The sequence below is a fragment of the Sphaerodactylus townsendi genome, linkage group LG04 (genome assembly GCF_021028975.2).
Source record: "Sphaerodactylus townsendi isolate TG3544 linkage group LG04, MPM_Stown_v2.3, whole genome shotgun sequence".
Lineage (NCBI taxonomy): Eukaryota > Metazoa > Chordata > Lepidosauria > Squamata > Sphaerodactylidae > Sphaerodactylus > Sphaerodactylus townsendi.
Genome location: NC_059428.1, coordinates 157062095 through 157183990, shown reverse-complemented (window position 1 = coordinate 157183990; position 121896 = coordinate 157062095). Strand labels below are relative to the sequence as shown.

The window sequence follows — 121896 nt, the reverse complement described above, 5'->3', positions numbered from 1 at the left end:
TGCTCCCAGGTTTTCTTGGTGATGGCTAGAACGGAACTGTGATGTTTGCTGTAGACCTTCGCTAAAGAGTAATACTTAGCTTCAAGAGAACATGCCTGTTTGAGAAATGGAAAATTTTGGAGATGGTTAATTGGGACACTATAAGTAAGAACCAACTTGATATCTCTTACCAGATACATATAAATACATAATCTGCATGTATCTATACGCAGTGTTATCTTTAGTATGTGGGTATATATAGACAGAGGGGGGGGAAGTTAAAATATTAAGGAGTTTGGATTTATACCCCACCTTTCTCTCCTGTAAGGAGACTCAAGGTGGCTTACAAACTCCTTTCCCTACAACAGACACCTTGTGAAGTAGGTGGGGCTGAGAAGTTCCAAAGAACTGGGACTAGCCCAAGGTCACCCAGCGGGAACATTGGAGTTCGAAAACACATCTGGTTCACCAGACAAGCCTCTGCCACTCAGGTAGAGTTGGAAATCAGCCCGGTTCTCCAGATTAGAATCCACCTGCTCTTAACCACTACACCACGCTGACTTCACTGAAGTTCAATTTCCCACTGTTGAAATGTCCCCATCTTAAATTATTTGGAGGGTTGTTGTTTTTTTTGAAACGCTGACATACCATTCCCCATACCTGCTTATAGTGCCTGATTCCAGTGGTTGAAATGTGCTAGGAGAAGACAAACTTCCACAATGCAGTATACAACTTACAGTAAAAAAAACCCCCAACAAAAACAACTCCACTCGCATTTGATTTTCCCACCTGTGTGGCTAGCCCCAAAACTCCTGCATCCAAAACAAATATATATACAGTTTAACTGGGCAACATCTCTAAACAATTTCAGTGTTTCCAATGTTTTGGCTAATGCATGTTATTTCTGTTTATTTTCAGCGAGCAGGTTGTGGTTTCGAAAGCGGTTCAGAAGCGAGCATTCTCCTGACGCTTCGCCATTATCTGTGGCTGGCATCTTCAGAGGATCCTCTGAAGATGCCAGCCACAGATGCAGGCGAAACGTCAGGAGAGAATGCTGCTAGAACACGGTCATACAGCCCGGAAACCACACAGCACCCCAGTGATTCCGGCCGTGAAAGCCTTCGACAATACATTATTTCTGTTTACCTTCAGGCGGGGTTGGTTGTAGGCTTCGTTCTCTTTGCTCTATCAAACATCATTCCTGGTCCAAAGCAGAATTTGATATTTCCTGCCTACTAAGGAACTGAATATTCTTTCTAACCAGAAAGGGACGCTGGAGAAGAGTTACGGAAAGAATCGGTTCAGGCTACATAAATGTAAACTTGTAATTTATTGGCATTAGTTACAAAATAAAACGTCAGACCACGATCTTCCGTCATAATGGGGATAGAATGTTGTGTTAATCGAACAAATGTGAGAAGCAAAATATAGTGGGGGGTTCCAAATTAACCGTAGTGGTGCACGAAAATCCGAGTTTGTTCTTCCTGTTCACTGGGTAGCATTTTGCACTCTGTGCCTAACAGGGATGAGTGGTGTTTGTCCAAAATTTTTCTCCCAACATCCAAGAGGCTGTGCGGTCATCAGGCTCTGCCCCAAGACTTGAGGAAGGGGAGGGGCTTTGCCTTGCTTTTCAGTCTGTTTCTTTTTTTTTTGTTCTCCTCTATGAGAAAGTTGATTCTGTGTCACGATGGTTGCTGTTGCACTGTTCCTTTAAGATACCACATCCCTCCCTGGCTTACACAGCAATCCTGAAAAACGAGAAAAACTATGAAACATTAGAATACACACACTCACAAAGTAACTCTTTTCTTAACTGCACAGAACTAGAATTAAGATCACAGCAGAAAGACCATAAAGCCGTGGAGAGAGCTGAGACTGGCCCAAGGTCACCCAGCAGGCTTCATGTGGAGGAGTGGGGAATCAAACCCAGTTCTCCAGATTACAGCAAGAACTGTGGCTCAGCAGTAACAGTATTTGCCAGTGGTGGCGAACCTTTGGCACTCCAGATGTTATGGACTACAATTCCCATCAGCCCCAATTGGCCATGCTGGCAGGGGCTGATGGGAATTGTAGTCCATAACATCTGGAGTGCCAAAGGTTCGCCATCACTGCCATAAAGGCAGGAACTAACAGCCATTGCACATGCACCCCAGGAACAGACAATGATGTTAAATGAGGCTTAAGCTTATTATTATTTTTTTTCAAGTGACTAACTGGTTACCCTTTACAGAAATGGGAAGATCTGTATGCTCCAGTTGAGAGGCATGCATTGCTAATGGGTAGGGAATGGGAACAGAGAGAACTGGGAAATGGTTCAGTTGTTATATCCTCTGCGTAATGTCTATCAGTAGGAAAAGAAAATAGTCAATGGGACATTTGGTCACTTGAGCCTTTAAGAGCACTTTCTGCCCAAAAGGACGGGTTCTCAAACCTCTTTGTCTCTGCAACCGTGACGACGAGAAGCCAGCCTGAAATGTGAAGGCGGTCCAGATTCTCAGTGGCTACATCATATACCAGTGATGGCGAACCTTTCTGAGACCGAGTGCCCAAATTGCAATTCAAAACCCACTTATTTATTGCAAAGTGCCAACAAGGCAGTTTAACCTGAACACTGAGGTTTTCGTTTAGAAAAAACGGTTGGCTCCAAGGTGCACGTTACTTGGGAGTAAACTTGGTGGTAGTCGATGGCTTGGTTTTGAAGCAACCGTGCAACTCTTCCAACGGGTGAATCGTGACCCCAGGAGGGTTTACTCAGAAGCAAACCCCATTGCCAGCAACCAAGCTTACTCCCAGGTAAAGGATCACGCTTTAGTTCTTCGAATGAAAATCAGTGGGGTTTAACAGCGCTTAACAGGGTTACCTACACTGCTTCCCCAAAACTAGGTCTTAGGTTTAATGCTTATAATCAAGCCCAGCGGCCCAGGCCAGCCTAGATGTGTGGGGGGGCACTCTGTTTGCGTGTGCCCACAGAGAGGGCTCTGAGTGCCATCTCTAGCACCCGTGCCATAGGTTTGCCATCACTGTCATATACGATAGACAAGCAGTGCGCTTTTCTCCTCTACTGCCATATGCGATCTGAAGCAGAGTCACCTGTATGACTCCAAGGACATCCCTGCCTCGCACGGGCTTATTTCTCCCCAGGAGGTTAAACAGGCAGCTATTTTCAGAACAGCAACTAGAAGAAGTCTGTGGCAAGTTTCCACTGACTGAACCTTCACAACCTAGCTGTGTTGATGCAGGACAACACCAAGAATAGACAACTTCAGCTGCACAGCCTGCAGGCCACGGATTGCACTGGTGTTCCCGCCACCACCTACAGAAAGCTCAAAACAGCATCTCAAAGCCGGCTAACTACCTGGTTGGGAGAGTCGTCAGAAAGAAAGTGCAAACCCCCTAATTGGGGCAATTAACTAATTAGCAGTCTGGGTGCAGATTTACAGATAAAGCACAGAAAGGGCACACGTCAGTAAAATCACACCCAGCCATCTGGGCCGCGCCGTCTCTGTGTCAGCCTTTCCCAAGTCTAGCCAAGCCAACGGATAATTCCAGGGCCCCGACTGAAACGCCTTGCAGAGCAAAAAACACTCGCCTACGGGACCTGCCATCAGCATGGCGCCTCATTCAAACTGGATTGCGACCCATGCAAAGCGTAGTTTCCTGTGAGTATGGTGGCCGAGCGCAGCATCTCATTTCATCAGAGGAAGAGACCCCCACGCGGTAGTATGTTTTAAAACCTTAAAGTGATTCTTCCCCCTTGCCCCCCAGTGCTCAGAAAACACAAAAACGGCACCTTTTAAAAAGACTAGCATAGAGAAAAGTGATGTGAGAACAGGAGATGGTTTGTAAAATCATGCACGGGGCTAAGGCTGTGGATAGAGAATTTTCTCCCTCTCCCATAATACAAGAGTTCAGGGAATTCAACCAATGTGGATGATGATAGATTCAGGGACAGACAAAAGGAAACACGTCTTTATTTGCTGGGCAAATCAGCCGCGGCGTTCACTGTCAGCAGGTGCAGTGAAGGACACCAGCACATACGGCTTTAGAGGGGGGCAGAAAGAGATTGTCGGAGCGGCGTCAGCCAAAGACTACTTGCCGTGATGGCTGAAGTGAATGCCCACGTTCAAAGGCCTCTGAGTACCAGCCATAAAATCCATCATCAAAGGGGAAAGGCCTCAACATGTTATGCTAATAAAGGTTTATAGTATTGTATTGTAAAGGGAAGAGGCCTTGGCATCAAAACCAGGTTTGTTTGTGGCATGTAGGTTTGTGATCAGTGAGCCTACATCCTGCAGGATCTCCAGATACAGCCTGACCATACCTTTATCAGTCCCTGCCAGCATGGCCAACTGGCAGGGGCTGATGGGAATTGTAGTTCATGAACATCTGGAGAGCCGCAGGTTGCAGACCCCTGGCCTAGACGGAGCAGGGGTCCAACCCTGAACGGAACCCTTCCTACTCTTAAACCCCACAACTTGCCAGCAATGTCATCCCCAAACCTCTAATGTCAGCTTCAAGAGGTTCTTGGTCAGGGGCTTGTTCAACAGGCCAGAACAGACCCGAACGTTCATCTTTGTCAAATGTTGTTCTCACGCCCCGGGAGAAACTCCGCTGCAGTCGGTTACGCGCTGCAAATTAGAACTCGAAACCAAGAAGGGAACACCCTTGGGTACAGCTTCAGGCAAAACGGGTTGACGAAATGCATGATGCACCGTCCAGAGTTCTAGATCAAAACATGATGATGCGCACATGCAACTTCTAAAGGTTAAATTTTTTAAAATGCCTAACAAAACTGTATTAGTTTTGGGTCTCCGTTGCAGACGGTGGTCTGTCTTCTGTCTTGCTGTCACATTCAAATCCCCCTGAACCCTGGAAGATGCTGTCACCTGTCCACTCTGATCACAGCTCGCCCCCTCTCCTGCCACTCCTTTCCCTCTCACTCTACATGCAAAGGAGGGAATAGTAGTAGCTTCTATCAAAGGGACTCTGGTGACCCGTTTCAAACTCTCTATATTTCCAGCTGCTCCATACACCCAGATTTTCTAGAGAGGTGCTGTTCCACACACCACCACAACTGATAGAAGAAGAGTTTGGATTCATATCCCCCATTTCTCTCCTGTAGGAGACTCAAAGGGGATTACAATCTCCTTGCCCTTCCCCCCCCCCCCACAACAAACAACCTGTGAGGTAGATGGGGCTGAGAGAGCTCCAAAAAGCTGTGACTAGCCCAAGGTCATCCAGGTGGCATGTGTGGGAGTGCACAGGCTAACTTGAATTCCCCAGATAAGCCTCCACAGCTCAGGCGGCAAAGCGGGGAATCAAACCCGGTTCCTCCAGATTAGAATGCACCTGCTCTTAACCACACCACTGCTGCTTCCCCTACAGCAGGGGGTGCCCACCCAATGTTTTCAGAAAGCGGGTGAGGGTTTCGCTGAGCACAGTTTCTGACCTGCCACTGTTTGGCTGTGCAGCTCTTTAAAAATGTTGCCAGCAGCTGCCAACATGGCACAGGTATCTTTGGTGTGGGACTGGCAGTAAGCCCTTTTATGGCTGGGTGCCTCCCCAGCAGCAGCCCTTTCCTGACAGCCATCTTGTGGCTGCACTATGCTGTGTCACAATTCCACAGGTGCCTGCAGGATTAGTGGGTGTCCACACAAGCAGCAGGGCCTTCTTGGCAGGGGCACCACAAGCATGCAGTTTCTTCCATATGAGATTTACTGGAAGACTGGGAAAACCGGTTTTTTCCATTGAGATTTCCACTTAAATGTATGCAGATCGCCGGTGCCGCAAGACAAGCCTGATCAATGTTTTTCACATACAGGGATTGTGGTTTCTTTATTGTTTTGAGTCTTTGACTTCCTTAATCTTGTTGTTGGAAGCCGCTGGGGGAGATATGGTGAGGAAAAGCGTGGAAAAACACATTCCACAGGCAGAAATGACTTGGGAGGGGGAGAAAAATTAAAACTCTTCAATGGCACCTTTGCACTGCCACTTTGAGAAAAAGAACCACCCTCGCAGGTTTTACCTTGAGCACTTTATCCACCTCCTGCTTGCCTACATCCTCTCCGAATTCCCGGGCCAGCCGATTCTGGATGACGTTCCTGCGCACTCGGTAGTTTCTGGAGAAAACCTCGAGCAAAATCTGCCGATGCTGGGAAAGGGAGGAGGAAGCACAAATTCAGGTTTCCACACAGACGACCGCACAGAAGCAGAAGGGTGAAGCTTCCAGGAGGAGAGGCAGATATCTGCATAAGGCCTGCCTGTCTGTACCAGAATTTAACCTGCTTCTTGGGGCTAGTCTGCTGAGCTCTGCAAATCCTATCCAATCGCCCTTGTAGCCTCCAGGCTAGTGCATGTGCAAGGCTCAAATGGCATTTCTGTTGGATGGATGGATGGATGGATGGATGGATGGATGGATGGATGGATGGATGGATGGATGGATGGATGGATGGATGGATGGATGGATGGATGGATGGATGGATGGATGGATGGATGGATGGATGGATGGGTGGGTGGGTGGGTGGAAGGATGGATGGAAGGAAGGAAGGAAGGAAGGAAGGAAGGAAGGAAGGAAGGAAGGAAGGAAGGAAGGAAGGAAGGAAGGAAGGAAGGAAGGAAGGAAGGAAGGAAGGAAGGAAGGAAGGAAGGAAGGAAGGAAGGAAGGAAGGAATTTCAAGTGTTGTTAAAGCCACATGTATTCTAAAAAAACGAAGCTGGGATGTGTCCTGAGAACCTTTGGTCACCTGGGTCAACAAAAGCTCGTTGGGGAGAGGCACAATAGATAGCCTCTTCTGTAGATGGCTACTTTGGGCTTCTGCATTTAAGTAGCTTCCTCTTGCAGCATGCAGCCAGGAAACGGCTGCTTGAAAAAACTCGAGGCTTGCAGGTTCTTAATCCACTGCCTGGCTTAATCCAACCCACCAGACTGCTGCTCTTAAACAACCCCACATTCACCAGGTCAACAACGTCTGTTTAATTTAAGAAACTCTGTCTATGGTGGCCAAGCAGAACATAAAACAACACAACCGGACCTGTTTGAACACACTCCCTCACAGGGTCTTGAGGGGGGGAAAATGGTAATCCGTTCATTCAGCAGGTTTATACACCATAGCTTTAGCACTTCATTCAAGGCAGTTCATCAGTCAAATTAACTAGCACGGCACTGTATTGGAAACAGCATGGACACAAAAAGGAAAAGACCTACAGGAATACCGTGTTTCCCCGAATATAATGTCTTATATTAATTTTTGCTCCCAAAGATGCGCTACGTCTTATTTTCAGGGGATGTCTTATTTTTCTGTGTTCTGTTTGTCGGGCATGCTTCCAAACAGAAAAACTTTGCTATGTCTTACTTTCGGGGGACGCCTTATATTTCACACTTCAGCAAAACCTCTACTATGTCTTATTTTTAGGGGATGTCTTATATTCAGGGAAACAGGGTACGTCTTATTTTCGAGGGATGCCTTATATTTCGCATTTCAGCAAAACCTCTACTACGTCTTATTTTCAGGGGACGTCTTATATTCGGGGAAACAGGGTAGGTGGGTCCCTGTTTTGGGGTAAGTTGGGATCACGGTTGTATGATGATCAGGTGGAATAGTTCTGAAAAGTGACAGTTTAGGAAACAGAGGAACAGACCAAAGGCTTCCAGCGAACGACAGGTGGGAGAATGGAACTTTGGGGTCTATTCCCTGGGTTGCAGGAAGGCCGGATCATGTAGTGGGCACCGTTCTCTCAAATGCAACCAGGCACACTTAACCTAACCACAAACTCCCTGATGGAAGGCAGTATCTAAATGTGAGGAACGAACCAATGAATTATATGACTCCCGGCAATTTAGATCTCTCGATCTGATTCCGTGCGCACGTATCTCCAAAAGTTCAAGCCGTGCCCTGCTGGGTTGGAAGAACGGTTCTGGCGATGGGCTTACCTGGTCGTGGGCATCGCCCGCTTCCCAAAGCGCAAAGACCTTTTGTTCATCCGGCAACGTGGCAGTCTGCGGGGGAAACTGAAGACAGGGGGTGGCAGTCAGAATTATTGGGCTTCGGCTCTTAGAAATATTTTCGAAGTGCTTTCCTGGCAGCAAGATTAATGCATTCTCCAGGGGAGTGGTAAAAAAGACAGCCAAATGCTGCCCATAGCTCTTTATGTGTTTTTAGGGAGCAGCAGTGGCGTAGTGGCCAAGAGCAGGTGCACTCTGATCTGGAGGAACCGGGTTTGATTCCCAGCTCTGCCACTTGAGCTGTGGAGGCTTATCTGGGGAATTCAGATTAGCCTGGGCACTCCCACACATGCCAGCTGGGGGAGCTTGGGCTAGTCACAGCTTTTCGGAGCTCTCTCAGCCCCACCCACCTCACAGGGTGTTTGTTGTGAGGGGGGAAGGGCAAGGAGATTGTAAGCCCCTTTGAGTCTCCTTCAGGAGAGAAAGGGGGGATATAAATCCAAACTCTTCTTCTTCTTTGATGTCAAAGTCCAGGTTTCCAGGAGAAAAGAATTCTGCAGGCACACTCAACACAATGGTCACATTCCCTCAAAGAACAGCCAAATCGTCTCCTCTGCCACTCAAACAATTTGTAGTTCTCTTTCCAAAACGCCCGCCCTTTCTCAAGGCACAGACACTTAGGTAGCGTAGGGAACCACAACCAGGGAAGACCTGTGCTCAACTTAGCCATGAAGCACATCTAAGGAGGCACTTACTTGACTTCTCTCAGCCTTGCCTACCTGTTGTGAAGTTAAAATGGAAAAAGGAGAGAGCCATGGCCCTGTGCTTCTTACAGGAAGGGTGGGACAACAGTTGCATAAAATCTGGCAATCCGTAGATACGTTACAGTATCTTAATCCTGGCTAAAGTGCCAAGAAATGCATTTCATTTAATGAGCTAATCCTAGTTTTCCAAAGACCAAGATTGGCTTATAAACCTGCAGGCGGGGAGCTGTAGAATTTGCCCATTTGTACAGAATGGCCAGAGAACTACAGGAATCTACCCGGCCATAGTTCTGTTGGTGAGGGGGCTACAATCTTCCTGGCCAAAGAGACCCACCCTTCAAACCCACGACAATGCAGCCTGGCCAAAGGAGCATCTTGCTTCTGATACGCCCTTGTCTTTGAGTCCTGAGTATTTTGCTTCCTTACCTTTTGGCACACCTGAAAATTACTGCTGCGTAAAAAAAACAACAACCCTCGGCCGCTCTGAGGCGGTGCCTGTTCCGTTCCAGTTAGCGGCGTGCGGCTTTGCCCCGGGCAGAGACCAAATCAAAGTGGTAGCAGGACCCCACCCACTGAGCTCTGCAGGTTTTGAAACAGCAACAGAACCAAGCACGTACTGGGCAAGGCATCGCGGCATCCTGAGAAACCTGTCTCCTTCAAAGAACGTTCCAGGCCTTTTAAGATCATCAAAATGGGATTTTAAAAGGGTGCCTGGAGGGGAAAAGCAGCGCAAAGAGAGAAGGCAAAGTTCCTGAGCTGCACCCTCTGGAAGGGGCATCAGCGACCCGAATCAATAAATTTATCCCAACTGAGCTGTTTGTGTAATGGTTAGTGGTTTAGAGCAGGTGCACTCTAATCTGGAGAACAGGGTTTGATTCCCTCCTCTGCCACTTGAGCTGTGGAGGTTTATCTGGGGAACTAGATTAGCCTGTGCACTCCCACACACGCCAGCTGGGTGACCTTGGGCTAGTCACAGTTCTTTGGAGCTCTCTCAGCCTCACCTACCTCACAGGGTGTTTGTTGTGAGGGGGGAAGGGCAAGGAGATTGTAAACCCCTTTGAGTCTCCTTACAGGAGAGAAATGGGGGATATAATTCCAACTCTTCTTCTTTTTTTCCTTCTAAATAAGTCCAGCCAGCAGCCTTAACCCTGAGCCAAAAGCTGTGCTACCTTGTTTGGGGAAAAAAGATTTTTAAAAAGTCCTGGGCTTTTAAAAGTCCAGGGTTTATACCTAGATCTGCACCTAAGAGTGAATCCATACTGCAGCAACAAAGGAAGTGAAAGGGGCATCACTTTAGCATCCACTGAATGGCAAGGAAGGGTTAAATCCGACACAGGAAGTCACCTGACCCCAAGGTGAACCACTGTTCAATCTCATCCATGTACACTCCCTTATCCCTTAGAGGCTAGGCGGTGTAGCCAAGAAAAAAAATCCTTTTTCAGTTGGGTTATATTGCTGAGTAGCTTTTCCTCACCTGTGCTGCGGTAACTTCTATATAATGATCGTATTAAGTTGTTAAATTCAATACAGTAGCGATCAAACCATTCTCTATGACCGTTTACAGCCTTAGATTTGGTCGAGGAGATGGCTTGAAGTTCCCCTGCTAAATTTGAAACTAATTGTTCAAAGTGATGTATTCCACGTTCTGGTGTGTCAGCCTGTAATATATTCTCTTTTAATTTATTAAATGTAAAAGAGCTAAGTAGTGTTTCTGTAGCAGCTGCCACCTGAGGTGACCATGTTATTTTCTGATGCCTAAAGTTGGTGGGGTCCTCTGTATTGGTCTTTACCTCAAATGAAAAAGTTACATTGAGTGGAAGATGATCACTTAGCAATAAGTCCCCAACGCTAAAAGATGTGACACACTGGTGTAGATAGGGGGTGTAGCCAAGAGCTGAACGAAGAGAAGAGGGATCCAGATTCAAGTCCCCGCCGGGTAGTCAACCTAATTTGGTGAACTTGGCCCAGCCGTTCTCTCCCAGCCTAATCTACCTCGCAGGGCTGCCGAGAGGAGAAAATTCCAGCTTGCCCCAGCCCTCAAGATACAGCGGGATGTAAAATAAATAGGAAGGAGAAAAAGGATCTGTTTGTGCCACAAGGCTTTTCTACAACTCAGGCTGATGGTTTGAGTACACCCCACAGCTTGTGTCAGGAACAACGAATTATTTTTTTATCTATCACAAAAGTAACCCACAAACGCCGCCTGGAGTGCAGACAAGTGGCTGAACAAGTAAAACCACAAGTCCTTTGCAGTTTTCAAGCAGTGGTTGGACGAACCCATGTCAGGGATGCTTTAGAGCACAGGTGTCAAATTCGCGCCCCTCCAGATGTTATGGACTACAGTTCCCATAATCCCCTGCCAGCATCATGCTGGCAGGGGATTATGGGAACTGTAGTCCATAACATCTGGAGGGCTGCGAATTTGACACCTATGCTTTAGAGCAGTGGTGGCGAACCTATGGCACGGGTGCCAGAGGTGGCACTCAGAGCCCTCTCTGTGGGCACGCGCAATCAGAGCCATCCCCACCCTCTCACACACATCTAGGCTGGCCTGGGCCACTGGGCTCGATTGTTAGAATTAAACCTAAGACCTAGTTTTGGGGGAGCAGTGTAGGTAACCCTGTTAAGCCCAGTTAAACCCCACTGATTTTCATGCGAAGAACTAAAGCGCGATCCTTTACCTGGGAGTAAGCTCAGTTGCTGGCAATGGGGCTTGCTTCTGAGTAAACCCTCCTAGGATCGTGATTCACCCGTTGGAAGAGATGCACGGTTGCTTCAAAGCAAAGCCACCAACTACCACCAAGCTTACTCCTGAGTAACGCACGCCTCGGAGCCAACCGTTTTTTCTAAACTAAAACCTTAGTATTCAGGTTAAATTGCAGTGTTGGCACTTTGTGATAAATAAGTGGGTTTTGGGTTGCAGTTTGGGCACTCGGCCTCGAAAAGGTTTGCCATCACTGCTTTAGAGACTGATCCTGCCTGTTCGGCCCCTTCCAACTCGATGGTTCTGTAAGCTGGCCTTTGAATTCCCATTTGGGCCCTTGGAGTGGCCTAGCTCAAGGCTGTCCACGCCCCCTTCTGTGACACTGCCACTCCCTTACAACAGGCCTTCTGTGACATCACAGCAGGTCAGCCACTCCTTTCCAGACCAATCGACGACGGCAATAAAAAGAAACGGCATACTCACAGGCACCGTTATTTGTTTGCAGCCGATATCCAAGACCACGTCCTGCAACGTTTTGTCTGAGATGCCACTAAACAAGAGATTCCCAGGAGGCAGGCTGGCCACGTGGAGGTTAAATAACCGTTTCAGCTCCCGCAGGGTGAGGACAAACTGTTTCTTAAAGGTCGCCATCACAAAGGCCCTGAGTTCTTGCGAGAGCCTCGCCTGGCCCCCCAAGTGTCCGTTCACAGAGTCCATGGAGTTCTCTTCCGAATGGATGCCATTGGTCAGCCCATTGTTGAGGCTCTCGCAGGCGGACGTGTCCATCGGCTCCTCGTCGCTCAGCGGCTCCTCCTTGATTCGGACCCCAAAGACGTCCGCCGGGGAGGCGACCTCGTTGGGTTGGGTCTCCGCCCTCTGCTTCTGCAAGTCTTGCTCCAACTGGCTGTAGCTCTGCTTGACTCTCCCCTTGGCCAAGTTGACCCTTTGCTCCCCGGAAACCAGCAAGGGGGCAGCTGCCAGATGCAAAGATAAAATACATTCCACATCAGAGAGATCCGGGGCAGCCCCTCCAGACCTCTTCCTGGACATTTCAATCTTTGGGACTCCCCCGACATGACTCAGTTTTGGGAAAAAATCCCTCCTTTGGCCCTTCATGGTCTACTTCACTTGTTTCCCAAAGGCAGTGTGGAGTGACAGACTGAATGTTGGATCAAGGCCAGAGAGGGGCAGACTTGAGTCCTCGCAGGGCGATCTTCAGCAAGTCCCTTTCTTTTAGCCTGCCTCACAGATTATAGGAAGGATAAAACTGGGGAGGGGGAACAATATATACACACACCCCTGCTTCTTGGGTGGGGGGCACCACACCAAATGTGGTCCTAAGACAAGCCCTGTTGCCTCACACCAGAAGTCTCTGCATTTCAGCATCCCTTTTCCCAGTGGCCAACTAGCTGCCTCTGTAGGGACAACAGGAAGGGGACAGAGGGCATCCCTGGTTGCCTCCCAGCCAGCACTAGCTTTCCAAGATTGACTTCCCCTGGAAGGGGGGGCTCCCTTGGCTCACTCCAGCTAGTCGCCTTTGATGAACTTCTCCACGGATTGGTCTAGCCCCCTTTTAAAGCTATCTATGCTTTCAGCCATCACTACCTGCTTCGGCAGGGAACGGCGCAGTTTAAATAAATTGATCAGTTTAAATAATCATTAGAGTAAAGAAACAGTTCCTTCCGCTTCTCCTGGACTTACTGCCTGTCAATTCCGCCGAGCGCCCGGGGTCCCAGTATTCTGGGAGAAAAATCTCTCTGCTCGCTTTTCTCCACCCCATTCAAAAGTTATATAACTCAATTACATTCCCCATTCGTCATCTTTTTTTTCTTCTGAAACTGAGAAGTCCTCGATTCTTCAGGCTTGCCTCATGAAGAAGATGCTCCAGCCCTTTTAAGAATCTTTAAAAAAAAATCTTAACCAATAGCACTGGGAGGAAATGTGGGGGGGGGGGGAAATAATTAGCTACGTCCCTAGTATTGTCCAATACATGCAGGCTAACCCCTGGTTTTCTCTAATCGAGAGAAAGATTATTTCCATTGGCCTGGCTATTGAATCACTCTACCTAATGTCCTATTCAGAAGCGTACGATAGGCTCAGAGATCGGCTTTTAGATCTAGAATTTGCAAATTTACATCTAGCAGCCAAACAAACCTGCTCCCCAACACAACTCCTAATTCCATTTGAGCAGAGACGTATGGCCTATTACCTCCATACCTTAACGAACCCCCGTGAAAGGAGAGCCCCTACCATTGCGCGTTTTAACGTTATTCCCTCTGCCCTATTAAAGGGTAGGTTCAGCAATTTAGATAAATCCGCAAGGTTATGCAGTTGCAAACTTAATGTGGTTGAAACCCTGACTCACCAACTCTTGCGCTGCACCAGATTTTATAACATCAGATCTAAATATACCAACTTACATTTTTTCGTCCAATCTGGGCTGCCTGATCTGACTAGGTTATCTCTATTGTTAAACAACTCGGACCCCGGTCTTTGTGAAGAGGTCGCCAATTTCATTGCGGAGATAGTTGAGAGTTCCCAGTAGAACGTATTTGCTGTGCTCCCCGTGCGGCCTTTTATCTATCATGTATTCATGCAATTGTTCCCGATTTATGTAACTCTTTCTGACTATGCCAATAAAGGCTTATGTATGTATGTATGTATGTATGTATGTATGTATGTATGTATGTATGTATGTATGTATGTACGTATGTATGTATGCATGCATGCATGCATGCATGCATGCATGCATGTATGTATTGTCCAATACGCATCCACAATGAATCTAGTTCCAATCTGCTACATCCTTTTCTAGAGCTACTTCTACTGACCTACTCTCCAGCGAGGATCTTTTATAACTCACCAGTCTGCGCTGCTTGCTTCTTTGGTGCCATGTGCTCTCTGGACAAGCTGTATACTTTCTCTAACCTGAAACGGCGAGGAGAAAACACACACAAAACGGAGTCGCTCATCTTAATTTCAAATAGGAAAACCTATTTTTGTGCTTTACTCAAGAGTATTTTTGTGCTTTACTCAAGAGTAGCTGGGAGCAACAAATCAATCTGTGGGGGAAAAGGCACTCACATACTGTCATCGAAAACACTTGCCTTGATTATTATGACCGGAAGAAGAGGCAGCGTTTAATTTCTTTATATTAACACGAAGCGATTGCTGATAACTCTTTGCAAATCATGTAAGACTGAATGCAAAAGACTGTGTACTCAGACTTTGTGACTGTGCTTCTGGACAGATTGAAAGGTTGGAGCACTGCTTACAGGAATGGGGTACCTTTTGCAGAATTAAGGATTTGTGGGATGCGCCTGTTTTCTGCAGTACTGAGGGGCTGTCAATACAGACAAGGTTTTCATAATAATAATTATTATTATTGGATTTATTCACCACCCTTCCCTGGAGGCTAAGGGCAGTTTCCATCATTCTATAAAACCATGCCAAAAACGTAGTAAACACTTGAAATCCATAAAACATTATGCTTAAAAATGACAATAATTCATTATTCAACGTGCCAGCAAGGGAATTCACGTAGACCCCCACAAATGAAATTTAATTCTTGGGTCCCTCCAGCTATTATACTTTCACCGGATCCCACGGGATCCCAACAGAGGGGTCAAGAAAAATAATTTGAAGGGGAGGAGGGGAAGGAGAGTAATTTACTTGGCTTGGATGCCCGTCCACAACATCTGTTGCCTTTGAACCACATCAGGATGCTTTTTGACAAAATCCTCGTCGTAAGGGAGCAGGAATTCCCAGCCTTTGTTTATCCGTAGCTCGGACATGTGCTCCAAGAAGTCCTTCACGTCTTCTGGGCCGAGCTGGAAAAACAAGTCACACGCAAATAACTTTGACGGAAGCGCCAAACTTCGCAGGCGCTCGCAAGGTGGGTGTGGCTCAGCAAGGAGCCAGCCGAAAAAATGCACAATTACCTCCCACGCCTGGCACTGCGGCACAAACCTGCCGGATCTTGCTTCTGTGCCTGGTTCCCAGCAACACAGCTGTGTGCTTAAAGCAGCACATTCACACATTCGCAAACAGCTGGAGGAAAGCACGTTTCAGTCCTCAGATTAGCGATTCAGGGGGGAAAAAACTGCAGGGCAATTTAGCTAGCTGCGCACAGAGGCTGATTTGATTACGTTTGACATTCCTTTCCACTGCAGAGAAAGTGAAACAGGTTTCTAATCTTTTTTTGCTGGAAGCTAGGGCAGGAGAATTTGAGTTCCTTGAGGGCGAGGGTTGCCATAAACTGGTAGGCACAGGTTAGTGCGCTAGCGGAGCAAAAAAGTGGCGGTTTGACTCTCCAGTTGGTCACAGAAAATCAAAGCAGGAGAAAAGGAGGACCATATGGCAAAAAGGCAAACTCTATGCTGGGGATCATTAGGAAAGGAATTGAGAATAAAACTGCTAAGACTGTCATGCCCTTATATAAAGCCGTGGTGCGACCGCACTTGGAGTCCTGTGTTCAGTTCTGGTCGCCACATCTCAAAAAGGATATTGAAGAGATAGAAAAAGTGCAGAGAAGGGCAACGAGGATGACTGAGGGACTGGAGCACCTTCCTTATGAGGAGAGGCTGCAGCGTTTGGGACTCTTTAGTTTGGAGAGGAGACGTCTGAGGGGGGATATGATTGAAGTCTATAAAATTATGCATGGGGTAGAAAATGTTGACAGAGAGACATTTTTCTCTCTTTCTCACAATACTAGAACCAGGGGGCATTCATTGAAAATGCTGGGGGGAAGAATAAGGACTAATAAAAGGAAACACTTCTTCACGCAACGTGTGATTGGTGTTTGGAATATGCTGCCACAGGAGGTGGTGATGGCCACTAACCTGGATAGCTTTAAAAGGGGCTTGGACAGATTTATGGAGGAGAAGTCGATTTATGGCTACCAATCTTGATCCTCCTTGATCTGAGACTGCAAATGCCTTAACAGTCCAGGTGCTCGGGAGCAACAGCCGCAGAAGGCCATTGCTTTCACATCCTGCCTGTGAGCTCCCAAAGGCACCTGGTGGGCCACTGCGAGTAGCAGTGAGCTGGACTAGATGGACTCTGGTCTGATCCAGATGCTTGTTCTTATGTTCTTATGTTCATATGCCCTACAGACAATCCCACCTCCCAAACACTAGAAGCCCATTCGAAACTACAGCCAGGATGACTGCTGAAAAAATGCATGCACTTTCAGTCAGAACAGACACACACACGCAGGACTACAGAAAGCTACCAGACTTCTTTTTTGATACTATCTGCAACCATCTCCATTCGTTAGGGTTGGCCTGTCAAGTGTCGGGAGGTGCCACTGGGGAAAGTACAGGCGAAACCCTGTTTTGAGATCAGGCGTACAAGTCAGAAGAGGCTCTGGCCTTCTCGAAAGCACCAGGGGCAGACGCAGAGGACTCACTTTGGTGATGGCGGCCACTTCCTTCCGTACCACCCAACGGTCCTGCGTAAATTTCCACATCTGAACAAAGAGAGACAGACACACCATCTTACAAAAAAAAGGCGCATGACCACCAAGATTGACAAGAAACTGTCCAAAATAAATCAGCATGGCGTTCTTAAGCACCCTCCCAGCAATCTGAGTCCAGCGGGTGCATGACCTCTGGCTAACCATTCAGGGAAAAGGAGCAGAAGTTTTTCTATCCATCTTTTGCCTGCTTTCTGCAACCCTCCCTGAAGGATCAGGCTGGCCGGCAGACAGAAGGTTGAACAAGACAGACCAGCAGTCCAACGTTTCTAGATTTAAGTCCAATTAGTCCCTTAGAGACTCACAAGGTTTTGTGGTATGAGCTTCCAAGAATTAAATCGAGCTGCTGTACAATTCTAGATGAGGCATGCCCGCCTTTGACTGCGGCTTGGATTTTCCTTGGCCATATGCCAGGAGTGGAGCTCGGCATGCGTAAGACCCCAGATTCAATCCTCCTATCCCTCCAGCAGAACGGCCTCAAGCAACCGGTCTTGGGAAAGACCTCTTTCCACCTCAAGACCCTGGACAGCCAATGCAGTCAGACTGTCTGCCCAAACAGGCACTTGACTGGTCACCTATATCAAATGGAGATCACCTCTAGGTGAGAAGCGAAGGACAGTGCCAAAATACAACTGTCTCCAATTCGAATGCCCTGTGAGTAACACAGTCCTGGGTGAGCAGTCTTCTGGGCTGGAAGCATTTCAAGGCGTATCTAACCAAACGGCTTTCAAGAGTCGCCAAAGAAGATCCATCAACACTTACGACAAAGTCCCTTCCTCTGCAAAGAACTTCTGCCGGAACGCCGCTGTGTGGGCTGGAGGTATCCTTTGGGTAGAGGATGTCGCTGTAAATTAAAACAGAGAAAAACTTATTAAGGGGTGCTTACCAACAGCAGCCATTACTCTGTGGCGGCGGCCTTGAAGCCGCCCAACCCCGACCTCCCAGAGAAATAAAAGCTTCCAGGGTTTCACAATGATGAGAACGGCATTCAGGCCATATTACACAAGAGTCCTTTCAATTCCAATTGTTAAATATATGTATATCAGAAGGGTGTGAAATGCTGGGGCTCGATGGGCTAACATGTGATGGCGAACCTGCCAGAGGTGGCACTCAGAGCCCTCTCTGTGGGCACGCACAAACAGAGTTCATCATGTGGGGGGGAAATCGCCCCGCCACACACACACACATCTAGGCTGGCCTGGGCCGCTGGGCTCGATTATAAGCATTAAACCTAAGACCTAGTTTTGGAGAAGCAGTATAGGTAACCCTGTTAAGTGCTGTTCAATCCCACTGATTTTCATGCAAAGAACTAAAGCGCGATCCTTTACCTGGGAGTAAGCTCAGTTGCTGGCAATGTGGCTTGCTTCTGAGTAAACCCTCCTAGAGTTGTGATTCACCCGTTGGAAGAGTTGCATGGTTGCTTCAAAGCAAAGCCAACAGCTACCACCAAGCTTACTCCCGAGTAACGCACGCCTCAGAGCCAACCATTTTTTCTAAATGAAAACCTCAGTATTCAGGTTAAATTGCCACGTTGGCACTTTGTGATAAGTAAGTGGGTTTTGGGTTGCAGTTTGGGCACTCAGTCGCAAAAAGGTTCACCATCACTGGGCTAACAGGACCACAAAATGCAATCACAGCTTTGGACCAGCGGCTGCTTTCTTCATTTGGATGTAAGGGAGCGGTGCCAATTAAATTACGCACCTGCTACCCAGACGCTCCCAAGAAAAATGCTGCGGTTTTTACACCACAGGAACCAAAGAGTATTTTTATTCTGATCCTGCTTCTTCTCATCTTCCCCTCAGAGCACAACGGTATGTGCAAGCCCCTACACCACCCTCATACAGCGAGGAAGATTTGAACCAAGGCATGCCGGGATCTAGTCCAAATCTTTAGCTGTTATGTTATACTGAATGTTTCTAATCAGAAAAGACAATAATGCCAGGAAAAGTTGGAAGGCAGCAGCAAAAGAGGAAGAGCCAACATGAGCTGGTTTGTCTCTATAAAAGAAAGTAACAGCCTTCAGTTCTGAAGACCTGAGCGAGGCAGTTAACGATAGGGTCTTCTGGGGGTCATTAATTCATAGGATCGCCACTAGTTAGGAGTGACATAACACAACTCTGGAAATGCACTGTAGGTTCGACCAACAACAGAGAATTTCCATGCCTCGAAGCCTATAATTTGGTCCACGAAATGGATGTCAGACGGCACATAGCGCACATAGCTTTACAGGTCATTCCAAAGGATTGGTGCTCCCAGAAATCACATAAGAAAAGGGGGTGCAACAGTAAATATTATAATAATAGAACTACCACTACTGTTGCACTCTGACTATAACTAATATTTCAAATATGTATATCTATATACATGAGTTTATATCATTGTTCATATTTTTTATATTTCATTAGTTCTAAATACAATCATTTCTTGTCGACTACATCCAACAGGTAAATTCAACTTATTTTTAACAATTATAACAAATAGATTCAGGGTCATCTGTATTAATTCAGGTAAGTATTTAGTTCATACTCTCCCATCAGTTCAACATCCTTAAGGTAAGTATTCAATTGTTATAATTGTTATAATTGTTAAAAAATAAGTTGAATTTACCTGTTGGATGTAGTCGACAAGAAATGATTGTATTTATAACTAATGAAATATAAAAAATATGAACAATGATATAAACTCATGTATATAGATATACGTATTTGAAATATTAGTTATAGCCAGAGCTCCCAGAAACCAGCCATCGTCTGGACATCTAAACCCATCAATTTGCCTGACCAGCACATCTCCCGCAGCCGATGCTGTCCAACACGAAGCACAACTGGCAGGCACGCAGCTCATGGGAATACCCCGTGCCTTTACGTTCCATGAGCCCCTGCAAATGCGGAGCTCCGCCTCACACTTTAAGAGCATGAAAAAGCCACGCAAGCACTGTTGTTCTCTGGGGGCTATATCCTTGCAAACCAACACCACAAAACGCATTTACCTTTTCACAACCCAGTTTCCCTGCACCAACATCGCCACCTGCTGTATGTTGCGCAAGGCTGCAGTTGGATCCAGCCCAGAAGCCAACAGGCTCATGAGGTTGGCGAATTGAATGACCTTCACTGAAAAGAAGGAAAAACAAAGACACAGGAAGCTGTCAATAGATTTCTAGAAATGCAGCCGTTGCAGGGGGAAATGCCGTGCCCAACAAAGGACTGTACCGTTTCCTTAAACAAAGCCTCCAATGCTGAGATCCTCCAACCACTAGGTAATGTTTTCCAACTTGGCACCTACAGAATCTTTATTTTGTGCATCTTCTAAATTAGTCTCTGGCTGTTAGGACTCACAGATTTTTCTTGGGCTGTCTGGCTTACAAGGAATCTAATTAACTGTTCACTTTTTAATTCTTTAAATGGAATGCCCCACCCCCCAACGCAGACTTTTTAAAAAGTTGCTTCAGCAGCAGCTGCCAACTCAACACAAGAATCTCTCCTGCGTGGCTGAAGGTAAGCTTTGCAATAAGCAAGAATATACTTGCAAAAAAAGCTCATTTAAAAGACATCCTGTTAAACACAGCTCCTTCCTGAAACATTACAGAGTTACTTCTGGAGCAATACACATATTACTCCATGTACTAGACACAGGGGTCGGCAACCTGCAGCTCTCCAGATGTTCATGGACTACAATTCCCATCAGCCCCTGCCACTGGAGTAATGCATGACCTCACTTCCTGCCATTTTATGGTTGGCTCCATGCTTTGTGGTTGAGCTCATCATCCTGTGTCAACAGTCCAAAGGGGCCTACAGCAGGCTGATAAAGGTGGAATGACCTCTGGTCTCCTGGATTCCCTTATTTCCACCCCAAGGTGAAAGATATTCCAGGTTCAGAAACACCAAAAGACATACCGTTCTTCATCAAGATCCTAATTTGATCGGGAAGGGGCAGCGTCCGCAGCTGAGCCATAGACAGCACGTTGCTTGGAGCCACTGGTTTCTCCCTGCGTATTAGCAAAGAAGTTTACAAAGACCTGCAACACCTCAAACCAAAATTGCAGCGTGGCACGTGCCAGGAAACACAACAAAGCCCAGTCTCAATGTTTAGGGAATGCAACAGAGCAAAGAAGCAGAAGGAGGCTAGAAACCACCACAGCACGGAAGAAACCTCCAGCAGGGAGAAGGAAGGCTGAACTACAGAGGAAAGAGGAAGGGAAGGAACTGCCACTAGGCCTACACTGGGTTGCGTCTTGTGGAAAACCTGCCAGCCCTCACCCCTTAAACATATGTCACTGGAATGAAAACAGTATCTTCCTCCCTGCCGATTCCCACACCTCCCACCTAAGTGATTGACTGTAAGCTCCTAGAGGACAGAGGCTAGTTTTCAAGCGCCTCATTCATTGGTGGCACCGTTAAAAAAAATAAGAAATGCGGGTGGGGTATTTAGGCCCAGAAAGATCACAAAAGGAGACTGCTATGATAGACCTCAGAAGTCTACGAGCGACTCGGGTGAGGAAAATGAGAAATTCAGGAACTGCAAAGCTATGTCTTCTCCAGACAGCAGAACAAGCTAGTGCCCATTCCAGACACCGAGAGTACTCACTTCTCTTCTACAACACTCGGAGGCACCAGCATCATCAAATATTCACTGTAAGGAAAAGCACATAGCCTCAGTATTCATGTATTTATTTACAACACTTATTAGAAGAAGAAGAAGAGAAGAAGAGTTTGGATTTATATCCCCCCTTTCTCTCCTGTGGGAGACTCAAAGGGACTCAAAACTCAATACAACAACCTTTATTAGGCATATTAAAAGAGGCTCCAGAGCATTGCAGACATTTCTGAAGTACAAATCAAAAGTACATTCAAAACACAGACAGATAAACTGTATCTAGCATTGGACGTTACTTAGAAAATTCTGTCACTTGTAAAAGAAATTTTGCTACTTTTTCAAAGAGAATGGCCTCTGTGTTATTTAACAAAAGCTCCACAACAGAGTTGTCAGAGTCTCTTTCAGATTTGTCTAAGACCCGCCCAGGAGAGAAATTCCTAATACCCACATATCTCAGACAGTCAAGTATAATGTGAGCAAGAGCCTCCACTTGGTTTTTACAGTGTGGACAGACCCGATCCTGGAGAGGGATAGATAGGTAGCGACCCTTTGTAATGGCCGATGGAAAAATATTGCATCTGGCCCTTGTAATAATCCATCTCTGTTGGGGTTCAGTTAATAGTTCAAGATATTTGGCTATGTGCCCCTGTTCTGGTACTATTCCGACAGAAAGGGGATGATTTATTTGCTTGGCCCAACAAGATATGGTATTCTAGAAGTCTGCTTTTTAAGGTTTGCAGAATCTCTCTGGGTGACAGCATACAGAGATCTACAAGTATTAAACCTAGAGAGTGGATTTTTGATTTAATAAGTTGATACCATTCGGAGGCAAATAGGTCTCGGCGCACAATATATGTTAAGACTCAAAACTCCTTGCCCTTCCCCCCTCACAACAACAAACACCCTGTGAGGTGGGTGGGGCTGAGAGAGCTCCGAGAAGCTGTGACTAGCCCAAGGTCACCCAGTTAGCGTATGTGGGAGTGCCCAGGCAAATCTGAATTCCCCAGATAAGCCTCCACAGCTCAGGCAGCAGAGCGGGGAATCAAACCCGGTTCCTCCAGATTCGAGTGCACCTGCTCTTAACCACTACGTCACTGCTGCTCTTCTTCCTTATGGAGCTTAAGACCACTTACAATATAAACTAGAAAACATAAAAAATATCCAAACCCAACATTTTGAATTCACAAATTAGGTCTGCTTTGATAAAATCCCTTTCCACCTTACAGGAACTCTAGGCAGCTGACAGTGTAAATAATAAATACAATACAAAAGCCAAAAGTTAAAATCAAACATTTGCAACCACCCATAAGCAGAAGACAACTGGATGGGAGCATCTCGGCAAAGACCCACAACCTTGGCGGAGCGGAAATCCACACGGTCTGCCTTTGTAAAGCGTTTGCACCCAAGAAGTTTTAAAAGACTATCGAAGCATAATTGGCTCCATGTGAGGAGAAAAAAAAGACGATTCTTATTTTTAGGGATGTCAAGTTTACTAAAAGACGTTGGCTCAGTTTAAAGCACAGGTGTCTGGGGGGGGGGGTGTGGGGGGGGGGGGGTGTGGGGGGGGGGGGGTGGGGGGGGGGGGGGGTGGGGGGGGGGGGGGGTTGGGGGGGGGGGGGGTGGGGGGGGGGGGGGGTGGGGGGGGGGGGGGGTGGGGGGGGGGGGGGGTGTGGGGGGGGGGGGGTGGGGGGGGGGGGGGGGGGGGGGGGGGGGGCGTGGGGGGGGGGGGGGAAGGGGGGGGGGGGGGGGGGGGGGGGGGGGGGGAAGGGGGGGGGGGGGGTGGGGGGGGGGGGGGGGGGGAGGGGGGGGGCGAGGGGGGTGGGGGGGGGTGGGGGGGGGGGGGGGGGGGGGGGGGGGGGGGGGGGGGGGGGGGGGGGGGGGGGGGGGGGGGGGTGGGGGGGGGGGGGGGGGGGGGGTGTGGTGGGATCCAAAAATTTTAGTAACAGGTTCCCATGGTGGTGGGATTCAAACTGTGGCGTAGCGCCAATGGGGCTGGGCGGGGCACGACGGGGGCGTGATCAGGCATTCCTGGGCGGGGCTGTGGCGGGAAACGAATGCACGCAGGCACAGGCTGCCATGCACGCCGGTGCACCTCCTGCTAGACTGCTTCAAGTTCTGAGCGCTACTGCTGAGAGGAGGGGCGTAACTAAGGCAAAAATCATGTGGCAAAATCACCGATTAGTAACCCCCTCTCGGCACACACAAATAATTAGTAACCTACTCTCGGGAACCTGTGAGAACCTGCTGGATCCCACCTCTGGATTGAAACCTGTTTTGTTTTTCTCAGTCAGACCTGCATTTGTGTTTTGATCTGCTGTTTCAAAACAGTAACGAATATTAGGGTAGGGGGCCACCCCCTCAAAAGGAAGAAACAACCAGGAACGTTTAGGGTCCAAGAACGCACCCACTTACCCGTAAACCATAATAATGCAGGTGCGCCCACTGTTCTTCCGCCTGCCTCTTCTGCAAGAACTCGTAAGACTGAACCCGACGCTGCCGAGCCTGCTCCGATTCAGGGCGGGAAAACCTCACCTGAAAGTTTTATAATGTAGATCAGCAGCTGCCAGGATTACAGTTCCACAAACCATGCGCTGAACAAGAGATTCTACAGTATCCCCTGTGCCAGACCCAAACACTATAAACCCAAACAGTTCAGGAACCAAAATGTTTCGAACCCTTAAACCAGAATATCGTGAAATGACTAGTGTGATTAGGAATGCTGGCAGACAGACAAGAAGGCCAAAAATATTTGAAGAAATCATTCGGACATACAGTGATTTGCTTGACGTCTTCTTCCGTTTCATCTTGGGACGAGTCCCCAGCTGCAAGAGACAAGAAAACACAAAACTCAGTGTTGCCATTCTTTGGAACGTCAACATTCTTCAAAAGCAGAGGGCTCAATTTCTAAATGCTTCACAGCTATGGTTTAATTAGACATTTAGAACCAGCTTTTCTTCTTATACTTTTATAATCTTACTGGTATATATATTGTACTGATGCTGCTTATTTTATGAATTCTGTAAATTGTTTTAACTTGTTTTAATTTACTTATTCTGTGTATTGTTATTTGGCCAATCATATATGATATTGTGTCTGGCCTTGTGTACACCGCCCAGAGCCCTTCAGGGATGGGCGGTTTATAAATGCAATCGATAAATAAACAAACAAACAAACAATAAAACAGAGCCCCACGGAGGCTTGCAACCTGGTCCTCTGCAACTATCCCGAGCGGAAGGTGAAGTCGAGAGAGCGTGAATGGCTCCAGCTCAGTGAGTTTCTGTAGCAGAGAGGGGATCTGAACTTGTATCTCCCAGACTGTAGCCTGACACTAACAGTCACAGCGCTATTTCTGAAGCAACTGTCAAATCCAGGTGCAACCGCATAGCGTGGATTAGGCGCAGGGGTCTGCAACCTGCGGCTCTCCAGATGTTCATGGACTACAATTCCCATCAGCCCCTGCCAGCATGGCCAAGTGGCAGGGCTGATGGGAATTGTAGTCCATGAACATCTGGAGAGCCGCAGGTTGCAGACCCCTGGATTAGGGTGTCAGCCTCTCCTTGTGTTTTCGGGGGCTGTCCCAGGGCCCATTTGCATCTCTGAAAGATGACACCCATAAATTGCTTACCCTCATTAGCAGCCTCGCGTTCCCTGTGCTTAGCATCACCTTTGTCTAAATAGGAAAAACTCGGCCTTAGCTGCAGGATTCCGTGTAGTGGAGTCAGGTGCATTTCACCTGGAATGAGAAAGGGTCACATTTTCACAGATGCCATTTTCTGGGACTTAGCCATGTTGGATGGTTTCCCAGGAACACGGCGTCAATTAAGATGGAAAATATTGCGCCCTTTCCCTTTGGGAGAAGAACCCCACACACGCCACCCCTGAGTTTAAATGTAAACTTTTAAAAGAGAGTGTCGAACCTTAGCGAAGTAGCAGCCTTCAGAATCCAACTCACCTTTTCGGTAGACAGCAGCAGCATATCGTGAAACGTTACTCGTGGTCTGGGAAGAGCAAAAGGTCTGTTTATCCATCAGCTTCCTGTGACAAAACAAAACCAGGAAGTTGTCGTCGTGCTTCTGCTTGTTCTGCCCACACCCAGCAAGAAGGGGGGAAAATCATATTACGGGCTCAACAGGGGAACTGTACACACCGGGGGGGGAGGAAGCTCATTCGAGATTTCCATAGTAACCCCTGAACATCTCATTTTCTACTCAGCAAAGAGACCATAAGGTCTTGCACTGCTTCAGACTCTAGGTGAGAAATGTTTTGGAAAGGGTTGCTATGTTTACCCCACCCCCCACTCCCAAAAAATCCCCGTCTGCAAACAGAAAACTAGCTCAGCAGAGAGAAAGTGTTCCAGCCAGGCAGGGGTTCGGCTTGTTGTGACAGTTTTGCAACTGCATTGAAGGAGTTTCAATATATATATTTTTTGCTTGAGATGGGTTGTTTGGTTTTTAAGATGCGTTCTAGATCGGCATCTACCAGAGACCAGGCCTTATGCTAGTGCTCATAACCACACTGTAATCAATTTTTCGCAAGCACCAATGCACCACAACCGAGCGAGGGACGTCATGCCAACAATCAACAGCACATTTGTTCACAGGATATCAGCAGTGGTGGGATCCAAAAATGTTAGTAACAGGTTCCCATGGTGGTGGGATTCAAACTGTGGCGTAGTGTCAATGGGGCTGGGCAGGGCACAACGGGGGCGTGGCCGGGTATTCCAGGGGTGGGGCATTCCTGGGCGGGGCTGTGGCAAGGCGCAGGCTGCCACGCACGCCGGTGCACCTCCTGCTAGACTGCTTCAAGTTCTGCGCGCTACTGCTGAGAGGAGGGGTGTAACTAAGGCAAAAATCACATGGCAAAATCACCAATTAGTAACCCCCTCTCGGCACACACAAATAATTAGTAACCTACTCTTGGGAACCTGTGAGAACCTGCTGGATCCCACCTCTGGATATCAGCCTTTATATTCTGATTTCCCGCTCAGCTACAACCCAGTACTGTCAGGAACCACAAATGAATCCTGCTACCGTGGTACCTGGAAGTGAGAGAGCTCAAGTAAGCATCGCTCACAATGAGAAAGTATCAGACTAAGAAAAGGAGAGACAGGCAGAAAGAGAAATGCCAATGCTCAAAAGCCATACATGCATACTTGCATGTTTATAAATAACTAACTGAAACATGCCCATCTTAGATCCAAAATTTTCTACATTGGAACAAACAATCAAAATCGGATGTTCTCCTTCGGCTTGCGGACGTCATGCAGAGACAGCTGAAGCCACCGGGCTATTTTTGCATTACAGCAAAGTGGAGCTCCCTTGGTCGATCAGGCGCAAGGATGCCACTTACGAGGAGTAGGTGCTGGTCTCGTCCGCACACGCCCCATCGACGTTCAGCGCTATCTGCTCCCCTTTGCTCCGACAGTAATTGGGATTCAAAGTATCGATGGCCAGCTCCAGCTCCACCTGAGCATTGGTGATCAATGAAATACCAATTAATACACAGCATAACATGCAGTTCAACTTTCTGGGTCAGGGAGCTGGTTCCAAAATAAGGGAAATCACAATACTAGAACCAGGGGGCATCCATTGAAAATGCTGGGGGGAAGAATTAGGACTCATAAAAGGAAACACTTCTTCACGCAACGTGTGATTGGTGTTTGGAATATGCTGCCACAGGTGGTGGTGATGGCCACTAACCTGGATAGCTTTCAAAGGGGCTTGGACAGATTTATGGAAGAGAAGTCGATCTATGGCTACCAATCTGGATCCTCCTTGATCTGAGATTGCAAATGCCTTAGCAGACCAGGTGCTCAGGAGCAGCAGCAGCAGCAGCAGAAGGCCATTGCTTTCACATCCTGCATGTGAGCTCCCAAAGACACCTGGTGGGCCACTGCAAGTAGCAAAGTGCTGGACTAGATGGACTCTGGTCTGATCCAGGAGCTAGTTCTTATGTTCTTAAGAAAAGTGGGTTTTTATACTCTGCTTCTCTCTACCTTTAAGGAGACTCAAACGAGACTCCTTTCCCTTCCTCTCTACACAGCAGGCACCTTGTAAGGGAGGTGGGGCTAAGTGAGTTCAGAGGGAACTGTGACCAGCAGGCTTCATGTGGAGGAGCAAGGAAACAAATCCGGTTCACCAGATAAGCTCATGTGGAGGAGTCAGGAATCACGCTTGGTTCTCCAGATTAGAGCCCCACACTCTTAACCACGACACCACGCAGGCAACTTGATACAACAGAGTCATCTGATTTTTTAAAAAATCAAAACCAAGAGGGTAGCCCACCCAGAGCAGAATTTCCCATGTGCCCAAGCAAGCATGCAAAACACAGCCTGAGATCTGGGAGACCTAGCTTGCCTGATGGAACAGCTCAACTATCGGCCTTTTGAACCAGTTTTTTTTAAAAAGGACACCCACCTTTTGCTGTTTTGGTTTGATCTTCGCTGACAGGCGAGTCACGTTGTCGTAGGTCATTGAAGCAGGGCGGATGGGATACTGCAATAACAATACAATACAGTACAAAGACCTTTATTAGGCATATTTCTGCTACATAAAATTAGGATACTGCAATAAAGCAGAGATACCGAACGTTTTTAAAAGCTCCCAACATTTTACACTCCCCCCCCCTTTTTTAACGTCTCAATTCAAAATACCTGGAACAGATAGAGCTTCTCCGTCAAACTCTTGGCCAGGTATACGTCAATCTAGCAAAGGAAAACAAACAAACAAGTGAGACAGAAAGCTACACAATGCTACTTGTAAACAATTCATAAATTGTGAGTTTTGGAAATGGCAAAATATTCTCTAAAGTCTTAGAAAGTTCCAAAGCTGGAACTTTATTCAGCTCAGGTTGCAGCTTGCTCAGGGTAGTGTGCATGGCTCTTTTACTGCATTTTATGTATACAACACCCCCAGAACAGGCTGCAACCACCTCAAAATCTACCGGCTGTTCACACTTGTGCACTTTGTAATTGACACAATGCAAATGTGTTTGGCGCTTGGACATCAACAGGTGGGACACCACAGCCAATCAAAGGATCCCAATGTTGGGGTTAAAGACCACAAACTGCCAAAGCTATTTTGGACTGGGTCAGACCCTGACCCTCTGTTGGTATCATTTACTCAGTCCCCACAAGGATGAGAAACTCGGACAGCTCTCCAGGGTTTCAGGTCAAGATCTTTCACGTCACCTTCTACCAGATCCTTTTGACCTGAGATGTCTGGAATCGAACATGGGACCTTCAGCAAATAATACAGAGGCTCCGCCACAGAGCCGCTGCCCCTGATCTTGGGCTTCTGACAGGATCTTCGCATCCAGATGAAAGACAGGATACCATTTTTTAAAAATCCAAACGCTTCAGCTAACATAGAAGGACAGCCTTTTGAACTTCAGTTAACCGAGTGGCTGTTTGCGAGCCCTTCACAGCCATCTTTGATTTCAGTCTAGACCCCGGATGATGTGGCGAGAGCACCAACCGTCAGAGGGCTGATCGGCGTAGAGAAACACGCAACGTTCTCTGACTGGCGCAAAACCCAACGCGACGAACACGGAAGGAAATATATCACTCTACCTCCTGTATGATTGGATCATCTTCTTCATTGGCCATAATAGCATGGAAAGGAAGACAGCCTTGCCAGGGTGGTCAGATTATGCTGAAAAAGGAAAATAAATACATTCTATCAACTTCCTTGATTCAATCTGTGGCCAAAAGAGGTCACCAACAGGAAGCCTAAAAGGTCAATCTGCCCCTCTGCTGCTTCCTCACTCCGCTTTCCCCGCTGAGCAAACTTCTATTTTGGATTTGAATCCATGAGAGTGGGCTTTGAAGCTTGCTGCCTGGCTTTGGGCTGGTCATTCTTCCTCTCTGCTTAACTTACCTCACAGGACAGAGATTGTAAGAACACACAGGAAGGAGGAAGGGTGTTGTAAACAGCTTTGGGACCCATCAAGGGGAGGGACTGAGTGAGAATACATCACAGGCTGAGAAAGATGACATCACAGAATCCATCACGGGCTGAGAGAGATACAAAAGAACTCTCTCCATTGCACGTTTCTTCCCCCCCCCCCTCCTCTCTCGCTTTTTTTGGGTTGTGGCCTGGCCCACACAAAGTAGGAGCTCTCTGGCCCCTGAATAACTATCAACAGCAGTTTCTTCCCCAAGTCTCTGAAGCTGCGATTCGGTGAACTTTAATATCATTCGCTTGCACTGCATCAAGCCAAATGCTTTACCGACAACCCAAAATGCACCCTGCTGCAGAACTGAGAAGACTGAGCAAACAAGGTGAAGGCTTCTGTGGACACGGGACAGATAGAAGGGCATCAGCAGAATCTGGCAGAAGGCCAGATGGCTGGGACACTCACGTGCTGCCCGCCAAATGAGACCCATTTGCAGACTTGCGCCCAACTGGATTCAAACGCGCCTGTCCCCATAAGGACTAGGAACTTTCTTTTTTTAAGAGAGGGGGAGAAAAGCCATTCTTCTTCCAACACAGGTTGCAATTTAGGCTTGGCACCTTCAAGATCTACACGACAGTCGGTCTGGTTTGTCAAGCAACGTTCACCAGCCACCTTTTCCCACCAGCGGCGCGCGCCTTGAGCAACAGCACAGACCGCAAACTGGGGCAGGTGACGGGGCAGATCGCCCACACCAAAAAGGATTCTGCCCACTTTGCCTTGCAGGAGCCAGAGGAAAAGTCTCCTACAAAGAGGCCGGCAACCCCGGCAGAACAAATCTCTCCAGGCGGGCACTGCCCAACTCTGTACACAAGGGCAGAGCAGCCAGGCAGGGAGATTGGAAGGATATCTCGCTTCGTGAGTCACCCAAAAACTCCACAGTAGATAGCCTGATGCTTTCTCCAGCTCCACAAGTTAGCTTGGCCTCGGCATGCACAGCCACTCCCTGCCAGCAGAAGCCAGCCTTTGCAAAAACCCAAATTACCGAAATTGCAAGCACCCCTTCTCCCTAAGATATAAAGGCAAAGAGAGGTTTCTGATTTATTCACTTAAGATGTCCTTCTCCCCTTGGTGAGAGACTCAGGTTGTGGACAGCAAAATTATTTTCTTCTCGGGGCAATCAGAGGCTCTCGATGAGCCAGCAACCCTTTCCGTAGGCATGACAGAAATGTAGCTGCATCCGTCATTTTCCCTATACAATGAAAAGGGAGTAGAGAGAGTGTGTTGAATTCTGCTTTAGCTAGATAGATCTTTCTTTTTCACATAAAGCTGTGATTCTGACGGAAGGATTCAATAGCAGGACTCACTTCTGCCTTTAAAAAGGGGGTCACCTTTTGCTAGGCAACAACCACGACATGCTGACGTGTAGCGAAACCAGGAAGGAAAACACCAGCCTCCCCGCAGGGCAACAATTCACATCCTGGCCTGAAATTGAATCGTTCCTGGAAAACTTCAGGAGGCGATCGGTTCAATAGCCGCCTTTCGGAGCAGCTTTGGAAATAAAACCTCCCCCAGCCCTTGCAAAGGCGCAGGGAGCAAATCCTATCCCGAACTGGGACTGCCTCCCAGGGGGCAAAAAAACATGTTTTCAAGATTGCAGCCTCATGCTGGCCAACGAGGCGTCTGATGCAACCGGACAGCAAAAGCAGGGCCGGTTTACAAAGAAAAAAAGAGGAACGCAACCCACATACATGCAGTGATCGAAGGAAAAACTGTTTTAAAAGTAAATTGGAAGATGTCTCATCCTGCCCGGTGTCCAACTTTTCAAAACAGCCAGTTTTTCTGGTGGCTTTCCCCATTCGCGGCAGGCACCGGGAACAGCCCGGATGATTCCGCCACCCCATTACTTTTTTATACACACACACACACACACACACTCCATTTGCAGCAATGCAAAAGCCCCCATATCATCATCCCGGGCCTTGCAAAGGGGTACCTTGAAAGATTTCGTTAAAAAAAAGGGGGGGGGTTTGCATAATTCTTCCCTTCCGTACCTTAACCTCCACTGGGGCGGAAGAGCCGAGGGGATGGGGGGGACCGCCTGCCTGTGCCCTCCCCAGGCGGGTGGCGGCGAGCCCGGTAGGTCCAGCTGGGGGGTGAAGGATCTCAGCCAGCAGCCATGTTGCTGGGACTCCTGCTAACACGTGGGGAGCGCCGAGCGCCTCCTCCTTACCCACAATGCGCCGCGGCGAGGCTGCGCGGCCCGCGAACGGCCGCCAGGTGGCGCTGCTGCGCGGGCGCGTCTTCCCCGGCTGCAAAACCGCAGCCTGGCAAAAGCTTGATGGCAGCGGTGGGATTCGAACCCACGCCCCCGGAGAGACTGGAGCCTTAATCCAGCGCCTTAGACCGCTCGGCCACGCTACCGCACTTCGGGAACATGCGACACCAAATTGTAATGATCTCTTCCTTGGTAAAAAATAGTCCCATTCTCCCCCCACCCCCACCCTCCTTCCCCCCCCTTTCTTAGTCATGCATCTGCTTTGAATGCTGGTGGACAGTCGCAGCGGTGCGTGTGAAACCACAACGGTGCCACTGACTTCTCCGCTTCCTTAGGCCGCGCGAGCAAAAACCCGCGTGCCTCATTGCCTTTCTGCATTCTAGCAAGAGATATAGATGCATATTTATAACTTTTTTTAGTTTTGAGTTCAGCTTATATCAACCGCGAGTTCATGCTCAGATCCTGTGCACGTGGCGCCTGCTTTGACTTGGAACCATGGGAGGCTTGAAGAAGGGGCTTCAGCCGTCTCCTGCAAATGATCTAGAACAGGCGTCTGCAACCTGCGGCTCTCCAGATGTTCATGGACTACAAATCTCATCTGGCCAATGATGAGAATTGTAGTCCATGAACATCTGGAGAGCCGCAGGTTGCAGACCCCTGTTCTAGAACCCCAGGATGTGATGGAACCTTCACAGCAACTGACTAGCGTAGAATGTAAATCGACCATTTCAGTCTTGGACTCCTCTGGGAGATGAAGCTTGGCCAAGTCCTCCGCGCGGTCTTCTGCTGCTCCTGCTGCAGGAGGAAGAGGAGAAGGTATATGTGAATGTTCCTCCTCCACCCTGGGGCTTAAGTCGTGGTTGGACAACAGGCCCCTGAAACAGGAGCCTCAGACGGGGAGAACACACACACACCCCCGGTCACCCAGGGAAATAAAACGCCACAAGTGGTTTGCCACAACCTTCCTCGGCATCACGCCCCTGGTAGTCCTCTCCAAATACTAGCCAGAGCCAAACCTGCTGGGCGTCTGAGATCTGATGAGATCAAGTTAGCCTCGCTCCCCCCCGGCAAGCAAATCCACTTATAGCACGATATTAATTTTGCTTCGCTGCCAGAGCGGGACAGATTTGCCCCAGACCTCTTAAGAACATAAACAAGAGCCTGCTGGATCAGACCCGAGTCCATCCAGTCCAGCACTTTGCTACTCGCAGTGGCCCACCAGGTGCCTTTGGGGGCTCACAGGCAGGAGGTGAAAGCAATGGCCACCTTCTGCTCCTGCTCCTGAGCACCTGGTCTGCTAAGGCATTTGCAACCTCAGATCAAGGAGGATCAAAATTGGGAGCCATAGATCGACTTCTCCTCCATAAATCTGTCCAAGCCCTTTTTAAAGCTATCCAGGTTAGTGGCCATCACCACCTCCTGTGGCAGCATATTCCAAACACCAATCACACATTACGTGAAGAAGTGTTTCCTTTTATTAGTCTTAATTCTTCCCCCCAGCATTTTCAATGGATGCCCCCTGGTTCTAGTATTGTAAGAAAGAGAGAAAACTTTCTGTCAACATTTTCTACCCCATGCATAATTTTATAGACTTCAATCATATCCTCCCCCTCAGATATCTCCTCTCCAAACTAAAGAGTCCCGAACACTGCAGCCTCGCCTCATAAGGAAGGTGCTCCAGTCCCTCAATCTTCTTGTTGCCCTTCTCTGCACTTTTTCTATCTCTTCAATATCCTTTTTGAGATGTGGCGACCAGAACTGAACACAGGACTCCAAGTGCGGTCACACCACTACTTTATATAAGGGCATGACAATCTTTGCAGTTTTATTATCAATTCCTTTTCTAATTATCGCCAGCATAGAGTTTGCCCTTTTTCACAGCTGCCATGCATTGAGTTGACATTCCCATGGAACTATCAACTAAGACGCCCAAATCCCTTTCCTGGTCTGTGATGGATAGCACTGACCCCTGTAGTGTGTATGTGAAGTTTGGATTTTTTTGCCCCTATGTGCATCACTTTACATTTTGCTACATTGAACTGCATTTGCCATTTCTCAGTCCACTCACCTAATTTATAAAGGTCTGCTTGGAGCTCTTTGCAATCCTTTGCAGTTCTTACCACCCTACACAATTTGGTATCATCCGCAAACTTACTGCCACACTATCCACCCCTACTTCCAGGTCATTTGTGAATAGGTTAAAGAGCAGTGGTCCCAAAACATATCCTTGGGGGACACCACTCCCTACATCTCTCCATTGTGAGACCTTCCCATTTACACCCACACTTTGCTTCCTGTTTCTCAACCAGTTTTTAATCCATAGGAGGACTTCCCCTCTTATTCCCCTCTTCCCTCTACCCACAGCCAGCCCACCTAGTCTTACCCCCCCCCCCAACTCCCTTGCCCTGCCTGCCCCATTGCAAACAGTGTCAGTCCTGGTTGGTTCTTGGTTGGGAGACCACTAAGGAGGTCTAGGGCAGTGATGGCGAACCTATGGCACGGGTGCCAGAGGTGGCACTCGGAGCCCTCTCTGTGGGCATGCGCACACAGAGTTCATAATGAGGGGGGCGGAAAATCACACACACACCCCACACACACACACATCTAGGCTGGCCTGGGCCACTGAGCACGACGTGCGCACACCGCAGTGAGCAGGGAGGACTCGGCTGGCGGGCCTGTGCTCCATGTGGCTGCTTCCTGGGGGAAGCAGAGGAGGCAGAGATGCTAGAGAGGCACAGAGTGGTGCACGCGGACCTTCCTGGTGGCTAGAGCAGGCTGGCCCCTGCTCGAGCGGGTGGGGTAGAGGAAGAGAGAGCCAACCGGTTTTTTCTAAACTAAAACCTCAGCATTCAGGTTAAATTGCCAGGTTAGCACTTTGTGATAAATAAGTGGGGTTTGGGTTGCAATTTGGGCACTCGGTCTCAAAAAGGTTCACCATCACTGGTCTAGGGTCACTATGCGGAGGCAGGAAATGACAAACTGCCTCTGTTAGTCTGTTGCCATGACAGCCCATGAGGAGTCAGCATAAATCAACTGCAATTTGATGCCACTTTTTAACATCAGAGGTAGATTCTGCCCCAAACGTTGGCAACTGGAACTGTTGCTGTTAAATCTGGATTCATAACAACAGGTGCTTGAAAGGCAGCAGTGTGCTGGGATTTGGTTTATGTCAGTGGTGGCGAACCTATGGCATGGGTGCCAGAGGTGGCACTCAGAGCCCTCTCTGAGAAGCGACCTAGCGCACACTGAAGAATACAAACATTTTTGAGAATCCCCAAACCTCCACCAAATGCAAAATGGGGACCAATTAGGGAGCGTGATTTACCAGAGAATGGGATCAGAAATTTGGGATTATTGACTCACTCTGTGTAATTCGCTTGGAGTCCCAGTGAAAAAGGCAGACTAAAAATGAATGAATGAATCCTGAGTCAAAAGGGAAAGCAGGTGTTGATATATCCCCCTCCTATTCATGAAGCTGTAGATTAGACCTTTTTTAATCTTACGCTGCCACGCATTTTCCCACCCTCACCCCCTTTTTTTGTTTTAGCACCCAACGTGATTTTTTTTTTTAATTTAAAAAAGTGGATCAGTTCTTTGGAGGGTTGCTAACAACCTGGAAAAAAATCCTGCCCTTTGATCAGAAGCTCAGTGCGATGCTATCTGCCAGGTGATGTTATTTGCCTCCGTACAATTCGAAGCTTCAACTGTCCATTTCCACCCATGTAGCTTCTGTTAAAGCAGCAGGGCGTTTCTCCTCCAGAATACTGGCAAGTGTTTCTTTGTGACCTTCTAGTGGGAGAACCGGAAGCCCTCAACTAACCCTCCCCCCCTGGCTACTTCCGTTAGGCTACTCTGCGGCTGGAGGTCTCAAAGAGGTCTCAAATCTGTTTCAAAGAAAGCAGCTGTGTGTGGCCTCTATTCTTGAAAGAGGGGGCAGGGGTTTTTTTGGGGGGGGGGGGGGAGCCAACGATGGCAATACATAAAAATGCACACTCCCAGCGCCGGGTCTTGAGGCAGATTACCGCAGGCTCTGCATATTTTCCCTGAACCACTTGCCTGCTGGGCCTTTGGTGTCTTAAAAAGCAGCCAGCGGGGAGCCTGGAGGATGCCTGGCGGAGACCTGATTGATTTTTCTCCTGCCAGGTTGTGCTGTTCCCTGTAGTTTTTTATAGTATCCGGTCTGCAGAGATATACTACCTTGGGATATGGAGGTTTCAGCCTTTGGGATCCCAGCAAATAGCAGTTGAAAGAACTGTCTGAATTTATCTAGAACATAAAATAGACTTGCTGTGTCTATTTCTGACTTGCTGCGCGAAAGACGGGATGGAGAGTTTAATTTAATTCATTTATATCCCACTTTTCTCCCCAATGAGGACCCAAAACAGTATTCATCACTCTCCTGTCCTCTGTTTTGCCCTCACGACAACCTTGTGAGGTAGGCTAGGCTGAGAGAATGTGACTGGCCCAAGGTCACCCAGAGAGCTGCCATAGCACAAGTGGGGATTCGAATCTGGGTCTTCCAGATACTAGTCTGACAACTGTTGTGGTCTTCCTAAGTGACTCCTGATGCAATATGTTATTGGGAATAACAACATCTGAATCAGGAGTCATGTCAAGGAGAGCAGAATTGCTGGATGTTTCTGACTTGTCACCTCATCAGGTCAGCAATATCTTACTGCACACCCTGATCCCAAGATCCTGCTACCAACAGTGCTGAGCCAAATGCTTCATGGAATCTTTTCAGTAGGGCAAGAAGGCCTTTCCCCATTGCTTATAATCAGCAACTGGTATCACACAATTTCTGAATGTGATGGTAACATTTTGCTATCATGGCTAGTAACTAGTGTATCTTCCCTGAAAGTTGTGTTAGAAGCCATCTACCTTATCACATCCTGTGGTGATGCTTATGTACTGGGGAGCTTGGAGGGCACAGCTGATCACAAACTAAACTATAAAAAGCCCCAGGCATATTAAAATGCATGTCTCTCACTTGTTTAACTAAAAAACCACAAACACTTCCTGCAATACCGTTCTCTGAAACTTAGAATTAAAGTAACGGGCACCGTCTTAAGACAAATTAGACTTTTAAGTAATGGGCACCATCTTAAGACAAATCCTAGAAGGGGGAGGGGAATGAGAACTCTCAGCCCTCAGCTGCATCGCCTGTAATCTTAAAGCATACTGTAAGGGATGTGCCCACACTGTAGGGCTGGTGTGTGTTCACGGCCTAATGAAAGAGGCCTTAGTAACAGCCAGAGTTAATGCAGCTTGAGATCAGTGTTTGACAGAGAGAGTCTGTCAGATCTGTAACTTGTGGAGAAGAAGGATTCTGACCCAGCTGAGTTAGCTGGCAGAATTCCAGTGACTCTCTACAAGCTGAGGAGGCCCTGAGGCTGGTGGAAAGTGACCCGCCAGTCAGAGGCTTGACAGTGAGACGGTCCAGACCTAGAGTCTGTCCTACCCAGTTCAACACCAGTCTTGGGAAGGCCCAATCCAGTGGCAGAGTGGCCAGTCATGCAAAACTTCCATCAATTGCCTATATTGGTGATTGGATAATGTATCCTCTATATCCATGGTAGCGAACTTATGGCACTCCAGATGTTCATGGACTGATCTCCCACGCCTATGTTGTGTCATTTTAGCAATGTGTTGGAAAGGCAACGTCACACAGGGAGCTGGCAATCCTTGGCAGAAACACACACACACCCACTCCCGCTTGGTAAATAGGGCAGAGAGATATTTTTCAGTCAAACATTTATTTTAAAATTTAACAAACAAGCAAGCAAAAGTTTTAGTAATAACCCCAACAACCCACCCCTCCCCAACACCCCAAACAGTGCCCTCTCTATTATTTTTCCAGCAAAACAAAACACATTTTCACTGTTGTTCATCCACAATCCGCCGCTCCAGAAGGTCCAAGATGCGCTGGACTGCTGCCTCTGTCCTCTCCTGCGACGCCTCCAGATTCCTGACGTGCCATTGGAGGTCTCTGACTGTAACACAAAGGGCAACTATTTAGCACCATGGCGAGGTCTCCACCCGTGGCTGGCCAACACGTTGCCCTGTGAACTGGAGAACAATCAGAGAATGGGTCGATCATGTCTACCAGTAACACACCATATTGTCGAATGGCATGTTGGTGATGCTGCAGGGGCAGCTGAACACTCAGCCACGAGTCACATGTTGTGTACATCCGTACCTTCACTTCTCCGAGAGGCTCCCTGGCCACGGTCCGCGTTTTGGTCTTCCTGCTGGCCCTGCATGGCTGGCACATTGTTTCCGGGCGGGGGCTCTGCAAATGGAAAAGCAGACATCATAAGAAGGAAACTGTTCCCTGGAAATGTCGTTTGGGGAGAGCGACACGTCATTCATGCACTAATGCATGCACTAATGCAGCAGGAAAGCCAGGGGGGGTGCATGCAGCCGTGTTCAGGGGAGCCGGTCACCGGTCTAATTCCGCAATGCTCTCCAACACCACCTGCAGCAGAAGCGTTTGTGCGTCTGTTGAAGCACTCACCCTGCATCCCAGCCTCGTCAATTTGGGTGGCATCTTCTGTGATAGACACATCAGTTCCAGCTCCTGCGTTGAGTCCCCATACTACGCCCAATGCTTCCTGCTCTATAACACTATATTTTTGCTCTCTAGGAAGCAATTTACGGCTCAGATATATCACAGGGTGAAAACAATCATTATCGTCTTTCTGTGATAAAACTGCTCCGACGCCATTCCGACTAGCATCCGTTTTTACAAAGAATGGACTGGTATAATCCGGTGGCCTAAGAATTGGAGCCTGAGCTAATTTTTCCTTTAACAGTTCAAAGGCTTGTTGACATCCCGTTGTCCGTACCAGTTTTGTGGGAGCACTCTTTCTGCACAGATTTGTTAAGCTTGCTGCCAAATGACTAAAGTTTTTAATAAATCTATAAAATCCACAGGCCCCCAGGAAGCTCTGACCTTGTTTCTTTGTCATGGGTCAAGGCCATTTGACTATTGCCTCTGTTTTGACCTCCTGTGGAGCAATTTTTCCTCCTCCAATCTGATGACCTAAGTATACAATGGATGACTTAGCAATGTGACATTTGTTAGGTTTGATGGTTTCTCTGCAGCGTTAATGTTAAATGTTGCAGATGTTCCTGCCAACTTGAACTAACCACTGCAAACTAATGAGCCACATGACTCCCCAGGTCTGCGTTCGATCTCCCTGAAACCTCTGCGCAGCTCTTCAGTTGAAAGTCCAAATTGGCGAATGGCAAGGTTCTTAAAGTAGCCGTAATTCCATGCAACGGTCACCTCCAGGCTGGACTATTGTAACTCGCTGTACGCCGGCCTTCCCTTGCGTTTGATTCGGAAGTTAAAACTGGTCCAACATGCGGCAGCACACCTGCTCACAGGAGGCGCCTTCAGAGAACACATCCAGCCTGTGTTGCGACAGCTGCATTGGCTCCCGGTTGAATTCCGAATCATCTTCAAGGTGTGGGTTTTGACCTTTAAGGCTTTGCGCGGCCTGGGACCCTCGTACCTTCGGGACCGCATCACCCCATATGTCCCAACTCGGCCTCTGCGCTCTGCAGAGGCCAACTTACTGGTGGCCCCCGGCCCCTCTATGATGCGGCTGGCCTCCACGCGGGCCAGGACCTTTACGGCACTGGCCCCGGCCTGGTGGAACACCCTTCCTCCAGCTGTCCGGGCCCTGCGGGACCTGGGTGAGTTCCGCAGGGCCTGTAAGACTGTGTTGTTCCACCGGGCCTTTGGAGTGTCCAGCTGCTGACATGGTGCCCCCTTACTGCCCTGCCCCTAGGGCAGTTACATCAGGGTCCCCTCATATTGAGGGGTCCTGCCATCCCCCCTCATGGGGGTAGGTTTTAAATTGGGGTCGGACGCCTTTTATAATGTATTATGGTTTTTTGCTGTTTTATGAGTTTTAAGCTATTTTATGGATTACTATTAATGTTTGTTACCGCTTTTAAAGATTTTAGTGACTTGTTTTACCCTGTTTTATGCTGTACACCGCCCGGAGCCCCTGGAGGATGGGGCGGCATAAAAGTTTAATAAATAAATAAAATAAATAAATAAATAAATAAATAAAATAATTTCTCATTTGCTCTGGTGGCAATTGAGACAACATTTCAGAAACTTCTCCATGTACGCACCGTCTAAGAATGGTATTATATACTTCCTCTGGTACATTATAGTCTAATGCCGTTGTTTCAAATAATGAAAAAAATGTAGCTATATCATCACTTTGTCGCAGTTCTGGGAACTTTAATCGGAGTCATCTGTCTTCCCGCCCCTGGAGTATCTGTTGTTGAAAGATGTTCATCTGCTGTTGGTTCTGTCCCAGAACATCTTTCAGCAGGGAACATAACTGATCCACTCAACTATCCTTGGGCATTGTGGAAATATTATGACATGGAGGTGGTGTCAATGACACTGTGTCTGGAAGATAATTTTCAATACCAGTCCCTGCCGCCATATCACTGCTGTGAATTATATGTGACGGCTGAAAGGGATCTCCACCACCTCCCATGCAGCTGGAGGTAAATTAGCCAATGGTGTTTGTCTCCAAAGGGATTTTGGCAAAAGCTTCTATGGTAACTCCATCATTTCATCAAACACATCCCACAAATTGCATGCAGAATGTTGACCCTTGTCCCTTGAACCAGTAGATCCAACAGTCTTCTTGTTTTCAGTCCAACCCTCCCTGACCATCTTGATGCTGCTGACTTGTGGCTGGTTCTCAGAGAGAGGGGCACTCCAGCCTCCTCCTTGGTGCTTTTTTTTAAGCTGAGAGAGGATCCCTCTCTTGGCTTAAAAAAAAAAGCTCTGAGGCTGGAGCATCCCTCTGCCAGCTTCCCCTCATCCCCAGGATGCCTCCCTGCCCATGAATGGCAGGATCCAAGGATCTGCCAGCCTCCTCCCATCCCCAGCACACCTGCCTGCCCATGGATCACAGGGTTAGGGTTAGTGTCGTACGGGAAAACAAATGAAAGCCATTCGGAAGTTCCTTTTGGGGTCCTTTTATTTTATGTTCATATTTTTGTCTCAGCAGTAATAAAGCATTTTGAAAATGTCAAAAAAAATTATTTCCACTGTGTGGCATGAACCATCCCTGTGTTCAGATTTGTGAGTGTTTTGGAACACCTTCTAAAGGTGTTTTGGAAGTGAGGCCAAGGGCTCTTTCTCACATGTAGAATAATGCATTTTCAAGCCACTTTCAATGCACTTTGCAGCTGGATTTTAGGGTCCCCAGTTTAAACAACATTGAAAGTGATGCTATTTTTGGCGACCTCAGATTCTCCCTTTAAATCCATGCTGAAAGGGGTAGATTTAATGATAATAATAATAACCTTTATTAGGCACTGAGAGAATAAAAGAAAGAAAAAAACAAGCATTGGAAGGGGGTGGATTTAAAAGGAGAATCTGGGGGAATTTAGGGTGTGCCTGCTGTCAGAGGTGCAATTATTAAGATAGCAGCACCAAAATGTCGGAGTATCTTCATGAGACCCTACTAATGATATCACCCAGATTTGGTGACGTTTGGTTCAGGGGGTCCAAGGTTATGGAAACTCAAATGTGTAGCCCCAATCTCCTATTAGCTCCCATTGGAAACAATGGGGGATGGGGCATTCCCTTTGGAAGTCCATAACTTTGGACTCCCTGAACCAAACCTCACCAAACCTGGGTGACATCATCAGGAGAGTCTCCCAAAAGATCCTTGAAATTTTGGTGTTGCTAGCCTAAAAACTGCACCCCCTGCAGGCCAAAAACAGAAAAAACACTAAAAAATTTAAAATGACAAGCCTGCATTTTTGGCACCCTCCACAAGGGGGCACCTAGGGCAAGTGCCCATTTTGCCCCAATGACAGGAATGCCACTGCATACACCCCTCTCCTTGGCCATAGGGGATTGGGTTTACCTTTCTACGAAGAACCTGCGGGGGCAAATTGAGGCAAAAGTTCTTAGGATCGTACCAGGGAGTCAGGGTAATTAATTCGGTCACAGCCGAGTTGGATCTGCCAAAAAGGTTTTGAGGGGAACACCCGGTATTTCATAGTAGTTTACTGAAGGCGCCCCCCCCCCCAACCAATGGCACCCATGGGAGGAGGCCCCACCGCCGGAACGTATGGGAGGGGAGCTCCACCAGGAAGTGCGGAGTATTTTGGACTCCCAGGTTTACACACACGCAAAAGTCAAAAGAAGTGGTAGAGTTCTGAGTGGGCTGAAACACCAGACAGCGCCAGGCATGTACCATGTCTGATACGCCCCTACCTGAGCGTGGCAGGAAGCAGGGTGAAACAGGGCACCTCTCCTTACTGTGTTGACATTTCACATGTTTCACACACACCCTCTCCAGGTGCTGGCTCAGCGTCCACCCCCGCCTCCTCCTCCAGCTCACGCAGGGGACGATGGTGAGCAGGGGACGATGGTGTTTGAGCCACTGGAAAGGGAAGGGAAAGGTGGAGAACACTGAAATTAAACGGGCCTGCGCTGTCTGCCGCATGAAGCATAACCTTACAGTATCTAAAAACAGTAGAGGCCAGGATCTCACACACACAAAAGTCAAAAGAAGTGGTAGAGTTCTGAGTTGGATCTGCCAAAAAGGTTTTGAGGAGTACACCCAGTATTTCATAGTAGTTTACTGAAGGAGGCGGGGCCCCCCCGGACCAATGGCACCCACGGGAGGAGGCCCCACCGCTGGAACGTGCGGGACGGGCGCTCCACCAGGAAGTGCGGAGTATTTTGGACTCCTGGGTTTACCGCAAGCAGCTACAGTATTTGGTAGTCTGGGCATATTTCCCCGACGGTATGAATGAGTGGGTGGATGCTGGGCACGTCAGCGCGCCACGCTTGGTACGGGCGTTCCATCGAGCATACCTGGACCGCCCGTGCTCGTGAGGGAGGCCTTTGGGGAGGCGGAATGTCAGGATAAGCTTAGCCTGACAATCAGGGAGGGGGACCCACCCTCCATTCAGAAGGCCATTGGCCCTAGGCAAGGCGCCAGCTCGGCTGCTCCCCCTCCCTTCCCATTTAGCAGACTGATAACCAGGAAGGGCCTGGCCCTTCCTAGGTGTGATGGTTCCTTGCCTTTTGTGTTAGCATTTTGTAATTCAATCAATGTATTGTTCCCTTTGTTTCCCTATGGTCACGTAGGTATCGTGGTTCACTGGGGGCGGACCAATCTTAAAATCTACAGTTCGCTTTATTTTGGAACCGAGTTCTCACAGTTCGAAATCTGGATGGCGATCATCTGGAGGTCGACCGTAAAATGTTGATGGCTGAAATGATATTTGACGAAGAGTCCCTTCCAGGTCATACGGTCCCCGTTCTCTTCTTCATCCTCCTCTTCATCACTGCCAGAACCGCTCTCACTGCCACTTTCAGTGGGAGTCCCGCTGACTGATTCAGGCTCTGGCAAAATAACAAGGGGAGGGAGGCAGGCAGGCAGGCAGGCAGGCAGGCAGGCAGGCAGGCAGGCAGGCAGGCAGGCAGGCAGGCAGGCAGGCAGGCAGGCAGGCAGGCAGGCAGGCAGGCAGGCAGGCAGGCAGGCAGGCAGGCAGGCAGGCAGGCAGGCAGGCAGGCAGGCAGGCAGGCAGGCAGGCAGGAAGGAAGGAAGGAAGGAAGGAAGGAAGGAAGGAAGGAAGGAAGGAAGGAAGGAAGGAAGGAAGGAAGGAAGGAAGGAAGGAAACCACACAGACCGATTATGCACAAGGTGTCTGGTGTGGCATGGGAGCAAATCTTTGTCACAGCAACATTTCTTGTACGGATGTATTTCCTGGAGTCCCGCTTTCACTTTGCATTGTCTCTGTGGCAAGAACAACCACTTCTAGTGCAACTTTTAATTAGCTTTGCCGCCAAAGCGGGCAGATCTGGCAGTGACCACAGCTTTGTCCTGGACATGTTTCCTTCCGCTATGGCCAGCCTACCACGCTCCATCCTTTGTCGTCCATACCTTCCCCCTTCTTCCTGCTTTTCTAACTGCTCATACTGAGATAGTAATATCTCGATATAACAGTGATGGCGAACCTATGGCACGGGTGCCAGAGGTGGCACTCAGAGCCCTCTCTGTGGGCACTCGTGCACAGAGTTCATCATGTGGGAGGAGGTTGGAAAATCACACACACCCCCACACCCCCACACACATCTCAGCTGGTCTGGGCATGATCCTTTACCTGGGAGTAAGCTCGGTTGCTGGCAATGGGGCTTGCTTCTGAGTAAACCCTCCTAGGATTGTGATTTAATCATTTAAAGCGTTGCATGGTTGCTTCACTAAGCTTACTCCTGAGTAACATGCGCCTTGGAGCCAACTGTTTTTTTTCTAAACTGAAACCTCAGTATTCAAGTTAAATTGCCGTGTTGGCACTTCGCGATAAATAAGTGGGTTTTGGGTTGCAGTTTGGGCACACGGTCTTGAAAAGGTTCGCCATCACTGCGATACAACAACAACAGAGAGGGCTTTTCCAAGGAGCAGTACAAGCCAGGTCTCTTTTAAGCTCCACCCCACCTGCCCTCCTCAACTTCTGCCCTCCTTGATGACTGAGAGGGCTTTTAAAAACTTTATTTCAAACACACCTTTATTTTAAAGCCCCCTTGAAAATTCTCCAGGCTGCGTCCTCATCACTGTCAGTGGACTCTGTTGGGCCAGACTCCCCCTCGGAGTTGGAGTAGACCGGTTTCTCCACCTCTTCATGGCTGGTGCATTTGGTCCACTCTGGGATCTGGCCAGATCAAAGGCAGTTAAGGCAAGGAACCCAGAAAGCGTGCAAACTGCTCTTCATACAAAAGAAACACGGCAGGAGAGAATAGCCTGCATGGATATACAATTTGTGTGCCACAAATATACGCATTATTATAAGTACTGTCTTTGAGAATCAGTATACCCCAAATCACCATTTGAATAGCTGTTCTTGGAACTCAGATTTCTGAACAGTGAATATAACCCCCCTACCCTAAATTTCTTCAGCAGGATAAAAAATTCAGTAAATTCCTCTTATCCTTCAGGACTGGAATTCTGCAATTCTTTTTTTTAATGCAACTCTTTAATTTAGAGACTCTTGCTCCTCCTCCAGGAGAAAAACATTGGTTGGAAATTTGGGTGCTGTGTGGTTTCCGGGCTGTATGGCCGTGTTCTAGCAGCATTCTCTCCTGACGTTTCGCCTGCATCTGTGACCAAGGTCCCCATAGCAGACACCATGACACTCATTAACCAGAAATTCCCAAAAGACATCACAGCCCTGTTTCAACATTGTCTCACTACCAGCTACTTCCAGTGAGATAATGAATACTATGAACAGAAAGATGGGGTAGCCATGGGTAGCCCTCTTAGCCCTGTAATAGCTAATTTTTATATGGAACATTTTGAGAAGCAAGCCCTGAAAACAGCACCAAAAAAGCCCACCATATGGTTCCGTTATGTGGATGACACATTCACCATTTGGAGCCACGGAGAAGAAGAACTAAACAAGTTCCTGGACCATATCAACAAGATCCACCCAAACATCCAATTCACTATGGAGAAAGAAAATGAAGGAAAACTACCATTTTTAGATGTTTTAGTCATCCGCAAACCAAACCAGCAATTGGGACACACAGTATACAGAAAACCTACTCACACAGACAGATATCTACACAAAAACTCCAATCACCATCCAGGGCAAAAAAGGAGCACCATAAAAACCTTGGTACATCGCGCAAACAGAATCTGTGAACCTCACCTCCTACAAGATGAATTGAATCACCTAAACAGGGCTCTACAGGCTAATGGTTACTCTAATACAGAAATCAGAAGGGCTGCAAGACCAAGAACAAGCCACATGAACAAAGATAAAGAGCCATCTAGAGGGAAGGTGTTCTTACCATACATCAAGGGAACCACTGATCGCATAGGAAAACTGATGAAGAAGCACAACCTACAAACAATCTACAGACCCACTAAGAAAATTCAACAGATGCTACGTTCAGCAAAGGATAAGAGGGATCCTCTAGCTACTGCAGGAGTCTATCGCATACCATGCAGCTGTGGACAAGTCTACATAGGAACCACCAAACGCAGCGCACAGACACGTATCAAAGAACACGAAAGGCACTGCAGACTATTTCAGCCAGAAAAATCAGCAATAGCAGAACACATGATAAACCAACCTGGACATAGAATATTATTTGAAAAAACAGAAATTCTGGACCACTCTGAAAGCCACTACGTCAGACTACACAGAGAAGCAATTGAAATCCATAAGCACATGGACAATTTTAACAGGAAGGAAGAAACTCTGAAAATGATCAGAACTTGGCTGCCAGTGTTGAAAAATACTAGGGTCAAGACTGTGTCAAACCAGCTCCACACAAACACAGGATGACCATAGACAAAAGAAACAAAGGCCAGGATACTTCTATTCAGATGCTCCCACCAGTGACCTTGCTATCTACAGGGTTACTCCCAGGCTATAGTCTTCATTGTTACTCATACTTCTATTCAGATGCCCTCAACTATTGACCTGGTTGCAGCCTTTGTTACTCACAGACAAGGTTTCCCCACCCACCCTGGACACTCCCCACACACCCTGGACAGATATATACTCCACTTGCTTTTCCAACATCAGATCCTCTGAAGATGCCAGCCACAGATGCAGGCGAAACGTCAGGAGAGAATGCTGCTAGAACACGGCCATACAGCCCGGAAACCACACAGCACCCAAGTGATTCCGGCCGTGAAAGCCTTCAACAATACATTGGTTGGAAATGTTTGCAGCATTACTATCGTTATGTTTATTGGGCTGCCGAAGGTGCACTGAATTCTTGAACTACTTTTAAAATAAAGTTTCATATTGCTGATTTCTCGCAGAGCTGTATCAGGATAACAGATTTCAAGGTCAGCATCCAATCCTGACCCTCCTCTGTACTGTAAAATACTGTGCACATGGGGGAGATTCATTAATTTAAGAGGGAATACACTGATTATTAACCGAATGGAAACTACCCATTCAGCTCAGAAGCCGGCTTAAAATTATTTACAGCTCAGTTCCAAATCTCTCACACGTGCAAATTCCAGCTTTGTTTAGCAGCAGGATCGGGATAGCAACTTTTTGCTTGTTAGTTTTATTTTTTATTTTCAAGGCAAAAAAACAAAGGCAGCACAAATCCTATTGAAGCAGGTGTACAAAAAACCCACTAATTGTCTGACTACGCTTGCAGAGGAGTGACTTCTACCTGAAAGACATGGCAGCTCTGCTGGAATTGCTTACAGTTAACTACTTCCTGGTATTTTATTTACAACACTCAAATTTGCATACATACACACGATGTGTGTGCGTGCGAGCATGTATGATCCAGTATGTGTCACAGGAACAGCCCATATTTTTATTTTGCTTCTTGTTGTGAAGTATCACCAGAGGGATCCTGAAAGTTTAGAAGCAAAAACTGAAGCTGCCTTAATAGCAAACTTAGCACCACAATGGAGAAGAGCTTAATTTTATGTTGTTGTGAAGGCATGACATGTTTGGGTATAAAGTGCTATCAAGTCACAGCCGACTCAAAGCAACCTGGTGGGATTTTCAAGGAAAGACAAACAGGGGATAGTTTGCCGCTTAGCAACCCTGGTGGTCTTCCGTTTAAGTGCTCATCAAGACTGACCCTGCCTGGTCTTTGAGAGCTGATGAAATCAGCCAAATTTCTTCTTGCTGCTTTTGGAAAGGCTTGCTGCTACAAAGTGCCAGACCTCACGTCCCGTCTTTGGCATGCAGAGAGGGAACAGCAGAAGTACAAGGCAGAGCTATCCTCTGACGGGGATGAATCCCCCAGAGTTGTGACCTCACTGCAGTCCCCTGCCCCGCTCCCATCTCCTGCGTTGGGATCGCTGTCCATGGTGCTGTTGGAAGCCATAACAGTGGCTATCCCACTTTCTGGTGTCACATGGTTGTGTTGTCACATGCCAGAAACTCAGTGGGTTCCAGGTGAGAAAAGGGAGGTATAAATCCAAACTACTACTACTCTTCTTCTTCCTCTTCTTCTTCATCTAAAGCATCCCACCACAAGCTTCCTATATACAGACCACAACATGCAAAACCCCAGGGTACAGAAAAAGCATCTCTAGAAGAAGAAGAGTTTGGATTTATATCCCCCCTTTCTCTCCTGCAGGAGCCTCAAAGGGGTTTACAATCTCCTTGACCTTCCCCGCTCACAACAGACACCCTGTGAGGTGGGTGGGGCTGAGAGAGCTCCGAAAAGCTGTGACTAGCCCAAGGTCACCCAGCTGGCGTGTGGGAGTGCCCAGGCTAACCTGAATTCAGGAGGTTAAGAGCTCGTGTATCTAATCTGGAGGAACCGGGTTTGATTCCCAGCTCTGCCGCCTGAGCTGTGGAGGCTTATCTGGGGAATTCAGATTTGCCTGGGCACTCCCACACATGCCAGCTGGGTGACCTTGGGCTAGCCACAGCTTCTCGGAGCTCTCTCAGTCCCACCCACCTCACAGGGTGTTTGTTGGGGGAGGGGAAGGGAAAGGAGATTGTAAGCCCCTTTCAGTCTCCTGCAGGAGAGAAAGGGGGGATATAAATACAAACTCTTCTTCTTCTTCTTCTAAATCTCAGGGTGCAGCCCCCCACTCTCCTCCATTGCAAAATGCGTGGGTAACAACTGCGAGCTTGGGGGAGGGAGCTGCAGGGGAGAGCCCATTCCTTGCACCCATCTTCCCCTCCCATGCAGAGCCTAGCCGCCCCTCACCCACCCACCCGGGCCGGCCAGTGCGGGTATCCATTTTGGCGGCGGCGGCGGCGGCGAGAGGCGAGCAGACCCCGGCCAGGCCTCAGGCGTCGCCAGGCAACGCCTGAGGGGGCGCGGCCGCCGGGCAGAGGGAAGGCCCGCGGGGGGGTGGGCACGATGGCGGCAGGCGATTGGCGCGCGAGCTCGCCCCGCCTCCCACCCTTTCCACCGCTGATTGGTCAGCGGTGTAGTCCCTCGCGCTCCTCCCAATAGCAGCTCGTGGAGGAGAGCGGAGGCGGGCTGCGACTGGGAGGCGGCGCGTGACGCTAAGAAGGGGGGCGAGGACCTGAGGGAGGCGTGGGGCGACGGGGTGGCCCTTGATGTTGGTCTGAGGGGGGGTGAACAAGAGCATGCGCAGAAGCGCCTCGGCATGAGGGGCCTTCTACACTTGCCCTCCAGTAAAAACTCTGTCCATGCTCTAAAGTTGTCTGTTTTTTAAAGTCTCCTGCTTCCCAGCAATCATTGATAACCAAGAAAAGGCATAATGTACACAAGAGGACGCACAAATATGTCCCCTGGAATCCTAAGCCCAGTAAGAGACTTCCAGGCGAGGCTTATGTGAATGTAGGCAATGCCTTTCTCACAAGTAGAGGGAGCACCTGAGGGAAGCACAGACGGTTCCTTGTGCTACATAAGCTCAGCAATTACAACATTTAATTCGTCAGCTATTAATGCATTGTAGCAGAAAACTCCCAATTACGAGGTTTGTTGCTTTGTGGCCTAGAAATCGAAATAATAATGATAATGATAATGTAAGACTGAGTTGTTCCACCGGGCTTTTGGGGGGACAGGCTGCTGAGGTGCACCCCCCTTTTTTTGTTCTCCTGCTACATCTTGGGCCCCTTTTCCATCTATGGGGCCCACCCCTTCCTGGGGGGGTGGGTTCTATGAAGGTATTATTGGACGCCAGATATTTCATATTGATTACTGTGTTTTAATGGTTTTAATGATTTTAACGGGATTGGGACCTTGATATGTGTATTGTTATGTGCTCCCTATGTATAATGTGTATTTTATGTTGTGAACTGCCCAGAGCCCTTCTGGGGAGGGGCGGTATACAAAAGTGATGATAGATAGATAGATAGATAGATAGATAGATAGATAGATAGATAGATAGATAGATAGATAGATAGATAGATAGATAGAAAGATAGATAGATAGATAGATAGATAGATAGATTGGGGGGGGGGGGGGGGGGGGGGGGGGGGGGGTGGGGGGGGGGGGGGGGGGGGGGGGGCGGGGGTTTTGGGGGGGGGGGGGGGGGGGGGGGGGGGGGGGTGGGGGGGGGGGGGGGGGGGGGGGGGGGGGGGGGGGGGGGGGGGGGGGGGGGGGGGGGGGGGGGTTGGGGGGGGGGGGGGGGGGGGGGGGGGGGGGTGGGGGGGGGGGGGGGTGGGGGGGGGGGGGGGTGGGGGGGGGGGGGGGGGGGGGGCGGGGGGGGGGGGGGGGGGGGGGTGGGGGGTGCGGGGTGGGGGGGTGGGGGGGGGGGGGGGGGGGGGGGGGGGGGGGGGGGGGGGGGGGGGGGGGGGGGGGGGGGGGGGGGGGGGGGGGGGGGGGGGGGGGGGTGGGGGGGGGGGGGGGGAAAGTGGGATTGAAAAGTGCATTATTCCTGTATATAAAGGAAGGGCGCGGGCTTTGTGCTCGTCTCCCAAAACAACTAATCGATGCTCACTGAGATCTTATTATCTCTTTCCAGAAACTGGCTCCTGAGAGGGGTGAGGCCAGCTTCCACCAAGATGGACAAATCTGCACCTTTAATCTGCCTCATGGGGATGCTTGGTAAGTTTTTTTATACTTTTGTGTCAGGGCTATATGCTTGTTCAGCTTGCTAATGTAACAAACCACGGGACCCTTTGGAAATAGCCGCAATAAACCTGACACACATCTGCTCCGGCTGGATTTTTTTTTTTGGCCTTGTTAGGAAACCGCAATCCTCTGCAGTTCAAAAGTGCACAGCTTGCCATGCGGATGGTCTCGGATCCCATCTTTGGCATCCTTTCTTCAACAGGCTTCGCAGGTAGCTGACAGGCATGCATAAACGGCAGGTGCGGAAACTCAGGCGGATGCTTCCATATGTTTGCTCAACAAGCAGTTAAGACAGGGATTTTGGTCCAGGTTGCCAACTAAAAAAAACAAAAAACACTCATCTTTTGTGCCAGAAAAGGTGCGCCAGAAAAGGTGTCGGTGGCCACCTGGAATCTCTGCCCCACAAACACACAACTGGACTTGGTTTCCAAAGTGCAGTGTTTCAGAGCTCTAATACAAGACAGTGTCTTATATTACCTTGCCCAAAGATGCCCTTTCATGTCTTATTTTCAGGGGATGCCCTATTTTTTTCTGTGTTCTGTTTGTCGCCTTAAGTAGCTTCCCAACAAAAAAACTTTGCTAAGTGTCTTTACTTCTCGGGGATGCCTTATATTTCGCACTTCAGCAAAACCTCTACTACGTCTTATTTTCAGGGGATGTCTTATATTCGGGGAAACAGGGTATGTGTTCTCTAGAGCTAAAATGAGGGAGTACTGTTCAAGATGGCTACGCTGCCTGATTTTGTCAACAGAATAACAAAATGTGAATTTAAAGAAAAATGGGAGCCTTATTTTAAGTATGATACGACAAAAAGTTTTATTTAGGTACGAGTGTAATCATTATGATGTCATAGCTGACGAGTTTAAATTCATTGTACACCTCGCTTATATAGCGGGAGATATATTAATAGGCGATATAGAGCTTAATATACCACTTTAATAATCTGATGTGAACAATGATTCCTCAGAAAGCACAACATTTTTCTGTATATGTAATATTTTATGTATTTGCCCATTAATCCTTTTTAATTTAGAATAACCGAGAATGTAGCTAAAACTAACCAAACCGTAAAATGGTTAATGAAGGTTTTCCTTCAGTATACTAGTCAGTTAATGCAGATCCATGCAATCCTATTATTCGTCGTATTTACTTCTTTCTTCTTTCTTAAATCCTTTCTTTTCTGCAATTTTTTGTGGAAAATAAAAATCTATTCATAAAAGTCAGAAAATGTGCGTTCTCAAAGGCCACCTAAGTTCAACAAAGTCACCAAAACTTCAGCCAATAAAAGAGAAACAACTTCATTCATTGTAAAACTTTTTTTATTTCTTAACAAACTAGAAAAGGAATCCTTACACATTTCAAGCCATTCGCCACCATACACCTCCCTCAAAAAGAATGTGCTTTAATTGCAGGGGTCACAATCTATTGCCTTTGACAACGGGTCTGGTAATTAAAACGAAAGCCTTGTTTTATTGTGTACACTTCCAATGGTGAGACAGAGAAAGGTCCTAGAGGTTCAACTCCAAAGCAAAATTCTCCTGAATTTCCACTGAACAAAGCTTTTAAGAGCACAGCATAGACTATATAAGGCCAGTTTACACATTCAACAACAGTTACCTATGTCTTAATTCCTTCAGGACTTTTAGCTGATCATATGAACATATTTTTAAAAACCTTGCAATCCTGGGGATAAGGAGAACATGGTGCAGAAATGCAGTGTGTGGGATTTGATATGGGTTGAGTCATTCAGCCATGCCTCTGAGATGCTGTAGATATTAATTCATGTACGACTCATTCCAAAACAAGGAAGTATCAAAAATATAGCTATCTGAGGGGTTCTGGGTTCAGCATTATTCCCTGCAACAGCGTGACAAAAATTAACTGTGCTTTGTAAAGGAAGAAAATTCGACAATCTGAAGGGCATAATAAATGGGAAAAAGCAAGCTTTGCAAATATATTATCCTTGCTAAATAACTTACCTGTTCTTGTCTTCTTCATTAAGCCTACTACTAATCTCTTATTAAAGTTATCAATTTTTGCAAAATTAATTTCTGGCTGTTTTAAAAAAAATCCATGTTGATTTCGGTAACGTGGCAAGAATGTTCACAAAAGTTTATCCATTACAAACGTACAGTAAACAAAACACATAGAAATTCAATTATATCAGGTGTGCATAGTCTTGTAAACGTGAGTCATTCTCAAAGCAATTAGAGACGGCCATTCTGTAGCAACCAGCTAAGACACAAAAGTATTTTACACTCCCAAGATTTAGAGAAAAGTCCACTTAGATGCCAGAGACAAAGGGAAATTCTACGTGTTGGGTCCCGCTGGTGGGCCCCTTCCGCATCTGCAGAATAATGCATTTTCAATCCACTGTTTGCAAGTGGATTTTGCTATTCCGCACAGTAAAATCCAACTGCAAAGTGGATTGGAAGTGGATTATTCTGCCTGTGTGGAAGGGGCTTGAGTGGCCCACCAGTGGAATAAACACTCCCAACACTAGATGCTAGTCTTACATTATGCAAATGACCTTTCCACTGGGGGCGGGGGGGGGAGGAACAGCCTTGCTGGAAGAACAGATCCACAGGAACCTGGGATCAAGAGCTTTCCTCAGGTCATGGGAGACCTCAGAGCAGGGCAGGTTCCCGGTTTGGGGGGAGGGTTCCCTGCCTACCCCCATATGCACTGTTGGCATCTCCATTCTGTCCCTGCCTCTTTTCTTTCCCTGTTAGCGAGCCTTCTCACGGAACACACAGCGGCCCCTCCTGCCTGTAAGCCCTTCACCTGACAGCACCAGGCATTGTGGGCCCCTGAGCATGTGTCTACTATGACTACCAGATGCTGTGCAACACTTGTGCTATGCGCCAGTCATGCTGAACAGCACGTTTGGATAGAATCACGGATGGTGAAACACTCGTGAGCAGGTGGAGGAAGGCCAGGCAGCGGAAGAGGTACACAAACGGGAAGGCTGGTAGCAGTGGACCCCCTTCAGACACCCTAGGGCAGGGGTCTGCAACTTGCGGCTCTCCAGATGTTCATGGACTACAAATCCCATCAGCCCCTGCCAGCATGGCCAATTGGCTGATGGGAACTGTAGTCCATGAACATCTGGAGAGCCGTAGGTTGCAGACCCCTGCCCTAGGCCACGACATATACCCCACCTCAGAGTATGCTGATCCTGCACCCGGGGCAAAAGAAAACCTGAACACAGCCTTAGGGATTGCTTTCTTTGTATGTGCTGCGTACAGCATCCCACAAATCAATACACGTTCCACACAGGTTGCGCCATTCACGTGCATTTATAGCACGCCCACAAGCTGCTAGTGTATTCACACAGCGCACAAAAGCATCAGTGACTCTGAACTGCCGCAGAAGCCGTCCGATCAATGTTTCATGCCAAAAACTTGATACTTTTGTTGACAAAAAAAATCTAAACAAATCCTTTGCCCCCTCGGAGGTGAGGCGCATAGAAGAAATGATCTTCTATCGGGCATTTAAAGAATGTCATCAAAACTGACACCCTCTCAACAGCTTTCCAGTCAATTAGGGTTTCTCTGTTTGAACAGTTTTTTCCATAAAACAACCGCGATGCTCAGTAGCACAGTTTTGAAAGAGCAGACATTTTCACCGCCTCTCCTTTGCTTTCCGTTCGCAGTCAAGTCAGGGATAAAAACCGTGAATGCAAACCAAGCAACAAGATCAATTGAAAACAATGCATAAAAATACCTATCACTGTTTTGCTTTCCCCCTCCCTTCTCCCCTGCCTCCCCCAAACAACAAAAAAAGAGTCTTGTAAAAAAATATCTGTCCTGATATTTACAGGAAAAGCAGCAACTGGATTCAAGTTTCACTCTTCCATCATGGCCCACGCTTCCTCGGCTTTCTGGTAATACTGGTTGGCCAGCCGGCCTTTCATGGCTTGCATAGCGGCTTCCGCGGCTTCCGTGTACAGCTCGCCTGGGAAGACAGCGTAAGGAATTGCATGATGGAGGTAAGGAGAAAGATCTTCTTGTCAAGACTCAAAAGCAGGGCCCCTGCTTCTATCTTTAAGGGATTAACACTCAGGAAGTAGTCTAGGGCTGAATGGGTGGGCTGGTTTGTTTTCAGGATGCCATTGCTGGGAGGAGGGGAATTGCTGGGGAGAGCTTTAGCTTATTGCAGGTGCTGCTTATCTGTTTCTCTGGCCTTGGAGCTCGGGGCTGGGACGAGCCTTCAGGCTGGACTTTTCCTCACTGACTTGGTTCACCCTATTTTTAAATGTCAAATAAAGGTGGTTGTTGTTGTTCTTCCCAAACCTTTCTCTCCTTCTATTAGAGCACCACCTGGTGGTGTGCAATATAAAACAACTGCAAGGGTAGATGTTACAAAATGGTGCATTGATTTCTTTTCAGTGGTGCTCTAGCAGGAGGTTCAAAAGGTGGGGAAGACATCACCTGCCTCTGTGCATCTACAGACTTGGTTCACATGTGGGGTGGGGATTTGCTGCAAAATATTATCAACTGTTTTGGCGCCTTTTCGCCAGAACCGACTTCTCCTGTCTTTCTTCTGTCTTCAATAAAATCCTTGAACCCATCAAGTGAGTTATTGTCTGAACGGGGGAATTTGACATTTGTTGAATTGCCTATTTTCACCCTTGGCACCTAAGAACTCCCCTCAGTTGTTACAAACAAAATATAAATGCAAATGCACATTCACACAAGTGCATGCTATCGACGAAGAAGAGAAGAAGAAGAAGAGTTTGGGATTTATATCCCCCCTTTCTCTCCTGTAAGAGACTCAAAGGGGCTTACAATCTCCTTGCCCTTCCCCCCTCACAACAAACACCCTGTGAGGTAGGTGGGGCTGAGAGAGCTCCGAGAAGCTGTGACTAGCCCAAGGTCACCCAGCTGGCATGTGTGGGAGTGCACAGGCTAATCTGAATTCCCCAGATAAGCCTCCACAGCACAGGTGGCAGAGCTGGGAATCAAACCCGGTTCCTCCAGATTAGATACACGAGCTCTTAACCTCCTACGCCACTGCAGTATTTTGGCACCTGCGTGCAGTATTTTGGCACACGCCACTGCAGTATTTTGGCACACATGTGCCGGCCAGAATTCTACAGTTCTCAGCAACTGGGAATGTTGAAGTTCTTCCGCACGGACACACCCAAGCAAGAGGGGTACCTGCTCTCTGTGGGTCCTTTTCCAGATGAAACCTCCCGGCCGTCAACAACTCCGCTTCCCTTGCCAGGAGCAGATACCGGGGTTCGTCTTGCGTCCCGTCGTATTCCCCTCCCTCGTCGTAGTCCGTCATGTTCAAGGCTGCGTCATACCAGTGCAGGGCTCTTTTCCAGTCTTGCTGTCTGAGTAACGAAAAGAAGCGGGCAAAAACATACCTCAAATATAAGGCATTTTTTCCGACACTTCGTATCTAAGTGTTAACACACCTGGGGACCTCAAGGGACAACCCAGCAAAGACTTTAAGAAGACGTTGGCAATTCCAAGACTTCTGCTAGCAGCCTAAGGCAGAACTCCTGCTTTCTAGTTTGAGTTAAAAGGAACACTTCACCTATAGAACTTTACCTGTCTTGACCTTTACCTGTCCTTACCTAAGTGGTCCACATCCTGGTTCTCAGCCAGGAGCTGTCACTATTTATACAGGTGCAACATGAAGCAACTTCGTTTCTAAAAATATTGTTATATGTTCCCCAATTCCAAAAGCTGAGGTGACTTTTAGCAGATTCAGGATTTGCTTTGCTGTGTTAATGTTTCCTCTTCTATCCCTCTGCCCCTTCAAACCACTTGGGGCTCTTCGTCCCTTCCTTCAACAGGAGGGTTTCTGCTCCCTTCAATGGGTATCCCACTGCAAAAGCTCATGACAGAATCTCAGCTGTAAGGACCATCTTCTCCTGGTAGTATCTCCTAATACCAATTGGCCATGCTGGCAGGGGCTGATGGGAATTGTAGTCCATAACATCTGGAGTGCCAAAGGTTTGCCACCACTGTAATAGCTGGGACATCCATCGATTGTCCTGGACCTTGAACCAGTCCATCAGCTGGACAAAAGCAGAAGAAGTCAGGGATGTTTGCCATGCAGTACCTGTCGGGGGCAAGATTCACGCCTGTGTCATAAGCTCTCGCAACAAGGATCATGGAAGGACGGTCTCCTGCTTCTGCCGCTCTGAGTAAATAGTCAAAGCCTTTGGTTCTGTTTTCTGAGCTGTCCTATAAAAACAAAAGGGGGGGGAGGAAGCCCAATGGGACATCATCAAACACCATCATTCCTTCCTGTTTGTACCTGGGATTTTAATCACTCGAGAGGTTGGGTGTTAATGCTAGACACAGGAGGGCAATTTCAGCACAAGAGCAGAGAGGAGGAAAGGCCTTTAAGACTGCTCCCAACTCCTTGCCACTCCTAGATCTTAGAATCACAAATTTGGACCCTTCCGCACTTGCAGAATAATGCACTTTCAATCCACTTTCATCATTGTTTGCAAGTGGATTTTGCTATTCCACACAGTAAAAATCCAGCTGCAAAGTGCCTTGAAACTGGATTGAAAGTGCATTATTCTGCACGTGTGGAAGGGGCCAAAAAGTTGCAAAGTGCCATACAGGCCATCTTGCCCAAAATATATTAGGCGTGCCTCTATAAAGGGAAAATGTGTAAATAGGCCTTTATTCTGACACTTTTGATTTCTCCTGAAAACACAAACATCAAAAATTGTGAATAACACTATACATCCACCTTTGCTGTCCATTTAGTGCCACAACACTATACAGTGCCACTATATTGTGTGAGGTAGTGTTTAGATCAGGCCTAAGGAGACCTGGGTTCAAATCCTCACTTATGCTCTCTTTCACATAAAGATGTTAGTTCGATCAGCTAACCGTGAGCTGCTCGGACAAAAGACGACATAGAAATGGAGACTGATACACAATAGCAGATGTTGTTTACCTCCAGATCGACCTCTGAAAGAATGTGATGCGGAAGCTGAGAATACATGAGACCTAACCCAACAATGGCTTCCAACTCTCCACAGTCGGCTGCGTGCTCCAGGTGGAAAATGGCGGACTCCTGATCCCACTCTTGGTCTTTCTCGCAGAAACGGCCCGCCTCATGGTAGCGAACCATGGCCAAGTGAACCTGTGAAGAGAAAGGGGAAAAGCATTCCCCAAGAGGGATTAAACCAAGACTGTCCTGGTAGCCAGGAAATGCCTCAGTTCTGCAGAACGCTCAAAACACTATCTTTTGGACAGAAGTTGTTTTAAAAAAATATTTCTTGACTGCCTCTCCATAAAGATGTGGTGGAGCTGGATACACAATAGTGACAGGAAGAATTTCCCCCACATGGAAAACTCATGGGACAGGACTCCCGAGTCATCACTGTATTCCCCACAGTCAACAGCTATGATTTTAACAATCTCAGAGCACCAGTTTACTTAACACATGTTGCCTGGAGAACAGGACACATTCACAAAGAGTCAGTTCCCCAGGGAAACTAAGGGTAGGGACAGATACACTTAAAACATCAAAAATCATTCACTCCACTCCGCAAAGCCATTTTCCTACACTGTTGCAGGGATTATTAATTGGAGCTAATGATTGGAGGGGGCATTCTATCTGTAAAGCGGATGGGCTGCTGCAGAATGCTGATTGGCTGGGGGTTCTGTGACATCATGCCTTTCCATCTTCTCCCAGGAGCAGTTTTTTAACTTGAAAAACGTACTGGTGGGATTCCTTAGTTCAAAATCAAAAGTCATGAGGCAGACTGTTCAAATGTATAAAACGGTGCGGTATAAAAATCTATCAAATCCCAGGAGCTTCAAAACTGAACGTGAAACAGGAAGTTAAAGATGAGAGACCACGGTGGAGAGGAGTTTGCTCTTCTGCAGGTGGATAAAGGTTCTACTTTCCCCCCCTAGGATCGGGTCCTTTTGGGTTACTCAAATAGATGGAACTAGCTTTCTTTTGGCAGGGTGAAGCATCAATTTAGTGGATTCCTCACACAAGAGCAACCACCAGCTGTGGACAAACCTTTCCGAGGATGGATTTCCCAATCTTCTTCTCCACCTCCAGAGCGTTGAGTCTCTGCACTTCTACTGTGACGCAGGAGGGCCTGTGGATATGAACTCGGGCAGCGTTGTAGAGGTTCCATTTCTCCACACTGACCTACAAGGAGGGCAAAGGGATCGTCACTTCAACTTGTAGACACGACCTTCCCAAAGGGATGCAGCATGTTCAGCAATGCTTTTGGATGCATTTCTGCACAGCGCTTCCCAAAGTGAAAAAAGCATGCTGATAAAGCGCAGGGCTTGAATCTTCCACAGCCGCAGTTTCCTGCCACAATAGGACAAAGATGTGTGGCGCCTTCCCACATTCCTGTGTTTAGCGCTATGCTGGGGTCAGATTTCCAATCACGTTGGAGATTTCTGATCAGTACCCAACCCTAAGTCTAATTTAGGCAGAAAAAGCAGCCTCAGAGGCCACCCAAAAACTTTAGCTGTAAAGAAAATAGGGCAGACACAATACAGGCGTTTTCCCAACTAAACGGCTAAAAGCAGCTCTGGAGGGAAGCATTTTTGCCGGGCACAAGGAAGTGAAGGAAGTTCTGCTACCAACCAGAGGGGTTTGCACCTACTTTTAAGATTACTTTGGGGCGGCGGGGGGGGGGGGGATTGGACCCTTCATTTCCTATGCACTTGGGTCTTAACAGCAGCCTTACAGCACAGCCTGGCTCAGTCTTATCAGAGCTTGGCTGCTAAGCAGGGACAGTCATGGTTAATACTTGGAAGTACCAAGGAAGACGGCAAACCACCTAGACCAGGGGTGGCCAACCTATGGCATTCCAGATGTCCATGGACTACAATTCCCATCAGCCCCTGTCAGCATGACCAATTGGCCATGCTGGTAGGGGCTGATGGGAGTTGTAGTCCATGAACATCTGGAGCGCCATAGGTTGGCCTTCCCTGACCTAGACTCATCTCTTCCCTTGAGAACGCCAGGGACCTGCGGTTGCCACGAATTGGTTGCAACTTGACAGCATGGAATCGTTTCTGGCTCCTAACACAACCGAGCCCATGACTCCCCAGACTTGCTAAAGGAACGCGGGCCTCTCCTCAAAGTATCAACAACTTAAAACTCAGCTCAGAGCTCTGAGTTCAGTGCCTGTCGATCAGTCACCTCCACACCCCAGCCAAAACAATCCAAGCAAGGAAAGTCAGACTGCCCTCTTCCAGACTTAGATCCACCTAAGCACAGGAGAGGGTGGGCCAAGTGCGGTTACATGCTGATGACCTTATGGGCTAGCGCCTTAACACACAGTGAAGAGTCACAACTTTCTCTACACAGGTGCTGCAATTGCAAGGCAAAGTCAAAACCCGCAAAGACAAGCTCCCTCTTGCCGGCTGCGACAGTGCGGATCCAAGAAGAGTTACACCCTTATAATTTCACTGAAGTCAACGGCCTCACAAGGGTGCACCTCCGTTGAGGATTTGGCAATACACTTTATTTCCAATTCTTCTCTTAACCAAACCTCCTGCAACGTGGGTGGACAGGGATCGTCTTATTTGGACTCGCCAAAGCCAGAAAGTTGTTTACAAAAACCATGGGAGGAACATAAGAAAGAGCCTTCTGGATCAGACCAGAGTCCATCTAGTCCAGCACTCTGCTACTCGCAGTGGCCCACCAGGTGCCTTTGGGAGCTCACAGGCAGGATGTGAAAGCAATGGCCTTCTGCTGCTGCTGCTGCTCCTGAGTACCTGGTCTGCTAGGGCATTTGCAATCTCAGATCAAGGAGGATCAAAATTGGGAGCCACAGATCGACTTCTCCTCCATCAATCTCTCCAAGCCCCTTTGAAAGCTATCCAGGTTAGTGGCCATCACCACCTCCTGTGGCAGCATATTCCAAACACCAATCACACGTTGTGTGAAGAAATGTTTCCGGAACTGCATATCATAAAAGGGGTTTGTCTTGCTGCAGTCCTCAAAACTGACCTGCTAGTCTGAAGTTCACGGTTTGCATCAAGGTCAGCAGCTAAAAGAAGAGCCTGAAGCTCGGCAAATTCACTATTCTTCTCGTTTACAAGGTGGTGTTTTTTTTTAAGGGTTTTTTTCGGCTGAAAATGCACAGGATGTATGCCTGTAAGATGTTACAGCAAAACAATTTAGAAACTCGCATCTTTGTTTTTAAAAAGCAGCACCAGCAGACTTCCAGGACCTCTACAGAGCTGCTACCTTTTGGAGACAAACCTCCCTAACCACATAGAAAGCACAACAGAAACAGGACCGAACAAAAGCTAAATCTAGCAGCTTGAAAGGCCCGGAACGTCATGCAATGCAAAGAAGTCAGGCAGAATCACCAGTGTGTCCTGGGATCTGGGTTTAAGGGTCACAGAGGATTTATTTACACCAGCATTTCTCTGATGGGAGGAAAAAAAGATTAAAAAGTAAAACAAAACAAAACAAAAACAGAGGATATGAGTGGAAATGAAATACAATTCAGCATTTCAAAGGGGGGGGGGATGACTGCTTTCAGAAGCACACCGGCAGTAAGCTTATGAGCGAGAGCAACCGATCAGCAGGAATTTCAGCTTTCATTTACCCTTGCAGAACTTCCCAGACTGTCCTCGTCAGATTCGTGCCTTCGGTTGAGGTTGGAATTGCCCTGGGTGACAGATTTTAAAAACGCACAGTTTAGCCCACCTTTCAAGAGCACCACGGCAGCAGTTGAGAGAACATCCATTCCTAAATATGTAGCCTTCCAAATGTGTATTTTGCACAGCTTTCGCAGTTGTGGAATGAGGCCCTGCCTTTGCTACGATGAACACTTCAAATACCTAAACTGATTTTAAAAAAAAAAAGGTTTGTGGTCAGACTACACAGGATGCTGGAATTCTATGACTGCAACTCCTTACGAAAGATTGGTTATAAAAAACAAGGAGTTGGGACTGAGGAGGCAGTACTAGAGAGGGCTTTTTATTAATTTTCCTACATATCCATGCATGTTTTCCACGCTCAAGGACCTCTACAGAACTGCTACCTTTTGGAGACAAACCTCCCTAACCACATAGAAAGCACAACAGAAACATCTGACTCCTTTTGGTCCTGGCAGGGGAAAAAAGAGGTGCAGCATCTGAGCCTGTCTTTTTCCCCTTCTGGAACTGAACATTACTGAAAACTAGCAGATGCTCTACCACTGAGCTATCCCCGCTCCCTCTCCACTCCATCAGAACCTGAAATAAAATCAGTCACCCTTTCTCGGTGATCCAAGTCTTCCAGATCGCTCCTCTTTTCACTGGGATATCCGCTATCACCTCCATTTTCAGAGTCCTATCAGGAAAAACGAGAAAACCAGGGATAAAACATCACTGTTTTCTTTTCCTCACACAAGCAAAGAAGCCAGAAAACCCTCGTTTTATGCGCCAGCTGTGTCCCTTCTGGTCTACAGCCTTGTTTTTCTCATCCTGCACAACCCACAATTTGGTCCTGGATTTGGGGGGGAAAAAAGTACCCATCCACAAGAACTATCCGACCGATTCAGAAGACCAGCAGGACAAACGGGGAGAAAGATCAAGAAGATTACAATGCCTGGAAACATTGCAAAAAAATGTAGAAGACTATAAAGAGAGAAGCAGGGAATCCACATCTCTGATAGAGCTAAAAAGGAGGCAGACGGACAGCTCCCCATTATGCATGGACCCAATTCAGGTGAGAAAATCCAGTTTCTAAACGTGGCTGACAGGATCCAGCAGGGGGATCCGCTCCCAAATAGGAATCCCTTTTCGGAAGAACATTCTGAAATGAGTTAACTGCAGCAACTCAGAGTGCGCTTTCTGCAAACTGCTTTCAGGGGCCAATTTGGGCAGAAAAGTGGTCCAACGGCTAGAAGAGATCTGCAGGATTGGAGCCACAGTGACACAATTCCCGCCCCTCCCCCCCCCATACAAGATGGTTGTACTAGATCACTTGGAAGAAAAGGGACAGCAGCAATCCCAGGCGTGGCTAAGATTCTGCACTAAGATTCCTCCACTCTTCGTTTTCTAGGCGACTGAGACCACCTCTGCCTAGCACAACCTTCAAAGAAACACTTACCCTCTGGTTGTCCAGACCCTCGTGATCTTTGTGAACCAAATTGTCAACTTCATTGAATACTGGCCAGTCTAGGAGGGGGGGAAAGGTCAAAGTTTTGTTTTACTAGGCTTCGCACTCCAAAGAAGAGAGAGAACCTTAACAGTCCCAAAGCAGTTCCGCCAAATTACCCGAAACCTCAAGTCACAGTGCATTGGCAAACACGAATGATTCTGACATTTCGTTCTCTTTTTCTCCTCTCCCCCTCCTTTTCATCCAAAAAAGGTTTAATTTAGACACGTACATCCTGCTGTTTTCCTCAACAGCGACCCAAAACAACTTGCACTATTAAGTCTCCCTTTCTTCATTTGACCCTCACAACCCTCCTGCGAGGTAGGCTAGGCAAAAGGGAGGACGCACGGTCCAAGGTCACCCAGCGAGCTTCCACGGCAGAGCACCTGGATCTCCCACATCACAGTCTGACACTAACCACTATGCCACGTTGGCTCCCGTTCCCATGCACGTGGCAGTCTCCAAAACTTCAGTGGGTTTTGTGATTCGCAAACTGAGTGGATCAGACCCATTTGATCTAAGCCAGGGGTAGGGAACCTGTGGCTCTCCAGATGTTCAGGAACTACAATTCCCATCAGCCCCTACCAGCATGGCCAATTGGCCATGCTGGTAGGGGCTGATGGGAATTGTAGTTCCTGAACATCTGGAGAGCCGCAGGTTCCCTACCCCTGATCTAAGCAGAGCGGGTGACTGATGGGACTCGGGAAAATTTCACAGGGTAGACCACCAGAACAGGTGTCTGCTAATTCTTTTTCAAACCCTACTACGTCTTATCCTCTTCCACCCCATTTGTCAAGTTCCTTGGTACTTAAGAGCTGTTTCCCATGAAATAGTTGCATGCGTAGGGTTGCCAGCTTTCAGGGCCTGGAGATCCTCCTGGGATTATAAGCGATCTGCAGGCAACAGAGATAGGTTTCCCTGGGGGAAAACAGCTGCTTTGGAGGGTGGGCCCTAGAACATCACAACAACCCTGCTGTGTCGTCCTGACTGGGCCGCAAGGCGGAAAGGAAGAGGACTTACGAAGCATGTCCGTCTTCTGGCTATGGGGCGTTGCCGAGGAAGGCGAGGAGGGCAACGAATCGAACGCCACGTCGCTCATGCTTTCGTCTCCAGAATTTTCGGACAGACGGAAAAGCAGGGGAGGGCGGCTGCCGGAGATGGTCCTCACCCGGGCGCTGCCACATTTCTCTTCTGTGCCTCGCACAACTGTCCGGGCAGATTCCTTGAGAAGGACACACAAGAAAGGGGGCAGGAATCCCCAGTTTTAATGTCTGTTGGCACTTTCTAGGTAGTTTTCTCAGCGTTTTTAATCATATTTATGGTTGTCATTTTTAATTGCATTTATCGTACGGTTGCTTTTTAAAATTATATACTCTGCCTCGAGTCTCTGCAAGAAAGGCAAACCACAAATGAAGGCAAAAATCCTACAAATGGGTAGAGTTTGCTCTGGCTTCCATAGTTCCTTTACAGTGGATCTGGGGCAATAATCTATGGAAACACGGAGGTTGTGGGCTCAAACTTAAATGATCATTAATCACACCCTGTGTTTCTGCCATCTCATTTTGCAACGCCCGTAAACTGCTGCAGAACAGAAACAAAAGCGTGCGAAAAGACTTACCAGGAGCTTGTTGCTTCGATACAAGGCGTCCTTCTCTTTGGCAGAGAGATCGAAAGGCGTGAGGCCCATGCTTTGGCAGATTTTGTTGCATGAATGGGAATGGAAGAACAGCGCCATCCCTCGCACACCTAGGGGTGTTCAAAGAAGCTCGGTGGCTAAATCGTTCCAATGCGCAAAGCCCTAAACTCTCTGCAGGAAACCGTGAATGCTTTATCAATCCCTGCCACTGCTCCTGGAACTCCCACGGGCTCCAAACTGCTGCTTTATCAATCCCTGCCACTGCTCCCGGAACTCCCACGGGCTCCAAACTGCTGCTTTATCAATCCCTGCCACTGCTCCCGGAACTCCCATGGGCTCCAAACTGCTGCTTTATCAATCCCTGCCACTGCTCCTGGAACTCCCACGGGCTCCAAACTGCTGCTTTATCAATCCCTGCCACTGCTCCTGGAACTCCCACGGGCTCCAAACTGCTGCTTTATCAATCCCTGCCACTGCTCCCGGAACTCCCACGGGCTCCAAACTGCTGCTTTATCAATCCCTGCCACTGCTCCTGGAACTCCCACGGGCTCCAAACTGCTGCTTTATCAATCCCTGCCACTGCTCCCGGAACTCCCACGGGCTCCAAACTGCTGCTTTATCAATCCCTGCCACTGCTCCCGGAACTCCCACGGGCTCCAAACTGCTGCTTTATCAATCCCTGCCACTGCTCCCGGAACTCCCACGGGCTCCAAACTGCTGCTTTATCAATCCCTGCCACTGCTCCCGGAACTCCCACGGGCTCCATCCCTGCCACTGCTCCCGGAACTCCCACGGGCTCCAAACTGCTGCTTTATCAATCCCTGCCACTGCTCCCGGAACTCCCACGGGCTCCAAACTGCTGCTTTATCAATCCCTGCCACTGCTCCCGGAACTCCCACGGGCTCCAAACTGCTGCTTTATCAATCCCTGCCACTGCTCCTGGAACTCCCATGGGCTCCAAACTGCTGCTTTATCAATCCCTGCCACTGCTCCTGGAACTCCCATGGGCTCCAAACTGCTGCTTTATCAATCCCTGCCACTGCTCCCGGAACTCCCACGGGCTCCAAACTGCTGCTTTATCAATCCCTGCCACTGCTCCCGGAACTCCCACGGGCTCCAAACTGCTGCTTTATCAATCCCTGCCACTCCTCTCTGAACTCCCACGGGCTCCAAACTGCTCCTTATCAATCCCTGCCACTGCTCCCGGAACTCCCACGGGCTCCAAACTGCTGCTTTATCAATCCCTGCCACTGCTCCCGGAACTCCCACGGGCTCCAAACTGCTGCTTTATCAATCCCTGCCACTGCTCCCGGAACTCCCACGGGCTCCAAACTGCTGCTTTACAGATGTTTATGCAGCATGATGAAACATCTAAAACAAAACGTCATCCTGGCTTGCATACAAAGGTGCAACTATGATGATGAAGAAGGAAAAAGAGTTTGGATTTATATCCCCCCTTTCTTTCCTGTAGGAGACTCTAAGGGGCTTACAATCTCCTTGCCCTTCCTCCCTCACAACAAACACCCTGTGAGGTAGGTGGGGCTGAGAGAGCTCCGAGAAGCTGTGACTAGCCCAAGGTCACCCAGCTGGCGTGTGTGGGAGTGTACAGGCTAATCTGAATTCCCTAGATAAGCCTCCACAGCTCAGGTGGCAGAGCGGGGAATCAAACCTGGTTCCTCCAGATAAGAATGCACCTGCTCTTAACCACTATGCCACTGCTGCTTGCTGGCTACCGCCTCAAGAATCACAATACTGAACTTTTATCTCGTGCGGAGGGTTGATGAAATTCACCATGTGCAGCAATGGAAGGATAATTCCCTAGCGAGTATGTTTCCACCCTGCATTTCCTCCCAGGAGCTCATGGCAACCCACATCATCGCCCCATCTTCACAACAATCCTGTGAAGTAGGTCAGATTTACCTAGGTTGCCGTCTCCAAAGTCTGTGCCGCTCTCCGTGTGGATTTGAGGGTCCGTGTAAAGGTCCCCGACGCCTTGAATGTCAACGATTATCAGCTGGTGCCCCGATCGTTCAAACGTGAAATGACTAAAAGCCTGTGGGGAATTGTTATATATAGTATCAGGCTACTGACTCGAATTAACTTATTCCCTGGGAAACTGCAAGGTTCGAGTCTAGTAGCACCGAGATTTGAGACTCAGAGCTTCCTTTGGCAGATACTTTAGAGCCTGGAAATCTTGTTCGTTTTTAAGGTGCTGCTGGATTTGAAACTTGATCTTCTACTTCAGACCAACCTGCCTACCCACCTGAAACGACTTTCCTTGGGAGCTGTTTCCCACAAGGAAAGGTATTCACATGGCACGGTGTCATTGACAGCTAAAATCTCAAGTGCATTTGTTACATAAAACATTCAGGCTATGACCTGCACAGCAAACCTGAGTTGGTTGTCTGATGTAAATAACAAACCCCAGTTTGCGAGCAAGTCCTTCAAATGTCTCTCCCACCTCTAGACAGAGAGGAAATCTTTCCCAGAGTACTGTCTCAGTGGTTATGATTGGAATACCATACAACAAACTATGATTTGTGAATTCAGATATTACAGTCCTTCAGTTAACAGTGATTCATGAAGTAGCTGTAGACTGATCTCCTCACAGCCAAGAGAGAAGTTCTAAAAATGACAGAAGTTCTGAAAAAGATTGACCCAGGTCAATCTTAAGGCACAGATAGGTTCATAGGAGATGCCACTGCTGTAAACTGCAAACCTGTGCCCGAGGAAGCCTTACCTGTGGAGTGAGGCGGATGTTGTCGTCTCGCACAAACCCTGAGTTGGAGTTATATTTGATGTATTTGCCCTCTATATAGTGTTCCAGGTGAAACAGGGGCTTCCCGGACCGGTTCTTCATTTCAATAATGCAGGTTTGGACTATGTCCACCTGAGAAAGAAAGCGAGCCGCTTTTGACAAACAAGCAGGGTCAGGGTTTGCTTTTGGTGTAAGCAAACAGATCGAAGAGGGCTTTTCTTTGAACAGGTGCAGAATTATCAGGGATTCTCAAGCCGTTTTGGCAGAGTGATACGGCACCCTGAATTCATCCACAAATCGCTTAGGTTTATGTTTAAAGGAGGGGAAATGGGAAATCGCTTCTCAAACACTGCTGACAAAATCTGGGTCCAATTCAGCGAGGAACGCCACCTGTGCACAACGGTCCGATCTTGACCGAGCGGCTTTTGAAACGGTTTCAATCTCCCGCACAAATCATTTTCTTCCCCTTTTAGCCATGCTCTCGAACAAGGTACCTGCTTGGGCGGCTTGTGCCGGTTGTATTCTTCGCCCCACAGCTTCGCCTCCATCTGGAGCCGCACCACGCCCTCGGCATAGATCGCCTCCCTGTTGACCGTTCCTCGATAAAAAATCGCTTTGGCCAATGAGTTGAAGGCCCCTTTCCAGTTCTGGGTGTGCAAAAAATTGGACAGCTTTTTCCTGAAAAGGAGTGGGGAAAAACACGGAGATTAAATGATTCGGACCCAGAACTTTGGGCAGGATTCGAACTCAGCACTTTGGGCAGATCCAAAGCCAGGGCCGTTCACTGTGTTTCGCCACAGCCTTGCTGTTACCAACCTTACAATGAAGAAGAAGTCTTTATTTACGGTCAGTGACCAAATATACCTTACAATGTGCATCTCATATCTGAGATATCCACCATATTGTAGCTTTTAAAAAAAATGGGCTGTTGGGAGCAGAACTGGTCCCAGGTTTATCGGGTACAGATTGGTTTATTTCCCAAACCAAAATGGAAACTAGGGGGCGGATCGAAATGGGCCGTGACTCTGGCAAAAACGCTAGACTTTTTAAGAAGACCATTATAAGCAGAGGTATGCGAGACTGACAGACCTTTCTTGCGGGCCACGATCCACCAGTTAGGTCTCTTGCACACTTTCAGGAGAGCATCCATTATTCAATGGCTGCATATATTGCCATTGGGAATTGGCTGTGATTATCTCCACGTGTGTCTACAACAATTCTACAGTGGGTAGGCTGTGGTTTGGTGACAGCTCGGTTTGCCAACCTACAGGTGGTGGCTGGGGACATCCTGCCATTACAACTGATCTCCAGCGACAGGAAGGTGAGCTTCCTTCCCTTCCCCAAACCCCACCCTCCCCAGGCTCCGCCCCCAAAATCTCCAGGCATTTCCCAATCTGGAGCCGGCAACCCTCGTGGGAGAGCAGAAAGCCTCAGGTTCAATTCCCCACATCTCCAGTTAAAAGCCTCTGGGACGTGAAACCCCGGGGAGCAGCTGCCAGTCTGAGTAGGAAACTCCAGCCTTGATGAACCCACGGACTCAATCAGCACAAAGCGGCTGCGTATGCATCCATGTGTGCACATTTCTGGTGTTACGATGATCTACACAACCAAAGTTACTTCATTGCCACAATGAGGTTGTGCATTAACCTCCGCAATGCCGATTTCTCTTACAACATCTGTTTCTTTATAATAAGAACATACCTGCTAGATCAGGCCCCATCTAAGTAACTATCCTGTTTCTCCCAGGAGCCAAGCAGTATTCCCATTATGCCCACCCGCAAGACAGGAAGGCAATAGGTCTCCCCCAACAACCGGTGTTTAAAAGGTACACTACCTCTGAGCGTGGAGGTTCTGTTTAGCCATCATGGTTACCAGCTGTTGCTAGACCTCCCACAAATCTGTTGATCCTCCTTGAAAGCCAATCCACCTAGCATCGCCTCTGTGGGTGGCAAGGGATTCTGTAGGTTCATAGCGTGCAGAGAGAGGATCTGTCCTTGGATTATTCCCTCCCCAATGTGCTAAGAGAAATGCTGGATAAAAATTGACTGAGCTTTCAACTTAAAAAGACCCGCCCCTGCCTGCCATCCCATAACAACCCAAGGCACTCTGCCAGCAACACACTTACGTCCGGAAGCATTCCCGCATTGCGCCGCGGCCAAACGGCTAGAAAGAAACAGAAACACAATCAACTTCCAAGACGCCTGACTGATGTCCAGAAGAAAAATTCTGCACATGCTCCAATCCTCCATGGAAGGAAATTCCACTAGATGCACACAACCTTCTCAGGAGGCCAGGCCCTCTCTACAGAGCCCAAGACAATGACCGACAGCACGGATACGTGTTAGCAGAGGAACACGCAACTCCCCGCTCACCTGGGCAGCCATTTTGATCAGCACCTCATCTTCGACCCACTCCCCAGTAACAGCGTTGTACCTGCAGGAACGAAAAACACAGGCTGAAAGTGGCACGAGGGAATTCATTTCACCACTCCCAGCACTCAGAGTTGGGAAGAACTACTTAAATATTAACAATTTAACCCAGGTTGTACCAGAACTCCGAGGAGACTCCCTGAAGAGTTCCTGCAGGTTGCAAGTCACTTGCCGACTTCCACTGTGATCTTTCAACTGGTTGCACATCCTACCGCTCAAATGAATGGGTCAACAGGCGGATTCTAATCTGGAGAACCGGGTTTGATACCCCACTCCTCCACCTGAGGGATAGAGGCTTATCTAGTGAACCAGATGTGTTTCCGCACTCCTGCATTCCTGCTGGGTGAACTTGGGCTAGTCACAGTTCTTTGGAGCTTGTCTGTTGTGGGGAGAGGAAGGGAAAGGAGCTTGTAAGCCACCTAGGGTTTCCTTACAGGAGAGAAAGGTGGGGTATAAATCCAAACTCTTCTTCTCCTTCTTCACTAGGAAGCTGGACAGCAGCCCTTTTCTGATAGATACACTTTCCTCCAGCAGCATGTCGCTATTTATTATACCGCTGCTTCTTTTCAAGTGTCAGGCAGAAGTGGATTGTGGGATGGGGTGCAGGCATATATCCCAACCCCCTGCTATGGAGCGAGAGGAAAAAGGCACACTAACCCATGGGAGTTGCCCCTGGTTTACCTTTGCCTTTCCTCTTTTTCCATGTCAAATGTCTCACACACACTGTCTGTGTACACAGCGCCCAGGATGAGCAAAGGTTGCGTCACCCATTCAGGATCACACCCCAGCGTGGGTTCGCAGCACGTATGCTGGCGAGTTCAAAGGTTTACATTCTAGGCCAGTGATGGTGAACCTTTTCGAGACCGAGTGCCCAAATGGCAACCCAAAACCCACTTATTTATCGCAAAGTACCAATGCGGCAATTTAACCTGAATACTGAGGTTTTAGTTTAGAAAAAACGGTTGGCTCCAAGGTGTGCATTACCTAGGAGTGTTTGGTGGTGGTAGTTGGTGGTCTTTTCTCTCCAGCAAATCCGCAACTCTTCCAACGGGTGAATTCATGACCCTAAGAGGGTTTACTCAGAAGCAAGCCCCATTGCCAGCAACCGAGCTTAGCACTCCAGGTAAAGAATCAGCTTTTGTTCTTTGTGCATGAAAATCAGTGGGGTTTAACAGCGCTTAACAGGGTTACCTACACTGCTTCCCCAAAACTAGGTCTTAATGCTAATAATCGAGTTCAGCGGCCCAGGCCAGCCTAGATTTGGGGGAGGGAGGCATTCTATTTGCTTGTGCCCACAGAGAGGGCTCTGAGTGCCACCTCTGGCACCCGTGCCATAGGTTCGCCACCACTGTTCTAGGCACACTTGGACGAGGAGCACGCACACACCAGAGGGAGAGAAAAACCCTATTTTAAGAAAGGCGCCTCACTAAGCGTGTCACTAAGCGGCTACGCTATTTATAACCTTCCAAATTAAAAGATAGTTTGAGGCGCCTTCTTCCTCAATGGGCTAAATCCAACGAATACTGCGATCAGCTAATATTCGGAAAGCCAAAAACCAGGATGAACTGAAGAGATAAAAGAAGGGGGGAGAGAATAGTTGAATTGGTTATTTTTGAATACAGGATAATTTATCTCCAGGAGGCTATGGATTACTCCATCAGCCCCTTCCAGCATGGCCAATTGTAGTCCATGGCCAATTGGCCATGCTGGCAGGGGCTGATGGGAATTGTAGTCCATAACATCTGGAGTGCCAAAGGTTCGCCACCACGGTTCTAGACAGTCAGAGTAAGGGGGATTCAGAGGAAAAACACGTGCACGCTGACCATGGCGTGCTTTTATACGAAGCTGTGCTTAAAGATTGTTTGGAAATGTCAGCCAGGGCACAAATCAAGCTAATCAGCATGGGTGATACATAGATCGTATCTCTCCGTGGCCTGCGAAGCATCTGATCCACAGGCCTGACTAGGGAGTTAAATTTACCTCACGTAGTTACCATATACCTCTCTCCCATGTTCCCCCTTAACGTTGAACTGCTCAGCAATTCTGTCAGCTCTGAACAAGAAGAAGAGTTTGGATTTATAACCCCCCTTTCTCTCCTGTCTGGAGTCTCAAAGCACCTTACAAACTCCTTCCCTTCCTCTCCCCACAACAGACACCTTGTGAGTTAGGTGGGGATCCTCCCTGCAGCTGTGTCCCAACCCTAGTTTTCCTGCTCCTGCTTTCAGGAAAAATGAGGGAGGAACAAGAACACCGGTCCTGCTGCCTCACACCCTGAGCCTTCTCATGTTTTATCAGCAATGCTGGAAGGCACCAGTCCACACAGGCTTCCGTGTCACCGGCATAAGAGGAGAAGGGGGCCCACACCGATAAGGCTCAGGCACCTTGTCCATCTGAATTCCCTCTTGAGACCAACGGGAGCCGGGCAGAGCTGCACCTGTCAAATGCCCATCAGCAGAGCTGCAAGCGTTTGGCTTGCTGGGTGCTCCGAAACTCTTTTGCTGCTAAGATACCCTGCCTCTAGAGAATTGGACTAGACATGGAATCTGGGCGACTAGAATTGGGGAGACCTGGGTTCAAATTCCCACTCAGCCGTGGAAGCTTGGGCCAGTCATACCCTCTCAGCCTAACCTACCTCACAGGGTCATTGTGAGGAGAAAATGGAGGAGAGGATAACTATGTGAGCCGCTTTGAGTTCCCACTGGGAAACAGCTCAAATATGGACTGTCTTCTCCAGATTTCCAGATGTTCATGGACTACAATTCCCATCAGCCCCTGCCAGCATGGCCAAGTGGTAGGGCTCATGGGAATTGTAGTCTATGAACATCTGGAGGGGCCATAGTTTGAAGACCCCTGGTATAAATGAAGCAAATAAATCAATATGTGAACCCACTGTTTTGGGGTTTTGGTTTCGGTCTTATGGGGAAAGCGTGATCAGAAAGAAGCAAATGACTTCGACGATTACCCATAAAGTCAGGGGGATGTGCCAAACACCAATGTGGATTCAGAAATGGGTACAGACCTGTACCGGGTGGCGTGTTCTGTTTCAATGTCCTCTAGATGAAATTCCGCCCAGGGGTCCGGCATGTGCTTTGCTTTCTCGGATGGCATGCTTCCAAGCTTCCTGCAGAAGGAAAACTGCTGGTTATTATTTATATAGTGCTCCCCGCTAGGGCAAACTTCAAAGAGCATTCCTGACGTCTCTTTCCATCCCACTCTGAGAGGGCCAAAGTAGACGGGGCGGCATCTAAGTGTCTGGCCTGTGAATGCTACTGCCGTTTTAAAGCCATTTAAAAATGCCGCTCACGAGAGGATGAGCCATTTCCCCTTCACACATCTTTTCAGTTCCCAAACAGCCTGCTGAGGATTTGGGCTTAAGCCTTAAATCAGCGCCATGATTCCAATATCTCATTGAGTCTTGACCCTGCAGCTATAAGAGGGGCCAAGGTGTATCAGAACGGTGGCAGGTTGAAGCAGGTTTTACGTCTGCTCCAGTATAATTTCCCCTGAATGCAACAACACTGGGTGGCTGCAACCCTTGGAGAACGCTGTCTCTTTGCCAGCGGATGGGTCGGGGAGGCACTTGGTGGTTGTTCTAGAATGAGAAAACGGGTCCAAAGGGGAAAGAATAAGTCCCGCTCCACCAGCAATCAAGCATTACGGATTCAACCTGCTGTCACTCAGGTCATATTGCAATTTGGGGGAATTAGATCACCTTCCCTTGGTCCCAAGACTCTCTAGTTCTCACATGACGGGACCTTACATGTTATGGATTCATATCTCCTTATCAGGCCCCTGCCAGCATGGCCAATTGGCCATTCTGGCAGGGGCTGATGGGAATTGTAGTCCATAACATCTGGAGTGCCCAAAGGTTCGCCACCACTGCTCTAGCTTATCTGGTTTTCATCCAGGTAGGGCTGCCAGGTCCGGGTTGGGAAACACCTGGAGATTTTGGGGGCGGAGCCTGAGGAAGGCGGGGCTTGGGGACGAGAGGTATGGTGCCACAGAGACTACCTTTCAAAGTGGCCATTTTCTCCAGGTGAGCTGATCTCTGTAATCCCAGGAAAACTCCAGTCACTACCTGGTGTTTTGGCAACTCAATGTCCTGATCTGCTGACTTCACCTGGCCTCATCCTCATTTAATATCATCCCTTCTCACGCACTGTTATATTAATTCCCAAGCGGTATAAATCAAGCTGAAGCGTGCTCTCTTAATGCGGTTTTTAAAAGGCCCAAACCCAAGCAGTTGCAGAGCGAGAACATGAAAAAGAAAACGGAAAATGACAGTCCAAAATACCAGCGCTCTCCCCATACAGCCAAAGCAGATGTTTAGTCTATAAGGCAGTGATGGCGAACCTTTTAGAGACCAAGTGCCAGGGGCGGAACGAGGGGAAACTGCACCTGGGGCACGTGTGCGCCCTGTGCCCCTTCCACGCCCCCGCCCTGATCTGGAATGCTCCCGGAATGTCCCAAAACACCCTCGCCTGCCCCCCAAGACACCCTCTCCACTCCCCCATAAGGGCACGCGCCCAGTACATCGTGCACCCCATGCCCCCTTGGTGCTATGCCACTGCCAAGTGCCCAAACTGGGGCGACAGCTCGAGTGCCCACAAAGAGGGCTCTGAGTGCCACCTCTGGCACCCGTGCCATAGGTTCGCCACCACTGCTATAAGGGATGCAGATGAATGTTACAACTTCAGAGAAACGGCCCCGTTTGGCAAAACAAAAACGCTGTTGCTATGGGAATGCAAGAATTTAAAATCTGCCGATTTTTTTTTTGGCCAGATGGTTAAAATGTAATCTGCTTCCTGCCCCTTATCTTTGCACTCATCAAAATAATAGGTGGTCTTTCCACTTTCAACCCTGGCTCGGGCACAAAAAGAGAGAGAAAGCACAAAATCGTTTTCTGGTGCTTAGTCTTTGTGCCTGGATTAATGAAGGCATTTTGATCGATTTGCTTTGAGCTGCAATGATTATGGAACCTCTGTATTCCAAGGCAGCGTTCCTCTGAGCACCAGTTACTGCGGGGGGAGAGAACTGATGGGGGGGGGGGGGCTTTGGCCTCCCTGCCTTGCTTGTGAGTCTCCCGGAGACATCTAGAAACCAAAATGCCGCTCCACAGGACTGTTTTTCCATGTGGCTGTCATATGGCTGTACCAGCGATTCAGACAGAGGGACCGCAGAAAGCCTGCTCTGCAAGAAGGACCCGCCATTCAAACAGACCTCCCCAACACGACTGGGCCATTTATTTTAAGCAGAGTTGCACCCTTCTGAGTCCCCTGAAATCAATAGCTGTGAGGGGATCACTCTGCTTTGGATAGCACTGTTAGATTGCTTCAGTGGTGGGATCCAAAAATTTTAGTAACAGGTTCCCATGGTGGTGGGATTCAAACTGTGGCGTAGTGCCAATGGGGCTGGGCGGGGCATTCCTGGGTGGGGCTGTGGCAAGGACGCAGCCGCTGCGCCAGTCCTTGGGCTGGAAATGAATGCACGCAGGCACAGGCTGCCACACACGCCAGTGCACCTCCTGATAGACTGCTTCAAGTTCTGCGCGCTACTGTTGAGAGGAGGGGCGTAACTAAGGCAAAAATCACGTGGCAAAATCACCAATTAGTAACCCCCTCTCGGCACACACAAATAATTGCTTGTAGGTATATCTTTGTTACCCAAAGATTGTTCCAAAACAAGCATTGCCCTTAGCTGACAACTGGTAGCTCAATAGCAACAGGGTGTGATGTATTTCAAACTACCACCTTTTCCACCTGATTTCCCATACGCCAAGGGTTCACCACCACACACAGGACACAATACGGATGCAACTGTTTTGGGCAGATACCCCAAGCCAGGGCCTAATGCTCAGTTTTAAAAAATCTGTTTTCTGCTTTGCTGGTTTTTGCAGGCTTCACGCTCAGGTTTAAGGACACAAATGAAAGTAATGTTAACAAAAAATGATGAGACTCTTTCGGAAACTTGGTTGCATTCAGTTGTGACCTACCAGACTACGGTCAACCCCACAGCCATGCTTAGCAAGTTGCGGCGTGCCGTGCTAAAGGACACACATGAGAAACGTTAAATAGAAGACATGTTTACACCAACGTTCATGAACATTTGACTCAAAACATTTTATTTATTTATTTATTTTATTTATTATGGGATTTATAAGCCGCCTCACCCCCAAAGGGCTCGGTGTCTTTTCAAAAAAAAATGTTCCCCCCCAATACCATTAGGAAAACTGAGCAGATGTTTAGACTTAAAAATTTATGTAACCTTTGCAAGTTATTTCGTACTTCATCAAAAGCTGGTGAAACTGTTAACTGAAAAGCAGGGAATTCAGTTACTGGAATTTTTTCTTCAAGGACTCTTAACAGGTAACTTAAGTACGGCATAAAGATATGAGAATACTCTTACTGCACAATCCTATAGACAGTTTCTCTAGTTTAAGCTCGTTCATTTCAATGGTTCTAGACTGGACTAACTCTGCCTAGAATTGCGCTGTTGTTTCCGCTCGTAAACTGAGAAAAGAAACCCAAATTCAAATTTAAATCTTGGTGGACTTCACTGAATTCCCGACAGAAATCCCTGTCTTGCCACCTTGTGTTTTCAAACGTCCATCCTCTTGAGGATTTTCTTAACATTATTTTATATAAAGCCACACCTGAATCAAATTCTCCAATAATCTCCGTAAAGCCTTATTTGTGTACTTGGCTTTACCTGGCAACATGTGATCCAAGATTTCTACAGCCTTAACTCTTCTATTAAAAAATCAACAACAAATGCATTTGTACCTTAATAGCTGTACCTGCAGGTCAAGTAAACTAGTATTGTATATTGTATGCACAAATGGTTGCGTGTATACATTGCACAGAATTAGCGTTGTTGTTGTTTTTAAATGCCATCGATGCCAGTTACAAAAACGGCAGACTAAAACGGCCCACAACGACAACATATAGAAACAAAACAGGGATATTTATTTACCCCTGTTTGTAGATGCGTGGAAGACTTGCGACTGGTATGGGTACAGCACATGTTTAGAACACACAGCTCTGCTTTGAACATCACGGGGCTTACCCTACGAACACCCGCCAAGGACACAAACGGTGTCAAGTCCACAAATGGGTCTCCACAAGGATGCAGACGAGACCCTTGACACTACATGGAGAAGCTGTAATTTCCATCTAAGCAAGGCAAGCTACGAAGCATCTTAAGCAAGCTGCAGCCTTTTCCCTTTGCGCCAGCCAACCATAGGCTTACGTGGGGCCGAGGCCTACCTTGAAGTGGAAAGAATTCCGAGGAGAAGAGCTGGAAGAATACTGTTCGTTTTTGACCAGATTGGCGTAGTAGTTGGTGACTTTGTCACTCGTGGCCTTGACGGAGACGGGGTCGTCCGTTATCGGGCAGATGTAGTAAGCATCTTCTTCGTCACTGTCGCCGTCGTGGTATTTCCCAGAGGCCGCTTTGGGTACTTTGCCGTTATCGAGGCATTCCATGTGGAAGATGAGGTCCTCCTCGTCCGCCATGTTTGTGGGAACGCGGTTTGGCGTGCGCAACGGTGGAAGCAGCCAGTATTACACGTGGAGGTACCTGGCAAATAAGAATGGAGTGAAAATGAGTCTTATTTAAAAATGGGGTTGGGGTTTGAGTAAACACTAAGATGCTTTGGGGTTGTTTGGAGTCGTGACCAACAAACCGCAGCTACGGAGCTGCTTTGGGATGAGACGGTCGCATTAGAAACTTCCTCACCTGTCTAACCTGTCGCTGGTTTGAAAAGTGAAGAATTATATACAACAACCACCACCACCTTTATTTGGCATTTAAAAATAGGTTCTAGAGCATTGCCAGACATTTTTGAAATACAAATCAAGAGTACATTCAAAACGCAGAATTATATACATCGGCCTGAGCTCAATGGAGGAAGGGTGACATAAAAATTATAACAGATAAACCCAGAACCAGATAACAATATCAGCTGCAGCTCAAACTTGAAATCTTTTACACACAAAGCCAATAAATAGTTCTGATGCCGAGTGAGGGCCCATTGTTTTAAAGCTGCGTTTTTCTGATGCTAAGGAGACCTGGATTCGAATCCTTATGTGGGCTGCCACAAAGTCCACTATGTTCTTTGGGAACTCTGGCCTTCCCTCATCATTCAAAATTGTTCCTTTTCCTTCCTGGTTGTTGTGTGGATAAAATGTGCATGTGTGGGGAAACCCTGAACTCCTTGCAAGGGCCAGATTTAAATAATAATCCTTCAAATGATAAAACCCTGTTTGTTATATTCTGCAAAACAGCTACTTTTTTCCATTTAAAGTTTATTGTTTTTAAAATGTATAATATACAGCACTATCAAGCTTTTCTCTCACATAAACTAAATGGGGGGGAGAGAGAAAGAGAGAGAGGAAGGAAGGAAGGAAGGAAGGAAGGAAGGAAGGAAGGAAGGGAGGGAGGGAGGGAGGGAGGGAGGATGAGTGATCCAAATCCAAACAGTTTTACCCAATACTATGATATAGAAGGCCAACACCCCCATCTATTACATGAGATTTCCCCCTCTTTGCTGCTAGATCTAACAGCTCTTCTGTCCAGATTTCTGTCCGTGGTGGAGTTACAGCTAATGTTCAATGCTGCTTTTCCCATGATACTGTCAGCCTTTGAGAGGGGGGTGAATTATTCATCTCAAGGGACGGGAGAATAAGTTGGCCCCACAACTCCTGCCAAAGATACGCCACTGAAAGGCGCCCAGTGGGTCGGAACAAGGCCTGCCTTTCAGGGTAACAACAGCCGGGAGGGCAGGTCTGGGCGCAGCAGTGTTTACCTAGTTGGAAGGTGTGGTTTGTATCACCTGATCCACTGTATTGTGAAAGAAACAGGAACCAAAAGAAGAGGAACAAAATCAGCATTTGCTTCCTCACATTTATACCATGTCTATATGGAAAAACAGTCCAATAGCTTCTTAAAGACTAACATGTTTTATTCCAGTGTATAAGCTTTGGCAGACTCAGAGCTCAAAATGCAGTGGGCTGAAGTCCACAAACGTTTATTTATCTGGAATGATTTTTAAAAAGAAATTAAGGTGGTTCCAAGCAACCAGCCCCCTGAGATAGACTGCCCCTGAACACGGAGCTTCGCTACAAAAAAACCCCAGGCCACTCTAGCCTGGAGGAAAATTCCTTCCAGACTCCAAAGTGGAGATCAGCCATTACCCTGGGTGTATACGGCCAGTTACAAACCCACCTAACACTAGTAGAATCCAAACCACATTCTGCCAGCTTGTAAAAGAGAATATCACGTGCAATGTTACCGCAAGCCTTACTTAAATCAAGATAAACCGTATCCGCAGAATCCCCTGATCCAACAAGGTTGTAACTCTAAGAGGAGGAGATAAAGTTAGTCTGGCATAACTTATTCTTGAGGAATCAGTGTCCATTGTGAAGTCCCTGTAATTGGCTGGGGATTGAGACACTCGATGCATTTCTGTCTGCAGATATAAACTGGTCAACACCCATCAACGTTTGGATGCAGAAGTACGTAAATATTCCATGTATGCTGTTTTAAGGCCTTCATAGTAAGAGAGGGATAAAAACGTCACTGATTTGTGTTGGATGATCTTAAAAGGATAATGTTCTTGAGCCAGCAACTCTAATCTGGTGCACTCTAATCTGGAGAACCGGGTTTGACTCCCTGCTCTGCCACTTGAGCCATGGCGGCTTATCTGGGGAACCAGATTAGCTTGTGCACTCCAGCACATGCCAGCTGGGTGACCTTGGGCTAGTCACAGTTCTTCGGAGCTCTCTCAGCACCACCCACCTCACAGGGTGTTTGTTGTGGGGGAGGGGAAGGGAAAGGAGATTGTAAGCCCCTTTGAGTCTCCTTATGGGAGAGAAAGGGGGGATATAAATCCAAACTCTTCTTCTTCTTCTTGATTCTGTTCCTGATGCTAGGCCTGTCCCATTAGTGTGCGGAACTCACCGCCACAGGATGAAGCGATACCTGCTGGGAAAACACAAATCCCCCTTTCCTTTCTACTTCATTGTAGGAGGAGAAGCAAGTGTTGATTTAGTCACTTCTATTTTTAGCCTCTGTCTTGCTTCATTCCTGCCTCTTCTTTACATGCACACAAACACTGTGGAGCAGCCGCAGGAGAGCTTAAGACCCTACATTCAATTTGCTGCAACTGTGTGAGCAAAATGCCCAGCCAACATGCACCGTTTCAAATGCTCCTGTGCCAAATCTGACCTCTCATTGTCCTGCAGCCCAGGCAAACAGCTCAGGAAATTTGGCATCCCAAGCGCTGGTCTGCTTAACTCCTACAAGAGGAGCCAATTTGCCAGCACGATGAGCCCCCGCTTGAAACAAGAAAAGGGCACTTAAGGCCTAAGAAATAACTTCCCATAAAACCAAATAAATTACTTTGGGGCAGTATACAAGGCTGCAAACCTTCAGATCTCGTGGGATTGCAACTTATTTCCTGGGGGGGCGATGCAAGAAGAGACTTTGCAGAGGTTTACCTGGGAAAAATTCTTGGTTTTCAGCGGTTCGCTTGACCCTGAATGTCTCCCAAGCACCACAGGCTACCAACCGAGGAAGATTCCACCACACCAGCCTCCCGTTCCAGCCTCGAAACACAATCTTGACATTGTGCAGTCAGCAGAACTGAAGTGTTTTTGAAACCTGTCCAGCTCCCTTCTCCTTATCTCCAGGACAGGCAGAAGGCTGTGTTGCGTCTGGCAGAGAGCCGCCTGCTGCCCCGAGAAAGGACTCCGTGTACTTCTTCCAAGCTCACAACAATCACGCAGGTGCCAACCAATCACTTTGCCTGCTCCATGAAGAAGAAGAGTTTTGATTTATACCCCCCTTTTCCCCCCCTATAAGGATTCTTTTTCTTGAAGGAGTCTTAAAGCAGCTGACAAACTCCTTTCCCCTCCTCTCCCCACGACAGATGCCTTGTGAAGCAGGTGGGGCTGAGAGAGTTCTGAGAGAACGGTTGACCAGCCCAAGGTGGCCCAGCAGGCAGGCCTCATGTGGAGGAGCGGGGAAACAAACCCAGTTCACCAGATAAGAGTCTACCACTGTTAACCACTGCACCACGCTTGCTTTTAACCACGACACTGACCTTAATAAGTCCAGGTTGGCAGGGGTTCCGCTTAGATGTAACGCATATCTTTTTCCTCTCCTTGTGCCAGAATGAACAACAGAGATCAGCTATGAAATTCAGAGAGTGCTTGCAACGGCCTGCCCCAGACAGATATCAATGTTATTCTGGCATCTCTGGCAAGGTATTTATCACAACAGTCAGCTAGACACTTAAATATACTGTTGGCTTTAAAAGGGGGGAGGGGGAGGCGTGAAGGGCAATCCAAATCCTGCAGGAAACACCCCGTTTTGCAAGAGGCAGAAACTCTACCAAAATAAGCCGTTTTGCATGCCCTAGCATTATTTGTAGTGCCACCTGAAGCCATGTTATGTATCCCCTTGCTCATCCACTGAAAATCCATCGCACAATTTGTTTACACAGAATTGTGAACATCCATGCACAATCCATTGACACAGGATTGTTCTACAGCTGGCTTTCAACAGAAATCGCCCATATTCTCGGAACTCCTGAGGACTGGAAGCATGAACCACCTTCATTATTTTGTTGAATTAAAGCCACAATTCTGTGCCTCTGGTCCCACGGGTTTGTACACACCTGTGTATTTATTTATTCACCAAATCCCTGATTGTCCTTTGTTTATGTGCCTTCCCACAAATGCACTCAAAACAGGAAACTTTACAAGTTTGTAAAAACTGATCTGCGATGGTTGACTTGGCAAGTTTACAAACGCGGTTTGCAAATGCACAAACTTTACAAGTCTTGAACTGAACTGAGCAGGCCAGGTCTACCCTGACAACGCTGGGGATCTCTTGAAATACCCACAGGTTTTCCTCCAGTCCTGACATCAGAATGGCACACTGCCACTTTCCCTCTAACTGTGTTTTTTGGGATGCTGCTGCCCCTAGCAAGTTCCCCTGGGCTCCTCCTCCCATCCTTTCTTGCAAATGTCACAATCCCGCCTTTCTCTCTTGTAAGGAGACTCGAGGCGGCTTACAAACTCCTTCCTCTCCCTCTCCCTACAACCTTGTGAGGTAGGTGGGGCTGAGAGAGTTCCGAAGAGAATTGTGACTGGCCCAAGGTCACCCAGCAGGCTTCATGTGTAGGAGCAGGGAAACAAATCCAGTTCACTGGATAAGAGTCTGCCCTCACGTGGAGGAACTGGGAATCGAACCTGGTTCTGCAGATTAGAACCCACTGCTTTTATCCACTACATCATGCTGGCTCTCCTTTGCAGGGGTGAGATTCATTCCTATGCCAGGGGAGGGACACACACTCACCCCAAAACAAAGCCCCGTGTCTGGTTGCAAGTAGCCAAGAAGCAAACCTGAAATTCTACTTGATCAGTTTAGGCAACTCAAATAATATGGAAAATGAAACACACTGGGGAAGAAACACACAAGGGAAATCTCACAGAAACGGTTTGACAGAAGCAGACGCAGCCGTGCGCGCACCCAAAGGACACACCCAATGCTGCTGAGGAGACTCAAAGCCTCTCAAAGAAAATGTCTTGTATTGCAACTCTTGGAAAATGTGGCTTGCTTCACAGTCCACAGCTTCGCCTGCATAACTTTGTGTTCTCTGAAAACTTGACGTCACACAGAGGTCTTGCAAACCACAGGAGGCCCATGAGAATGACGCAAGCTCGGGGACTCAAGTGCTACCGGTTCGGCGCCACAGAGTTCAGCAGAGGTATTAGTTATCTGCCGACCTGCAGCTTCCTTTGTATAGTGACTGCATCAATTCTGAAACTTCCGAAAAAGTGTAAAATAATATAGTTGTGCTGGATTAGACCAGCCGTTTGTCTAATCCAGCATCCTGTTTCACAAAGTGGCCAGCCGATTGCCAGCAGGGGTATACTCCTTCGGAAAATGGAGGTTCCATTTACTCATCGTGCCTAATAGCTTCTGACAGAGTCTACACTCACTGGTTGTGTCTGATCCCCTTTTAAAGCTAAACAACTTAGTGGCCGTCACCACATTACGTGGGGATGAATTCCTCAAGCTCGTTACTGTTGAGGGAAGAAGTATTTTTGTCTGGCATGAATCTACTGCCCTACTGACTTTTCTGGGTGCCAGCAAATTTCAGGAGAGGGGTATAAAGTTCCCTCTACTATACTTCATTTTTTTGATTGTCTATGTTCCCTACCCCTTAGATATCCATGACTAGCACCCTAATCCAGTTCCAAAGAACATTAAATAGGAGTTATTCAGAAAAAAAACACCTTTATAGAATCCCTTTTTCCTGTTATTAGCCAACCCAAGTTTTAAGTTGGTATTACACAGAGCAAGAAAACCACAGACATTTTTCTTTTCTGGCATTGCAAGAATCAATTGATCATCCAGATCGCTTCTGGGTTTAAGTTTACAGACAGGTCTGAGCACTGTAAACCCATGAGATTTACCACCTACTGAAAATAGCATCAGTCCTTTATATACTGTCCCCAACTGATGTTATCTGAATATTATCCATTTGCATCAGAAGCTTGATGGCTTTTTAAATCTGTACTCAAGAACTTTAAAAGAGAACCAATCGGCAGCTAACGTCCAAAAAGCAGAGGAATGGCCGAACTCTTTCGTTTGCAGGAAGAGTCTCAGCTGAATTAGCTTTCTGATCACAACGTCGAAGACACAGGGCAGGCCTTTCTTCGGATCTCAACAAAGAGATCTGTTGACTTGTTTTCTTTCCCTCCACAGGCGCTCTTAAGAAATGACACGTCAGCATAATTGAGTGGCTTGTTGTATTTGGCAGCTGGGGATATCCCAGCATGGCCTGAATTGCATAATTTTCAACAGCAATTGGGTTTGCCAAAAGGAGGTGCGGAAGGCTGTATTCTTTTTTTTTTGGTGGACTTCTGCCCTTTCCAGTTTCAGATCCTGTCTCTCTGCAGTCAAAGAAGCGCGTGTGCTGACAACCAGTCGATCAAATTCATTCGGATGCCCTTACATTAACAATCTGCGCTCAGACAGTCCGGGGAAAATGTTCTCCTTAGAAGCTGGGAAACAGCTTGCTGCAATTGGGGTAAACAGAAGCTGCAGCGGATTGGAGCGCTCCAAGCATTAACGGTCTCGTTCAACGTGCTGAAATCATCTCTGCCTGAAATGAATTATGGCACTTCAATCCCATTACATAATTGCGATTGTATTAAAAATCCACCGCATCCTGCGTGCTGGAGTTTTGGACTGAGATTCCCTTAACCTTCCACCTTCTGAAATATCTTATCCCAGCATCTTCCAATATAGATCTTGGACAAATTCAAAAATGTACTGCAAGAAGGTGGAACAACCTCCCCATTATTCAAATCCCATGCTGGCAACTGAGAAGCTGAAAAGAAACTGAGACATTCGGTGTCTTATTAGCGGGTGTTGTCATGATGTGTTACAAGAAGGAACATTCATTCCTCTTCTAAGAGCCCCCCTGCTCCAGCATGATCTGCAAGTTCTGGTCTCACGCCAAGTCTTTCTCTCCCCACAGTGTAAACAGTCTTAAACCCCATTTGAGTGCTAGTGGGACATTTCAAAGCCAGGGGGGGGAACAACAGAGATAAATATTTGTCTGGAGACAGAAAGAGAGAGAACTGGGGGGGGGGGGGGAGGACCACGCCCGTGGCCTGTAGGCCTTCGACTCACACTGGAAATCTGGAGTATTGATGCTGATTCTCATTCAAAAACAGCAGAATTCACTGTTCACACACATTAAAGGCAGAAACGACGCAAACAGGACCAAGTTATAACAGCAGCAGTGTTCCTTATCTGATAAAGTGAGTTGTGACTCAAGAAAGTTCATATTAAAATAAGAGCTGTCTTAAGGTGGACTTCTTTGTTGTTGTTTTAGAGCATACGTGTCAAACTCGCGGCCCTCCAGATGTTATGGACTACAGTTCCCATCATCCCCTGCCAGCATCATGCTGGCAGGGGATGATGTGAACTGTAGTCCATAACATCTGGAGGGCCGCGAGTTTGACACCTGTGTTTTAGAGTGTCCCAGCTTGGGTTGGGCTGGATAGGGTCAGAGTGTTTTTGCCAGTTTTCCTGCTAATGAATGGTTTTTATGTATTTTTAATGCTGGTTTTCACTGATGTTGGTTTTTAACTGACTTTTGTTCTTAACTGCCCATGATTTTGGCTTCGCAATCTAGGGAACAGGTTGCTGGCTATTTTTAACCGCAAGCACGACCTCTTAAGCTTCATGGGTGGAAAAGCGATGAGCTTTGAACTCAGACCTCATCGTGAGAGGAGACAGCAAACCCCATAACAGACTCACACACAGCAAGGGGGTTGTGCATTGAATGGTCTAGGAAAAAGCCACCTCGACATCTTTTAAATAACTAAAATCCAGGGTGCCTGAAGACAGGCAAGGCAACTACAGGCCGCTCGAGCAAGCAAGCCAAGCTGCAAAAGAATCCTGAGTCAAACAGCGCAGGTAACCCGTCCATTTAAGCAGGCCATAACAACACTTAGGTAGCCCCAGGCTAGCCAGATCTGGTCAGATCTCAGAAACTAAGCATGGTTGGCCCTGGCTAATATTTGAAAGGGAGACCTTCAAAGAATAACAGAGTTGTGATGTAGAGGCAAGCAACGGGAGACCAACACGGAACATCTCTGGCCTTGAAAACCCTACAAGGGGTGGCCATAATAAACCTGCCCAGACTTGACAGTAGAAAACAACAAGGAAGTAATCTGCCTCCTCTGCAGCTGCACCGGATCAGTCAGATCTGGGGCTAAAAGAAAGAAAAGAAAGCCCGTCCCACAAGACGAAAGAAACCTGTGGGGTCCTGAAGGCTGCAGCCCAGCTTCCCTTCTGGGCTCATCCAGAGCTCTCCTTCTGGAACCCCTGCTCCAAAGCAGCAAATGATCACACCGCAATTATAACGCAAAAGCAAACGATCTGTGCGTGCCTGCCAGCCCACCCCGCTGATCCCTTCCCTCCAGTCGCGGGTCTGGTGCCACAAAGGGGTGCAAGTCCATCCTGACCCGACTGTCAATGGGGAGGGGGTCACAAGAAAAATCCCACCTGGAGTCAGCCAAGCTATTCCCAGCCTGGACTCTGTTTCTGCCCACTTGGGACTCCCCCCTCCCCCTTCATACAAAAGTGCAGTGCCAGGGGAGTTGTGCCCACCCCCTGGTGCCGCCTGCTGGGTAACACGCAAGTTGCCCACTCAGACGTTGCCTCCAAGCGACTTGGCCCCCGCGCTCATCTCTCTCTCTCTTTCAAGGCGTGTCTCTGCGTGAGTCTGTGGGCGTGCAAGGGCCTCGAGGCCTACCTGGTTGGAGCCATCCGGGGGCAGCTGGTGCAGCGGATCCAGGCCAGAGGGGGCTTCTGCCCGGGTGCCAAGGCCGGAGCGAGGGGCTGCGGGTCGCCTGCACGCCTGCCCAGGCCGGCCACCTTGCAGGGCGCAGCAGCAGCCAAGGCGGTCCCTGCAGGGCTGGCCCAGCCCCGGCTGGAGGGAGGAGGAAGAGGAGGCGGCACTGCCCAGCCCCCAAAGGGGGACGCCCCTCGCAACGCCCTTAAAGGGGACGCGCCCCACGGGCGCCCCCCAGCATCCCTGTCAAGCCTTTGCACGCTTAGCGGTGCATTAAATGAATGGAAAGTACAATAAGTTGGAGTGGACCGCCATCTCGTGGCCATAGCGTGCTATAGCACCCCTGCGAAAACTCTCCACGTTTAGGACGCCATTTAATTCACTACCAGATCTGCAAACTGCAGTGGGATACGGAGTGTGTGTGTGTGTGTGTGTGTTGCTTTGCTTATTTTTGTGCAGTACAGAAAGGTATCCCCCCTTTCCCGCCTGAGCTCCCTTCAACCGGCTCCGCGGAACAATAAAAAATAACGACAAAAGAATCATGGCGTGAAGAAAATGGCTTTTTCCGTGGTGTTCTGGGCGGAGACGTTTTAAGGCGTTTACAGGCTGACAGTAATGGGGGGAAAGCACCCATTTGGGTGCCAGAAAAACCCTAAAATGTAGGAAAAGATAAAGGAGCATGTGACGTTGCTTTTATATAACATTCAGGGCTTCCCTTGTAATCAAGTGGTAGCGTGGCCGAGTGGTCTAAGGCGCTGGATTTAGGCTCCAGTCATTTCGATGGCGTGGGTTCGAATCCCACCGCTGCCAGATTCATTTTTCCCCCTTTTCCCCACCATAAATTCCCCTCTTTTTCTCCGACTTGGTTGGCGACGAGAGATGGTCTGAAAAATCCTAGATAGAAGCTATAGTAGTATTTCTGCGCCAATTCACTCTCTCTAAGGAAGGGGGGGGGGGGAGGAAATGCGGGAGGGGGAGGAAATTATCCTCATTAATGCCCCCACCCCAAAAACTTGCTTTATCCTTCTCAATCAATCTGCACGGTTATGAATCCTCCAGCCCAATTCAATCCCATTTATTATCCAGTTTTGAAATATGGGATCTCTCCAGGGCTTGCAATGAAAGGTACAGGCAGGGTCGAAGCAGCTGATCGGAGATCTGTATTCAAACGGCCGGCTGTCAGCATTTTGGGAGTGCAAAGCCGCTTGCTCCGGAGTAAACATGCATGGGCTGCACCGTACGAAGCCCTGAGTTGCCATAGGGTGGGGGTGCGCAGACACCTTATGGGTTTTAAACCATAGCAACATAGTGAGATTTCAAAAGGCTGAACTGGTGGGCGGGCACAGATGTCACACCCAGTTTTAGGAGGCTGAGATCCATCCAGAGTGAAACACTGTAAACATCCCGTTTGTCTGAACCACAGGTGTCAAACTCGCGGCCCTCCAGATGTTATGGAGTACAGTTCCCATCATCCCCTGATGCTGGCAGGGGATGATGGGAACTGTAGTCCATAACATCTGGAGGGCCGAGGCTTAGCTGCCTCCAGAAATCGGCACGAATGTTCTTTTCTTGGCTGTGCTGTTCCTATTAGAAGTAAACAGGTGCTCAGAATCGCTACCATGGATCAGCACCCCATCAGCCCCTGCCAGCATGGCCAATCGCCATGCTGGCAGGGGCTGATGGGAATTGTAGTCCATGAACATCTGGAGAGCCACAGGTTGCAGACACCTGGTCAAGTTGTTGCCCCCCACATTGCGAGTAAAGAGAGCAGTGACAAAGCTAAGAAGCAGAGGGGGATCTAGGCAAACTGGAGCCTGGGGACAAAACCTGAGCTGGCGCCCCCCCATGACCAAACGCCCCCCCATGACCAAACAATGATTTTTTGCACCAACTCACAAAACACCTCCCACCCCCAGCAAAACATACATGGTTCTCCCCCACCAACTCGCTTTCCTAATTTTGTCCTCACGCCAGCCCTATGAGGTAGGTTGTTAGCCTGAGAAACAACTCCAAGCCAGTGCAAGTGGGTATTAAGCATATAAATCTCTCACAAATCACCCCCAGCAAAACATTTACCAAACAAATGTCAGCATCGTCTTTCACAAAACACCTCCAGTGGACTCCACCCCCAAATAGCATCACTTTTAATGGTGTTTAAACCAGGGAGCTCAGACTCTTCTTCTAAATCCACAGAAGAAGAAGAAGAAGAAGAAGAAGAAGAAGAAGAAGAAGAAGAAGAAGAAGAAGGAGGAGGAGGAGGAGGAGGAGGAGGAGGAGGAGGAGGAGGAGAAGAGGAGGAGGAGAAGAGGAGGAGGAGGAGTTTGGATTTATATCCCCCCTTTCTCTCCTGCAGGAGACTCAAAGGGGCTTACAATCTCCTTGCCCTTCCTCCCTCACAACAAACACCCTGTGAGGTGGGTGGGGCAGAGAGAGCTCAGAGAAGCTGTGACTAGCCCAAGGTCGCCCAGCTGGCATGTGTGGGAGTGTACAGGCTAATCTGAATTCCTCAGATAAGCCTCCACAGCTCAGACGGCAGAGCGGGGAGCCAAACCCAGTTCCTCCAGATTAGATACACGAGCTCTTAACCTACTACACCACTGCTGCTTCTGGGGGTGGGGTGGGGGCACAAGTTGAGAGAGTTCTGGGAGAACTCAGCCAGCAATCTTTATGTGCAGGAGCAGGGAAACAAAATAAGCCTGGGGGGGGGGCATAAAATTGAACCCCCAGAAGCAAAGGTCTCCAAGCCTGGATGCTATTACAAGGAGGGCCTCCTGGGCCACCTTGAAAGTCTGGTGCCTCTATCTCCAAAAATGTGCAGCCTGCTCACACACTCAGAAATTCCCCGTTGGCTACAATGAAGCCAAGGCAGTGCAAAACAAAGAATCTTGGGCAAATTTCTTGGGGTGCCTGTCAGTGGTGTATTTTTAAATCTAGTGACACTAAAATTTCAGGGTATCACCTGTTAACTATTCTTATGATACCACCCAAGTTTAGTGAAGTTAGGTTCAGGGGGGCCAAAGTTATGGACTCTCAAATGGGTAGCCCCCATCTCCTGTAAGCTCCCATTGGAAACAATGGGGTATGGGGCACCCCCTTTAGGGGTCCATAACTTTGGCCCCCCTGAACCAAACATCACCAAACTTGGGTGGTATCATCAGGACAACCTCTGGATGATACCCTGAAATTTTGATACCGCTACCTTTAAAAATGCACCCCCTGCAGACCAAAATGCGAAAACACTAAAAGATGGAAAAAACACACGAACAACCCTGAAATTTTGGTGCCCCCCATGTGACCAAATGGGGGCGTCCGGGGACATGGGGTACCCTTTGTCCCTAGGCAAATACACCGCTGCTGAGAAGCAGACACTCAGCCCTACCCATCTTCTCCGCAATGAAGCCATAAACCAGACCTCCCTTTTGGGAACCCAAAAAAACTCCGCAAGGACAACAGGCAAGCTTCCAAGTCCCACAGAGTTGTTCCTCAGGCCATTTGAGCAGTACGCGCGAACCAAAGTGGAGTGGGGAATGGTTAAGCTGATATTTCAGATCATAAGCAAACCTGCAGCCTGCAGCCTTCTTCAAACGGAGCCATATGAAGAGGTTGCGGATTTCAATAGTTTATTAGTAGGGTGCAAAATAGACTGCGATATTCACCAAGGGTACAGAGAAGCGAAAAAATTGCCCCTCTCCTCTTGATGCTGCGGGTAGACTGTTGGGACTCTCACCTCTGCTGAGTGTCCTGAGTGCCTCATTGGCCAAAGAACCCTGTCTGGTGGGTACACGATAGCAGGAGTCTTTTGGTGGCAACCCCCCCCCCCCATTTATGGAACCTGGCACCCTCTCTTTTCATTTTTAGGAAGCGGCTGAAGATGGTTTTATTTTTGGGCTGCACTCGGTCAAAGTTTAGCAGCGGTCCTAATTTGTGGTTTTAAAATTTTGGTGGTGTGTGTCTTTCTTTTTATGGGCTTCACTAATATAGTCAGCTTACTTGAGCAACAGAGGAAGGACGGCAGCCAGGAAATATTTTAAATTAATCGACAAATCCATAGAACGCATCAATAGCTCCCCCCTGCGTGCCCTTTCCCTCCTGTCAGAAATGCCTGGAGGACAGGAAAAGGGTTGGTACCCATATAGTGGTGGAAAATGCTTTCAAGTCACAGCTGAATGTTAGGGACCCTGTTGGGTTTTCAGGGCAGGAGACGAACAGAGGTGAATTGCCGTTGGCTGCCTCTGCGTTGCACAACCCCCCCGCCCCCAGAGTCTCCCAAAGCTGTGAGCTACAGTACAGACCTCTCCAATTATTTGCCGCCACAGAACGGTTGCTGCCATGTTTCTTTTATTCATCTTAACATTAACGGTTGCCCGTTATCTGGGAACTGAAGAACCGTGCCGCAAAGCAGACCACACAATCCGGGGACACTGCTCTCTCCCCTTCAATAACCAGTTTATTGCAAGAGCTCCTGGTACCGGGCCCACCGTTCCCTCAGAAAGTCTCCCGTTTCTCGATATTTAACACACAGAACAATCATGCCGACAAAGAGCAGCAAGCAAAAGAACAGTTTCAGGAGGAAGAAATTTCTCCTGCGGGGTCTCGTTTTCATGAAATGATCCACGCAACTGGCGAACGTGTACTTCTTGGGGGCGTAACCCAGCTGCTTGCGAGCTTTGTCTATTTTGAACGTGTGCATGCAGGAAATGTTGTGCACCTGGAAAGGAAAAAGAAAGGAGGGTTTTTATTTATTTATTTGTTTGTTTGTTTGTTTGTTTATTAATTAGATTTAATATACCCGAAGGACTCAGGGCGGTGAACAAGATAAAATATTATATATGGAAACATACATACAATTTAAAAACAGTTACATTCTAAAACCACGTCCCACGAAACCCATATACGACCCTCCCCAGAAAGGAATAATGGGTCCTACTGATGCTAAGGACCCCTGTAATTTAGAGGCCTTCGAGAGCAGGAGCGAAGGAAAACAGCAACGGTCAAGGGTAGAATCCACCGCCCACCCCACAACTTTCCATCACCCGGCCTCCCACCAGCCAATTCCCCTTTATGTGTGAACGAGGCCTATATTTTCTTCCCTTACCGCCAGGGCGACCTACCTCATAACGGGTGACGAGTGGGTTTATTTCCACAAGGGGCCGAAGTAACAAGTACAAATACTCCATAAATACCGCTGCAAGAAGGGGAAGAAGAAGAAGAAGAAGAAGGTCACATGAGAGCCCGAGGAGAGGGCAGTTCAATTCACAAGTGCGTCTCCCCCCCAACAACAACTCTTGAACTGAAGAAGTAAGAACATTAGTACTCAGAAATTACTGAATGGGTATTTCATACATCGAGGGTACCTCACTGGAAGGAAGTTTATTCCTGAGGGAAGAAAGGATAAAGCACTGAGTGCTCCACGGCCCGGTCAGGACGGTACTAGGGCACTTATCTTCCACCACTTCTGCTTCCCCCTTGAGGCCGTGTGCCCACAGCAGTGGGGGGTGGGGAGAGAAGGCAGATCATGAAGGAAATGCTGAGTCAGCTGCCAGCCAAACAGGGCAACAGGTACCGGTACTTCCTGCAACTGGACACACGTTGAAATGTAATACAGGGGTCCCCCATCTAGTCCGGCGGTTGGGCCATTTCAAAGTTTAAAGACCACGGAGTGGTTGCCCCGACAAAATGGCTGCCACAGGAGGCGACAAGCCACGCGTCGTCCCAGGATAGCCAGCTGCCGGCCGGGAAATCCCTGGAGGTTTGTAGGTGGAACCTGGGGAGGGGGCAGAATTAGGGGAAAGACCCAGTGGTGGGATCCAAAAACTTTAGTAACAGGTCCCCATGGTGGTGGGATTGAAACTGTGGCGTAGCACCAATGGGGCTGGGTGGGACACGACGGGGGCGTGGCCGGGCATTCCGGGGGCGGGGCATTCCTGGGCGGTCCTTGGGCGGGAAACGAATGCACGCAGGCGCAAGCTGCCACGCACACCGGCGCACCTCCTGCTAGACTGCTTCAAGTTCTGCGCACTACTGCTGAGAGGAGGGGCGTAACTAAGGCAAAAATCACCAATTAGTAACCCCCTCTCGGCACACACAAATAATTAGTAACCTACTCTCGGGAACCTGTGAGAACCTGCTGGATCCCACCTCTGGAAAGACCCCACCCCTTTCGCAGCTGCTGTTTCCTCCAAGGGGAGATCAGCTGTAATTTTGGCGTATCTCCAAGGCTCAGCCATTGGTTGGCAACCAACGGAGGTGGATGTTTGTGAATGGGTGCTACCTGGAGGCGCAAAGGGGTACCTCTTGGCTGCTTTTGAAGCACCAACTACTCTAGTGAGTGGTGGAAGGAAGCTCTTTGCTTTGGAGGGACAAGCTAGTGGGCATTAGGGAACCCGCTGCCGGGCATCAAGTGGGACATCCCATAAAATGGCTGGTTTACGCCCTTTGGCCAAAACTCTAACCAAGATGTCCTGGCACCTGTCACATTAATGGCCCCTAAACCATCGCAAATGTTGGCGAAAGCCATAGAAACACGGGAAGCATCGAGTTGGCAGCAGCAAAGGTTTTACCTGACAGGTGAACTAGAAAAACAGGAGAATGGATCCACGGCTTCCGGGCCCCCAACGCTTCAAACTGAAATGAAAAATGAAAGACTGAGCAGTGAGAAGGTTTCCGCTTTGATATGATGATGCTGCTCCTTTCCCAAAGGGTGTCCTTGGAAGCGCTTGCTGATCCAAACGTGGATCACCAGCCAAAAGTGTAACGACTGCTGCTGATAATGATTTTACATTTTTGAACCGCCGGTGGTGGTGGGTGGGGTGGGGATCCTACCAGGTATAAAAACCTCATTTCTGAAAAATAGAAGTTTGGAAAAACCAACCAACTAACATTCGGCAGTAATTCTAGAAGGTCACACTCCGGTACCTTCTGATCTCTGTCCAAAGAAGACCACAAGAACCCGCATTGAGTGACCACTTCATGGCGGATTGTTCTGTCACAGACAAAATACGGCGGCTCAGAAGGGCCTCTTCCTTTTTGACTCTGGTCTAGGATCCAGTTCCCAACGCTCCTTTCAGGAGCAGATGGGGGTGCCCCAGAGGCAACTAAAGCCTTTGTGTGCTGTTAAAATGGCAACAGAGAAAGCTCCGGTACTTACCAGTGGAGATAACCATTCATAAAGGTTCACTTTCTCGCCGTCATTGATAAAATACGCCTGGCCCCCCTTCAGACGTCACAAGCAGGAGAGAGAAAGGAAATGCGATTAACTGGGGTTGGGGAATTCTTGCTTGGGGTAGAGGTTGGGGTAGAGATGGGTGGAGTTTGTAGACGGGAGGGAATCCAAGTAGGGACATCTTTAGAATGCGAACACTGGATGCTGGGCACAATTCTAAAATGACAGTCCCAGGGACAAGCAACAGTATTTTCATCCGCACAACCAACCAGATCCCCCATGTCCTATCACAGTGATGGCGAACCTATGGCACGGGTGCCAGAGGTGGCACCCAGAGCCCTCTCTGTGGGCACGCGCACACAGAGTTTGTCTTGAAATCGCCCCCCCCCCACATCTAGGCTGGCCTGGACCGCTGGACTTGATGTGCATGCACCTTAGCGAGCAGAGAGGACTCGACTGGTGGGACTGGTGGCTGCTACCCGGGGGGGAGGGGGCAGAGGCAGCAGAGATACTAGAGAGGTGCAGAGTGGCAGATGTGGGACTTGCTGGAGGCTACAGCAGGCTGGCCCCTGCTCGAGGGGGTTATTCAGGTTAAATTGCCGCGTTGGCACTTTGCAATAAATAAGTGGGTTTTGGGTTGCAATTTGGGCACTCGGTCTTGAAAAGGTTCGCCATCACTGTCCTATCGGAAGCTGTGTTGGCACAAGAGCCCCACCTGATTCTGGCCACTTTCTGAAACCACAAGGTGTCGGCTGGCATCATTTCTGTGAAACCCTAACACCGGAGTCCCTCCCCTCCAGAGCACGCACTGATCTTAAGCCTCTGGCAGCAGAGAGAGATTAAATGCTGGTTTCCCCCCAGTTTTATCCCACTTCCACTTATGCCACCTTCCCATCTCAGTGTATGGCAAATTTCAAACTGTAGGCTCCTTGCGACGGGGACCTTCAACACGCAACCTCATACCCAAACCCAAATCTGGGGATCAGTACAGAATCTACTCATTTCAGCCCAGGTGAAGCTTTCGTGCGCAGGTATTTGCACAGTGGAGGGTGTTGACTGTTTTCACACCGTTCTTTGCATTGAACCCATTAAGAAGAAGAAGAGTTTAGATTTATACCCAACTTTCTCTCCTGTAAGGAGACTCAAGGTGGTTTACAAGCTCCTTTCCCTTCCTCTCCCCACAACAGACACCTTGTGAGGCACGGAGAGAACTGTGACTAGCCCAAGGTCACCCAGCAGGAATGTAGGAGTGTGGAAATACATCTGGTTCACCAGATAAGCCTCCGCCACTCAGGTGAAGGGGTGGGAAAATCAAACTCGGTTCTCCAGATTAGAATCCCCCTGCTCTTAACCACTCCACCACGCTGGCTCTCTGTGCACTAAACTTTACATTCTCATGGGTCCTATCCACTATTGCTGTGGTCCCAGCCCCTGTATCAAAATTGGCTTGCTTCTTAAAAAAAAACACCAAAACATTATTAAGGGATACAAGACAGGTGACTGAAATGCAGGAGAAGCTTCTTCCTGGAGAAGGGGGAAGCGAGGTGAAGAATTTGACCCACTGCTATATAGTTCTTCTCGGGAGTCAGAGCCTCCGCCGCGAGAACGTGAGCCTGCACGAGATTCTTCACGTGGGCCCAGTTCATGAATGTATTTGGACTCCCGACTTTGAAGTTAAACAGCCCCCGTTCAATATTCAGCTGTTGGAACACAGAGAACCAATGCAAAGTTATTTCCAGTTTGAGAGATCCAGCAGAAAACAAGCGTGCTCCCTCACCAATGCGACATCCCTTCCAATATCTAAACATGGCTATCATGTCCCTACTTCACCTTCTCTTCACCAAACTAAACATCCCCAGCTCCCTAAGTCTCTCCTCATAGGGCATGGATTCCAGACCTTTGACCAAGACAGAAGGAATTTTTTTGCCTCTAGAAGATAGTTTTCTCTCTTCCTCCCTCCTGCAGCCCCAAATGCTCCCCCCATACTGCTTGTGGGAGAGGTCCCCTTCCCCCCCACCCCACAGCCCCAGACAAATCGCTTATGACCAGTGGTGGGATCCAAAGATTTTAGTAACAGGTTCCCATGGTGGTGGGATTCAAACAGTGGTGTAGCGCCAATGGGGCTGGGCGGGGCACAACAAGGGCGGGGGCGGGCATTCCGGGGGAGGGGCATTCCTGGGCAGGGCTGTGGCAAGGATGCAGCCACTGCGCCGGTCCTTGGGTAGGAAATGAATGCACGCAGGTGCGGGCTGCCACGCATGCCAGTGCACCTCCTGCTAGACTGCTTCAAGTTCTGCGCGCAACTGCTGAGACGAGGGGCGTAACTAAGGCAAAAATCACGTGGCAAAATCACCAATTAGTAACCCCCTCTCAGCACACACAAATAATTAGTAACCTACTCTTGGGAACCTGTGAGAACCTGCTGGATCCCACCTCTGCTTATGACCAGTAGCATTCAGAAGCCACTGCCACAGCAGACGCAATGCTAAAATACCCATTTGCGGAACAAAGTCCCCATTTGCAGAACAAAGTGTGCAGCCAATGCAATGCTTACTGCCATTCGGGGCATGTGTCTCTGTTCTTCTGGCCCATAGATGCCAGGGGCCCGCAGAGCACAAGTATACAGCTTGCCACCACCTAAGGAACAGGACAGACGGAATCAGCAGGCGGCTCCTCCGGGAATTTGCAGGAATGGGCCGGGGTGCTAGGGAAGCCCTTTGCCTGCTTGAGACCCTGGGGAGCTGGGACACATCAAAGGAGGCCACCCTGAGCTGGACAGACCATCTGTTGCCAATCTCCAGGTAGCACCTGGGGATCTCCTGCTATTACTCCAAACAAACAAGACTGGTCCCTTGGAGAAAACGGCCAGTTTGGAAGGTGGACTTGATGGTATTGTCCCCCATTCCACTCCCCAAACCCCACCTTTCACAGGCTCCACCTCTAAAATCTCTAGGTCACAGGTGTCAAACTCACAGCCCTCCAGATGTTATGGACTACAGTTCCCATCATCCTCTGCCAGCATGATGCTGGCAGGAGATGATGGAAACTGTAGTCCATAACATCTGGAGGGCTGCGAGTTTGACACCTATGCTCTAGGTATTTCCCAACTCAGAGATGGCAACCCTAGCATAAATGCAGCTCCACCAGTTGAAGAACAGCCTGTATAACGCCACCTGGTGAGTTCATGGTGCCAGCAGAGACCTGAAAACTGTGGATTTTGGCACTTAATAACCCACGCCGTCCAGGTCAAAACTAGATCTTTGGGAACATCAACAGAGATCTTTGGGAGCACGCTAGATCTTTGGGATCGTGCTGAGAAGGGCAGCCTTCCCACAGATAAAGACCCAGATGCCAACTCAACACAAGAAACAATATGGGGGCTGCGGCGTGAGAATAAGACGGCACCTGCCAGGGACGACCCGTTCGCCGCTAAAACCATTTGCTCGGCAATCGATTTGGTCCGGGAATATTCGTTCACGTGCTGCAACGAAAGCACAAAATGGAATGATTTGATTAATTGATGCATGTGTTTGTGTGTACATCGGCAGGCAAGATGGGTAACAATACCTGACAAGTCAGTGTAAAATAGCCCAAAAGATAAGACTGTTAGATTTTTTTTTCCCTGGTAATTCAGCCGAACGCTCAAAGGCTATTGAGCCCAGCAAAGCCCACCTGGTTGGTGTGTGCGCCAGGAACAAAATTACTCAGATTCTTTTTATCTATTCAAACTAATATTGGAACCGCATTTCTGAATAGGATAAATGTAGTTTCCTAATCTAGTCTCCCTAACCGGGACTGAGGGAAATACAAGACCTTGCCCGCATGGTTGTGAGATGAAGAAGAAGACAGCGTACTTACAAGTAGAGGTGGGGATAAAAGAAAGGAAGTTAAGTTTCCCTGGAAATCACAGTCTTTGCATTAAAGGGACAGTTTCAGAGCGTAAGAAAGGACGCCCGATAACTTGACCCCTCTAACGGATTCTCTAATCAAGTCCCTCTGAAGTCTGATGTTAAGAGACAACACAAAGTCTTTCGCTTCCAACAAAGACAACCTACCCACCAGTCGAAAAGTCCTTAACAACACTGTCCAAAACATGCTTTGGATTACTGCAATAAAAACCCTTTGCTGCCATTTTGTTTTTTCCTGCTTTATATCCTCCCCGCCAAACTGTTGCGGCCAGACTAGAAAGGCTCACCAACCTTATCCAGAGGATAATACGGCACGCTCTCCTCATCTCCGTCGATAATAGTCTGCCCCGCAAAGACCACGTTGACGGTGCTGGTGTAGATCAGCCGGGGGATGTTGCGTTTCCTGCAGACTGCGGGGGGATTCGGAAGGCCCGGTGTGTTGGATAGAAAATGGCAATAGGGAAAGAAATCTGTTATCGGGGACCCAAAGTGGAGGGCGTCACAGTGTCTCACCCTCAACGCTCCCAGATGGTTGGCACCCATCTTCTAGCTCAAGCAGAACGCCTGTTCTTCCTATCCTATCAAAGTATGGATTTGCTTTTTAAAAAATGAATTATATTAAGAACATAAGAACATAAGAACAAGCCAGTTGGATCAGACCAGAGTCCATCTAGTCCAGCTCTCTGCTACTGGCAGTGGCCCACCAGGTGCCTTTGGGAGCTCACATGCAGGAGGTGAAAGCAATGGCCTTCTGCAGCTGTTGCTCCTGAGCACCTGGACTGTTAAGGCATTTGCAATCTCAGATCAAAGAGGATCAAGATTGGTAGCCATAAATCAACTTCTCCTCCATAAATCTGTCCAAGCCCCTTTTAAAGCTATCCAGGTTAGTGGCCATCACCACCTCCTGTGGCAGCATATTCCAAACACCAATCACACGTTGTGTGAAGAAGTGTTTCCTTTTATTAGTCCTTATTCTACCCCCCAGCATTTTCAATGTATGCCCCCTGGTTCTAGTATTGTGAGAAAGAGAGAAAAATTTCTCTCTGTCAACATTTTCTACCCCATGCATAATTTTATAGACTTCAATCATACCCCCCCTCAGACGTCTCCTCTCCAAACTAAAGAGTCCCAAACGCTGCAGCCTCTCCTCATAAGGAAGGTGCTCCAGTCCCTCAATCATCCTCATTGCCCTTCTCTGCACTTTTTTTATCTCTTCAATATCCTTTTTGAGATGTGGCGACCAGAACTGAACACAGGACTCCAAGTGTGGTCGCACCACTGCTTTATATAAGGGCATGACAATCTTTGCAGTTTTATTCTCAATTCCTTTCCTAATTATCCCCAGCATAGAGTTTGCCTTTTTTTGTTTTGTTCCATAGGTAGCATCCCCCTTCTGCAAAGAAAACCACGATCTAAACCAGGGATCCCCAACATGATGCCCATGGGATACACTAACATATTTTCTGGCACCTGCCAAATGTTTTTCAGAAATGGACGGGGCCAGGTAAGGCTTTTGCCCAGCCAGGCCTTCTGACTGACTACTGGACTGTGCAGATTTTAAAAAAAATCTTGCTTTGGCAGCAAACGTCACCGCAACGCAAGGATCGGCACTGCGTCACTGACGTTAAGTGGTGACGATAATTCTGTGGCTGGCTCCGCCTCCTGCAGTGGCCATTTTGTGGCAGCCCTGTTGCTTCAACGGCCACCATGCAGTGTCAGAATTCTACAGGTACCCAAAGACTCCAAAACATTGGGGACCCCTGCTGTAAGCTGACCTGTCAGAGGCAACCTTGGCTTCTCAGTCAAGGCTGAGCTGAAGCTCTAGGCCCCGTGGGAATCAGAGCTGGGCATGTCACACCTTGCACTGAAAGGGGCAGTTTCCAAGTTAGGACCGGAAGCGGTACGCACCTTCAATGACTATTCCGGTGCCTCTGACATTGACGGACTGGATTTCTCTCCTGTGTAACTAGAAGAGGAGAGACAGGGCGGAATGTCGTGTCAGCGGCCGGAACAACAGTTCAAAGGATCTAGCGATTCTGTTTGCTTTTGGGAATGCGAGCTGTCCCGTATGAGGAAGGAAACTGATCATAGGATTGTAGAGCTGGAAGAGACCCCCAAGGGTCATCAAGTCCAACCCCTGCAATCCAGGAACACACAATCAAAGCACTCCTAACAGAAGGGGCAGGGGTTCTTTACAGAGGCATCCGAAGGGCAGTGCTTTGCTTAGACACCGTTGATGGACGGCACTGTTGAGTGACAAGATGACAGCAGAGAGCAATCATACACTGAGCAGCTTCATCCCATACGTATGCACGTGCGACCAAGCCGTAACTGCCTGCGGCAACCCCTGCAAGGGACATTCAAGGCAAGCGAGAAGCGGTGGTGGTTTGCCGTTGCCTTCCTTTGCAGAACCTTCCTCCGAGGTCTCCCTGCCAAGTACCAACCTTGCACCGTGTCATTCCACCTTTCACCATCGGCCAGCCAGCCCTTACCCAAAAACCTCAAGGCCAGAGAAGGTACCGGGCGGGAGATACTCACTTGCTCAACCCCTGACATTCCATACGCCGCTGCGTGGACGACGCAATCAGCCCCTTCGCAGGCCGCGTAGAAGTCAGTGTAATGTCTGACATCCCCCTGGAACACAAGAGGTTAACTCTTGACGGAAAGGCTGCTCCTTCTGAGGTTGCAGCTTGAAAGGTGGGCGCGGCTAAGCAGCAGGCACAGTGGGTGGATCTGAGCTCTGTTCATGAATTTTTGACCCATGAAGAAGAAGAAGAAGAAGAAGAAGAAGAAGAAGAAGAAGAAGAAGAAGAAGAAGAAGAAGAAGAAGAAGAGGAGGAGGAGGAGGAGGAGGAGGAGGAGGAGGAGGAAGAGGAGGAGGAGGAGGAGGAGTTTGGATTTATATCCCCCCTTTCTCTCCTGTAAGGAGACTCAAAGGGGCTTACAAACTCATTACCCTTCCCCCCTCACAACAAACACCCTGTGAGATGGGTGGGGCTGAGAGAGCGCCGAAGAACTGTGACTAGACCAAGGTCACCCAGCTGGCATGTGTTGGAGTGCACAAGCTAATCTAGTTCACCAGGTAAGCCTCCACACCTCCAGAGCGGGGAATCAAACCCAGTTCCTCCAGATTACAGTGCACGTGCTCTTAACCGCTATGCCACTGCTGGCTGAATGTCGAGGAAATCAATTTCTTGGCAGCACCCGACAGCCACATCCCAGTTTCATTTTTTTCTGGGTTTGCTTCCATCATGGGAATAAGTGTCCCAAATAAACACACATCATGGGAATAAGTGTCCCAAATAAACACACGTGTCATGTTTACATCAAGCAAAACGGGATGCAAGCTTCACAAACCTGAAATACATACCTGAACAAGTGCAACGCCTTTCGGGATTGGCCACAAAGGCTTTTGGATGTCATAGATAACCACATCTGTTCCTGCTTTGGCAAGAGTGCAGCCGAGGGTGAACCCAAAGTGGCCGGCCCCTCCTGTTATCACCGTCTTCAGGCTGACGATTTTCGGTTTAGAAGCGTCCGTCTTTTGCTCAGCCTGTTTGGCGTCACGTTTTAAGGGCTTAAGAGGCTTTTTCTCCTGGGCCGGAGGGCTCTCCATTGCGTATGCCAGGGCTCAGGGCTCTGCCAGATCACAAAACGCCCCCCGGGGGTGAAGCATGTCTCAAAACCTGCTAAAAGACCACAGAGACAAATTAGGCGACTAACAGGGAAAGGAGGCTACCAGCCAACTTTCGTACCTAAGACAAACCACCCGGGCCAGGCTGGCTGGAAGACCCGGGTTCTAATCTCTGCTCTGCTACCTGCAGGGTGAACTGGGGTTAGCCCCCTCCGTCTCAGCACATCCTACTTTGCAGGGGTGTGATGAGGATAACATGTGGAAAAGGAGAATCACATATCCCACCTTGTGTTTTTGAGCATAAATAAAACACATACTACAGGAGGGGTTCCCAATGTTTTGAGTCTGGGGCCATCTTTGGAATTCTGACTCAGTACGGGAGGTGCGGCCAGAATATGGATGTGAAAGGAGGCGGGGCCTGCCACAAAAACGGCTGCAATCGCTTAACTTTCAATCACACAGCGAAGATCCATGAGATGCAGTGGCAAGCTCTTGCCAAGACAACGTTTTTTACCTGCACAGCCCGTCCAATCAGAAGGTTTGCTGGGCGAAAGTCCCACCTTGCCCTGACCACTTTCTATAAACACTTGGTGGGCACCACGGGCACTATGACGCCTACATGCATGATGCTGGGGACCCTTGTACTAGGGAGCAGAGAGAGCAGGATTAAGCCAGCCAGCACATTGTGAAAGAACCCACATTTGCACGTCACAAACAATCACGGTTTAGATCGAAGACTTCCTAAGCCAAAAAGACGTTGATCTCAGCTCTGCCTTCCAGGGAAAAGGGGTGAAAGAGGGAACGTGAGATTGAGGATCTCAGGCTGGTTCAGATAACAAAATAAATTGCTGTCGGTTCTCGACGTCAGAAAGCACGTGTATGTAAAGTGCCGTCAAGCCGTTGTAATGGCAACCCAGAAAGCTTTGCGGCCAGAGCAGGGACTTGAACACGGGTCTCCCCAGATCCTTGACCAATACTCAATCCATGTCCCCTTGACTTCAACCCACACTGGCCGCAATACAACACGGAAAGGTGGAAGAAAATTAGGTACCACCTGGGACCGCCCTGTGAGGCAGGTTAGACTGAGAGAGGGTTACGGCCCCAACTCGAACCCGGCTCTTCCAAATTCTAAAACAAGACTCTACTTACATCATTCTGGATAATATCCAGTTCACCTGGCCCAGGTATCCACCCCACTTTGGAATGTTAACCGTTTAAAAGGCAGAAGCTCCGCTGGCAGTTAATGAGGCGGTTAAGTGGAATTCTGCTCTTGATAAATCCCCCTCAACTTCCTTCAGAGTTTTATATAAAATGAAGGGTCGTACTTGTTATCAGTTTTTCCGGTGCTAATATTTGGGATAACCTCTCCCAAGGGGTTTTTTTCCTTGGTTTCGGACTTCTTAAAAGAGTCAGCACATTTCAAACACGACAATAATTTTGACCAGTAGGGCACAGGTTTGGTTCCTCACGTTTCAAATCCTACACGTTGTTTGGGTGCCTGCAAAATGGAAATGGGAGGGATTTGAAATCCAAAATATTTCGCCCTTCACTGCGCCATCGGCTCTATTGTAAACCAAGTTATCTACTTTTAGGTCGACCTAAATGAAGTTGGGCGCTCTGAGGAAGGATTGTGCCTGAACGCATTGAAGTCAACGGGCCTAACTGTGAATAGGATCGCATTCTCATAGCTTAAGGCTTGTGCTGTTGTCCTAAGAACAATTTGAAAGCAGAATATGTTCAAATGAACCACCGAAACTACTCGTTCAACGCAAGACTGTCCAGTTTGCCCAGGACACACCAGTCAGCAGTCCTGTTCATTTTTAGACATTGATACCCAGCTTTCTACTCCAGTGGGGACCCCTTTCTCCCTTTTATCCTCACAACAACCCTGCAAGGTTTCTCGCATTTGGGCATCTTTCTCGAATAACAATTTCCGCTCACAACCCCAAAAGTTAGGAGGACTGGGCAGGGGCTTTTAAAGAAATCCTTCCTTTCTCACCTAAGAGAGAAACCTAGAACACTCTCACTTGGAAGCAAATTCAGGGGGTTTTAGCCTTCTGGTTGCTCCTTAAATCAGAAGGGTCTCATGATTTCTTAAGGACTAGCACCAATTATTATCCTAGTTAGGGAAAAAAACTTTTTTAATGGGACCCTAGGCTCTGGCAGGGTTTTCCTGATATAATTATGCCCTCTGAAAAATGGCATTTTATCCCTCCACCCCCCTAGTCCTGGCCACTAACTTCTGATTATTCCATCCATTCTCCAGTTTTGGGGTGAGGGTGGAAAAGAATGACATAACGGCTTTTGAAGCACCGGGTCCCCCAAATGGCACCAAGCTCCTAATTCGACGGCTTTCGTTCCTGCCGCTGCTTAAATCTCTGCTTCTTATTCATCCAAATTCCCATTCTGGGTGGCGATGCCAACCTCCAGGTAGGTCCTGGAGATTTCTCACTGTTGCAACTGATACTCGGAGTACAAAGATCATCTCCCCTGGAGAATATGGCTGCTTTCAAGGGCGGGCTTTATTAAATACTGATGAACATCTCTGTGTCCCCAAAAGGTGCCCTCTGCTAGGCACCCCAAGGGTTGGCAGGGTGAATAGAGACACGGGTGTCTTAAAAGCAGGGTTCCCCCAACCCACCATGGGTCAGTCTGGTAACTCCGTAGCACAAAGACTGAACATTTACAACAATGTAAAAACAAAAAAAACCCAGCTTCCCTTCGGAGCTGTCCCACCAAAGAACGCCCACACCAGCATTTCCCTCTTTGGATCGGGGAAACTTTATTTCTCATCTTCAAGACCACAGAAACGACGTCAGGACCTCAGTGCAATCGTTTTAAAATCCACAGTCGGCATCTGTTCCCAGGACCAACAGACTGTTTCACATTTAAGGATCACAGTTTTTTAAAGCAGGCAATGGAAGACAGCAACGACTTCACCGTAACTTGTCACCGGAAAGGTTTGCACAGGCACGCAAAAGCGTCCAGCGATGGACCATTGAAATATGCAAGTTCGTAGCAACGATTGGCTTTCACGGCCAAGAGAGTGACTCTCCCGGCTCAGCTGCAGTGTTGCGATGGGACAATTGGCCGTTCGTCATACATCCACGAAAACGATATCTAAGCGGCTTGTCGAAAGTAACACACGTTCATCACAGTTGAAGTACTATTAGAGGGAGGATCCGGCCCCTTAGTTTCTCTCCTGTGATTCATTACATGCAAAACAATTCATTCTACCCAAAGAATACAGAATGTTCTTAAAAGAGGAAAGACAGAAAGACCACAGATAAAAACATGCCAAATGTAAGCAACAGCACATGGGAGAATGCCTGATCTCGGCAGTGGGGTCTTGTTTTTAGGTAATGATCCACGGTATCGGCCAGCGTGAACTTTTGGGGGCAGTAACCCAGCTGCTTCTGGGCCTTGTCTATTCGAAACGTGTGCGTGACTGTCAGGTTTCTTATCTGTGGGAAGGAAAGGACAGAAACAAAGAAACATAAACATGACACGTGAAACAAGAGAAGCAATGGGGTGCCACAAATGGGGTGCCACAAATGGGGTGGATTTCACAATTACGGCAATTGCACTGGCTACTGATCTGCTCCTGACCCCAGGTTTGATTTTTAAAGCCCGTCATGCTTTGGGACCAGGGTGTTGGAAGGACTGAGGGAAGGTGTTTTATAAGCTGCTTTGAGACTCCTCACGGTTCAGAAAAGCGGGGTATAAATCCAAACTACTCTTTTTCATCTACAAGAATGGAGTGTGCACATGAGATACAGTCACCCACATGAGCATCCAATCTGCAGTTGAAGCAGAACTGAGCTTCATTCAGTCCACGAACCATTCCAGTCTCGGCTCTGACTTTTCCCTCAGAAAGGAAGTGCGTTGCTCTTAATCAGAACAAAAAATATATATCTATACATTCACCTCATTTCTGGTGACGAGAGGAGTGAAGTTGAAAACTGGTTTAAGGAGCAGGTGCAGATATTCCAGCAAGGCAGCTGTGAAAAACGATTTCTACTGTTAGTTACGTTTTTATTGGTTCATTGCTTTTAAAGTTAGATTTGAGTTTAGTAGCACCTGAGAGACCATCAAGATTTGGGGGCTGGAAAGGATGAAGCGTTGATTTGTCTACGCACTGGGGAAAAAATAGGGAAAAACAGAAAATGGTGGCCAGGAATTGTTTCAAGAGTGTGAACAAAAGGGGGGATTGAAAATGTTTTACAAATGTTTTAGTAGATTTGTGTGTCTCGCTCCTTTCTGATAGGCCATATTGTGATAACGAAACTGGGCCTCTTCTCAGTTGGGGGCAGAGCAAAGAACCCAACGGGAGAAATGGTTCATTCTAATAAAATAATAAAGAAAGGGCGCATTTGGTGCACTGTATTTGGCTAGATCTAGATAAAAGAGACAATATTATGAGAAAGACATCCGAGGATGACAGTTGTCGACACGACTCACATTGGGACCTTTAGCCTGATTTTTTAAAGTCGAGGGTAGCTTATTCAAGAATGGAGACACGACAATATAAATCACTTCACAGATTGTATCCCGTTCCAATCGGATTAACTCGACAATAACAATTCAGGTTGGTTTAAATGCTGAAAGCAGAGGGTGGATCGTACAGAGGGTTTGCAATCTTGGGTGGCGATGAAATCAAGTTCAGGCTTGACAGCGCTGTGCTGAATGTGACATGATAAAATAATGGATGCAGACATGAAACCCACTAATTGTTCTTTTGAATTACGTGGAGGGCTGTTTATCAAGGAAAGACATGACTAGTCCTGAATTTGCGACTGGCAGCTAAAGCAATCTAGGCTTGATATTGGGAAAATGGCAATTACGCCATGACAAACTAAGATGGGTGGTGGAATGGGGTCATCAGGTCTTTCGGTATAAAGCTGTGGAGTGCGTGTTGCGATATCACCCATAATAGCAGCATCCTCCCTTGAAATTCCTGATTATTGAGAGCATATGCAGAAGACGACAAACTGACACCCCAGCCGTGAAAATGTACATGGAAGGCAGTTGCATGGAAGAACCAGGCCCAAACCAGTTTCAATGCTTGTGGATCAACCGCCAAGAAAACCAGGAGTAAGCGGAGAGTGTGGAAAAGTTTTCAAAGCACCTCTGGGCTCCTGTTTTATTCTGATACTACAGAGTATCACAACTACCAATCTAGAATTAGCAGAAAAGAATAAACTTATGAGTAAAACCCATCTATTAAAAAAATTTAGAGACGTCAGGGTGTTTTGGAGGGTTGGTATTTGGCTTTTTAAAAGATGCGCTTCTTTTGTCTTTTCGCTGGAAGAGGAATTGCAATGTTGGACGACTGGAAAGAAGCGTGCCTTTATTTTTTGTGAATGAGGAAGACGGTGATTGGGAGCGATTGCAATATTTTTCCACTGGGCCTTCCCCGCCTAGCCTCCTTTGCCAGAGGTCACACGAATGATGCAAGTCTTGAACCCAGTGCCACCCTGACTCCAATAAATTTTCAGCCCTCGGCTGATCTCACAGATGAGCGTGTCATCACGTAAGCGGAAGGATTCCAGCAGGCATAAGCATCTTTTAGCCTCAGATTTTCTGCACACACAAAACTCTCTAGTGTCATACTCAGGATGTTAAGAAACAAACGGGAGAACATTTTAATCTAGGATATTCCATTGCTGACCTAAGAGTGACAGTCCTCATACAGGGATGCTTAAAAGGGAGATTGCAACGAGAGATGGCTGAATTTGAGTTAATTCACCAATTCAGGACAATGGACAGCTCTCCCCAGGGAGGAATAGGGACATAGGATTGTTATCTGACGCTTGTGTTTGTGCTGTCAAGTCACAGTTAACTTCTGGTGACCCTGTAAGGTTTTCAAGGCAAGAGAAGTCGAGAGGTGGTTTGCCATGGCTACAGATGCTAATTTTCTGCCCCTAAGCATTTCTCCCTACACCCTGTCTCAGGGTGCTGCTATTCCCACAGTCCCAATCTGGATCAGTCCCCATGCCGCCACCCCGCTCTTGAGAATTCACTTTTTAAAACTGCATGGATCGCCCCAGGCACAATGGATTTGACCTTGCAGGATTTGATCATTTTTGCAAATGGTCCCACAATATATCTGCCGTGACCATTGATGGTTCAAGTTCTTTGGCTGTTTGGGACACCTTTTCATTTGCAGAGAGTGAACCCACTGATAACACTCCCAACAGCTAGCGTTATTTGGAGATTTGTGCCATCAAATCTTCCAAATCTGGGACCCTGCATGTTTAGTCCTGCAAAGAACAGAACTCCGCAGTACCTGGAACCAACGAAGAAACCTCAGAGCATTTTTATGACAGAGTAGAAGAACTGAGTCAAAATCCCATAATAGCTTTCATCGCTTTGGCCCCAGAGGATAGCCCACGCAACCAAACGGTACCTAATCTGGGCATGCAAACTAGTTGGCATGAAGTTTCCTCAAAAGGCAAAATCCCACATAGCGAATGCTCATTTTACCTGTTGCATGAACGAGAAAAGCAGGAGCACGAATCCATGGCTTCTTGTAGCCCAGTTTCTCAAACTGGAGGGGACAGAAAAGAAGAGAATGTGAGAATGGAGCCATTTCCTACTTTCCTGCCGTAAGAGAACAGAAGCAAGGTCATGGAGTTAAAAGAGCCCCGCTGAACTATGAAGTTCACTCGGCGGCTTTGAACAAATAACTTTCACATCCCGACCTACTTTGCAGGGTTGTTGTGGGGCTCAAAGTGTGCTCGGGGCAGGATTCCAGACTGGCAACTTGGAGATCCTTGTTGCCTCAAGAAGACTGCTGGACGGTGGTCAGTGCGGGGGAGAGGGTCAAGTTTTTCAAAACAAAGCTGCTGAGTGGTCAGTGCAAGTCTGAGTGGTCATGTGATACTGATGTTAGTGGGCTGTGTGGCGGTAGCATCCACATGACGGTTTCTCAAAAAGCTCAACAGTGTTGGGGGAGCCCTATTCTAACCACTGTACCACACTGCCATAGTGGCTTCTCTCCCCCCCGCCTTCCTCTCACACACACACACACACACACACACACACACACACACACACACAAATTACGTTTCCTCAGTTTTCTCAAGCAAAAAACTAACTTGAAAAAAGTATTTCATACCAGCGGGGTGATCCATTCAGAAAAATTGGTGTTTTCTCCATCATTTATATAATATACCTGACCACTCTGTGAGAAAGAAAGGAGAGAGAAGTTAACAACACATGGGATCCAGTATGATGTCACTTCAAGAGACTCACTTTTTTTTTTCAACATCGCATAATAAAGTGGACCTACGGAAATACAGGGTCCTTTTAAGTATTCTGGCTACCATTAAAAACTGAACGGATTTGCTTACAGCGATGTAGCCTCTCTCAGCAGTTAGGGCCACAGAGGCCAAGAGATGACCTTGTACGAGGTTGAGAACGTGGACCCAGTTCATCAGGGTGTTGGGACTCCAAAACTCAAAGATGAAGAGACGTCTTTGGATGTTATTCTGTGGAGATAACGTAAGTAACATAAGTAAGACAGCTCTGAACAACAACAGCAGTAGAAGAAGAAGAGTTGGATTTATATCCCCCTTTTCTCTCCTGTAAGGAGGCTCAAAGGGGCTGACAATCTCCTTTCCCTCCCCCACCCACAACAAGCACCCTGTGAGCTAGATGGGTAGGGCTGAGAGAGCTCCAAAGAGAGCTCCAAAGAACTGTGACTAGCCCAAGGTCACCCATTGGCCTGTGTTGGGAGTGCACAAGCTAATCTGGTTCCCCAGATAAGCCTCCACAGCTCAAGTGGCAGAGTGGGGAATCCGGTTCTCCAGATTAGAGTGCACCCGTTCCACCTACACCACGCTGGCTCTCATAGACACACAGATGGACTTGCAGGGGGCACCTGGTACTACCCTTCATTTGCGACTGAGAGCACATGACTCGATACTATGCTCATTTGCCTGACTGTGGACAAGGCAGCGTGTAAAAATGAATAATTTTCACATTTGTTCGGGACTACATTCTAACGCAGAAGGATATGCAATTTCCTCGATCGCTGCACCTCAACTGACAGTACAAACATATTTTTCTGAGACAGAGTATAACAGAGGTGTTTTGCCATTGCCTGCCTCTGTGTAGCGACCCTGGTATTCTTTAGTGCATCCCCACCCAAGTCCTAGCCTGGGCTGACCCTCCTTAACTTCTGAGGTCTGTCAAATTTAGGCTGGTCTGGGCCTAGATCTTCTAGAGACAACTATTTGCTATTATTTGAGTTTGAGCCTTCCTTCCAAACCACCTTCAGAGGGGTTCCCGGTTGAGATCTCCCAGTGCTGACCCAGACTGGCCTTCCTTTCAGCCAAATCACTATATCCCAATAACATGTGGTGGCGAACCTATGGCACGGGTGCCAGAGGTGGCACTCAGAGCCCTCTCTGTGGGCACGTGCAAACAGGGTCGCCCTCCCCACACACACACATCTAGGCTGGCCTGGGCTGCTGGGTTCGATTATTAGCATTAAACCTATGACCTAGTTTTGGGGAAGCAGTGTAGGTAACCCTGTTAAGCGCTGTTAAACCTCACTGATTTTCATGCGAAGAACTAAAGCGCGATCCTTTACCTGGGAGTAAGCTCAGTTGCTGGCAATGGGGCTTGCTTCTGAGTAAACGCATGCCTCAGAGCCAACCGCTTTTTCTAAACTAAAACCTCAGTATTCAGGTTAAATTGCCGTGTTGGCACTTTGCGATAAGTGGATTTTGGGTTGCAATTTGGGCATTTGGTCTCGAAAAGGTTCGCCATCACTGCTATAAACCCTCTAATCTTACCCTGGGAACCCTCTAATCTTACCCTCAAGACACGCCCGACTGCATTAAAAGTAATCAATTCTGCTTATAAATATTGCACGGTGGTGTAATCCGACACGAGGCCCACACAAGCGCTGCAAGCAAGCCGTGATCTTCTCGAGATCATCCGCGTCTGTTCACGCGAGTCCTAGAAAAGTTCCTGTGCCGTTCCGCCGACAAAATACAATGGCTTTAAAATACCATTTACCAGGGACAGCTGCCGGGGCTGAAAGAATTAAGCATCCTTCTTGACACCCTGTCAACCTGGGATTAAAGGCCATGTGTTTGCGGAGATGTATGTTTCGTTCTCACAGCCGTTTGCCAAACTTGTTCTCACAGTCATTTGCCAATTTTCATTTCTTTGGCAGAGGGTTTTTAATTTAGTTATTTTTCAAATGCTGGTTTTCTGCAAGCCCAGCGGTGCTACCAGGCCAGATCTCTCCCAACTGCACCCTTGGGCGCATATTCACAAAATTCTCCTAATTAGAAGGGGAAAAAAATTAGAATGAAGGGGATACGATCTGGTTTATTAAGGCACACTTTGAATTAGCAGGAAAAAAATGAATTCTGCGTTCTGATCCAGCACTCTGCCGGGTATCCGCAGACACACAAACCAATACGTACAGCAACTCGTGGAAGGTGTCTCTGTTCCTCGGGCCCGTAGATGCCGGGTGGGCGAATGACACAGGTATGAAGTGTACCACCTCCTAAAAGATAAACAGGAAATATAGCGGAGATGATTCTGTGTAACAAAGGGCTGGGTTGGATAATGCAGCTGTGCTTCATTCAACTGCATATCATGGGGAAAGATCAAGACCTTATGTTGATATTATGCAGTGGTGGGATCCAAAAATTTTAGTAACAGGTTCCCATGGTGGTGGGATTCAAACTGTGGTGTAGTGCCAATGGGGCTGGGCGGGGCACGACGGGGGCGTGGCCGGGCATTCCTGGGCGGGGCTGTGGCAAGGACGCAGCCACTGCGCCAGTCTTTGGGTGGGAAACTAAATGCACGCAGGCGCAGGCTGCCACGCACGCCGGTGCACCTCCAGCTAGACTGCTTCCAGTTCTGCGCGCTACTGCTGAGAGGAGGGGCGTAACTAAGGCAAAAATCACGTGGCAAAATCACCAATTAGTAACCCCCTCTCAGCACACACAAATAATTAGTAACCTACTTTCGGGAACCTGTGAGAACCTGCTGGATCCCACCTCTGATATTATGCCTACAAGCACTGGGAGTTCAGCCACTGTGCATGCTGGAAGTTCTAGCTACCCATGATGCTTCTGAAAGATTAGGAATGAATATGACATCACACGGACCTTTATCGTTTCACGTGGGGTCCTTCCGCTTTGCACACAGAGTAACCCCCCCCCCCCCAATCTGGAAATCACCTCCTATAAACACTCCTAGCTATTGAGAATTGTGGGCTTAACGGGCTTTGTAGTTCCCACCCCTCAAAACCAGCCCTGTGCTACATTATGCTGTGTTAGGAAAAAAAATAACTCTGCACAGGCTCAGATGCTTTCTCCTTGCTATTATTTTAATGCAAGCATTTCAGGACTGAGCCCTCACCTATTTTCCAGCCCTCATCATGGAAAGTTTGTCATGTGATATACAAATAATAGTAATAATAATAATAATAATAATAATTCTGGACGCACCTTTAAGTGGGGTCCCATCAGCGGCCAGTATCATTTGATCAGCAATTGCTTTGGTTCTCGAATAGTGGTCGGTGTGCTAAAAAAGAGACAATTCAGTAAATTATATTGTTTAATACTGACACACCTAGAGAAGTGGTCTTTCACCGACGGAGTGGGAAATACCTTCTCCAGAGGAAAATACGACACTGTTTCCTCGTCACCGTCTTCGATGGGGTCCCCTCCAAATACAACATTTACCGAACTGGTATATATCAGTCTGGAAATGCTCCTTTGCTGGCATACTATGTGGAAAAGACAATGAACTTCAAAAGTAAAACTATCAGGAAATCTACAGGGGGCTGAAAACACGTGGCTTTGTGTCCTGCTAAAAACAGCTTTGCCGTGAAAAGGAAGCTGGCCTCTCCCTTTCATTCAAAGCAACACAATTGTATATTTCTTTTTAAACAGTTGTGTTCAAAACAGCAATCAACAAAATTCACAGAGAGCCAGTGCGGTATAGTGGACTTTAATCTGGAGAACAGGGTTTGTTTCCTCATTTCTCTACCTGAGCGGTAAGTTATCTGGTGAACTGGATTTGTTTCCCTACTCCTACACATAAAGCCTGCTGTGTGACCCTAGGCTAGTCACAGTGCCCTCTGAACTCTCTCGGCCCCACCTACAAGGTGTCTGTTGTGAGAAGAGGAAGAGAAGGAGTTTGTATGTTGCTTTGAGACTCCTTACGCAGAGAAAGGCAGAGCAGGTGGCACTGAGAGTCTAAAGAAAACTGTGACTAGGTCAAGGTCACCCAGCAGGAATGTAGGAGTGGGGAAACAAATATAGTCCACTGGATAAGAGTCTGCCGCTCATGTGGAGGAGTGGGAAATCAAACCTGGTTCTTGAGATTAGAATCCACCTGCTCTTAACCTCTACATCAAAGGTCAGAGAAGCATCACTTTGATTCCTCCACACCCCCTGCTCTATTGCAGGATCTTCAAAAGAGGGAAGGGCTTTGGTTGCTACCCCAGGCCCCCTACCACCAGACCTCTCTGGGAAGAGATCATCGACAAAATAGTGTGCCAAGCCAAGAAGCATGACCCCAAATCCCAGGATTCCCTGCAGCACTGCAATGGATGCTGGGGGCAACTAGGACTCCTGGGTTTCATTTTCCAAATAGCATGCAGCTTCGTTGAACCCCCTGAGCATATTTCTGCCTGCTGTGAATGCTTGGGTCTCTTTGACTGTTCTTCCCCTGGAATGTCTCATCAGAAGAAAATCGAGCTACGTACCCTTGATGACGACTTTCGTCCCTCCCACGTTTATGGATTCGATCAGCTCTTTGTTTTGCAGCTGGAAAGGAAAAGGCATCGCATTGGAACAACTGTTCATCAGCAATTCACATTTGCCATTCAGTTGGAATAAGAATTGAACTGCGGTGGAGAGGGGAAAGAGGGTATCTCTTGGTGAAATGCCGTGGCTAGAATGTCAGACTAGGACATGGGACAAACAGATTTGAACTATAGTAGCTGGTCTTGAGGTGACCTTGGGTGACCTTGAGGTGGCCTCGTTGCAATTTCTCAGCCTAACCTACCATCACAGCAAAGTTGTTGTGAGAATACAAAGATCTCCAGGATCGGAGTCTCAACGGTTCACCCACCCTACTCCGTATCTTGAGCCCCTATATCAGTGATGGCGAACCTTTTCGAGACCAAGTGCCCAAAGTGCAACCCAAAACCCACTTATTTATCGCAAAGTGCCAACACAGCAATTTAACCTGAATACTGAGGTTTTCATTTAGAAAAAATGGTTGGCTCCAAGGCGTGCGTTACTCGGGAGTAAGCTTGGTGGTAGTCGGTGGCTTTGCTTTGAAGCAACCATGCAACTCTTCGAACGGGTGAATCATGACCCTAGGAGGGTTTACTCAGAAGCAAGCCCCATTGCCAGCAACCGAGCTTACTCCCAGGTAAAGGATCGCGCTTCAGTTTTTCGCATGAAAATCAGTGGGGTTTAACAGTGCTTAACAGGGTCACCTACACTGCTCCCCCAAAACTAGGTCTTAGGTTTAATGCTAATAATCGAGCCCAGTGACCCAGGCCAGCCTAGATGTGTGTGTGTGGGGGGCGATTTCCCCCCCACACATGACGAACTCTGTTTGCGCATGCCCACAGAGAGGGCTCTGAGTGCCACCTCTGGCACCTGTGCCATAGGTTCGCCACCACTGCCCTATATGCTTCTTTTATGTAATTTGCTGGGTGGGATATTGCCTTACTTGCTCCATCCCTGACATGCCATATGACGCGACATGGAACACGCAGTCCACCCCTTCGCAAGCTTCGAACACAGCCTCGTAATCTTGCACGTCTCCCTGCAACATACACCGTAGCCAAGAGTTACCAGAACAGTTAGCAAAATGTCCCTTTGGAACAGGGGTGTCCAACTCTGACCCTCCAGATGTTTCTGGACTACAATTCCCATCAGCCCCTGCCAGGATGCCGTTTCATCATTCCCCGCCCCTTATTTTTGCTCCCACCGGACTGCAAGTGTGGGATCCAGAAAACCACAACCCTGCTGCAGACTCCACTTGTGTCCTCCACAACACACGACTTTGCGCTTTACCTGGAAAAACACAGCTTGCTTGGGAATGTCCCATTTAGGTTTCTTCCTGTCAAACAAAACAACCCCGATCTCTTTGTTGGCGAGGGCACAGCCCAGGTGGTAGCCAAAGTAGCCCCCTCCTCCAGTGACCAGTGCTTTAGCCATTGTCTTCCGCAGTTGTCCAAAGTGGCCGTGAAGTCTACAATTTGAGGCTTGTCTGCAGTGGGGCACCAGTCCATTGGGCCGGGTTCGGATCGTGTCTCCGGGCAGCGACCCCATTTTGAGAACTCATCCACAGCTTTCTTCCCGCGTCGTCCGGCCAACCTCCATCCACAGCCTCAAAAACCTGTGGGAAAGGCACAGAAACGACAGCCGATTAATTTTGCCAACTTCTCAACCCATAGCTGGCAGCTGTAAATCTTAGTAGGGATATAATGCCACAGAGTGGGGTCCTCGCTTCTTGCATTCTTTCCAGAGTCAAGAATGTATTGCCCTCAGGGTGCTGAGCTACACATGAAATGAATAGGATGGACTCAGCGACAGTCTGGGGGATGGGGGTGGAATTGCCAATCAGGAATGACACTTGGCCATTTGAATGGAGACAAAAAATGCAATTACCTCACAGCGGATGCACTAGGGAATAAAGTTTGGATCTCCAGAATAAACTAGTAGCCCGAGACAATCTTTGCCTGAGAAAATCTGGGGAGGAGGCCTTATTCGTACTGGGGTTTGTCGCTTAGAACATAAGAACATAAGAACAAGCCAGCTGGATCAGACCAGAGTCCATCTAGTCCAGCTCTCTGCTACTCGCAGTGGCCCACCAGGTGCCTTGGGGAGCTCACATGCAGGATGTGAAAGCAATGGCCTTCTGCGGCTGTTGCTCCCAATCACCTGGTCTGTTAAGGCATTTGCAATCTCAGATCAAAGAGGATCAAGATTGGTAGCCATAAATCGACTTCTCCTCCATCAATCTGTCCAAGCCCGTTTGAAAGCTATCCAGGTTAGTGGCCATCACCACCTCCTGTGGCAGCATATTCCAAACACCAATCGCACGTTGCGTGAAGAAGTTTTTCCTTTTATTAGTCCTAATTCTTCCCCCCAGCATTTTCAATGAATGCCCCCTGGTTCTACTATGGTGAGAAAGAGAGAAAAATTTCTCTCTGTCAACATTTTCTACCCCATGCATAATTTTATAGACTTCAATCATATCCCCCCTCAGACGTCTCCTCTCCAAACTAAAGAGTCCCAAACACTGCAGCCTCTCCTCATAGGGAAGGTGCTCCAGTCCCTCAATCATCCTTGTTGCCCTTCTCTGCACTTTTTCTATCTCCTCAATATCCTTTTTGAGATGCAGCGACCAGAACTGGACACAGGACTCCAAGTGCGGTCGCACCACTGCTTTATATAAGGGCATGACAATCTTTGCAGTTTTATTATTAAAAGTTTGTCAAGGCATCTGACCTGCACCCCACCCCCCACCCCCACGGCAAAGCACCAGTCTGCTTCAGAAATAAAAAAAAATACCTTTTTTATTATTCTTTTGGCTTTCTAGATGTCCTACGATAGAAGCTCAAAGTGACAGGAAAAACATTTTCTCCTCTGTGCTTGCCTTCTCTGTTTAATATCAGGAGACTGGCTCCGACCGGGTGACTTGAGAGATTCCCAAAGACCACCTTTATATAGGTGTTTCATTTTCTGTGTGCGATGAAGAAAGAGAGAGAGATCTTTACCTGTGATTCCTGACTGGGCTACAGGCCAGAAGGGCTGGGCTCCAATTATAGCTGCTATGCTTCTTCTGTCAAAAGTTCCTCCGAATGCCGGGGCTGTCCCAAAACTTTTCAGTCCCAGCGGCAATAAGTCAACATGTCAACTTCCTTCAGTCAACTATGGTGAGAAAGCAAATCTGCAAAAAAAAAAAGGCGTGGATGTTAATAGACAAATGGTGCAACTTGCACACCCTCTGCTTATTTCAGCTTTTAAAAAGAAAAGTTTCAGACAAGTGATGTGTTCTCAGTATGAACAAAAGAAGGAGGCAAGGAAATCCTGCACATTTCCAGGATGTGAAAGGGACAATACCTGGGAGAGTCCACCGCGGTTCCCAAGGGGCCTTCCCCCCGCAACGTAAATACACAGTCGTGTTTCACTCAGATCTAGATGAGAGACGGCCCCCTCTGCCAGAGGACCACCTGATATTTCCCCACTCAAAACTGCAACGATTCATCGCTGGCAAAACTTTCTCCTTCCTCAGCGATCGAATACAATTGGGTCTTACTTTGAAGATAAAGTATCTGCCCATATGAATCATTTCAGCATTAGTCAAAAGTGGTGTGTTTTCTGTCTTGCAGAAAAGGACAACCGTGATAATGAAGAGGTTGGAATAAGGGGGGAAAGAGTTTGAAGAAGAGGAGTTTGGATTTATATCCCCCCTTTCTCTCCTGCAGGAGACTCAAAGGGGCTGACAATCTCCTTGCCCTCCCCCCGCCCACAACAAACACCTTGTGAGGTAGATGGGGCTGAGAGAGCTCCAAAGAACTGTGACTAGCCCAAGGTCACACAGCTGGCATGTGTTGGGAGTGCACAAGCTAATCTGATTCACCAGATAAGCCTCCACAGCTCAAGTGGCAGAGCGGGGAATCAAACCCAGTTCTCCAGATTAGAGTGCACCTGCTCTTAACCACTACACCATGCTCAGGGAAAGCTACAGAGACCGGAGACATGCTAAGAGCACCCAAGAAAACTGCGGGATATAGAACTTTTTGGTTTATAAAAAGCAACAATTGAGGTGGGACAAACACATTATTCACAGGATGGAGAAAGAGGACAGAGAACTTTCCTTCTCTCTTTCGTCAAAAACTCGGGGCACCCAATGAAGCTTAAGGGCGAGATATTCAAGACGTACAAAACACTGCTTTACTCGATCAGGAATTACACTGTGGAAATTGCTGCCAGAGGAGGTTGTGACGGCAACAAGGACAGGTTTTAAAGGGAGTTAGACAGATTCATGGGAGACAAGTCCATGGTAAATAAAGAGAACTCCGCCTCTTCGAAGCGTTGTCAACTGGGTGGCACATGAGGAACAGGATGCTGAATTAGATGTACCACTGGTCTGACACAGCAGGGGATTCTTACTCCCTTACATTTCTAACCCGAGATGACTGCGTGCTCGAAAGATGTGCTCCCAAACCACGCTACCCCCTTTTAACACAGGGAACGTTTCTAGCAAATGACCTCCCCGTTCCCTCCAGTCAATCTTCCTCACAATGCATGGGATGGCAGTCATAACAACCAGCGTGTGACCTTTGCAAAACATTCCGTCTTGGCACACACAATAGGCTCGGTCCGGGACAGAACATACCGGCCTAAGGGGCGTTCCAAGATCTCACTGCACTCGGTTCAGCCGCCACTCGGAAATATTACAGATAATTAAGCAACTGAAGATAAACAATTCCCTTCCACCTTGCTTTTCCGCCCCCTCTCATCAATCACTTGCAAACTTCAGGTTCCACAAGCGACATTCCTCCTTTTGCAAGGCCAGTGTTTCAATACCCAGCTCTCCCACTCGGATCAATACCATTTATTAACTCAGGGGTCATCAATCTTTTACCGTTCGGGAGCCAAACAAGGTCACCTCTGTTCTCCCTTTGGCTCACTCAAGCCCGAGCACTTCAGATGCAAACGCTGCCCTGACCTGGATAGGTCAGGCTAGCCTGATCTCATCAGATCTTGAAAGTTAGGTCCTAGATAGTACTTGCAGGGGAGACCCCCCAAGAAAGTCCAGGGTTTCTATGCAGAGGCAGGCAGTGGCAAACTGCCTCTGAACCCCACCAAGAGCACAGAGGCAAAGTCACTTGAGTGCTTGGAACCTCCCACAGTGCAGACTTGCAGAGGCGAGTCTTTGGAGCCCAAGAGATCAGGAACCTCAGTGGGGTATAATGCGGTAGGCCTTGCCCCTCCAAAGCAACAATTTTCTCCAGATATCTGTAGTGTGGAGAGAAAATGTAATGCCAGGGGATCTCAAGGGCCAACCAGGAAGCCAGCGTCTCTACCTGAAGAAGTCAAAGCACTGCAAGTTTGCCAATTCTGCATGGAGAAATTCCTGGAGGTTTGGGAGCTGGAGCTGGAAGAGGGCAGGGTTTGGAGAGGGGAAGAAGTTCAGCAGGCTGTTGACGCCATAGAGCCCACCCTCCGAAGCAGCCGTTTCCACCAGAGACGTCATCTGGAGATCCGTGGTAATTCTAAGAAGTCCCCGAGTGTTTCGCTCCGTCATTTTTGTAGGGCAAAGGGGTTCTCTTCCTTTGTGCCAGGCACGATATTATCAATATTGTCAATATTAAATAATTACGGTATTACTAAATAAAAACGGTACTTCGCAAGATAATTAAGTGTGCCACTTTTAATAACATAACACACAACCAAAATAATAAAAGATTTGGTTCACGCAGCCGGACACTCAGCCAGCAGATACCTCCAAACGTACTTAGACCTTTCCCAAAGTAGGGAGAACGTCCTTTTGCAAGTCCAGTGTTTCAATACCCAGCTCTCCCAATCAGATCAATACAATTTCTTAACTCAGGAGTCATCAATCTTTTACCATTCAGGAGTCAAACTAGGTCACCTCTGTTCAACCTTTGGCTTACTCAAGCCCGAGCACTTCAGATGCAAACGCTGTGCTGACCTGAAAACTCCCACACTATCTCTTTGATAGGAGAATTTAAAGTGGGAATTGGAGTTGGGGACCTTCCAAATGGATCAGTCAACTGCCATAAAGTATATGAAGTAGCAATTGGGGAGTCATGACATAGTCATTTTGGAAACTTCAAGGCTTCGACGTCCAACGGATTGGCTCGGAACCATTTCTGGGGACACATCCTTAGATCTGAACACTGCAAGAATTTCACGATTTTCTCTCTCTCCACGGCTACGCTTCAGATCCGAGGAGCATGCGTGTGCAAATTTTCAGAATGTGGAAAGTTCAGTGACTGAGCTAGCGGGTCAGTCAGAAGTCTACGAAAGATATCCAACAACCATCAGGTTTGCCGCAAAACACGGAAATAGTACCAGGGCCCCAATATTTTGTGAGTGAGGGATGATATACATCTTTTGGGAAAAATTAACTGCATTCACAGATTTTTAAAAAAATTTACACCATGTTTCCTGAGTGGGGCAACCACAGAAAAGGCTGCGCTCCTAATGAATGACAGTCTGCTGCCCATCTATGGCACTTATTCTGTGCAGGAGCTCATGAGCAGATCCTTACTGACTTCTGGGAACGGGCATGCCCAAGTCAACAAGAAACGTCAGCTGTGAGCCCCGTTGAAACAAACAGCAGTTCAGCGGAGACAGAAGGAAATATTGCAGATTGCAAGCCCAAAGGGTCGATCTTGGGTGCGCTCAAGAGTCAGGAAACGTCATTTGTTCTGGATCTAACCGCAGACCGAATCAGACGTGTCGTAGGCCGGTTTTTCAAGTCGCCTATCCCGTTGCCGATTCTGTTGATGGTGTCCATACCACCAAAGTGGAGCACTGCAGTCTATCAAAGCACATTCTTTTTCATTGTAGGATCTGGAGGTTCACAAAAAAAAAAACAGGGTACTCAACGTTCCTGTCACCTCCTTCCCCTCCTCTCCAACTAGTATCTATTAAAACAATAAATGAGAAAGAGCAACACAACTTCACATGGCATGGTGCTCCCAATGGGAGCTTCGATTCTCAAAAGTTTATAACTTCAAAATCTTGTCACTCTCCAAGGTGCTAAACACAGCAGAGTGATTGATTTATAATGAAATGTGGATCTCCTCCAAACGTACTTGGCTACCACCTTTGAGAGCTACCTAAATCTTTTTCACTTTCAGCAAAGATTTTGTTTTATCCTACCTGGCGTCTGCAGAATTAGCAGGAGTTCTCCTTTTGGTCTAAATTCTTTTTTTCCAATAGTGATCTAATTAAAAATAAAAGAAACAGGAATGGACATTAATACAGTTCTTCCCTGGAGAAAATGAGGCTGTATTAGCGGGCAGAAAATGATGAAGAGATATTTGTTTAAGACGAGAGTTGAAATCTCCATGAAAGATCCCATAACAAAACAAATTGCAAAAAATGTGGGGATCTAGAAGAGTTAAATAAACTCTCTACCTTGCACTTTGCTCAGCTGTGTCTTCTACAATTCTTCTCTGGCATAAATATGGGTAGCACATAACTATTTCAGTTCAGAGGCCTTTATTAGGCATCAGGAGATAAATACAGATAAAAACTGTGTGGTAGAATAATCCGGGTACAATTTGACAAAGTAAAACAACTGCTCGTATTTCATAAAATGCAAACTTCAGGGAAATAATATAATAATTTTAAAAAAGGAGACCCAGAGGATTATTTCACAATATTGAGCAGGAATTTGGCCACCATTTCCAGTTGCTTGGGATCCTCATTGTTCAAGAGGTGGTTCAATCTAGAATTAGGGGGACACGGGTAAACCGGTATTGGAGCCTCAAAAAACGAACTTGGTCTCAGATCTGTAAATTTTGAGCAGAGTAATAAAATGTGCTCCAATGACTCCTCAGAGGTTAAGCAATATGCACAGGTACGCTTTTGCTGTAAGGATATCATAAATCTCTCCAAGGAAAAGGTAAGAGGAAACGTATTAGTTCCTGCTCTGGTGAATAACCACCTCAGCTTAGAGTTGAGCAAGATGTTTAAATATGCAGCTGTCCTGCATTTCCCGGGCATAATATTGAAATGAAGCGGGGGGAAACGTATCTCACTGGAGGGGAACATAAGGAGCTGGTCCCAAGTGAAACCCAGCGAGGAGATCTTAAGCTCGATGTGGGCCCACCAGGCAGACGACTAAAGTTCGGGAAGGGTACAATGGATGAGGCTGTTAGGATCATTGAAAAAACATACCCGGATCCAGAATTTAAGGGTGATCCACCACACCCTTGTTTCCAAGAGGTGTTGTCCTGCCTCGAGACAGAGGGCAGCGTAGGGTACACAATGAGGGACCCCGAAAAGCTTGTATAGAAATTTGGATTGTATTCACTCCAGAGATATATGCCAGGCTTCAATCCATAGGGGAACCCCGTAGAGAAGTTGCTGGGACACCTTGGCATTAAATACCCTTAGGGCAGCTGGAATAAACCTGCCACCCTTCGGAAAAAAAACACCTTTCAACGGCAGCAGAGGTAATTTAACAGCCCTTAACAACAGTTTCCCTATGCTTGGTCCAGCTGGCTTTATGATGGAAATTGATGCCCAGATATTTATAGAACTTAACCTGTTCAATAGTGTCACTATCCAGGTACAAGTTGGAGATCTTAAAGGTACTTGAGAAGACCAAGATCTTAGACTTAAGAGAGTTAATTGACAACAGATTGTTAACACAGTATTCGCTGCATTTAGATAGGAGGAGGGAGAGGCCAACCTTAGTGCGAAGCGCATCATCAGCATAAAGCAGTGGTGGCGAACCTTTGGCACTCCAGATGTTATGGACTACAATTCCCATCAGCCCCTGCCAGCATGGCCAATTGGCCATGGACTACAATTGGCCATGGACTACAATTGGCCATGCTGGAAGGGGCTGATGGGAATTGTAGTCCATAACATCTGGAGTGCCAAAGGTTCACCACCATGGGCATAAAGCAACATTGGCAGCGGCAAGTTCCCTAAAGTAGGGCAGTGTGAGTCAATTGTTCTCAGGGTAGGAGCTAGGTCATTTAGAAACAGATTGAACAGGAAAGGGGCCACAACACATCCTTATTTGACTCCTTTGGTAGCTCTAATTTTAGGGGTCAGTAGGCAGAGGGGCGGGCATTTCACTTGACAGGTATTACTGGTGTGCAAAGCTTCTGAGGGCACTAAGCACTAATACTTACCTGGCAGGGGAGACACCTTGATCACATAACTATTTATGTAGTAGAGGCTACATTTCATAGGAGATTGGAAACACAGCAGCAATCAAGAATGGCTACTGACCTGGCCCTAGGGAATTTGTTCCAGTTCGTTGGTTCATCTTATGCAGATAAATCAGACTCACGCTGTACCTTCCCATGTGAATTGGACAATTCCCCCACCCACATATTAGTTGTTTTTTAGGGAAGATGGAAACAAAATCTCACATGGAGCAGCAGTGGCATAGTGGTTAAGAGCAGGTGCATTCTAATCTGGAGGAACCGGGTTTGATTCCTGCCACTTGAGCTGTGGAGGCTTATCTGGGGAATTCAGATTAGCCTGTGCACTCCCACACACGCCAGCTGGGTGACCTTGGGCTAGTCACAGCTTTTTGGAGCTCTCTCAGCCCCACCCACCTCACAAGGTGTTTGTTGTGAGGGGGGAAGGACGAGGAGATTGTAAGCCCCTTTGAGTCTCCTACAGGAGAGAGAAAGGGGGAATATAAATCCAAACTCCTCCTCCTCTTCTCCTTCTCCTTCTCCTTCTGTTGTATTGGAAAGAGCTACCTTGAGGGGAACAGATCCCAAGAACCAACCCTGAGCCCTTCGGGGAAGGGCGGTATAGAAATTTAATAAAATAAAAAAATAATAAACCCATTCCTTTCTCCGACTGTGAACATCGCTACCCAAAAGGAGGAAAAAAAGCAATGCGAAACTGAAAGTAACACCAAAATATCCACACACAAGGCCT

At 48.0% G+C, this 121896-nt stretch overlaps 4 protein-coding genes, 1 long non-coding RNA gene and 2 other non-coding genes across 7 annotated transcripts; 2 read left to right on the top strand and 5 right to left on the bottom strand.

Annotated features, from left to right (window-relative positions):
- Window positions 1-1290: 1290 nt before the first annotated feature.
- Window positions 1291-31553, bottom strand: POLR3E (RNA polymerase III subunit E). The gene is made up of 20 exons (XM_048494197.1): window positions 31406-31553; window positions 29029-29110; window positions 28111-28161; window positions 27875-27952; window positions 26808-26923; window positions 25411-25493; window positions 25084-25191; window positions 24231-24280; window positions 23863-23990; window positions 21450-21515; window positions 20759-20850; window positions 19855-19975; window positions 17628-17709; window positions 16800-16859; window positions 15062-15219; window positions 14253-14317; window positions 11873-12363; window positions 7910-7987; window positions 6005-6130; window positions 1291-1727 (listed from the first exon to the last, which is right to left on the bottom strand). The coding sequence occupies exons 2-20, from the start codon at window positions 29062-29064 to the stop codon at window positions 1662-1664; spliced, it is 2055 nt and encodes a 684-aa protein (XP_048350154.1). The 5' UTR covers window positions 29065-29110; window positions 31406-31553; the 3' UTR covers window positions 1291-1661.
- Window positions 31554-31693: 140 nt separating this feature from the next.
- On the bottom strand, window positions 31694-31775 carry TRNAL-AAG. Its single transcript has one exon. It is a non-coding gene; the product is annotated as a tRNA-Leu (tRNA).
- A 19711-nt stretch (window positions 31776-51486) lies between these two features.
- EEF2K (eukaryotic elongation factor 2 kinase) lies at window positions 51487-85673 on the bottom strand. The gene is given in 19 exon segments (XM_048494233.1): window positions 51487-54142; window positions 55348-55526; window positions 56264-56388; window positions 57119-57307; window positions 58199-58333; window positions 60765-60827; window positions 61415-61492; window positions 62255-62322; window positions 63323-63524; window positions 63921-64048; window positions 65859-65991; window positions 66679-66828; window positions 67191-67374; window positions 68822-68859; window positions 69069-69129; window positions 72145-72224; window positions 72226-72246; window positions 76391-76703; window positions 85471-85673. Coding segments are annotated over 18 exon segments (2193 nt in total). The 5' UTR covers window positions 76640-76703; window positions 85471-85673; the 3' UTR covers window positions 51487-54032.
- LOC125431454 lies at window positions 54066-80769 on the top strand. The gene is made up of 3 exons (XR_007244303.1): window positions 54066-54176; window positions 80300-80392; window positions 80632-80769. It is a non-coding gene; the product is annotated as an uncharacterized LOC125431454 (long non-coding RNA).
- Window positions 85674-86237: 564 nt separating the features above from the next.
- On the top strand, window positions 86238-86319 carry TRNAL-UAG. Its single transcript has one exon. It is a non-coding gene; the product is annotated as a tRNA-Leu (tRNA).
- Window positions 86320-89938: 3619 nt separating this feature from the next.
- On the bottom strand, window positions 89939-100195 carry LOC125431815 (putative short-chain dehydrogenase/reductase family 42E member 2). Its single transcript, XM_048494951.1, has 11 exons — window positions 99950-100195; window positions 99118-99213; window positions 98488-98545; window positions 96871-96989; window positions 96077-96152; window positions 95226-95308; window positions 94234-94371; window positions 92657-92722; window positions 92070-92133; window positions 90621-90694; window positions 89939-90217 (listed from the first exon to the last, which is right to left on the bottom strand). Exons 1-11 carry the CDS (start codon window positions 100193-100195, stop codon window positions 89957-89959), a joined length of 1281 nt encoding a protein of 426 aa, XP_048350908.1. The 3' UTR covers window positions 89939-89956.
- Window positions 100196-102987: 2792 nt separating this feature from the next.
- Window positions 102988-115066, bottom strand: LOC125432116 (putative short-chain dehydrogenase/reductase family 42E member 2). The gene is made up of 12 exons (XM_048495478.1): window positions 114996-115066; window positions 113287-113611; window positions 112940-113035; window positions 111960-112020; window positions 110857-110975; window positions 110695-110770; window positions 109660-109742; window positions 107569-107706; window positions 107334-107399; window positions 106700-106763; window positions 104141-104214; window positions 102988-103677 (listed from the first exon to the last, which is right to left on the bottom strand). Exons 2-12 carry the CDS (start codon window positions 113542-113544, stop codon window positions 103471-103473), a joined length of 1242 nt encoding a protein of 413 aa, XP_048351435.1. The 5' UTR covers window positions 113545-113611; window positions 114996-115066; the 3' UTR covers window positions 102988-103470.
- Between the last annotated feature and the right edge of the window lie 6830 nt (window positions 115067-121896).

Coding starts and splice junctions, on each gene's coding strand:
- POLR3E (XM_048494197.1), bottom strand. CDS start 29,064: ATGGCCAATGAAGAAGATGATCCAATCATACAGGAG. Junction 23,991..24,230: donor AAGACGTCAAGCAAATCACT/GTATGTCCGAAT, acceptor TAAAACTTTCAG/GTGAGGTTTTCCCGCCCTGA. Junction 1,728..6,004: donor AGGTGGATAAAGTGCTCAAG/GTAAAACCTGCG, acceptor CTCGTTTTTCAG/GATTGCTGTGTAAGCCAGGG.
- LOC125431815 (XM_048494951.1), bottom strand. CDS start 100,195: ATGGAGAGCCCTCCGGCCCAGGAGAAAAAGCCTCTTAAGCCCTTAAAA. Junction 99,214..99,949: donor AAGGCGTTGCACTTGTTCAG/GTATGTATTTCA, acceptor CTTGTGTTCCAG/GGGGATGTCAGACATTACAC. Junction 96,990..98,487: donor CACCGGAATAGTCATTGAAG/GTGCGTACCGCT, acceptor ATCCCCCCGCAG/TCTGCAGGAAACGCAACATC.
- LOC125432116 (XM_048495478.1), bottom strand. CDS start 113,544: ATGGGGTCGCTGCCCGGAGACACGATCCGAACCCGGCCCAATGGACTG. Junction 112,021..112,939: donor GCATGTCAGGGATGGAGCAA/GTAAGGCAATAT, acceptor TTTCCTTTCCAG/CTGCAAAACAAAGAGCTGAT. Junction 110,771..110,856: donor CGTATTTTCCTCTGGAGAAG/GTATTTCCCACT, acceptor TCTCTTTTTTAG/CACACCGACCACTATTCGAG.